The sequence below is a fragment of the Strix uralensis genome, chromosome 1, assembly GCF_047716275.1.
Source record: "Strix uralensis isolate ZFMK-TIS-50842 chromosome 1, bStrUra1, whole genome shotgun sequence".
In the NCBI taxonomy this organism is placed as follows: domain Eukaryota; kingdom Metazoa; phylum Chordata; class Aves; order Strigiformes; family Strigidae; genus Strix; species Strix uralensis.
The window spans coordinates 69,939,954-70,069,082 of NC_133972.1; the positions used below are offsets into that span (position 1 = coordinate 69,939,954).

General features: G+C 39.8%; 1 protein-coding gene across 3 annotated transcripts; it reads right to left on the reverse strand.

Moving 5' to 3' along the window:
* Positions 1-16,630: 16,630 nt before the first annotated feature.
* TPPP (tubulin polymerization promoting protein) lies at positions 16,631-121,544 on the reverse strand. 3 transcript variants are annotated; one of them, XR_012629146.1, is made up of 5 exons: positions 90,087-90,197; positions 75,632-75,946; positions 41,610-41,763; positions 39,369-39,522; positions 24,835-24,967 (listed from the first exon to the last, which is right to left on the reverse strand). XR_012629146.1 is itself a non-coding variant. In XM_074870059.1 (4 exons), the coding sequence occupies exons 2-4, from the start codon at positions 75,940-75,942 to the stop codon at positions 24,773-24,775; spliced, it is 660 nt and encodes a 219-aa protein (XP_074726160.1). In that variant the 5' UTR covers positions 75,943-75,946; positions 121,484-121,544; the 3' UTR covers positions 16,631-24,772. The 3 variants fall into 3 exon arrangements, 2 of the variants coding, with proteins under 2 accessions (XP_074726160.1, XP_074726154.1); XM_074870059.1 differs by lacking the exons at positions 39,369-39,522; positions 90,087-90,197 and adding an exon at positions 121,484-121,544 and having other exon boundaries at positions 16,631-24,967; XM_074870053.1 differs by lacking the exon at positions 39,369-39,522 and having other exon boundaries at positions 16,631-24,967.
* Between the last annotated feature and the right edge of the window lie 7,585 nt (positions 121,545-129,129).

Sequence of the window (129,129 nt, forward strand, 5' to 3'; positions counted from 1 at the left end):
GGTCCTGAATTTTTCGCAGTCCTCATGATTTTTTACTGATACTTGAAGTTGTCATATCTCTGTAAGAGGAAAGATTGAGGCTTCATTGCAAGAGATGACAGACTTCAATGAAGGCTGCGCTGCTGTCTGTGCTTTTTTGGGCAGAGATAGAGTAAGTTTGTATACTGGCTTTGAAGAGTTATGTTTCAAAGCAAAAGTTTGAGAGAAGAGGTTGAAAGAGCACTTAAAGATTCTTATTAGTCCATGATAAATATCAAAGATGACAGCTAAAAGATCTGTGGTCTTGAAAACTTTCTTATACAATTTATTTTCTAGCATTTTGTATCACTTCATTAGCAAAAGGGTGCATAACCTAGCCTACTAAACACATGGAATACTGCATCTTCAGAATTTTATGATTTTCCTTTGGAAAAAAAAAGGGGAAAAAATGAGAGGAGAATCATTAGCAGCCATTTCAACAAGCATGTTTCTGAATACAATTTGTTAGATATACCTAGATACCTTTGTAATAGGAAGTTCAGGTAGTGCTATGAAACTATTAACTCTCATAACACTTCCTATGCAAGTGTAAATACTAGCATCTTGATTTCTTAAATAATGCAAGTGTTTAACTTCAAGTGAGTAGAATAATATATGAAATACCTTATAAGAATTAGCTCTTGGTGCTTTACAAAAAAAACCCAAACCAACAAACAGACAGCATGAAATATTTGCATTATATTTAATCACCTATATTTCAAACTTGTTCGGAATTTTGCATTAAATCCCTATGCCTAGATTATGAAATTTCAGTGTAGTGGAAATTGCTGAAGATTATATTAGCGTTTTGCAGGCAACCATGAGTTCAGTGTACTTATGCTCTGAATCAACAGAAAGCAATTTTAACAGCAGTAGTGCTGACACTACATGCTATAAGAAAATAATGCAGCACATTGTGTCAGCAATCTATGGAAAAAAGCAAAAATACAATGTAGCATAAAATCAGAATATTATTAATCAGTTATCACCTAGTTTTCTTATAATCCCAAACAATCAATAAATATGGAGTACCTGCTCAGTGGCTCAACTTTGAAAAACTGTATTTCAGTTCTGTTAAAAAAGTACCACATTCTATTTTGTCATGCTTGGAAAATGAGGATTGTCTAGGCGATCCATTATCACTCTTTTCTCTTGCGTATTCTAGTGTATATCCCTATAATAAATTATCAGTAGCTATTTGATAGCAAACCTAAATTTCTTTCTTTTCTACAGTATAAATATTTGTCTAATGTTTCACCAGCTAAACACCTCAACAGTAAACAAGGACCTGAAAAAGAAGTAGCAAAGTTACATTTTCAGAAAGTAGGACTACAAATTTGCCTAAAAAAGAAACAAATCTAAAACTTCAAGATGAAGCTGAAGCTTATGATAAAATTACTCTTCAGGGTAACTTTACAATTCAACCAGGTATCAATTTTATCACTTTAATTCTTTTGCTTGCTTTGTTCAAGATGTTGATTACTATGGTGCAAATTATTACTGTATCTTCTAATAAGAAGTATGTATCTATGGCTGTTTATGGTTGTTTTCTACTTTGATTATTATTCTGTGAATGTCAGTATCTCTGAGAGATATCTCTGTAATGAAATAGAAATCAAATTCAGTCTTCAAATAGAAGGAATTTTTGAGCTTTCTAATTGGTGTCTTTACTGAAGAAAAGATTGCATTCTTTAGTCATTACATATACCTGTTGTGGCTGGCTCTGAGTTGCATGCAGACTGGCCAAAAAGTGCCTCTTGCTTAGCAGGTAGTGTGTGTCAGAATACTTCAGGAGTGTGGGGAGGTCATGGCTTAGGTAAACATTAGGTAATTTGGCTAATAACTGGGAGTAGTGTTGTGGAGGAAGAGATGCACACGGCTTGCACAAAAGAGGATCTTGAACAAATACTGAGTGTTGGATGCATAAATAAGAAGGTCTAACAAATTTATAGGTATAAGGTGTCATACAGACTGCTAGATATTGATTCGCAGTTCTGTTAAGATTGCTAAATCTCTTCTACCCCATGTGAGAGACTGAAATGTCATATGACTGTCTCAGAGCTTGCTTGTGTCTGTGCAAACCTCCAAGAGAAGCTGCTGCGGCCTGTGAATTGGTCTAGGGAATGTCGCCCAGAGAAGCGGGAGTGTATTGAAGGATGCACCCCCCCACTTCTTTGCAGTTGCATTGTCCGGACTCTTTACACAAGCCTCAAAGGGGCAGACCTGTACTGGGTTGGCCCCATCCTGTAGCCATTTGTGGCTCTGTTGTGTAGGCCAGACCCCATGCATGCCTTGCTAATGAACTGACAAGAGGCAAACGTTCCTGCCCTGAAGCCAGATGTAACAAAACCTGTGGGACCAGAGGAGAAAAAACTAAAGGTGAGCAGATATGCTGATCAGTGGATATGATGAACTTAAAAAGGCAGCAGAAAACTTTGCTCAGTGTGCATCCACCATCGAAGCCAGATCCGTGTGCACCCACCACCGAAGAACTGAAGACTGAGGACCAACAGGACATCGCTGGGTCCATGGTGGTGACTATTCTTGCTGCCTTATCCCACATCCTTGCTTTATTTCTGCCTTTTCCTTCCATTCTGTCCTATCGCTACCCCTCTTCACTTTTTTAATAATAAAAACCTGTTTTCGGTATACAGCATTTGACCTCGTTTGTGTCTTAATCTCGCTCTTGGGATCATATTGAAACCTCTCCTGACATTGAATTGGGACACCCCACAATTCTCAGAGACATAACAGACACACATCTTGTGGTAGAAATGACATGGAACCGATGCACAAGTCCCTGTGATTCCTTTCTGCTGTGTGATAAGAGCAATGGATGTGACCTTTGGGTTTCAGCTCAGTGTCATCCATTAGATATTTGGTAGTTCACATTCTCCCTGCTTTTCTCTAGCAACAACATATACTATAGGCTTTAGGAGAAAAATCTTTGTCTGTTTAGCAGAGTCTTTTTTTCCTCTAGATGTAGTCAGTGAATGTGCATAGAAGTGAACTTGCATTGCCAAAGTGAGGTGAAATTTGCTTTTACCTTGGACTTTTCACTGCAGTTTGTCATCAATAATTTTAACCTTAGATTTTGGGGTTTCTTTTAATTCTTTGTGACGAATTTTATTTGCAAACAGTTTCTAAGTGGGCGTTTTGTCTCCAGCCTATTGCCTGTCTCTATGCCTTCTGCACCACCTAGTGGGTTCTTTTAATATCCCTCCAAAGAGGCATCCTTTCACAGGTCTATGAAATGCAGTTATTTGCTTGTTTCCAAAAAGATAACTCACACCCCACTTACTTTGCCTAGTAACAAAATATGTCTTAATTCATACCTTTCTGTTTAACTTCCATCTGTGTTTAGCAACATCATAAAGAGTTCTTACTTTAACATATGGCATCAATAATCATTAGTGGCAATCTAGTTTAAATTTGGAGAATCAAGAAGGACAATACTTTCAAAAGTCTTATCTACTGTTTGCATGAAACTATGTGAAAAGAACTTACTGAGACTTGGCAGTGAAGATGTTTTACACAGCTGAAACTAAGTCTTGATATTCTTTCTCTCCCTTGCTAAGCATCACACATACATCAGGCTGGTTACTGGCTTTTCACTTCTGTAAATTTAAATTTGTGACTCGGTTCTATTTACTACGTGCAATGTGTATTACAAATTATTTCAGTAGTTCATACATGCATTATTTTTCCTTAAACGAAGATCCTTTTACATTTAGTAACTTGTATACAAGGTCATGGCACAGTTTGCCATTGTGAGGAATATATAAAGTATTTCAAAGCAAGTAAAATTTTACTGAAAAACTAAGCTTTTTCAAAATAAAAAAGTTAGATACCTGAGAATTAGTCTGGAAGGGTTTTTATAATCTCCAGACATAGTTTCAAAAATGAGATGGATTCTCATAGTAAAAAATTGATAAAGGATTTTTCTTGAAAGTCATTTTAAAATGAGGATGTTCTGTTGACATGACTGTGTAATATTTTTCTTTTTCAGACTTACTAGGAATAGATGAATTGTCCACTTCTTCAGAGGAACACATGCAAGCTCAGGAGTGTTCTAACACACTCTCAGCATCTGAATTGCCGAGCAATAGAAAACTGTATAATGAAACAAACTGCTGAGAAACAAAAACTTCATGGCTTTTCAGAAAAATAATGAACATCCTAATGCTGGAGTATCAATGCCTAAGCAAAAATTATTGGTCACCACTCTGGAAACTGTACATGAAGAACAAAGAACAAAATTGGCAGACAGGTGAGCACTAGAAAAGAAAGCTTATTATTGTGCATTATATATCTCAATTTTTAAAATGGACCTTTAAAGACAATTACTTTTTCTGAGATTGCTTTTCAAAAATTAAGATGGTTCTGTCACTTAGTACCTTTTTCGCTTGCAAAAATAAGAACTCCTGAGAACCCTGTTCTCTGCAATGCCAGACTTAAGGCTCTCTAATGCTTTCATTCATTTGGTAAGCAGTCAAAAGACTGTGGTGATGGTATGCCAGTCCTATAAGGAAAGATCCAGCATGTTGTCCTGTTCATTGGAATAACATTTGCAGAAGGATCACTGCAATGAAGTGGAACAGTATGGTAGCAATTTGTTTTACACATATTTGCATTAGCATTATTTGTGATCCCAATTTGTCTTTTAGTGAAATCAAAGATAGAATTGTGTTAATTCTTTGTTTTATCTTTGGGTTGGGCAGGTTTGTAATAATGTTAGTAAGGACTTCATTACAGGAAAAGTTAAACTTTATCAAGTGGAAGAGCTAATGAAGTAGTAGAGAAGCTATGCAAAAAGGTTTTTTTTAAGGCTCAGTGTTAGTCCAAGAGACTACAGTTTTGTAAAAACTATTTAGAAACTGAAGAATGGAAGTTTGTAAAGGAAATTTTTCAAGAGCTTTAATGAAAGAAAATGCTTCTGAACTTTTCCAAAGTAAAACCCTTGACTTAAGAATGGCCAGCAAAGTGGTGCTTGGGGTCTTCACAAACAAGCTAGAGCTTGTTGAACTCTGCTTAATACCAGAGCTAAACATAGGCATTCTCATCTTGAAAAGAATATACTTTTTTTCAGAAAAAAGTTAGAACTACAGAAGAAAATGTTGAGTACCTGTTTTAGGGCTTTTTATTGCATATGGAATGTAATGGATTTTTGGCAAAACTACCTGACTGTATCCATTGTTGTTGCATTTCACACTTCACAATTAAGATATGACTGCAGTTTAATAAAACACCACCTTTAATTGAAAGTTTTCTATTTTTTTTCCTCCAGTTATTTTCAGGAAAATCATAAGACAAAAGCTCTGGCAGTCAATAAATATGTATATAAAGTAACACCTATGATATTCTGGACATAGTGGATAAATACTGGAGTGGTAGTAAATCATTTCACTGCGATTACAAATTTCTTTTTAAGAATTTTACATATAAATAGTGTATTCTGTTGATGTTTTGAGGGACTTTCATTAAAATGGACTTTAAGTCTTCCTGTCCTAGTGGCTGTAGTACATTCAGTAAAGTCTATGAGCTAGTACAGTGCAATTTAAATTTTGGATAGCTTGTGGTAGATAAACTTCTTTCCTCTGTGGTATGAAAATCAGCATTCTAGTATAAGTACAGAAGCAGTTATGTAAAGAATATTTACATAATTGCATAGTAAAATTTACATAAAGTTTTAAAACATAATAACTAACCCACAACCTTAATTAAATCCACAGGAATTGAACTCAGAAAGTGAATCTGCAGTGTTGTCTTGATGATTTTGGAGCAGGCAAAATAATACAATTTTGTTAAGCAAGCTTAACAAAGGTTAGCTAACTACAGTTAGCTTAAGGCCTAACTGTAGTTCAGCAAAGGCATTGGCAGAAGTGTGAGGGGGTGTGAGGCTTCTGTTTACACTCCTGAGTTGGGCTATTTGTAATGTGAGGTGTAGCAAGTAAGACTGCTTAACTGGTCATAGGTGTGACAGTGCCCCACTGAGTAGTGGCTCTAGACTGCCTTAGCTCCTGTAACCTATTTTTTGTTCCTCTGCTGTGTGTCAGCTAACACAGCTAGGACAACTCGGAAGATAATTTGTGCAGAGTTGGAGATAAGCCTGGTTCAGGTTATTCATGTTAGTCAACGGGCTTCTTCTGAAAAGTTATTGAAATGGCTTAACATTGTAGTGTCCCTTACACTGGGCAAAGCTGTGTCTGAACCAAAGTATTTAACTCATTTTGGTTAGTCTATTGATCATGCAGATCATGTGCCGCATTCACAAATCTTTGATGTTGTGTGGATAATCAGTTGTCTCTGGACTGTGGATTAAGAAATAAATTTGGACACCTAAAAAAATGTTTTGAACAGGAGACTGTTATTTTTAAAACTCACAGTTTTAGTACTTTCTTTCAAATGCAGGTGTTTCAGATTAAGCTACAGATACTAAATCTACAAGAACTAGTTGCCTTTTTATCTAGGTAGGTTTATATGACTGAATTATACTACAATACTGAGTCATCCAACCAATGTCACTGAAGTTCATGGAAGTCACCAACAGACTGCAGCTGAGGCAAAGTTTTGCATTATCAGGAAATGTAGCAAATGTGTGTTTAAGTAGCCAATCTTGATTTTTATTTTTTATTTTTTAATTTACAGGCAAGGCAGGACCTGTTTTCTGTAATGTGAAAAAATCCAAAAGCAGATCAATAGAAAGATTCTGCAAAAACTCATCAAGAAATTAATTACCTGTTCTCAGAGAACCTTTACAAAGCCACTCGTCAGAGAAAAAACAACAGCACAGCCTGAAAATAATGACCTCATGTCAGAATTGAGCAGTATTAAGTAGAAGATTTAACTTATAAAGTTTGCCATAGGGTGCAGTAGAGGAAAACTGTGCATGTGCATAAACCTCTCCCACAGCCCTCCCTCATATTTTTGTTTAGAAGCAGCTGAGAATATTCAGGCTGCTGCCACGGGTGGATGCTGGTCATGCAGCAGGGACGGAGGCCAGGCCAGGCCAAGCAACATGCAGACAGGAGGTGTCTGATGCTGCTGACTGGCTTGCTGCAGTTGTGAAGGAGTATGGATGTACCCCAAAATACTGAAATAAGTATAAGTCAGTTTTTAAAAGAAAGCTGGTTTAATCAAAGCAAAATCTTTTAAATATTCTGATTACCTACATAAAAGGTAGTGATAACATGGTAGTGTGTGTATGGAAAGCTTCCACTGGCATTTTGTAACAACTCTCACAGGACTGAGCAGCTCATCTGATAAAGTGAATACTATTCTCCCAGGTACCAGCACATCTGTCCTTGTGATTTTAAAAAAACAAACCCCTTAACTCGGTACTGGTTTACACATTTGCTTTTTCGCTGATGCATTCAACAGTAGCAAATTAGCCAACTCGTATTTGTTTGTTATAAACAAGGTCTTAAGCCTCTTAAGGCTTTCTAGCCTTTGAGCGACTTTATGCTGATTCAAACCAGTAACAGACACATTGTGACAAGTTTGTAAGTTCCTATTGAAACACCTAACCTTCAAGTATGTACAGATGTCTTTCTATGAAATGCGTAGTCCTCAGGCTGCTTCTTGTCTGTGTTCTCTAACTTCTCTGTGACGAGCTCGCTCTGCTTCCCTTTTCTCTGAAGTTTCCACAACTTTGCCTATTTTTGGTTTGGTTGTTGTTGTCCTACCCCTTATTTACTCCATTCAAATTAATCTCAACTTACTATAAGTATATTGTATTTACCAGTCCAAGAGTAAAGCACAATAGGAATATAGCATTTAGCTTTTGGCATCTGCCTCAGTCTCACCAGGAGCAAAAATGTGATGATTCAATGAATGGTCCATTGAAGTCAACAAAGATCACAGCTTTACATTGTAATAGCTTTGGATGAGACTTTAGCAAAACTTCAGAGAATGCATCTAACCTTCCCTCTCATTGATGGCAATTATACAGAATCTACTTTAAGCCAGGTCAATACTTGCCTCTCAGTTTCTGGGTTAAAAGAAACCCCACACCCAAAACCTGCCAGTTAACCCATCCAAGCATTAGGCCTCCTTCAACACTTCAGTAACTTAGCTCCTCCAAATGCTGTAGGAATCTGCCTCTCCAAACTGTGGTTCTAGGGCAGGGACCTCATACAAAGCCACACAGTTCTTCTGTAGCAGTATTCAACACTGCAAAATACTAATTATCTGACATCACCAACATCATTTGCTCTTTTGCCTCTTAAAGGCTGCTAACCCCTGCTTATACTCTTCTCTAGCCCCCTGTGAATCTAGAAGGAACTCCAGGCTTATCTTCACTGTAAAGGCTTGTAGTCAGCATCTCCTGCAGGAATAACAACAATTTGTTCAACTTTTAATGGCAAGGGTAGTGTAAGATGTCTATGGGCTTTGATAGGTACTTAGTGACATCTGTGATGCTCATGTAGCATTTAGAAGGGTGTAGTATTCTCATAAATACTCTGAAGATCTGAGGCTAATTTCTGTCCAAAGTTCAAGCTCCTTTGTTTCTTCAATACTCCCATCGTAGGGAGGAGCAGGGCAAAATGCAAAACATTCTTCAGGCAGCTCTGTCACTAATCCATACGGTTTAATAATCTCTGCTGTGCCAGAAAAGAGACTGAATGGTTTAGTATGTCCAGTATTTAATACTTCTCTAAAAGAACACTAATTCTGCTGCTGCCCATGAAACCCAACAGAGGGGATACAACCTGCATTACAAAGATTCTTGGCAATAACTGGGATAGCTCCCTGAACTTCTTTGTGCAATTCATTATGCAAATAGTGGAAAAACACCCCTTAGATATCATCCCAGTTTCTAAGGTAAATAACAATAAAATCAGTTTAAAATCCCCTGTGAAACCTGGTCCTAAGGATCCAGGCCTGCCTGTGGATTTTACTTTGCATTTTCCTTCTAGTTGTAAAAGAGAATGAAGAAGCCCTTAAAGACTCCCTACACCTGATTGCCCCATGAACCAAGAACAGAAGGGAAGTGAAGGAGGAAACAGACATCCAGGGTGACAATGGCTGACCTTTCTGAAAAGACAGAACAATTCCCTTCATGCAATAGTAGAAGAGCAGAAAGAAGAATTCTTCAAAATGTCAAAAGCTGTTGTGCAGTTACTCCTTTATTAGCCTATCCTGAAGGCTCTGGATTATGACGTCCAAGATTAAACTCTTGTTACAAATACTGTAATGAAGGAAAAGGTTACTTTTCAGATGCATGTCTGAAATCAAATGTTTCTTTTCTAACACGTGCTGTTCCCCTTCATATCTCCATTAAGGAGGGAGAAAGAGATCTAGATTTTCTACAGAAGGTAGCAGTTCTTTGTATACCCTTCAGGTTGATGTAACCATAATAACTAGAAAAGATTTGAAATTTAAACTATATGTAGAGCTTTATTTAATGAGATTTAGATGCAATGGTGTCTTAGTGAATTAAATCTGAAATATATTAAGCTCTGTAATACTCAAGACAATGCTAAAGGAAATTTGTGAAACTACTTTATTTGTAATAAAAACATCTAAGTGTGTATGAAACTGATGGCAAATGCAATTGTAGACACAGTGGCCATCAAAGGCAAGTTTTTAGGCTGTCTTCCTAGAAAGTAGACAAGTGGTGGTTAAAGACAAAAAAGAAGCAAAAGCATATGACCTACTTTAGCAACACAAAAGAGTTCAAGCTGTCACATGAAAACAGAAGCTCTTTACATTCCAAATGTAAATGTAGAAATACCACAGGAAGTATTTATCTTCTAGGACCAGCTCTAGATCATAAGTATAATAAAGAAGGACTCTTTTGAGGACTAAACCTAATCCATTAGTTCTCCAGGACTACGCATCATAAATGGATCTTTGTGCTGCTAGTCAATTTAGCTTCAGCTAACTTTTTGGTTCTTATGTTCCTGAATAATGTTAAAGTAATCTACAATGTTGAAGGCAACAAATTACCTATAGATTGGTTTGGGAAATAGATGTATGCTGCTGGTTTTGTCCAGACCAGATGAAAAGTTAATATCCTAATAAATATCTTTTGGGGATCAAAGTTTTCCCAGCTAGGAAGTTATGGTGATAACACCATGATGTAGGTTTTTTGGGGGGAGTGGGTGGTGGTGGTGGTGGTGGTATGAGGTGTTTGGTTTTGGTTTCATTGGTTTGTTGTTTTGTGGGTTTCTTTTAATTAGTGAGTGCAATTAAGCTTTCACATTATGTTGCTTATAAAATATATATGTAAAGTAAACATTTCCTTCTAGTACAGAATTTTTCACTGAGTGTTTGACCAAAGTAATCTGTTAAATGCTGGGCTGTTTGGTTTTTTTTTGCTGTAGTAAGTTGCCACCTTTTAGGTGGAGCCAGGTGTATATGAATCCAAGCAAACAAGCAAAATACCTTTGCATCTATGATTGACTCAAGTTCTTCTTCATGAACCAGGAAATTTGTCTGATGAACTAACAATTTATAAAAGTGCTGATAGTTTAAGCCTGTTTAGTGGGAAGATGGAGGTAGAGAGGGCAGGGACAAGTGGATGTACTGTTGGCTACATCTCATTTGCTAGACAGGCTTAAGGTGAACTCTCTGTTGTTTAAGGTCATGTTAACATAGCTGTATTCTGAAAGAAATGAGCTTGGGCCTGCTTGTTTTAGGAGCTTGTCTGCTTTTCTGTTCATTTATAGTTTATAGCATTCTAGTTTGTGTAAAATATCTGGGAAAAATAGCTATTCAGTAATTAAAATAAGAGTTGTTTTATGGTCTGTCTTATAGTGGATCTGCAGAGGAGTAAAAATTTGGGCTAAAATGAAATTTTAAAAGACAATATCATATTACTTCTAAAAAGAATTAGAAACACCACTTGGTCTAACATTATCTCAGTAACATTTATATGAGATCAAGCTATGGCCCAAGAGTAGACAAAAAACTGAGGAGAGCAGAATGAGACACAGCTCAACATGAAAACCATTGTCAAGTGTTGCTGTGAGGTTGATGAGATAATGAGACGGTGATAATGAGCATAGATTGTACATGGGACAGAATGCTGTAGTGCTGCTTTAAGGCAGACAAAATTTACTTTAGTAAAAGAAGAATATATCCTGGGGATGTCTGTATCATGGCAATTAGCTAAAAAAGAATCTCAAAATTAACACAGAATATCACTTCATGCTGGTGACACAGCCAGAATTTCAAATAATGGGAAATATTTTTTTAATATTTTATATATATATCTATTGATAGATTATACATATAATTATAGTTAAAGATATATTTAAATTTAAATATGCTATATATTTGTCATTTTTATCTTTATATTTTTTATAGTTTATATTTTGTACTGCATCTGGTCCAGTGACTTCAGCATGTGGAACCTAATCTCATTGGATAGATATCAATGTATGACTACAAGAATTATTTCCACTAAGTAATCTATAAGAAATGTTGCCTTAAAAACTTTGCTTTGTGTAAAAGTTCAGATTAGTAGTACTAAAATAGACTAAAACCACCAAAATACTACTGAGAGGAAACTTTTAAAAAATAATTTCATTTATCTGGGGAAATGAACAAAATTGGTTGCCTGATTTTTTTTAATTTACAGAACTTTAATTTCTACCAAGAATTAGCAGACATGCACATGCTACAAGACAAGTTGAGCAATTTAATTGGAGCTATTATCAGTTAAGAAACACAACGAATCAACTTCTTCATAACAATACATGCAACAACAGAAGTTAGCAACATTGCAAAGAAGGAAAAGTTGTTTCATTGATCAACACAGCCAGAAACACTCAGCACTCACAAAAACAAAGCCAGCACCACCACCAAAACCAAAACTAGTACTAACAGCCTGTCCCTGGCCAATCAGGATGAAGGGCTGTTAGTAGGAAACTTGCATATGTTCAGTGTGGTTCTCTCCCCACAGCCTATCCGACAGCTAGCGCTTGGATCCTTTTTCCCCTGCTGCTGGTACCTGGACATGCAAGACTGTGAGACCCACAGCTACACTTCAGCTGCTGGCACAGTTCCTCCCCCCCACCCCATCCTTTTGCATACCAGCACATACTATGGATCCCTTGAGTAACTAGGCTTAGATGCACAGCCAGCTCAGTAACCGGCCCCTGGATTCTACCATCTGCATAGAGACACATACCTTCAGGCCTTGTGGCCTCCCCAGTAGTTGGCCTGGACTGCCTGGTGCCTCCAGTATGCTCTTCCAGTTGTCTCAGAGACAGACACATCAGGCCCAGTCTTATGGATGCTTTGGTAACTGATGCTCAAGCCCCTTCACCTACTTGCTGACTAGATTCAGCTTGAAATTTGCTAGCAGTCACATGGTGGGACACAGCCCCTCACCTGATTCAGTTACTGGCACCACAGACACATGGGTTCCCCTTACGCACGGTCCTCACTTCAGCTGCTGGCTCATAGATCCTCATTCACTCTTAGCTGCTGGCACCACAGCTACCATTGGCTATTGACGTGACCCATGATCTGACTCCAGTTACTGGCAATTAGACATCTATATGCACATATGTACACAGAATAGAGAATCCCCTCACCCAAGAAAATAGAAATGAAATTTAATAAGACAGGGCAGCTGACACTTAGAAGGTCCAGGGCATTGCCAAACAAATGTACAGACAAGTGATCAGCCTCTTATCCCTCTATTTTCCTGTGCTTGTTCCTCCCAGACCACATACATCCCTGCCTTTGGTTCCTTCCGTATCTATATCTCATAATGTTGTACAATCCCTAAACGCTCATGCCTGCATAGCCCTGTAGGTAGTAACCTGCATGGTAATCTGTAAGGAGCTGGTAATCTGTAAAGTGCTCTGGAGAGCCGCTGACTCCTCTCAATGGGTTTGACACCTGGACAGTGAGGTTGATGGCTCTTCTGTGACAGCCCCAGGAAGGGCTGTGAGAGGCCCCCCCTTCTCTCTGAGTTATTTGGGTTCCCCAACCTGCCATCATGACTTTGTGCTCCTTTCTGTTTGTGGGGACAAGCTTTTTAATCACAGAAGAAATGATAGAGTTGCTGGACAATGACTGGCCACACTCATAGACAGTATGAAACCTGATCACTTACTTAATTTGAAACCTTGGAAGCTGCCCTTCTTTTTCCCGGCAGTACTGACCCTGCTGCTTTAGCTGTTCTAAACAGTGAATGAAAAGAGGAAGATTTTCATTCTCAGTTTACTACCACTGTAACTAACAACTCTCTCTTCAAATACTAACCTAATAACTGTCAGTTACAGCTACCAGAACAATCCTGCCTGCACTTGGTTGTTTTCAGTATTCAAGCACTGACCCATAGGTAATCCATTTCAGTGGTGACTGAAGTGAATCTTCTATACTAATATTATGTATGTTTCAAATCCAACTCGAGGCCATTTTACAATAGACAAAACGGGCAAAAAAATGTGGGTAAAATAGAAGTATTTGTAAAATGTTGACCAGAACACTGCTCCTAATTTTCAAGTGCTCTTCTCATTTTTTTCCCTTCCTCAGCTTTCTTAATCTGAGAAAAATAGAGCAGAGGCAGAAGGAAACAAAATTAACAGGATGAGTAAAATAAACAATTACAAGGCATTGTGCACAGGTTACTTCAGATAATAAAGAATGCCTATACTGAAGTTGCTTCAGTTTCCCCACCTGCCCAACCCTATTATCAGCAGAAAAAAGCCTGATCCAATTTGTCTTCAGGAGTGAAGGGATGGTTAAGGGCATGAATTGGTCTCTGGTGAATTTAGGGAAGCTTAGCTAAATTATTGATGCAACAGTAAACGTTGCAGTTCAAACAGATTAGATGCTGAATTATTTTCTAAATCCTGCTTGTTTAAAAACAGCTGTACTATCTGAAGTATAACAGTTCATTTTTAAATCAAGAGATTGTATTTAAATGTCAAGTATACGGTCTATTTGTTTATCTTTTGCTTAAAAAAATCAGAATGATAGCAGATAAGGGTAATGCATGAAATGTCACTGACAACTCTGTGTGGAACTATAGAAATACTACAACCACTAAGCTGCTTTCAAATGATCCCAAACAAATACATCAGCATAATATACTGTATGTATTTTGTCTCAAATGGATGAGTTCAAAAGACCCGCAAGCTCTAATAAAGGCATTTCTTTGCTGAATTAGCTTTCAGGTTGAATACGTGATATTTTCTTAATAAGGGACTCACTGGTCATATATTGGTATCAAATGGTCTTTTGTTTAAAAATAAATGTGAGTCTAGATATCTGGAGTTTATTCACATTATTCACATTCCACCACACCGTGTGTAGAATTCCCAGACCCTGCTTTTTTTTTTTTTTTTTTTTGATAATCATTAAATAACGGCAGTAATGGCAAATTCTTATTTTCATGCATGACCCTCAGTTAGACCCTGAGTTCCTCAACTGGAATTCTTTCTTGGGTACAAACAAAATTGCCTTGGATGAAGAATGTAGTCTTATCCACTATTATAAAAGCACTTAATGAGATGATCACAGGTACAGAAGCTATTCAGCTGGCTCAGAGAAAATATTCCATGTTAGCCAATTTCTGTTGTGCACACAAAATTCTCCTGGCATTACAATGCTCACAAAAATCAAGTGAAAATGGGATTAAAACCTGTATTTTATTTTCTATAGTATCATCTAGCACCAGGGACTGTTACAGAAAAAAATTGTCTTGTTGCCATGGTAACGATGTAACAGATAGTAAGAGTTTTTTATCATCATTCCAACGAGGGTGTAAAACTGATGCTTCAGTTGACTAGCTTACCTGCCTTGAAGAGGGAAGACAGTCTTGTGCTACCTGGAAGCAAGATCTATATGATTCATACTAGCAGCCCCAGTTGGCTATTCTTTCCTACTATTCCTGCCACTCTTTATATTCCTGCATTCATTCCTGAAAACCCCTGCAGCCCTTGAGCCCTTAAGTGACCCATGGATGGTTGTGTAATCTCTTGAGTTCATTGTTTTGGAAATAAAGTGATGTAGACCCAGAATGAACTTCTGGTTGGAATGTGAACCAGAGCAGTAAATTGCAATGAGCCTGGGTGAGTTTACATTATTAATAAAGCAGTGTAGTAAGTTAAATAGGAAGCTGAGGAAATTAAAAAAGGCTAATTAGAAGACCAGATTTTACAAGTCCCCTGAAGACTCAGATTTGGTAGAGGTAGCTGCTTTTTTTTTTCTTTCCTTTCCTCCCCCTTCCTTTCTCCATGCAGTCCTGGCTATGGTAGAACACCTGGTACAACCGGGAGAGAGATCAGCCTACATTTGGCATATGGACATGAGAGCAGGAGACCTAACTGATGCTGATGTAAATGGTCAGTTCTGAAAACTTGGAACAGAAAGCCAGCAAGGGTTAGGTGGCACTCTGTCAGTTCCGTCTCAATAGTACTATCTCTACATGTACAATCTGTGTGTAGTTATTGCAACGGCAGCTATCCATACAGAAAAGCTAACCCAAATAATTGTATTCCTGGAGTAAAGACAACACATCCTGGCAGATGCTTTTTTATTTTAAAGTCATGATGCATAAGTGGAGTATAGGGTTGAGTGGGTATTTCTAAAGGCTCTACAGAAAAATAATAAAAAATCCTCAACTCCTAAAAATATAGATATTAGTGTCTTATATAGGGCAGAAGGGTACTATCTCCCCTTCCCTAAGGGCTTTTTGAATGGGAAAAAAATCTTGATTTTTCCTTTAGTAATCCCTAAAGGTTCTGCTTCATTAGGTTTTTTACAGTTTCAGTAAGCACAGATGCTCAGAGACAAAAGGAGCTTTATCTGGCACTCATACTACAAACAGTATATGGTCTCTATGCAGGAAGAAAAGCTATCACAAGACACAACTGTATTAGATTTCACTTAAAAGGCATTTCTAAAGAGGGTTGTCTAGTGTGTGAGCACAGAGACCACCACTTCCAGTTCAAGAACAACTGGAGAAGAGAGAGTGTAGCTGTAAGCTGTTTAGTTACATTTTCTTGTAGTTGCTAATCAGCACCTCTACATTTCTAGAGCAGCACCATGCCTGGCTTATTGTCACATTATTCATTATGTGATTATGATGTTCTCAGTTTAATTAAATAACTTCAGTCCTCTGTTTCTTGAAAAATCATGGCATTATTGCTACTGGGAAGCTGAAGAATATTGTTATTTATGAATAAAAGGTCCATATTTGCTTTTGAATGTAATGTACTTAAAACAATGTTTCATGTAGCAAATTACTTTCCTTGCAAGTAAAACATTTTCAACATCACTCAGAGAAGGTGAGAGAAGTAACTCAGGCTTTTGAGACTGAGGACCACTCTATGTTAAGTAGCTAGTTAAGAAGAAATTCATCCCTGACAAATCTCATTTGATGGATCACTATCATCATGACTATTCAAGGATCATACTAGAGTTCTCAAAATGTTAATAGTCAGCTTTACTCATTATTAAAACTAGGAAAACAAATGGTAAAGAAGAAATATAATCTGCTCAGAACCAGGGAGCTGGTTGTTCAGAGAGTATTTTGATGTAATTTATACATTCATTAGCAATTTGCTTAACATCTAAACTGTAAAATAACTGTTGGTAACAAAGCTTATCAGCAAATACCATTTACTTCAAGAAATCCAGAAAATGATGTAGTAACACATTTATTGATCACTTTACCAACTAAAGATACAATTTTATACAGTCAGTCAACAGCAGTAACATACTTTATGAGAAGCTATGCTTTTAAAATGGTGTTTACAATATGGATTTCACTACAACTTTTCAAGCCAAGCTTTGACAGTGCTAATCAAACAACTGCTGTACTTTTTCCCTAAAACATCAACAATAATGTTGCAGACAAAGTAGCTTTTCCATTGTTAATGTGGGTTTAGAATTTAACAAGACAACTTTAAAAGTTTTATAACATCCATAACATTGTCATTACTTTAACATTCACACTGATAAAGTGATACATTTAATACTTTCTAGCATTAATAAACAGTGTAAAAATATATTGCATATATATATATATATAAATTTGTTTCCTTTTCCTGAAAAACCCTAGTACAAACTAGTAGTATATGATCCCCCTTCAAGTTTCTTTTACTTATTTTAAAGATTGAATAGTAGTACTTTTAAATTAACAGAAACAAAGATATGGAAATAGAGAATCACTGTTGTGCTCCCCCATAACCTCTTGTCATGGTCACTAAGCATATTAACCCCTTGGTAATGGTGGTTCTGTTTTTGCTAACACCAGTTAGAATTTTGGCACTGACTGCAGTGGGGATAAGATTTTGCCCAGTGTGCTTCGCACTGGATGGTGCCTGGCCCCCTTCATCAAGTGGTTAAAAATCTTTGCTTAGGATGTGTTTATCTGTTATAGTTAAGATTAAGAAATGCTATGCTCAAGTTGTTCATTTGCAATAATGAACAAAAAGGTTCAGTGTTAAATCAGTGAGAAAACAAGTAAACTTGTAAGGTTAAATGATCATGTAAAATTTTTACCATGTTGAAAATTTCACAGTGAACACAGTAGGCTAGTACAGCTGAATGTTAATGTTTGCAATGCCTGCAATTATAAATATTGCAGGCATATATTAGCACACAGCAGCTTCCTGGTTTTCTGGACCAAGATGAAAGACAAATGAAAATAATAACAAGAAATAGTAAGATTCACTGAAGGTTTTTAATCATGCTGTACAGTGCTCTCCAAGGAAGACTATGTCAAGACCTATCTCCATATCGCAACTATTTAATGATTAAATTTTTATTAGTGCTCTAGGTAATCAAAGACAAAACAGTTTTGCCTCTACACCTTATGATCAGGTCCTGACAGCATGCACATCCAGATTTGTGCAAATAAAGAATCAAAGTATCTAAATCAAATTAGAAATGGATGTTGGAACAGCATGGACAGATAAACAATCAAAGGAATAAAGCATAATGTGGATAAATAAATGGTTCATGACTGAAGAAAACCAACCTCAAACATTCAAAAATTATACTTCTGTATAAATATATATTTCTCCTGTAATATTTAAATCTGTGAAACATAAAACCTTGCTAAGAATAAACTTCAATATACTTATCCAACATTGACCATTTCTCTGCTTTACAGAATGTAAAGACAAATTACTTTGTATTATAAGTATTATACAAAACATTTTCCCTGCTGCAATAGTTTGCCAAAGCTGATATATTTTGAACCCAGCACAAAGATAAACACAAACACGCTTTTGTTGCATCCAATAACTTTGTTTTTGTCTATGACTTTGTCATTTCATACACTACAATGCTAACAGAAGTAGTTTGCCAACAGGATTTTATACGGGACATCAAAGTTTGTAGGTTAACTGACCTTACACAAAGCGTTTGTAAAGAGCTAGTATGTATTTAGCATGAATATTACAGACATACAGCATTTCAGTTGCATTAATACAACCCTATTTAACAGAGCCCAGGCTGCATTATTTCACATTATTTAATTACTTTGTTTGAAAATAGCATTTGAGCAAATGAAAGCATACAGAAACTCATCTGATGTAAACTGGAGTTTAAAATAATTCACCATAGTGGGGATACAGATTGCCAATTTTTTTTTATTTTGTTGATCATCCATAATATAGCTCCCGATCAAAATGTAAAGATGGGTGAAGTATGAGTGTATTTCTAGGGCTACATTTTTAGTTAACTTAAATGTAACTTTATTCACGTTTGTGATCTGTTCTGAAAAATGTGCAAATAGAAAAATATGGAATCAAGATGACTGAAGGGCAAATTATCACAAGCATTACCTTTAAGACCTTTACAAATGCTTACAACAAAATTTACTTTGTACAGTGCCATAAGCTTTACAGTAACTCACAAAAAGAGATGCTGTATAACTATATTTGAAAATTAATTCATTGGCTGTTTACCTCCAATGGAAAATGGTGGGTGCTTAACTTTTTTCCAAATCAGGTTAGTCAGTTGGGCATTTCAATGTCAATTTCCAAATGTAAGGTATTAAAAAAAAAAGGAAAAAAAACCTGAGGGCTTTTCTTGCCACTCATGTATACCTATGCCCCAAAGTAGTGCATGTGTGCATACATGTGCACATGTGCATGATTACAAAAGAGAATTTATTTTTTAAAAAATCGGTTCAGACTACCAGTATTGCAAATGCCTGTCAAGAATACCGAGGAAATAGACTGGGTTTTTTTCCCTTTTATTTATCATCAGGGTTGCTCTTGCCAAAGTCTATCTAGAGTACATGATCATTTAGTTCAAATGAAACAAGCCAATTCAAACATTTTCTGAGAACAAAGTAAAGAGTTATAGCTTAAAGTTGTTTTGAAATCCACCTTCTCCGTATGGATTTTGAAGCAATATAGCCAAAGTAATATACTGAAAAACATTAAAAAATACGAAATATATTACAGTTATTTCTCCCTGCAAAAACAAATTACTTGGACAATTAAGACATGGAGGTTCTATCTGCAATATTCTTTAGCTCCCTGAAGCACCATTCCTAGCTGGGACGTCTTTCAAAGCATTGTTTTTGAGTTTAATGAGCAAGCATGAATGCAACTAAAGGCATCTCACTAGTTTTAGGATTCTGAAGACTTAAAAAGAACATCCCAATCCATCATTTCCAGCTTATATTAGGTAAACCAAATGGGCACTTGGGTGCACAAAATGAATAACTGAATGTCTAGATGCTATTTTATGGGCAAACACTCCAAATACAGGAGGTGCATGTGTATCAAGTTGAGGCACTCCAGACTATGAGAATTTCACACAAGTTTGAGATCTGTCATTATGCTTCAGGTATTTCATTTTATAAAGGTTTATGCAAGACTCAAGTCCATAGGTATTGTACAACAGTTCTGTTTCCTGTTCCCACCTCAATATACCATGACTTTGTACTTACTAACTGATGATGAACAACTGCGTGTATACATAGTGAGTGTCAACTTGCTTCACAAAGTTGGGACAAAGGAAAATATAGGGCCCATCCAGGACATAATTTTAAATGGTCTCTTGAGAGCGCTCAGAGGAAATCTTGCTTTCACCCTGACTCTCTCTTACTTCCTCACTGTGGAAAAACTCTTCTTGTGACACGGAGTCTATGTTAGAATCAATAGGGTAGATGTGTAAAAACATAAAAGCCTCCTTAGATCTTTACCTTCATGCTATGGAGGGAGAATGGCAGTGTCACCAACTGGCCAAGCTGAACAGCACTGGCTGCAGGACTAGAGTTTGGCCCTAGTAAGATTTAAGGTTTAGATCAACATATATATGGTTTAATTACTTAGCTGGATGCAGAGAGTACGCATACGCACACGCAAACCTGTACAAGTCCTGTGTATTACATTACTTATTACCAACTAATAGACAAGCTAAGAACAGAATATTCACACTACAGTGTACACAAAAGTGTAGTTACTTTGGCACACACGCAAGGCTAACAGTCAGTTAAGAGGACAGGTACTAGTGCAACACATTATATTTGCTCTATCATGAAGGTAAAAGGTTTGTTTCTTGGCCAGTGCAAACAGAATTCTCATTCATGGATGACAGTCACATGCCCCCAGAATACATGCATCACTGAAAGGCACGGTTATGTTTTGAGTATTATACATGCAGGCACAAAGAATTAAAATTTATTTTATAATTATGACAAGCCTTAAGGAAAAAAAAACTATCAATTACAACTTTAAAGTTTTGGTTATGGAGAAAGATACACAAGGATTTTCTCTACAGATGGTTACAGATGGCTGGGAAACCTATCGCTTGCAAGCCAAACCCGTAACAGCCATTTGCCTTTTAGTTCTGGCTAATTCCAGCTACCATTAAAAAAAATGTTAATTGAGCCAATAGAGGGAAAATACAAGTGACTGAAATGCCAATTCATGAACAAAGCTTTCTATAATGCCAAAAAGTTGTTAGAAGAATTTTTAATTTAGATAAGGTCAGTAAAATACATGGAAAATATCATACTTCAACCCAAAATACCTTTGAAGGCCAGTCTCTATGCTGATGAAAAACACAAGTTGTGACATGTGATTAGTTTTGAAATCTCCTTTTCCCTTCTCTAAAGTGAAAAAGAGGTAAGAAATATCATAGCTTTTTTAAAAAAAGTGGCTAGATCCAAATATTTGATTACAGTTAATGGCAACTGTTCACATAGGACTGTTGAAACAGTGTATGTTTTTTTAATGCCTGCTTCTCAGTGACACTACTGGGATAGCTTTGATAGCCACAAAATGCAGGACAGTAATTTTTGTTTCTGGTACTTCGATATTGGCAAGATTGTTGCAAAAGTCTTTACAAGTAACTACAGCACATGGAGTGACTAGAGGGAAGGAGTTAAGATGCCCCAAAAAAGCAGATGCTTGTAAAATTAGGTACCCATGTCCTTACTTCGGAGAGGACATTTAGTTACAGTCTGGACTATGGTGCACAGGAAGAGCATAGCTCAACAACACTTCAAGGGTTGAAAAATGGGTCACTTCCTGCACCCCCTGAGCTATCCCCTCCCCTCATCTCTGAGGTACCAGCTGTTACTTGCTGTCCTGAGAGTTGAGGGAATGGCAGATGAACAAGAAAATGTACTTTGCCTCATTCCCAAGCAGACCTGGAACTTATGGCTAACATTCAAGCTAGTATTCAGGCTTTTCATTTCCTACAGATACTAGTGTAAAAGTAAGAGCTTAAGTAGATGGTTGAACCCCTCATTACACAGCTGCATTTGGTGCTTTTATTCATATCCCTTATCTTCCACACCAAGTGTAGTAAAAGAGAAAAATCTTTCCAAAGTACTATCTTTCCAGCCACAAATTCCCTTTGTCACTGTCATATCAGAACGACTTCTGTTCATACATCTGTTTGATTGAACTTTAAAACTATCCAACTGTAGAAACAAAGAAACAACAAAGTGTGTTCCTCAAAATAAAATACTGCTATCTGAGGCATCTTCTCAGGTCCTGGTCCACAGCTCATTATGCCAGCAAAAGTATTTCAAAGAACTTTGCATCAGGTCTATACAAAGTGCTTTGGTTCATGGCATGGATTTTGTACTGTACAAGTAATGTAAACTCTGTCAGAACTCCAGCTAGTTCCATCAGCCTCTTCTACGCAGAGTAGCTCAATTTCTAGCCAGTGCCAGCTTGGATCTGCCTGCATTCTCAATTCCTTTGCATACCTGGGCTCTTTCACACTGTGAACCAGCAACTTAAAACCTGATTATACCTTAAAACCTTCCTAACCAATCGCTCTTCCTGTGCAGCAAGTCTGGCATTACTGACACTCAGTGTTTGGGTACTTGAGAAAGCCTGACACTTGTGCATCTCAGGTTAAGTATCACCTGATGTGCCAGACAAGGCAGCTGGCTAACAACAAACAGCCAGACCAACAGTGTGCTGAAAGGGCTCTGCAGAGGACTGGACTTCATTTGGGCTGGGTCCAGATCTTTTCAGCTACCAGTGAGTTATGAGTCAAGTCTTAAAGTCAATGGGAAGAATAGGAACACTGGTTTTGCCTGTAACTTAGCTGAAGGATTTATCAAGGTTTAGAGGCTTAGTCTTTTTATTCATAAAAAACAGGACTATCCTGGAGCCTTCTTCAGGCGCACAGGCACCAGTGATGTAGAAGAAGGTTCTCTACAGTTAGACAGTTCATGAGCATGCTGGAATAATTTAGCCATTTTTGGTATCACAGTATGCTATTTTCTGCCTCAGAGTTTCACAGGTCACCAGTGCAATGCAGGAGCGGATAATCATCCATTCCATGGAAATTTTTCTTCAAGAACAATAGGTAACACTTGGAAAGGCTTCACAAAGCTGGATGCTTCTCATCCTGAGCATCCTTATATACATCAAAAATCCTCCCAGGTAACCAGAGCCAACCACGGGAAAAGCCATTTAAATCTTTACAAGAACATGTGCTAAGTTTTGGCAAACTTCCCTCCCTCTTCAAAACAAAACCTAAAATAAGTTATAAACAAACAACCCAATCTCCAAGTCCACAAGGAAGTCCTTGCCTTTGTTTGCTATTGTTGTTTTGGTTTCAGGCTGATGTATGGGCTCAAAGGGTCATTGGAGGCAAAGTTACAAGAAAGGCTACCATTCAATGTTAGAAAACCAAAACATGAACAATTTAAGGGCTGAAAACCAGTGCTCTGTTCCCAGACATTGCCCAAATATAGACTTTTGACCTGCATGGAACATGGCAGCACACACTGCTCACTAAATTTTATGTACTCTCAGTGGGATGCTGATACCTGCTGATACAAGTTGGGGAGAGCAATGAATTTATTAACCTTTATTCAGAGTCGAACATGAAAATCAGTGCATGAGCTCTTTTTGAAAGAAAGCAAAGCAGAATTGCTAGCAGCTGGTTTTGAATACTGGAAATCTTGTCTTTCATAATTTTAGAGAAGCAGAGTAATACATTAGGGTTACTTGTTCAGCTCTTGTGGAAAATTGGACCAGCCTTTTCTCTCCTTTTTAACCAACACAAAAATCAAGTTATTTTTATTCCTGTTAAGCTGTTTTGGCATTCTGGGCCCCAGGCAGGTCAGAAATAGCTGCCTGTACCTTAGGTCTGTGGAACTGGTTCTCATTCTACAGCAGTGGAAAGCCATTCCCTCAATACTATTACTCCCAAGTTAGGTACTAAAATCAAATCACTTGGCTTCAAACAAAATCTAACATAAAATGTAGCCCAGTTATAAAAGTATATTTTTGTGGGCAAATTGCACCTAATTACATGGATATTAATTGTAAATGTCTTTATTTCACGGGGCCATAAAATTTCCTTATATATGCTATAGCTTAAAGGGAATATGTGCCAATGTATGTGTATAATAACATTCACTTAATAGCAATCTGATTGGCAGTGTTTAGTTATAATCTATATTTTAAAGCTTTATTAGCTTAACACCCCTTAATTTCAAATGTGAGGCAGTGCAAACTTGAAAACTGACTGCAAAAAGCTTTAATAGACTTTTTTAGTAATGTCTTGTTTCTCACCTCTCAGGTTAGTACAATAGCTCTGTCCAAATCCAGCCAGTCAGAACCATGCTACAGTACACACAGTAACAAGCACAAAGTATAGACAGGAGGAAAGTAAGGGCTGGTATTTTTCACCTCTTTCTGTTGACATATTATACTTGAGAACCTATACTGTCCTAGAAATAGCTTTTTTTTTCAGTTTTTCATGAGTGGTGTATGACATTTACAGGCTAGCACCTTGTATATTACAACCACTTACTCCCCAATAGTATATTGTTGAATGTTTTCAGGAAAGTGCCAAATCCCTTATAAGACATTTTTTTAAAGCCCCAAAACAGTAGTCAAATCAAGCTGCACAAATAATGGGATATTCTTCAGAAAGACTGCTATGAAAGACCCTTCTTTTCAAGAGGTTCTCTCTGACATCCTCAGGGCAACTGGACATTTAGGAATGTTTGACATCTTTTGCTTGAATTGACAAAGTGTGGTATAACTGCTCTTGACTTTGTTGGGTTTTTTTTTTTGTCTAAAGCTCAACAAAATGATGTATTTTTTGTACCAATATATTTATTTTTGCCAATATACACATGAGGAATGTAATGAAGTGGCTTTGTGCTGCAAGTAGCTCAGCAGATGTTGAAATCAGTTCCAGTTCCTGAAAACAACTTCTTGACAACATAGTCTTAGCATTCACAATAACCAAAACATGTGGGATTCATCTACATCATTCTTACAAATATATTCTCTTTCCCCCTCTTTTTCTCCCTCTGTGTTGTAAACCCTCAGCCTTACTTGCTTCCTTGTACTTTATGATCATATGTGCCTGCATGCTTATAGCCAGATACATATCCTGAAGCATCCACCAGATCTTCTCGGCCAGCTTTGCCTTTTCCTTTGCCACTGGGATCAAACCTCTCTTTGTGAGAACCCGTGAACTTTGATGTATCTGTAAGGCGTGATACAGTTGGAGATGAAATGGCTTTCTATTGGAAGAAAGAAAAGAAAAAAAAAACACATCAGAAATCAATTATTCTTAATACAGATATCTGTACATGCTACCAACATTTAAATCTTTGCTAATGATGGAGACTACATAAGTATCTACTCACTTCCAGCAAAAGAACATAAAAAACATTTGTTTCTTGCCATTACATACAATGAGAATAATCATATAGCCAAGAACAAAATAGCGCAATTTATGTCAAAAACTTTTGGACGAGACTTTCAATATGAGATACTTCTGTTTATTAATCAAGTTCTAAGCATCAAAGATACAAAGAAGTCATAGGGAACAGCCCTGTTCAAAATCCATTATGTCAACATCCAATCATAAAAGCCTGGCTCCACCAATACAGGAGAAACAAAGCAATACAGCCAGAATTCACTGCTTCAAGAGACAAATTTATTCTAAACTCTAGGATTCATGAGAGAAGCAACAAACTAGAAAAACAGAAACTTATTTTCGATGTTAGCTAATTAGCAGTCTATGAAATGGCACTGAGCAAAGACTTTCCTCTACATTGTTTCCACTGAGCCATATCAGGCTACTTAAAAATCAGTTTTGCTGTCACTGAGACAGAGAAAATTTGATTACACAAACAGAAAGAAAAATAAATTTCACAGAACAATATACAAGCACGCTAACCTGTGTGCTTGGACTGGGAACAGTCTCTCTGATCCTTAAGTTTACATTTTATAATCAGAAAAGAAAGGACACTAAAGGAGAAGGGAAAACACAAAAAATTTTTGTGTAGCACTGGAAATCTTGGGTATCTTTCTTATGTGTGCCACCCTGTTAGAGTGCATTTTAGAAACAAAAGTGACATGGGCTTCACTGCAGTGAAGTAAATGCTCTGGGAAACTGTCTTTCATCAAAAACCTCATTCTCCCTCTACACATCCTCAGCCCAAATAAATGCTTATTAATGAGACCTAACAAATGGGCTGACACATAGCTCTTCCACAGGATGACATACGTCGAATATCTTTTAATGCTGAACATTAAAAGATCAGAGACTTGGAAAAGATCTTTCAATCTGTACCAAGAGGAAGAGGATATTTGGATTCAGTTAGAATGGGAATGAATGCTATAATTTGTACACCATGGAAGCTGAACGTCCCCCACACCATTTAAATAAAAGCTGTTTTGAGGGAATTTGTCCACATACATAACTACTTAACGAGAATCTCAGGTTGTATATTTCTGCTTTTCTCCCTCCAAACATATCCAACACGTGAAATACTGCACTGCTCTACAGCATTACTTTCACATAAGGCCCTGAGGGGAAAGGTGGTGTGGAAGTGAGAGTTCCATCACTATCTGAAAGAAAACAACCACTGCAGCATTGATTTCTCAAAACAGCATTACTGAATGACCTTTATGGACTCTTGCCTTGCAGTCTCAGAGTACTATTTGCAGAAGTGGTTATTTTTCTGTATTGAAAAACAGAAATTAAGACAATGCTTAGGAAGAAGTATTGCTTCTTAATACATACAGGTTTCTTGTCCACATTGGCCTGCTAGCACCTTATAACCAGGAAACAAGTATTCACAGTAATTTAAAAAAATACACCCTGTGATCAGTAATTGTGTTAGCACCCAGCTAGATAAAATGAAAATGCAATAAAAATGTATAAGCTGAAACATCAAAAGCAGCAAAGTAAAAACTCCCAGCCTGGTGCCTAGCTGAGAACTTATTCTTTCTGTTCCTCAAGGTATTAATAAATCGAACGAGTTGTACACACAGTCACACAACAGCACCAAAGGACTGTCTGGCCACTGGAAATTATGCTGACGACTCGAGGAAAGTGAAGTTACACACTTCTGTAAGAGTGCATAACCTGTTAGCTTCACCCTGGGCACAGGCACTAGGAATTCTGTGCTATTTTAAGTCTTACTTGTGGATCACTGTTTGTTAAGTCAAGGAAAACATGGGGGCTTGTACCTTGAAAAAGATTCTGGCACAAACCAGTAGGAATAAGCTTTTATATGGTGTAGTGCTTCCTGTTATGCAGTGTTCATGAGTAAGAACCCAGCCACTACTTGAAGACAAATTGTCAGACTGCTTAACTGAACAAAGTGTTCTACCAACAACCATTTTGAACCATGAAGCACCTATAGAAGCGGGCAGTACACGCTCACCTAATTCATAAATACATAGGGTCCCCATTTCATTTTCATTTTAAAACCCGCATAGGTCATAACAGCTGCAGAAGCATACTAATAAAGGCTGACTTAGGACAGAATACATGTGGGGAAGTTTCTTATGCTTGTTTAAGTTATTACTAGATCATTCTCCCTCCAAAAGAACATATTATGCTTCTGAATAAAGGCATTTTCTTAACTATTAGCACACTTCTTGTGTGTTCTTAACAAACTTATGAAGAAAATGAAGATCCCATCTGTGATTCTCCCCATGTAAGCCAGCAAGGAAAAAGTTAGGGCACCATACTTGCCAATGTATCTTTCACCATCCTTAACATCAGGAGAAGCTGCTATAGAAGTTGATTAAAGGACTAAACTTTGCTCTATGTTTACTTATATAACACTATTGCTAAAAGCTACAGGAAGCTACCAGTGTTGTATTGTAAACATGGAAATACTCCAAATGCAAGACAGGGGCAATATTCAGTATAAAGTTAATTAAACCTAACACATATTTACTTTCCTTGTATTTCATCACCACTACTTTACAGAAATTCAGTTTTCTCTAAATATACATGTAGAGAGAAGTCTCAGAAACTCTAGTTGACTGTCTTTTCCTTTACCAAATTAATTCTCATGACAGACTGCTGTTCTGAGAATTTGTAATATTAAGTTTAATCACTGTTTGGAAAAAGAAGGACTACAGCTTCTGCTCCTCTGTTTCAAAGAAGTGGCATGACAGTATGAAATTTGCCTCAATACCCAAATTACAATAATAATAAATATGAATTTTGGTACAGTAACATAATTATAACAGACATACTAAGACTTGTATGAGTATGAATGTATGAAGTATGAATATGAATGACAATATGAAAGGAAATACACATATATTAACACACAAGAAGAAATAGTAAAATGAGGATTAATAGAATGGCCTGTGTTAATAACAAGGGGCGTTCTCAGGAAACTACTCCCAGGACATCCTTCCCAGTGGTAAACTTGAGGTATGTGTTGTTTATATCAAGACATTCTGCACTCTGGTAAGACCACAACACAGATGACTTATCAGGAAAAAAAAGGTGCATCCTAACAAGACGATAGCAACAAGGTTGAAGCGTGCCACAGAAGCCTTTCCTTTTCCTGTTAGTCTGCTGGGGAAACAGTGACACATTTCAAAACAACATGGAAAACAGAGAATGGGCAACAGCTTGGCCTACAATTTATGGAGACTGAACGAAGGACCAGTCTGTAAAACTATTGATTCTTAAAGGTCATGAAACATTTAAGCGAAAACTAGTTTGTCTTTGCCAATCATGAAGAACCCAGGAGGCATAGTGATGTCTCAGTAGTGAGTATCTGTTGTCCTCTGTGTCCCACACACAGAGGGGATGCAATGTGTGTGCCAAAATGTGACCAATTTGGCACACACATCTTCATGCTTGACCATGAGAGTGTGAGTGAATGAAATCTATCAGAAAATAGGTACATGCAAATGAGAATCAGCTTACTAGAGACTTTGATTTTACCTTCACTTAGCACTGAGAAGGGTTTTTGGGTTTTGTTTGTTTGTTTGTCTTCCCCCACTACTTTCCCTTGATACTTCTCCATTTGGAATTTACTAGTCATCTGTCTACAGATTTCACATCCACTACTTCCTTCTAGTGTCTCATAACATTGTTACGTCCTCCGGTGAAGACTTGTGCTAGGACTAACATGAAAACATTCTTTTATAATTCATACTTCAAATGCTAGAGCCAAGTGTGTTCCCAGTGCAACAGCAATAGAGCAAATGGTTGAAACACAGAAAAAAACAGGTGTATGGTTTAGCACCCCTTTGATATATCTCAAAAAGAAAAAAAAACAAACCATCACACTTATTTAGCAGACAACTTGGGACAATTGTTCAGATCTTTGGCTTTCATATCTATTAATTGAAAGTTGATATGTGTATGTGCAGGGAGAAAGAAACAACAACATTCTAAGTAAAGGTAAATTAATACTACAGATTAAAAAATACAATTTTTTTGTCCTGAAAAACAGTTAAACAAAACCTAAAGCCCCAGCACAATGAACATCACAACTGCAGAGCAAGAACAACAGTGATCCCACATCCTGTGTTCTTTCAGCCCAGGATGTATCAGAAGGCTTTCTGCATCCCAGGAGTCACAATATGTGAAACGAACATTAAGGCAGTAGCTGCAAGGCAAACATGCTTTCTTCAAACTGTTTTTGACTGAGTAAGAACTGCAGTCTTTTCCTAAGTTGCACGTGAAGTCACTGGTGCACCCCTTCCCACATGTGACAGCTGGAAATCCCTGTTGGTTACTAGCTGGCACAATTTCTATGAAATGGGAGATTCGCTTTGTTTCCAACAGTACAAAATTCAAACAATTTTAATTCCTTGTACAATATGCTCTCACTCCCTGAACTGATTCACCCATATAAAAGATCACAGAAAATGAGATGCCACCATAAGGCTATGCAGAACACCCCACTTCTTCTCCTTTTATGTTTCCTACGATGAATGCATATCCATTACAAAGAAAATATTACATCCTCTTTAAGGTTGTGTGAACATTACACAGAAGGGCCAGGTGCAATCTAAGCATCCTGCTAAGGTGCTTTCTTTCAAAAAAGCCTTTGTAAAACAGAGTAGAATATACAAGGACTTCACATCTGGCTTGGACTCCTCAACCAGAAGCAGCTAGTGGTACTATATATCACAAAATCATAGAAGGGCCGAGGCTGGAAGAGACCTCTGGAGGTCATCTGCTCCAAACTCCCACCCCCTCACCTAGAGCCAGTTGCTCAGGATCATGTCCAGATGGCTTTTGAATATCTCCAACGATGGAGACACCTCCCTGGGTAACCTGTGACAGTGCCTGGTCACCTTCATAGTGAAAAGGTGTTTCCAGAAACCTCCGATGTTTCAGTTTGTGCCCACTGCCTTTTGTCCTATCACAGGGCAGTACTGAAAAGAGCCTGGCGCCATCCTCTTTGCACCATCCCTTCAGGTATTTATATACATGGATGAGATTCCCCCTCGGGCCTTCTCTTCTCCAGGCTAAACAGTCCCAGCTCTCTCAGCCTCTTTTAATAGCAGAGATGCTCCAGACCCTTAGTCATCTTCATGGCTTTTCACTGGACTCTCTCCAGTAGCTCCATATCAGTCTTCTACTGCAGAGCCTGGAATTGAACATAGCACTCCAGATGTGACCTTACCAGTGCTGAACAGAGAGGAAGGATCACCTCCCTCAGTCCACTTGGCAATACTTTGCCTAGTGCAGCCCAGGATAGCCGTAGCCTTCTTTGCCACAAGGGCACATCACTGTCTCATGTTCAACTTGGTGTCCACCAGGACCCCCAGGTCCTTTGCTGCCAAGCTGCTTTCCAGCTGGGTGCCCCCCCGAATATACTGGTGTGCAAGGTTGTTCCTTGCCAGGTGTAGGACTTTCCACTTCTCCTCGACGAACTTCCCGATGTCCCTGTCAGCCCATTTCTCCAGCCTGTCGAGGTCCCTCTGGATGGCGGCATCTGGGTGACCTACCAGCCACTCCACCCAACTTTGTGTCGTCAGAAAAGTTGCTGAGAGTACACTCTGCCCCATTGTGCAGATCACTAATGAAAATGTTAAACAGGACTGGACTGAATATGCCCCCTTTGAGGTACTCTGCTAGTTACTGGTCTCCAACTTGACTTTGCACCACTAATCACCACCCTCAGGGCTCGGTCATTCAGCCAGTTTTCAATCCACCTCGCTGTCTGCTCATCCAGCCCCTACAGCAACAACTTGAGGGGCTACGAGACTCTTATAGGAGACTATGTCAAAGGCCTTACTGAAGCCCAGATAGATACTATCCACTGCTCTTCCCTCATCTACCAGGCCAGTCACTTCATTGTAGAAGTTTATCAAGTTGGTCAAGCATGAATTTCCCTTGGTAAAGACATGCTGACTACTCCTGATGACTTTCTTGTCCTTCACGTGCCTGGAAATGATTTCTAGGATTAGCTGTTCCATCACCTTCAGTGTCCTAAGGTGACAAGTTTATTCATAAAGCTCATCTTCTTTGAGCCGATGTCTTATTTTTAGTGAACTGCCTTTATGCACCCAACTTGGGTTTTAGCAAAATGGTGTTTCTGTTTATGAATAACAAAACCAACTACAGAGACTAAACTGGCAATTGAGCAAAGGGCAAAAACAATTGAAAGAGCAGCTGGGAGCTCATTCTTCTGTGCAACCCAGCTGTTCATTACTAATTACACATGGGCATTGGGGGCCAAATAAAAAAAGAGGGATGTGTGGGGAGCTGACCATCCCTCATCAGTGGGGAAAAATGTAGGAAGAAATACAGTGAACAGCAAAATGGGCTGGATGAGGACAATTTCCATCTTAGCAAGTCAACACTCTCCCTTCTTTTTCACAACAAACCTATTTTGTCTGTGGTTTGTTGTGATTCTATCATGTTACATAGCAATTGTGTTCGAACTGTTTACTATCTAGAGTATGTTATATAATCTCTCTAGTTACATTTTTCTAAAGGCAATAAATTACTTGGAGCCAACCTCCTCCTTTCCTTTCTGTGAGCCCACAGAAGCCTCTATTTTCCTACTCTTATTTGCACATAGAGTTAACCACAAAGTTTGCATATCACAGAAGATGCACATGAACTTTTATTTTTTTTAGTTTTTTAAAAAACTTTCTCTTTAAGAGAAAAGTTACTTAGCACAACAGAATCCAATATAATCAGTGTATAAACCCAGTTTGGAACACCAAATGAATCAACCAAAGGTACTTTCCAAAAACGTCACGACTTCTGTTCTCCAAGACTCACCATTCTTTCCTTCACACAGTTATTTCCATTAAAACAAGACAGCAGCTATAACTTCAGTGTCTTTGCCTCTGTTGAAAGAGGAGGTCACTCACAAAAGACCTGCTCATTCACCAACCTTGTAATTTTACCAATATTTTGCTGCACCATTGTGCTCCCTCTAATATTAAAAAAAAAAATTTTAAAATGGCTATTGCTCCTTCATTGTCAGCTTCCAACCAAAAATGTGGCCACATGACCTCCAAGTTCATGGAAACATCTCAGATGAGTCAGGAAAGGTATGTATGCCTCCTGCTTCTTTCAACTGAAACTCCTTTCACACCAAAACTTCACTGAGAATATCAGAACAGGCCACAGACTCAGGGAAATAAAAAGAAATTTTATTTAGACCAGTAGAACTGCTAATTTAAAGTGATGATGCATTTTTTATTAGCAATTCATTTTTTTTCTCCATTTGTCAGCGTTTACAGAGAAGCAAGGAACTTGGAGCATGTGACATACAAGGAGAAGGTGACTCAAAAGAAAATAAAACCAGGGGAGGCAAATCTTATTCCTGTAGTCAATAGAGGGGTTATATGAGAAATAGAGCCAGTTCAGAAGTACATAGCAAAAAAACCCACAACCAAAACAAAAAAAAAAAAAAAAACAAAAAATCCCAAAACAAAACAAAATATAATGGACACAATTTAGAAGGTGGGAAGTTCCAACTAGACACATGGGAATTCTTCACCACTGTGGGTGGTCAAGCACTGAAACAGCTTACCTAGAGAGACTGGGGATTCTCTATCACTGGAGATTATCAATACTTAAAAACATAAAGTAACACAACAATTTAGGTTTGAAGGAACCTTTGCATATGAGTCCTTACCTGGCATAAACATCTGCTCGCAGCAAGGCTCAAATGAGCTTGCACAGAAACTTCTCCAGTCAAGTCCAGAACACAGAGGTTCCACAGCCTCTCAGGGAAACTTGTTCCAATGTCTGACTACACCCAGTGTAAAAAAACAAAACAAAAAATCCAACATCTCATCCAAATTACAAATTATCCATGTTCCAACTTCTGTCTGTCTGAAACCGCCCGCATACCAAAGATAGGAAGTGAAAGCTGTAGAGTCTTTTTAAAGCCTGAAGCCCTTAGCAACAGTGCCACATGCCTCCCTCCTCCTTTCTTATGAAAGACACCTCTGCAAACTCAGGCAGATTTTGCCTTCTACCTCATGACAACAGATGAAACATCACCCTCTACAACTACCTGAAAGGAGGCTGCAGAGAGCTGGGGATGAGCTTCTTTAACCGAGTAATAAGTGATAGGACAAGAGGTAATGGCCTCAAATTGCACCAGGGAAGGTTTAGACTAGATATTAGGAAGTATTTCTTTACAGAATGGGTTGTTAGACGTTGGAATGGGCTGCCCAGGGCAGTGGTGGAGTCCCCATCCCTGGAGGTGTTTAAGAGTCGGGCTGACATAGCGCTGAGGGATATGGTGTAGTTGGGAATGGTCAGTGTTAGGTTAATGGTTGGACTGGATGATCTTCAAGGTCTTTTCCAATCTAGATGATCCTGTGATTTTGATTCTGTGAATCAAAGCAGTGAACAGAGCAAACAGACATTCCATCTCACCAGTTTCGAGAATTAGAATAAGTTTCAGAAATGTACTACCAATTCTTATGAAATTGAAAGGAACTACAGTAAAAAGGAAATGAGAGTACAGAAATCAAGAACATACATTCCATCAATATAACTGCAGAAGAATATAGCAATATGCTGAAGAAAAAGACATCCACTGAAAGCCATGCTGTTGCACTGGCTTGGCCTGTTTGCAGCAGAGAAACTGCATCAGTACAGTTAAGTCAGCATGAATTTTATGGATTCAACAGGACCTCTATCTCAACTTTGGTGTCAAAGGCTTCGAAGCATCCTACAAAGCCTGTGCTACAATCATGAAAATAGGGTAATAGCGTAAGACTAAAAAGATTCCCCACACTTTCAGGACTCTTCCATCCAGAACAAATTTGAGACAAAGACGAAGAAAGACGATTCAGTGCTGATAAGGTCATGCATGTTCTTCATTTTCTGTCAGCACTCATTGCCATCCTTTTTACAAAGCACACAGTTTAAAACACCAAGCTAATGCCAAGAGCATTCACCTGGCACAATGCAACAGGCTGGACAACCAGAGCAGTGCAGCACCACACAGTTGGAGCTGCGCTGCTCCCATTTCTGCAGCTAGCACAGTGCGTGGCAAGCTCTCGTTAGCTGTGCACCCTGTGGCTTTGCACAGAACATGGCACCATTCCCAAAAAGGATCTCCACAACCAATTACTGGAAAGTAAATGCAGCATGAAAAGCTACTGGACATCAGGAATATCATACATTCAAAACAGACGTGAAGTGCATGGGTTTTACAATGAACTCCCATCTCCACTGAAACAATTCGCCGGAAGATATTTTCCACTCTTACCATCCCTGACAAAGATTCAGCTTTGGTTTAATGCTGTTCCACAGCTTAAGCAGAAACTTACTGGCTTAATACAAAACACTGCAGTCAGGTTTTCTGGGGGTTTCTGCCTGAATTACTAATGTACAGATAGTACAGAAACATTCCCTTCCTACCTTAGGTATTGTGTCTTTTTAGCAACCAGTGGATCAAAGGAAGTACTGGAGGCAAACATTACCTAACAAAATGGCAGACTGTGAGCATTACTCCCTCCCACCCGTTTGGTTCTTTTGTTGTCTTTGTTTTTTTAAACAATCATCTTTTCTCAAGTGATAAATTAAATCAATGATATTAACACTCTGATAGGAGACCTGCAAAAAAAGTGGTGCTGGCTATTCAGGATACGATGCTGCTATTCAGAGGAACCAATAGCTCAGTAACGATACTTCTGTGTAGAAAAGCAGCAGTGCGCTGGGAGGGCTTGCACTGCTGAAAATGCTAGTGATAGGCAGTAGCTAAGGTGCTAGTATTACTCCTTACCAGAAGGGTGAACGTTTTAGCCATGGTCTTCCTGGATACACTCTGTCAACTGTTCATCATCCTTCCCCAATTCCTCACAGAAACTGGATGCCTCTCTGTATTTGCTCCTTCAACCATGAAACTCTAGTATCTAACAGCATTTCTTCCTAGAAAACGTTGCCATAGAGATTTGTTTATGTATTTAAAATGTTCTGGGAGCCTTCAGAATCAGCACCAATGCTGTCAGCATTCTTAGCAAGATTTTAAAAATTATTTATTTCCTAGTAACATCCAGAACCTTTGTAACGAAAGAGAACCTAAAACTGACTATGAAATGGAAAAAAGGGAAAGCTTTTCCTTTTGCAGGGATTATACCAAGACTCCACACCAAAAGGCCTTCTTATTTTTAATTCATGGCAATACATGCATATGCATTAAAAAAACCTGCAGAAAGTCAGGAACAGAAATCAAGCTTCAAAGAAAAGTCTGGATTTCGTTCATGCTTCTGTAGTTTAGCGTGCACACAGACACACACACACACAAAAAAAAGTGATAAGCAAGTCCACTTCAATAAAGCCAGAAAGTAGTTAACACCATTTTAATTGATCAGGGTGATGACTTTCAGAGGAGTGGTTTCCAGTAACACCACTTGGGTGTTTTAACACTGCAAGTCCTAACTATATATAGCACCTAAAACTTCTCATCCAACTAGTAGACCAGCCAGAGCTAGACCAAAGAACATTTTCCTTTCCCTCCCACAGTCATGGTATACTGTAACCAGCCCCCCAACCATCTTGGTGGCACTGCACTGGGCTTGTTCCAGTGTCTCAGTCTCTTTCTTGCACAGGGGAGCCCCAGACTGGGCACAGCACTCCTGATACAGTCTCACAAGCACCAAACAGAACGGTGTACTGGGTCTGGCTGAGCCGCAATTGGTTCTCCCCTAGAGCAGCCCTCATGGTGCTGTGTTTTATGTTGGGAGCTGGCAGGGTGTTGACAGCACACTGGTGTTGTGGCTACTGCTGAGTAGTGCTTACACAGCACCAAGGCTCTTTCCAACATTTCCCCCCCCAGCGGGACGGGGTGGGCAAGATCTTGGGAGGGGACACGACCAGGACAGCTGACCCGAACTGACCAAAGGGATATTCCATACCATATGATGTCTGCTCGAGTATAACGCTGGGAAAAAGGAGGAAGGGGGTGGGGTCACCCTTGTTCCTCCGAGGCAACCACTACGTGTATCAGAGCCCTGCTTCCTGAGAAGGCCCGACATTGCCTGTTACTGGGAAGTAGAGAATAAATCTGTTTTCTTTTTGCTTCTGCGCGCGGACCTTTGCTTCGCTTTGCTTATATTAAAACTGCTTTTGTTTTACCCACAAGGGTTGGCTTTTTTCCTATCTTATTTTCTTTCCCCTCCTTGCCCTGTTGAGAAAAAAGGGGGAAGGGAGGGGGAAGTGACAGAGCGACTTGGTGGGTACCTGGCATTTAGCCAAGGTCAAACCACCACAAACAGCAAGATCACTTCCCCAGACCTGCTGCCTACACATTTACTCATGCAGCTCTGGAGGCGCCTACCCTTCCCTCCTACCACAACTCACTCGCTGCAAGGACTGCTGTGGACTCACGTCCAACTGGGTGCCCACCACGACCTCCACAGCTGCTTCCTAGACTGTCAGCCCACTGTCCAGCCCATACCTCACCAATCTGGTGATGAAGCGACCAGGGCCAAGGCCTTGCCATAATCAAGGTATACTATACCCCTTCGCCCACAGTGCCAGTCGTTTCATCATAGAAACCAATGAGGTCCATCAGATTTGACTTACCCTTGGCAAATCCACGCTGGCTGCTCCAAATCACCTTCTTGTCCTTTGTGTGTTGAGAAAGGGCTTCCAAGAGGATTTGCTTCACAACCTCCACAGGGACTGAGGTTATGCTGCCTGGCCTGTACTTACCTGGATCCTCCTTCTTGCCCTTCTTGAGGACACATGCGATGTTTGCCTTCTTCCAGTCATTGGGAACCTCCCCCAGCTCCCGTGCCTTTTGAGGATGATAGGGAGCAGCTTTGCAACAAGATTGCCCAGCTCCTTCAGCACCCTTGGACACATCGTACCTCGTCCCATGGACTCGTGTATGTGTCATTGGCTCAAGTGATTCTTAACTCAGTCTCTGGGTACTGCTTCATGCCCACAGACTGCTAGCAGGCTCAGGGACCTGGGAACCCTGAGGGCAAGCCCTACTTATTGAAAAGGGAGGGAAAAAAAGTCACTGAGTATCTCTGCCTTTTCCACGTCCCTTGTCACTAGGTCCCCTGCCACACCTGGCAGTCGGCCAACACTTTCGCTACCAGTGTACTTACAGAAACCTCTCATGTTGTCCTTCACCTCCATCATTAATCTCAACTCCAGGGGCACTTTGGGTTTCCTCTGTTCCTTCATGCATGGGCTATATTCCTCCCACATACCTCTCCCCCTGCTTCCACCTCCTGTCTACTTCCTTTTTGAGTTCGAGCTCAGTCAGAAGCTCCATGTTTATCCATGCGGGCCTGTTGCCATGCTTGCTTGACTTCCTGCACATGGGAATGGACCATTCTTGTGCTCTGAGGAAGCTGTCTTGAAGATCAACCAGCTCTCCTGGGCCCCTCTGCCCTCCAGGGCAGTTTCCTGTGGGGAACTGAACAGGCCAAGATCTGCCCTTCTGAAGTCCAGGTTTGTAATTCTGTTGTTCACCTTGCTCCCTCCTCTCACGACCTTAAACTTTACAGTCACCTGGTTGCTGCAGCCAAGGCTGTCTCAGCTCTTGCATCTCTAACCACTTCTTCCTTTTGATTGTAACAGGTCCAGAGTATCTCATTGAATCACTGATCGTTTACATGAAGAAAAAAAATTTAAGTCATTTTAGAAATCTTATGGATTGCTTACTTCCAGTCATTTTAGCTTGATTAATCTCAGCCATGAGTACCAATGCCTGGGGATTGCGAGTTTTTTTCCAACTGCCTAAAGAAGGCTTTGTCTATCTCCTCTTCTTGACCAGTAGGTCTGTAGTAGATGCCTTCTGCAACATCATCTGTGCTGGTCTGTACTCTGCTCCTTACCTGCAAGGTCTCTACTTGCTCATCACCTGCCCCAAGGCAAAGCTAGATGCAGTCAAGAGAAGCCTTTACATAGATCACAATCTCTCTTCCTCATCTTCCCCACTGTATTTCCTGGAGATCCTCTATCCATCCCTTGCAGCACTCCAGTCAGGAGAGCCATCCCACCACACCTCCATAATCTCAGTGGGGTCATAGCTCTGCAACTAATATGTCCTGCTTGTTTCCCATGCTATGTGCTTTTGTGTACAGGCATTTGAAATGGGCACCAAATGCTGCTGCATTTAGAGAAGGGTGAGAGCCTCTCTTGACAAGCTTGTCACCTAGACATATATGCTCTGCCCCTTATGACCTTTTCTCTTCAGGTTATGGTAACCTTCCACACCCAGTTTAACACTCTCCTCAGTAGATTAGCAAGCCTAGTTTGCAAAGACACTCTTGCTCTGTTTCATTAGATTTATTCCATCCCTGCTCAGTAGCCCTCAGTAGCAGACAGGCCACCACTGTCCTAACCTCTGGGGAGAGGTAGGAGCACTCTGCAGCACAGGACCTAGATAAAGTGTTCTTCCATGAGCACATCAGAGTCCTTGGCTCCAGAGGGTAGTCCTGTGGACTACTACTACCTCATAATAGATGTCCATGTGCTGGACAGTATGTCCTGAAGCATGTTGAGACCACTATTGTAGAGTCATCAAGCAGACCCACATAGTCTTGAGTGCAATTTCTGAGCCTTTGCACTCTTGCTGCAACAACTGCTATGTCTCATCTGCTGTGCTCTGGGTTCCTTGCTCTTTCCCTAACAGGTCCCTTTTTGTGAGAATACAATCCTGCCCACAGCACCATCACCCTGAGCACCCATCACCTAGCTTTTAAAGTGCTGTCACTGCTGTACTGCCCTGCCACCCACACCACCCTCACAGCAAATTTGACTGGACTAGGCCCCGAGCAACATGATCTAGCTTTGAAGTTGGTCCTCCTGTGAGCAGAAGGTTGAATGAGGTCATCCCAGGTCCCTTCCAATTGAAATTATTCTACATTGCTATGTCAGTGACCCTGTTGAATATACAGAGGTTCAACCGATTTCAGTTCAAGAGCCATCAATGACCAAGCATTTATATCCACAGGAGGTGTAGAAATGCATTCACATAATTACAGCACACAGCTTTTGGTAAAGGAAAAGAACAAACCTCAGTCTTGCTCTTGTAGCCTTTGTGTAGGAGTGAGGGCAACTAAAAGGCCCTAGACTTCGTTTACATGTCTGATTGTAAACTGTCAAAGATATACGACCTGCACTGTATATTCTATTGCCAGATCACTATCGTATGAGCTAATAAAGCCATGGCTTAATTAACCCCTATCACTTGCCTGTTGTTTTTCTTCCTGTGTGACCAAGCCAACCATACACCTTCCGTTGCAGATTAGAAAGCAGCCCAAAATTTCACTCAGTTTCAATGTCTGGCTGCTGAGCCTTCTCAACCACATCAACCACAAGCAGGGATTTTTGTAATTCTACCACATTCTGAAGGAGAAGAAAAAATAAACAGAAACAGAAAAAAAATCTTCTATTACAGCATACACTAAAATCCTCATTGTCTGATGTGAAAGTAAACTTTCCAACCATCCTGTTGAAGCTGTGGTTTCCCCAGGCTGCCATTCAGTACAGACATATTGCCCTGCCTCCCCTTCCCCCACCCAAACAGAGAGCATAAAACATAAGAAGACACAAAAATCTCCAAATGCTGCTGAAGTATACTTATCCACAAGCCTCACTTAATCATGCTTTTAACTCACTCCTTAATATGTTTAGATAAATGTATCAGCAGTCACACTAAAGTTTTCTGACTGAAACCTGAACTAAATCTACATGACCTACAGCAGAGCTATACAGAGCAGGGGACATACTACATGGCATGACTGAGTTACCCTAGAACAGTTTAAGAAAAGCTGCATGTAACTCTGTCTAACCATATAGAAAGCAGTCCAACTTAACACTTCCAGGACATAGACTTCCCAAAGTAAACAAAGCATTAGAATGCTTGCATATAGATTTCATATCTGCATTCCCAGATTGCTGGGTGGACAGTGGCCATGTATTTAATAATTTTAATGCCTTTAATAACCAAGTGTTTGGTTCATTTTTATTACCCAGGAACTAAATTAGCATGATAAAACAAACATAATATTTGGGGTTTTCCCACACACACACACACTCACAGCCTGCAATCTCCCTCCTTCTAAACTCTGCCTCCTGCTCCTTACTTTGCCAGCAAGCAGGAGAGAATATTGTAATCCCCCCCTGCTCTCCCACTATTTCTTCACCACTTCTCCAACCCTCCCCAGGACTGCACATACAATAGGAGTACAGGCAAGCCTCACACTGTGGGCTCATATTCCTCCTCCATTCCTCTCCCCCTGGCACATTCGGATACCTCTGCAGCACCTACAGGATACTACCCTGCATCTGCAAAGTTCTCTCATCACCCTGTCATCCACACAGAAACAGGCTGTTCCCCAATTAGCAGGCATTGATCATTTCAGTATCTGACTGCTGAAATACTGAAAATGAGGCCTAGAAGAATGTGCACAATACAAAGGAATCATCTCTGGACAGCTGAACAAGGTATTCAAACTAAAATGAGTGAAGGACAAAAACAAACATTCATTATTTTAAGTCTGTATCAAAACTACCACTTGTTTCAAATAAGGGTACAAGAGTAACAAAACAAAATCTTGTAAAAATCTGACAAATTGTACAAGTCAAAATCTCCACTTGACATTTCCACTATTCATTCGTGCAAAAACAATTTCTGGAAAGATTATTTTCAATGAGACTTTCATCCACAGCTCTACAGCCAAAATTCAGGAGGATCGCAAATTTTAAGCAATGAAGTAAATTGACAGGAGTATTCAAGTTGCTGGTAAACATTCCAGTATCTCCTAAACTAGAGTGTAAAATCTTGCCCGATCTGAGCATTTAAAAGACAACCAAACTTATGTACACTAGGTTTTATAACTTTCTTTTCATATATAAAACTTAATACCAATATTTTAAAAAGAAAAAAAAAGAAAAAGAAAGGACATTAGCATTCTGGCAGACTTGGAACAAACAAAAAACAAAGATCAGACCACATGATAATTATTCCCAGATTTCCAGTGTTCTGGGATCCACATTGTCTATTAATGTATTTTAGGATGTCTTTGCTTTAGTCGTTTTGGTATTTCACACAACACAATCTTAGAACTGTTTAATGAGGTTCTAAATTTAATTCCCTTCTACTCTTTTTGATTTGGATACACCACTCGTCATGACCATTTCTATGTTCTAACTACACACAAGAGCTCGCCTTGAATTTTCCTGACCATGCTGCTGGGTGATACTACAATTCCTAGCAGAAGCAATGACACTGCCACGCAAGAATACACAGTAGTGCAGTACTTGACTGTTGCATAATCTTTGCTCCCACTCAGCTCAGCACAGCTGTTGCCTTCAGGCCCACAGAGGCACGCTGCTTGGATTTGTAGATTGTAATGGGAAGCAGGTGAATACAACACCGCAGTAGATCAAAGTACAGCTAGAACAATCCATTCATTAAATCAGTAACATACCGTTACTCCAGATATAATCGGGGCTTTTCCTTCAATTAGTTTATATATTTCTTGAACTGCTTCCTCATCACTCTTGTCTTTAAATCGCTTCTTGGAGAGTTCTTGAAGAGCTTCCTTAAACTGCTCAAAAGTGATAGTTCTGGAAGATTTTCCCCTGTCAAAACACACAGAAATTGAAAGAAATTACGAGAGCACAACAAGCATTCCAAGAATAGCAGAATGGTTTCAGTTTACCACAGTGAACAACAGAAAACCACAAAAGAACAGGAAGACCCATGCAGCCCATTTATGGTGTCAAATAAAACATATCCCAGCAACATCACTTGCTTTTTTATGTACATCAGTAGGATAGCACTTTAGAAACTTCTCTTGATGAACATTCAGAAATAAAGAGGAATTAAAGGGACCTGGCCTGCTGTCAGAATGCCTGCAGCTCATCAAATCAAATACAGTCTCATTTGGTTGATCACTTGAAAAGACTGCATGCATAAAAGACAAGAACTGAAGCACCTTAGCTGACTTTTGTTATTTAATTATTTTTACCCCTCTTTGAATAAGGTTATGACATATTCATAGGTCACTATTCATGTATTCACAAGCAAATTAAAAATAATGCTGTTCTGCAAAGCAAACTATTGAAAAGCATTTAAAAGTTTGACATTCCTCTTCTATTAAAGACTGTCAAATTTTGAAGTGACGCATTTAAATTCAGTACCTGTTTTCCTTCTTAGGCCATCACCTTCGTAAAACATTCACAGGTTCATGGAAAACACAATATAGCAGTCTGATAAACTCATAACCCCCCCAGAAATTCAGAGATGAAGACTTGCTGTTGTTTTCACTAATAGGAAGTCCATATTTCCACACTAGTAGATTACTTGCTTAGGTTTACTTCTAGTGGAGAAGATTTTGCTATTGCAGTGTACAGTGCAAAATCTGACAGGTAGAGTGGGAAATTCACACTTTTTATACAGTCACTCCTTGAGATCTTTTACACCCATCAAGCCAAAACGGTTCAAATGATAAAACTCATACTAAGAAACTCAGCATTCACTACAGAGATGTGCTAACCAAAAGGGGATTAATGCAAGTCTGTTTTCTAGCATTTTAAAATCCAGAGATCTGGACAGGCTGGAGCGATGGGCTAAGGCCAACTGTATGAGTTTCAATAAGGCCAAATGCCGGGTGCTGCACTTCGGCCACAACAACTCCCAGCAGCGCTACAGGCTTGGGGAGGAGTGGCTGGAGAGCTGCCAGTCAGAGGGGGACCTGGGGGTGTTGATTGACAGCCGGCTGAACATGAGCCAGCAGTGTGCCCAGGTGGCCAAGAAGGCCAATGGCATCCTGGCTTGTATCAGCAACAGTGTGGCCAGCAGGGACAGGGAAGGGATCTTACCCCTGTACTTGGCACTGGTGAGGCCGCACCTCGATTCCTGTGTTCAGTTTTGGGCCCCTCACTACAAAAAGGACATTGAATTACTCGAGCGTGTCCAGAGAAGGGCAACGAAGCTGGTGCAGGGTCTGGAGCACATGTCGTACGAGGAGCGGCTGAGGGAACTGGGGTTGTTTAGTCTGGAGAAGAGGAGGCTGAGGGGAGACCTCATCGCCCTCTACAACTACCTGAAAGGAGGTTGCAGAGAGCTGGGGATGAGTCTAACCAAGTAACAAGCGATAGGACAAGAGGGAATGGCCTCAAGTTGCACCAGGAAAGGTTTAGACTGGATATTAGGAAGTGTTTCTTTACAGAATGGGTTGTTAGACGTTGGAATGGGCTGCCCAGGGAGGTGATGGAGTCCCCATCCCTGGATGTGTTTAAGAGTCGGGTTGACATAGCGCTGAGGGATATGGTGTAGTTGGGAACTGTCAGTGTCAGGTTAATGGTTGGACTAGATGATCTTCAAGGTCTTTTCCAACCTAGATGATTCTGTGATTCTAAGATAATGTAGTGGAGTACACACTGTTCCTTTCTTTTCCCTAATACAGAACTATTTTTAGTGCTTCTCATTTTAAAATTCAGGTAGGGGGCCACAGCATTAGTGAGATTACTCACCATTTAAAAGAAAAAAAAAAATATTTTCTATTAATTCTATCACACACAAAACATACCTTTTCCTGTATTATTAGATTACAGATTCCCTGATCTATAGAACAAGAATTTATACACCAAAATTTAGCCATACGTTTTAAGCTAAAATTTAACAGGTCAAATAAAAAAAATTTCAAAAAGATGTTCTGATACTTACGCAGATGTAACTTTAAATAGTACCATCTTTAATAGCAGATGTTTTCAGTTGCTTACAACATTATGAAACCCTCAAAGTCAAAGAAATATTTGAGAGTCCATGTTACTGGGAAACATGCTACTACATGAGTTTTGTTCACTGCTTAAGCATTTCTTTTTATGCCAATTTAGAGAGCATTTCAAGCAAATGAGAAAAAAACAAAGCCAAAAACCAAAAATCCCCACATCACAAAACATAGACCAGTCCTTCCAACAGTGACAGCTGTTTATACAGAAATAAACAATAGATGCAAGGACAGAGAAATTGGGCACTGGCAACAGAAATCTCAGGCTAGAAAAACTATGCATAGAAATCTAATTTTAATTTAGGCACCGTAAAGAGCCACTTCAAAGAGCAATTAATCTCTCTATGATCAATTTATCTTTGATCTTCTCTTGGACACCTTCAGAGGTCAAATCCCCCTCAGTTGTAGGGGGCCTCCACTAATGAAAGGGGTACGTGAGATTTCGCAGTTTTAGACATTAACAGTTAGGAAGTGAATCCTATTTCAATTAAACAAACACAAAATGAAATTTTATCCCAGGCTTTTAAAGTAAGGAGAAATTGGTTATTCACAACAAAATTCAACACTAATGCAATCCTTTACATACCATTCATTACTAGTATCCTTTATTTTCAGCACAGCCCAACATGTAGCAAATCCCTACATTCCTCACACTCTCTATTTTAGCCAGAAATAAACTTTACTTGTTTTTTGACCAAACTTTGCTGCTTGCAACTACTTGTCTGCTTTAGGTAAAGCATATGCTGGAGTATCTCATGGAATTAGCTAGTAAAGATCATCACGACAGTGGAAATGAAGAATACAATTCAATATTTCATTAATCAGAAAGACACACGGAATAAACTGCAACTAACTACTTGGAATTTGTCCAGGATTCTCATTAATAGGATTAGCATCCCTCTTCTGATGCAATACGTCCAAGAACTTTTAACTAGCTCAAGAGGTCAGGACTTCATTTTGTTTTAACTCTTATGTAGAAAAAGATGGCATTGGCAATCACTGCAAAGCTTCAGCATAACACTACACTAAGGCCCTTGTTCACTACAGACTCACAGGCAAGTCTAAAATACAGACCTTTCAAATGCAATTTTCTGTAGCACGTAGGTTACCTGGAAGTCTCCAAATAGGATTGCTACAATTTAGCTTGGATCATCAGTCACGATCATCACAACAGGGAAGAGAATGACCATTTTCAGCAAAAACTGTTGAAGTTCATATTGATTCCTTTTACTAACACATGTAGAATTTTTGATTCTTGCACTTATCAAATAGACAAACATGACTTTTTTTTTTTTCTTCTGTATTAAAAGGAAAAATACATAAATGAGGATGCCAAGAGGAACAAAGAGCATCTTCTAGTCTAAGATATTGCCATTCCTACCTCTCATATTTGGTCTTTTCCCTGTCACGCTAACATAGGGAAAGGAAATGAGTTTTTTTCCCATCCAACTTAAGGTGTAACCACAAATTGGATACATATATGAGCAATGTAGTATTGCTGCTAGACCCAAAAGAAAATGTGCATCATGGCAGATATTCTTTGCCAGCAAAAAACACTAACTGGAGTAACACTAAAAACAGGATTGGGAGTTAAGGAATTTTTTGAACTATATGCCAAGTAAAAGTTTCCTAGAGAAAGCAGCTTTAATTTTTAATTCGTTATCTTTTTCTACACTCCAAAAAACATCCTCTCTCCACCATCCATCTATTACAACATTATCAAACCTATTTGAAAAGCATCATAATTAACTTAAAAATTCTATAGTTGCAAGGTACGCTAAATCTTGTGGAGAACCCTAAGAACATAACTCTTGATTAACTCACATGTTCTGGCACTTTTGGTATGCTATGCATGGTACCTATATGCCATGTGCAGTACCTGTATGCCATGTACCATAGCATCTAAATTACCAAGCAGCAACGCTACAACCCCTCCTGTCTCTAGAGGCAGGTCTCAAAGAGCTCTGAGCAGCTGCTGTCATCGTTACTCATCAGGACAGCATGCTCCTACCCTCTCTTCTATCTGTACATGGGTTGAATGGAGAGGAGACAACAGACTGAGTAGGTAGAAATGACGCAGGCAAAGTCTGCCAACAAACCTACATAGCTCTTGATTTATACACTCAAGCCAAAGGTTCAGCCCCCTCCAGGTCCACAAAAATGCCCTGCAGAGAAGGAATTTGGGGTACTAGTGGATGAAAGTTGGACATGAGCTGGCAATGTGCATTTGCAGCTCAGAGAGCCAACCGTACCCTGGGCTGCATCTAAAGAAGCGTGGCCAGCAGGTCAAGGGAAGTGATTCTGCCCTTCTACTCCTCTCAGGTGAGACCCTACCTGCAGTGCTGCATCCAACTCTGGAGTCCTCAGCACAGGAAAAACATGGACCTCTTGGAGAGTGTCCAGAGGAGGGCCACAAAAATGATCAGAACAACTGAACACCTCTCCTGTGAGAAAAGGCTGAGAGAGTTGGCATTGTTCGGCCTGGAGAAGAGAAGGCTCCAGGGAGGCCTTATAGCCGCCTTCCAGTACTTAAAGGGGCCTTATAAGAAAGATGGGGACATACTTTTTAATAGGGTCTGTAGCAATAGGACAAGGGGTAATGGTTTTAAAGTAAAAGAGGGTAGATTCAGACTAGATATAAGAAGGAATTTTTTTATGATGAGGGTGGTGAAACACTGGAACAGGATGTCCAGAGATGTGGTAGATTCCCCAGCCCAAAGGTCATGTTGGACAGGGCTTTGAGCAACCTGATCTAGTTGAAGATGTCCCTGCTCATGGCAGAAGATGGTTTGACTAGATGACCTTTAAAGGTCCTTTCCAAGTCAAAGTATTTTATGAAAAATTGTAATACTATGAAGACTGCATGACACACCACACAAAGCAGTTGTACCCTCAGTTTATTTCCACCATTTTTAATGCCCTGTTCACATTCAGGAAGCCCCTTCCTGACACCAGCTTTTCAGAGGTCATGAAGTTAAACTATAAAAAAACCCCTAAAAAACCCCAAACAAACCAGTTTCTTTCTATTAAGCAATTGCTACAAAGAATCAGCTTCTTTGTGTATATTTGTAACTTGTTTTTAGAAGCTCATTATAAATATCTCGTTTCCACGGGAATAACAAAACAAATATATTAACTTTCATTTTCCAAGTGTTACAAGTTCAAACAACTTGTCTACAATTAAGTATGCCAAGGGTGATCTCTCAGCTATTAACACTCTTCTTTTAGGTTTAGCACTGCAGAGAGTTAATAGAGACCTAGAAAAAAGAAAATACTGTACATTAAAAAAGAAAATAAAAAATAAAAAGAAAAAAAATATGACGAATGTAATAGAAGGAATGTGTGAACAGCTACAGAAACATGACACAGTCAGACACTGGAAATGCAAGTTAAAACTATCTGACCAGAAAATGAGTCAAAATGGAAAACAGTAACAATAGAGGGAAGGTGGGGAAAAAAAGTCTTTTATGAAAACAGGCATCATAAAGTTGTCAACCTCAATGAAAAGAATAAAATATATATAAGAGGGGCTTTAATAAAATACGTTTTTAAAGCCCTGTATTTTGTTATGCCACAAAGAAACCTTTATGTTTAAAAAGGATACATTCTTACATGCCATTCTATTTTAAGCTCTGCTTCTTACAACAAACAAATTACTCTAATACATCACCCTTTGGTGAAGGAAACAGTGTATATTCATGGTACACTCCTGAAAGTTGCTTGTATCTATGTCTACCTCTGGGAACAGACTGAGCATAGTCAGAAGAATTTTAGGAAGCCTGTCATCACTTCCCCTTCCCTGATGAGTCTCCTCACATGTAACCACCACAGATGGGGAGATTCTAAACTAAAGCTCGAACTCCTCAGTTTGCTCTTGGGAGCTCAAGTTCACATATGTAAAAGCATCAGTTCTGATCCTGGACATCAGCATAGTGAACCTAACCTGTAAAAGACCAAACATTGGCCCAAAGTAGACTGTGGTAGCAAGTGATGCAGTTTTCATTTGCAAATATTACTACTCACAGTGTCCTGTGTTCACAAGATTAGAACAACCGTGTGAAAACTGTTGCAAATTAATACTTCTCTGTCATTTGGACTTGAATACTATGTGGATTAATAGTTGTCTACAATTTTAGCTGAAAAAGCTATACAAATACACTCCACATGCCCAATACACAAAATCCTCCACCAATACTAGAAATCTTTACCTCCATAGCATTACAATTCAGTGTTAATACAGCAGAGTCTCCAACTTAATAGTTTTCTGTCTTAATCTATGAGCTACCAACAGTCATCCCATACTCCCATCCCAAAAGGTCACTTTTCTTTTCAATTTTCTTAGACTGAAGAGGGGAAAGAAGATATAAAAATACTCAGAGAAGTTTCTATTCTTCCTAGCACACCAGAGAGGATTACAGCAGCGTACACTAACCAGGACTTTTTGCCGTGGAAGTTGTCATCTACCCACAGAAGTCTAAGGAGCACAGAAAGTGTGACAAGGGTCTGAAGACAGCATAACTAGAGGTGGGAGCCCAACAAATACTTCTGCATAAACTCTCATACAAGTTTTGTTTATAAGGCTTATTTAGTCTAAATTCACCATGGACTTGGGTGTCTCAGTCAACCAAGCAGTCAAGTAAAAATCAACAGCATCATCTCTTGCAAGTAGGAACAAACAGGATTTTGGGTACTCGCTATATTTATTCCCTTTCCACGGCAGTCTCATTCATTCAGAATAGAGAATGAAGGACTGTGATGGCAAGAGAATGCCCAAGTGGCTTGTTTGTCACAGTTTCTGACTTACTGGAACAGTAAGTTTAATTGGACAATTTCTGATTTGCCACTACTGCTCCCACATTCATGTAGGTAACTGATAATCAAATAATAAGAAGCACTCCTGAATTATCAGAATGAATCATTTAAATTACTGAAATTAATCATATAAAGGTCTCATGACAACATTGAGAACAGACCATAAGTCAGACTTTTTACCCCAAACCCTACAAATGCATATTTCCTAATAACATTCAGACCAGACTTTGAACTGTTTCTACTTTATCTTAGCAAGGAAACAAAAAAAGGGAAATGTGAAGAGTTTCTTCTAAAACAGATGTCATTTTTTCTTTTTTTTTTTTTTTTAAAAAAGAGAAATAATAGGTGGATCTTGCTCAACTTGTCCAGATTTTTTTACTTTTTTTTTTTCCCAAGAGCAATCTGCCATAAAAACTCACTACAGCTGAAACTTTGATTTTCATACAAATCAATTTTTCTAATTTGTCACTTTACAGCAGCAACTTTATGATTATTACTGTGGTATTTCCCAAAGCATTCACTCCTGTTCGTTTAGTAGAACTGACATTTATTCTTTTCTTACTACTTATGATAACACAACAAGTGTTCTTGATTGTAGTTTATAAACATAATGTACATTAATAGCAACAGTTAGTGGTATTTGTACTGTACATATTGACAGTAAAGAGGTACCACAGACAAATTCCTTGAAGCAAAAAAGGTGTGTACTGGTCTCTGCAAAATACATCACTCATCTAACAGGTGTATTCTTTTTTCCAAGAATGCCTGCTCTAATGTTACCAACACAAAGTCAAAGGCTAATCTGTTTAACCAAGAAGCAAATTATGACACGGGGCTGGCAGTTTAGTTTTTCCCTTTTGTGGTTTACAATTTTCACTTTCTGCTCTCTTTGGGATACACAGCTCAGCAGTTTTACAGGCCATCAGCCCCACAATTTGCAGTCAAAAAAAAAAAAAAAAAAAAAGTCCCAAACTAAAGCTAGGTCCCTAGGTAGGATAACCAGGCTGCTAGAACCTTACCATCTAATGCAGTATTTAACATATCCTGTGAAGATCTGTTTCTTGTTACATATTAGTCAAGGATGAAATTACAAAATTTAAGCATACAATCCAAAAACCTTACAAATCAAAAAGAGAACACAGTTTCTTGGATAAAACTGAACAATGTATGACTAACCCAAAGCAGACACTTGTGTAAAAATTTGACAAATACAGCTGAAGGGAGAAGCGGAGTTGGGGGAAAGATACTGCAATACAATTCTATCAGGTTCTTTGTGCTGCACTAACAGTTCTAAAGAAAGGTGGCTGTAAAAGAACCAGTTAAGAAGACAAAACCTGAGGTATCACCTTGCATCAGAAACTTCTGCCCAATTAATGGGTAGAACTGGGATACTGAAATCAGACATCTGGGTGTTAATGCAGCAGGAATAAATTGGAAAATTGTTAGGAAAGAAGATATCCTTCCAGAAGATATCCTCAGAAAAATGATCCTAGGAAGAAGATACAACAGAGATCTTCAGCTAAGATAGTGGCCACTTCTGGAACACACACAGCTTTGAGTGCATGGCTATTTACCAAAAGGGGATTCCCTTGATTGAAAGATTAGGACCGACAAAGAAGACATCCAGATGACCTTCACAATTACTCTATAAATAAAACTTCTAGCATCTTGGCCAAGTCAGATATAAGGAGTTGGACTGAATGGCTTCACAACCACAAGGGAATGCCATCATCAGTTTTCTCATCATTCCAGGAGAGCAAAGCAACAAGAGAGGCACAATGCAAAATGCAGTGTAAAATGCTCTCTATATATCACAATAGTCATGGCTTGCAGAAACCCCTCTGGAGTCAGGGAGTGGGCAGCAAGGGTAGAAGAACACACATCATTCACTCAGGAACTGAACCTGGAAGTGCCAGTTTCCCTCCAGGTGCTTTTTGTCTCACTACTGAGCAAGGGTAAAGCAGAGCACGCCTAGTTCATTCTAAGCATTGGAAACTGACAGCTTATGAACGGCCATGTTTTGAAAATCTGAAGCAAGAGGACTTCAGCAGCTCACTAAACCAAAGTTGATACCAGGCTTTATTTTAACTGGTATCATACAAAGGAGAGAGATGTTCTGGCTGTCAATCCCCTGGACTCTACACAAAGAATGTAATAACTGTACACACACAATGGATAAAAGATAGCAATTTTATCACAAGCTTATTGCCCTTATCCTTAGAATGCTGTCTGCTTCTGTGAAAGAATCCAATAAATGACATGCAACTTACAGAGCATGTTGTTCAATAACAAAGAAATCTATCTTTTGGGTGCATGAAGGACTAGCACTATTTGTCAGCACAACTCAAATGGAAGTTAGACATTAAAGGACATGGCAGAGGTGAGTGACAGCAGCAAAGAAGTTAGCCAAAGTACAGAATGATGTAAGAAATGGACAGCAAAAAAAGAGAGGCTGCAGACAAGTCTTAGACCTAAATGGTAGGGGACAAACTAGTGCTGAAGCGGGAAGACAGTGCCTCAGAATCAGGCTTCTGCAGATATGCTCATTTTTTCTCCAGAGGGCTCAATTTATTTGCTGTTCTCTTTGGTTCTTTCTTGTCATCTTAAGGATATGCACTAGACTGGGCACATACACATAGATCATAAGGGAAGGGAGCAGAAACTGTTAACCACAGTGTAACAACCTAATACAGTTCACAGCTGACAGGTACACTGATGAGCACATCCAAAATATGAAAATCCAAGAGGATGATGTCAGAGTGCTCATTAAGTCAGCCTCCTACCAATAAATGAAAGCAGTTAAGGATAGCTGCAGATTTACTAACAATCCTCAATAGCTAATCATTTCATCTGTCAGTCTTCCCCAGGCTGTGATGAGCTTACTACATAAGCTAGTGATAAGAAGCTATTTTCCTATAATAATGCTTAGCATTTTGTCTTTCCAAGGGCTGAAGCAGCTGACACACCCACTACAGTTTCAAAAGCTCTTTCTGCTGTTGAAGCGCAGAGGCTTATAGCAAAGGTATTACAGCTGAACGGTCAGGGCAAAGAACCAACATCACCTGTACTTTTTCTGCCAGTTAAAGTAGTGTACATGAACTCCTTGCCTGATAACCCAGAGAAAGAAAAGTAGGAAACACAAATAAGGTGTCCTTCTAGAGCTCACCAGCAATCCCATATGAGCTGACACATCTCATTCATGTCCCAGGAAAAAAAAAGCAGCAGCTAGGTTTATTTTGATTCACTCCCCAGCAGTGTGAAAATACTTGGTTAAAAAGGAGACCAGTCTATGTACAATGAAACAATGTCCAACACAAAACACTGTTGAAAGGAAGCTAGAATATCACCACAAGCCGTGACTGTGGACAAGGCCAATGCTGCACAGCCAAACGTCCTGTAAGCAAAAGTGAATGTATGTGATCCCAAGCAGTTAATCCATAGAAACTATAGAAAATTGTTCGTAAGTATGAAAAGAAAAAGATTCTCAAGGACACCTTTCAGATTCTTAGCTATTTTTCAGGACTTCTGCTATGTTATTAAGCTGAATTCATATAGATACATGACAATCAGAGATAGGAAAAGAGATGTAACCCAATGAACTTCTGTGTTAGTGTCCAGTTCCCTCAGGCTTTGGATAGCCAGTAACCTTCCTTACTGCCTTCTCTTCACATGCAGTATCTATGTTTTGACTGTGTTAACATTCAGGGAAGACAAGTTCCCTCTTTTGATGAGACCAGTTAACCAAGAACAGGACATAGCATTTTATAGAGGAAAGAAAGATGAAATCTCCAGAGTAGAAATGGAACAGTTACATAAGACAGTGCTATTTTTATTAATGAGACTCAGAACAGAAAAGCTCAGTATCTCACTAAGGACTAGATATTGGATGATTATTATACGACACCTTACTCAGACAAAATTCAAACACAACTACAAGAGGTCAAAGAACAACGGCATTATTAAATAGAACTCGACATAGTAAGATCTTAACTCATTAAGTCTCAAGATATTAGAGCTTAAATTATGCTTTCAGTAAGACTGAATTGGACCTTTAAAGCAAACCATTGCACAAGGAACAGAATAATAACTGAATCCAACTCACTCATTATTATGCAACAACAGTGAGGATCCAAGCTTCCTTCTAGCAACATATAATCCAAAAGTTCTTCCCAGTTTTTCCTTAAAATAACAGTCTTAAAAAGCCTTTTATGTGCTGCTAACTTTCTTAGAATCTTTCTTGTTTTCCTCCTGGGATCTTGTGTTGTTTCAGCAAAAAGCCTAGCTCCATATCTCTACAATGTCTAATATTATGAGGGTTTTTTAATTCCCATGCAGGATCTTTATAGCTACCAAAATGGCCATTTCAGCTACGTTGGGCCAATCCACCTCAGAGTGGCATGCAAGCTGGTGGCAAGGCAAAGGGTTTGATTGCGGGGACATGTTTTTAAAATCACTATGAAGATCAAGTAAAACTACAAATGCAAGCTGAACATTTTATTGCTTGTTCCTATAGGGAAAGATGTCTGGAACACTCTGTTCCAGTGAGGCCTCTAACAAAACTCCCATCCTAATTCAGAAATTACACCGTTCAGTACAAAGAAAAAAGTCTCTGACTGAAGACAAGAAAAATGAAGGGAAAGGGATGGAAAAAGCAACCTTTAATTCACATAGAGTATACTTACTCTATTATTCAGGCACTGCAGCTGTTTGTTAATGATACTGCCAAGAAACAGCAAGTTTACTCATATTTCGTGGCCAAGAAATTTAGAAGGCACTAGCTGATAGTTGAGGTACCCAGGTCCCCTCCAGCACCAGGACATTCCCCTCTACCCTCCAAGTAAATATCTCCAGTTAGAGACTGGTTTGTGGGTTTTTTGAGAGAAAAGTATAATACCATTTAACACTACACTTAGCAAGTGTCTTTGCATAGCTATTTCTGAAACATAATTTAAACATTAAATAACATGGCTTGATGTATCTGTGGACTGTAATAGCAGCTCATTGCTTCCAAAAATGCTACTATGGAAGCCAGACCATCAGTCTCATCTAATCCAAGGTGGGACTTCACTTTACAGTTTAATAACACAGAATTGAAAAATAATAGATTTTTATCACTGTCCTAATAAGAAAATGCCATTGTCAGATGGTTTTACAACAGCAAGATTCCAGCCCCAATTCCAACAGGGTTGGAATTTTTTCCACGTCAAATTACACATAAGCATGAAAGCAATTTCTGAACCCAGTGACAGCTCAGTGATAGTGAACTCTCCTGAGCGGTCAGATATATTCAGGTACATAAAAAAGTGTGTGTATGTGGGAGGTGTTGTTTTAGAGATCCTGAAGACAGGGAGAAAACATGGATGTACATATATCTGCTAACATTTTCTGCTGGCAATATGAGAAGATGGCAGCATTAAAAACAGACAGCTGGCGGTAACTGAGAGTGCAAGCTCAGTCTATGGGAATCATTGACCGTGGATGGAGATAGAAAGGTGTGAAATCAAAAATGACACACCAAGTGAAAGAAGAGAAACTAACTACAGTGACAGCCCATATCCAGAGGTCACATGCAGAGAATCCCACAAGACATCTGTCATAACCAATGGCCAAGGACCAAATCACAATCTTCAAGAAGGGAGACTCCAGACTGCAGGTACGCACACAGCAGAATTATCACAAGTTCTCTTTCAAGCAAAACAAGACATATAACCTAAATAACAACGAAACCGCACATGCCTCCCCTTCTGGAAGATTGCCTTCCCACAGGACAGAGAAAATTGATGGTCACAGGAAAGCTCTGAGTATGCAGATGGTCTGCAGTCTTCCCATTCTATGTGTATCCCTTGTATGAGAGATTGAATCTGTGTTAAAACACCAACATTCACAATATCCAGCTCCCCATATCCCTCTTATCTTCATGTCTTCTGAAATAGCAGTTAGAGCCTTAAAATTAGTAATGCAATTGTCTGCATTGTCAGCAGTTATTCCCATTTGACAAAACAAAAAGCAAGACAGAAGAACAGGCAGACTGGCCAAAACAGTCTCTCAGGTTACAATGAGAGTAGGAGAATATTTGAAGAAATATCCATCTGAAGAGAACTGTACTATTTTAAAAAAGAAAAACAGGAAACCTATAGTTGTTTGATGTGCAAAATGTTTCTCCTCATCTTTGCCCACAAGTAAAAAAAGCACACACACAGAAAAAAAAAATTGCACCAATATGAGATGTATCCAATTGACATTTCAACAATTTAAATCATGTTCTTGCTTTGGGTACAGCATTGTTCAACCAGCTACAAACTTGCAGAAACATCAAGTTACTTCCACCAGGAACAAAGTGAGTTAGATCACTTAAAAACTGAATGCACAGAAAAATTTGTGAAAAAAGTATTTTCCTATCATTTAGAAAAAAATGGGGGGGGGGGAAAAAAAAACACAGGAGACAGGAAACAAAACGGGAAGCCTAAGAGTCCAAGCTAATTCTTGTTGATACGAAAAATTAGGAAGCAAGCTGAATTTAAACAAGCATTAAGAACTTTAAAATGTCCAGTCCTGCATTTTTTAAATCTTCTTCACATAACAAAACAAACAAAAAGCCAAAGGTACTCCAGATATCAAAATCCAAGTTTTCAGAAATATCTCTGAATTTGCTCTTGTTCTTATTTGGTAGACATCATTCATTCCTATTCACATTATATACAAGTCATCTAGAACACTATGCATGTAAATGAAGGTTTTAAGCAACAAAGAGTTTTAATTGGTGAACACGGTATTTTTGAAAACCACATATGCAAAACTGCTACCTACTCAGAAATTATGTTGAAAATTAATTCTCTAAGGTGGGGTGTTCAAGAGAATGTCAGAAGACAAATTCTATGTCAAGAGCACAGTTTTGCTCAGTTTACCTTTCACAACAGCTTAGATATGTCCTTACCACAGTGAATGAATAGGGGAACAACAAACACATTGAATTCTTCTCATGGCACATAATAAAATGCTTTCAAGTTAAGCTGAAACTGAAGTATAGTGAAAAACAGCTCAATAAAAACAAACAGGACAGATTTTTCAGAGCTGATGCTGCAATCAGGTGACAAGAAAACAAAACCAAGCAAACCAACATGACAAGCAACCAAAGCTTAAACAAAGCATAAACGAAGGCTGCTTCCATTCAGACCAAAGAATAAGTGTAGGACAATTGTCAAGTCAACAGGATCCTTATTTAAACACAGTGCTTTAATTTTTCGTATGGACCCAAAGAAGCTAATTTAGCTTTCATTGGTCTGTCTTCATACATAGGATACATTCTTGAAACAAACTCTGCTGCAACATTACCATAAAGCAATGATGCACGTTCTATTACAGAAGTTACTTCTCCCTGCTCGCTCAAGCATCAATGTAATTTCCAGAAAAATCTTACTGTTCTTTTGCAGAACAGACACTGAAATAACCTCCATGAGAATGTACAGAGTGATGAGCAGTTTCTAATTACTGAAAAGAGCAAGACTTTTCATGTAGAAGCTGAAAAGGCTCACATTCTTCTAACACTTGTAGCTGGTCTCAAAACATTATTGCTCATGCGTGCCATAGAGATATACATAAATTAAGAGGTAAATACTTGCTTTTCTGTTATCCATGCCTATCAAGTACCAGTTCTGGACTGTTTCCCTCCTTACTAATTTCTCTGGAAGCAAATTTATCTTTCCTACAGAAAGAGAATTGGGGCTAGGGGTAGCTGTCAATGCAGACAGGAAGTCTTCAGGCTAAATTATACAGTAGCAAAAGCTATATAACACTTGTATATGAGAAAGGTGGTGCTTCATTTCTTCTACAGATCCACAAGTCTAAAGACTTGTATGCTACTGCCAATGCAGAGAATATTCTTTAATAAGTTCCTCTGCTATGCCTGTATCATCTTTCCTTCCCATATCTTGTGGAGATATGCACCTTTGCACAGCTTAGGGAAAAAATAGGCAATGCATTTGCCTACTTTGTATATTTCAAGAGCCATCTCTATGCACTTCCCATCCCAACATGAAGTGGACAAGACAGCCATCAATCTGAATGAAGATTCTCCTACTAATCATAACAAGGAACATCTGCAGAAAGTGCAATATAACTTGCAAGGAGTAAGTGCAGGCCCTTTAGCTCTGAGACCTAAACAACTGAAAGCAGGCAAAGCAGAGATTGAAGAGAAAAAAATAGAGGGTTTGCAAACCACAGAGTTCTACCTATTTCCTGATAAAAAATCTAAGCTAAAGTTAAGAATCCTAAGATAACTCTACCAGAGAAAGTCTGCCAAACAAGTAGTTACAACAAAGCCACATCCAGCTTCAGAAATAAGCCATCTTGATCTTGAGACAGTCCTCCTTGGGGTAAGAGAGACTGATCCTTTCTCTGTGTCCCAAGAGGGAAACATATCTTACCAGTGGAATTCTCAGTTGTACCACAGAATCTGAGGAACAGTCCATGCCAATGATGTCTTGGCACTTTGTGAAAGCTATAAACAGTGACCAAATTCTCTATGGGAATCTACCTCCTCCCCTGGATTAAATGTTTGTTTATCAGTCTTTACAGTGATGACTCATGTGCATCTGAAACCAATCCAAAAGAAAGGCAGAAAATTATGACAGTTAACACCAATACAGGTATTCTCTCATTTACATCACTTTTCTCTCAATTCAAAACACTGGATGTATTTCAAAGATCCAAAAGTTTACAATAAATGGAGGTTTACCCACATAGTTTTCTATCTTGCGTACATCATTGTCATGAACCAAAACGACAAGGAACGATTGGGAAGCCTCCAAGATGTTGGAATGAATTGTGAAAGCAGAGAGGAGACTATGAAAGAACAAGTGTACATTCTTTTGGAAATCTGTGACTTATTTAGATCAACAGCTACTGAAGGAAGGTATCAAGCCAGTGCTGAGAAAGATTCCAACAATTTTGGAGATGTTTAACATAACTTCAGTGACTGAACTAAGGAAGCAGCTAGAGTTACTGACTGTTAGGGAAATTTCTACCTAATTTAGCCTATCCCTTACACCTGCTGCAAAATCTATCAGGGCACAGGACCCCCCTTGCATGCCAGGATGAAACTGAAGCTGTCCTTAGATGAGTCCAGTTGAACAACGTTGCTGTGATCAGATACCACTGAATAGCTAATAGCATTTAATAAGCTCAAAATACCTTAGAAGCTTTTCCTTCCAAAACAAAAACAAAACGAAACAAAAAAACCAACAAAAAAATAACTCTCACAACATAAGAAGCCATAGCAAACATCAGAAACCTTCTTGAAGAGGAATACAAATTCCCTTTCCATGCATTTCTTTTTCGTTCCCTGTCAGGTCACAACTCTCCAACTTTTGAATACAAACTGCTAAATATGTGTTGCCCTCTTGACTTTTGCTTTGTAAAAAGAGCACTTTCTGTTTTATTTCCAAACAGGAATTATTACATTCTTACAGTAGCAATATCTAGCAGCTCTTAGTAACTCAGGAAAAAAAGATGTGAAGTCTTATTTCCTGAATGTAAGTAACCATCTCAATTCTGAAGCTGACATTTTCTTCAAAGCCACTGATTTTACCAGCTGAAGCAAGAAAGCCAAGTATTGCTCCAAACTGTCATTTGCTGACAATATGGTATTTTGGTGCAAGGATATTCATTATAGTAATATCCATTTTCACAATGTTTGGTACAGAAGGGTAAGTTTTTTAAATTGTGGCCAGTTAATGGTGCAATTAGTATTAGAATTCTGTGCTCTTATTCCAGTGTGTATGTCAGAAGAGTGTCTTACCTACCAGATTCTTATATACTCATTTATTTGTGATATAAAATCTTCTGAATGCAGACTGTTGATGAATTTCCATGGGAGCTAATTCAACATCTGGTCTCTCACACTCCATTAGCACTGCCTGTAGGGTAGATTGCTGTTCATAAGCAAGTTGAGTATATCCTCATAGCCTATAAAGCGAAACTGCAAACTGACTCTTGCAAAAAAACAGGATGACATAAAAACAACAGATTAAGACAATGCTCTGTACATATACACTGTTAAATTCTATGCGCTTCACAGCATATATCAGCCTGTGCAGGTCTACTGTGGAAACCCCCCATAACAAGCAATGGACAAACACCTTTGCAGGGTTACATGCTGGTCGTTTTTACCACAGAATCTCTATATTAGGTATGTTTATACAAGTAGTTAATTTAAAACTAGCTTAAGTACTCGATGCATGTATTTATAGTTGAGTTAACTTCCCACATAAGGATAGCAAAACCAGGAGGTTCGCTCAACAGAAACTCGTTCAGGCCAATGCTCTGCTTCAATTACTAAACAAAGTCTGATAGGGTAGAACATAACCAAAGCAAGCTTTATGCACCACTAAACACCTTATCCTAAACGATAGGTCGAAGCAGCCCTGTGAGACCAGAGCTACAAAAACTAGTATGTCTTCGTGCCTTTCTACCCTGCAGCAGAGGTAGCGTGTCCATCCCTTTAGAGGCATCAGAAGTCAAATCCTCTCACTATTCAAAGCCCTCAAAAGCCTCACAGATTTTCAAATAGAGCTCAATGCAGACAACAAGCAGAAATGTTGGCCAGAATTCTTCTGAGTACATGTAAATCAGGAACACTTAACGTGTTCCATCTTCTTAAACAGCATGACAATTAACTCCACAACACTGTTGAAAGGTTAGTCAATACTATAACTCCTTTAAAAATCACTATGTATGTTGGAGAAGCTGTGCTGTTCAGTAAATGACTTCTTCCAAGATTAAGAGATTACACTTGCAGCAAGCACATATAGGAATCTAATCAGCACTTGGCATAAATTATTTGGATAACTGTCTCCAGTAAGTACATCTTGTCATCTTCTTTATCTCAAGGCTCTGACAAATGGAATTGAAACACTCCCAAAAAGTGCAAATGTCACGGTAGATAACATCACATCAGAGTCCCTAACATTAAAGAAATCAGTTCCCTATGTGTAGCCCTTAAGTCTGATAGCTGTTATATACCTTTACTGTTTATCTCAGGTGACTGTCACGTCACTGTCCATCTATGTCCATCACTATGCCTTTCACAGATTAATACTTAAAGATGTAGAACTAGAAATTAGGGAAGCCAATGACTGGGTGGCACAGTGTAGCACCTAAAGGGGAATAAAAGGAACAATCTTCCAAGCATGCAGGAGATACTGTTTTGCTGGTCACAGAGCACAGGACTAAATCAGAAAAGGAATTATTAAAATCAGACAAACTGTTCAAAATGGCCAATGTTGATTGAAGTTGCAGTCAGCTGGATTTGCAGGTCAAACTCAAAACCAGACTGTTAAATCAGCAAGAGACGTTCATCTTATAGGTACATCAGGAGGAAAACCAAACAGCTTCTTTGACTTCTCAGTAGCCTTTCTATAGCTTTCTTCACCTGGCTAGAGGAGACCCAATAGGCCACAGTGTGCTGTCTTGACAAAAGAGAAGATCAAGCTAGTTCTGTGCATTTTAGTTCAACAGCTTTTCCAGCTACATCATCCACTTCAGCATAATGTAAAGCTCTCCCATTACTCTCATCTGAGGTGAAGTGATGAAAGAAAAGCAACCTGTCTGGAAGAGGAAACCAGAGTTCCAGCTTTTCTGTAAAAGTAAGGAAATAATTTTTGTTTATCCTCACTATAAAAGCTTGGAAAACAAATCATGCTATTTGTGCTGTCTTAATAAAGGATAAAGTGCTGGAACATATGACAATGTATTGGTCTTCTCAAGGAATTACTGAACTGAATACTCTTCATTGTTCATTTTAAACCAGTACCAAGACTACTGGGAGCAAAAAACATTTAATCAGATTATAGTCATTACTCTCAGATTTACATTCACACCACTCATTATCTTTAATTATTAGCACAAGAAAATGTCCTAAACGCAAATCACAGACAGCTCACCACCATTTTCATCCAACACCTATTTCCAATACAGTGCTTGAAAAGTATCAAAATTCTTTATATTTGGATATACACAAGAATATCACCTAATAGAGTGGATATCAACTACCATATGGGGTATACATTTTCTTTCATCATAGCTACATTTCAGTACCTTCTCCTAGTGTCTTCTTATATTTGAAAGCTATCTCTCAACTTACAAAGCACCTCAGATAAAAAATGTAAGACCCTATAAATGACAAATTACTCCCTTTTTCTTCCTTTGTCTATTATAGGCTCTTTTAAGAATATGAACTTACCTGCTCATTTCTTTTGCTAAAAAAAACACACCACCAAAAAAAAAAAATCCCACTTGAAGCCTTATCCCTAGACACCCCCTTGCAAAGTGTAAACACTAATCAATGCATACTGCTCACAAAGGTGCAAAACCTTCTGTGGACACCATGCCAAATGAGAACAGTATGACACATGCTATTTTACCCACAAGAGCACGGTGATCTCTACTTGGACTACAAGTGCCCCAGGAATCTGTTTCCATCCAGCATCCATCACTAGAAAAAAATTTAAATAGCTTAAATTTGGAAGAAAGGTTACTACCTGTTTCAGATTGAGACACAGGAAGACTGACCATTAAAAGTATCAAAATAGGGTTCATTATGTTCCCCCAGTGCCACCAACTAGCTTGGCATGCAGCAGTAGTAGCTGCTATACACAGGGAAGCAACTGGACAGAATAGTAAAGAGTGCAGTCACCGTTTTTCATCTATCCCATACCACAGAGCCTTGTTCTTGCAGAAGTGAACACACAACACCTTCTTGTGAAATACAGACTGCACATGATGAGTAAGAGCTGCCCCCTCTCCTCAGTAGCCTCCTGTATTACTCCCACACTGCTCTGCATCAGGTAAATTCTCCATTCTCAGCACTGTCAGTTCCATTCAGAAGCTTAACAAACACCACCCCACACTGAATAACAAACACCTCAAATATCATGAAGCAGACAAATCCAGGGTTAATTGGTACTGCACTGGGAATTGTAATGAGTGTATCTGGAGATCTTGTGTAACTGAGTTGGATTCCAAACAATAAGCACAGACCTATCCTATTTTCTCATACTGATTTTTCAGTAACGAACTATCATTACGTTACAGTATCACTGGATATCTGTTGTTAGCTGAAAGAAAAAGAACATATCCTTGTACACAGTTTTATGATGATATAAAAGCTATCAGTTGCATCTTTTAAATAGCATTAAAAAATACAGCCTCTGAAAGCACAACAACCGCTCCTCTCATTAGCTTACTTTCTTTTTTTAAACAATATTTGCAACTGAAGGGCATAGAATAAAGACCCAAGACATCTGGGCAATGAAGCAAGTGCTGTCATGCATCATGAGAGTCACAGCCTGGTGCCAAAGATCACCACTATTCTGCAGCTGCTGGTGCCTATGATCACAAATGGCACTAAGTGGTACAATGCTCTGCTGTATCAGCAGAGACAAAGAGATGAACAGGTCCACAGCACTAACTCCTATTCACCAGACGATAATGGCTTACGCTTTGCTTTAGAGTCTTGTACTTTTATGTATACTGAAGGAGCACTCCAAAAAGCTCTTTTCTTTTCTAAGCATCCTATGAAGCTTGTGCTACAATCATGAAAATAGGGTAATAGCGTAAGACTAAAAAGATTCCCCACACTTTCAGGACTCTTCCATCCAGAACAAATTTGAGGCAAAGACGAAGAAAGACGATTCAGTGCTGATAAGGTCATGCATGTTCTTCATTTTCTGTCAGCACTCATTGCCATCCTTTTTACGAAGCACACAAGCTAATGCCAAGAGCATTCACCTGGCACAATGCAACAGGCTGGACAACCAGAGCAGTGCAGCACCACACAGTTGGAGCTGCGCTGCTCCCATTTCTGCAGCTAGCACAGTGCGTGGCAAGCTCTCGTTAGCTGTGCACCCTGTGGCTTTGCACAGAACATGGCACCATTCCCAAAAAGGATCTCCACAACCAATTACTGGAAAGTAAATGCAGCATGAAAAGCTACTGGACATCAGGAATATCATACATTCAAAACAGACATGAAGTGCGTGGGTTTTACAATGAACTCCCATCTCCACTGAAACAATTCGCCGGAAGATATTTTCCACTCTTACCATCCCTGACAAAGATTCAGCTTTGGTTTAATGCTGTTCCACAGCTTAAGCAGAAACTTACTGGCTTAATACAAAACACTGCAGTCAGGTTTTCTGGGGGTTTCTGCCTGAATTACTAATGTACAGATAGTACAGAAACATTCCCTTCCTACCTTAGGTATTGTGTCTTTTTAGCAACCAGTGGATCAAAGGAAGTACTGGAGGCAAACATTACCTAACAAAATGGCAGACTGTGAGCATTACTCCCTCCCACCCGTTTGGTTCTTTTGTTGTCTTTGTTTTTTTAAACAATCATCTTTTCTCAAGTGATAAATTAAATCAGTGATATTAACACTCTGATGGGAGACCTGCAAAAAAAGTGGTGCTGGCTATTCAGGATACGATGCTGCTATTCAGAGGAACCAATAGCTCAGTAACGATACTTCTGTGTAGAAAAGCAGCAGTGCGCTGGGAGGGCTTGCACTGCTGAAAATGCTAGTGATAGGCAGTAGCTAAGGTGCTAGTATTACTCCTTACCAGAAGGGTGAACGTTTTAGCCATGGTCTTCCTGGATACACTCTGTCAACTGTTCATCATCCTTCCCCAATTCCTCACAGAAACTGGATGCCTCTCTGTATTTGCTCCTTCAACCATGAAACTCTAGTATCTAACAGCATTTCTTCCTAGAAAACGTTGCCATAGAGATTTGTTTATGTATTTAAAATGTTCTGGGAGCCTTCAGAATCAGCACCAATGCTGTCAGCATTCTTAGCAAGATTTTAAAAATTATTTATTTCCTAGTAACATCCAGAACCTTTGTAACGAAAGAGAACCTAAAACTGACTATGAAATGGAAAAAAGGGAAAGCTTTTCCTTTTGCAGGGATTATACCAAGACTCCACACCAAAAGGCCTTCTTATTTTTAATTCACAGCAATACATGCATATGCATTAAAAAAACCTGCAGAAAGTCAGGAACAGAAATCAAGCTTCAAAGAAAAGTCTGGATTTCGTTCATGCTTCTGTAGTTTAGCGTGCACACAGACACACACACACACACAAAAGAAAGTGATAAGCAAGTCCACTTCAATAAAGCCAGAAAGTAGTTAACACCATTTTAATTAATCAGGGTGATGACTTTCAGAGGAGTGGTTTCCAGTAACACCACTTGGGTGTTTTAACACTGCAAGTCCTAACTATATATAGCACCTAAAACTTCTCATCCAACTAGTAGACCAGCCAGAGCTAGACCAACGAACATTAAGAAGTTGCCTTGTATGTGGACATCACTGCCAGGAACAATTTCAAATCAGTAAGTTAAACCTGCCTGGCCCAGACCTAGCTCCGTCAAAATAAGACCATGTAGTGTCCAGCCTTAAGGGGCAGATGACACGTTGCACATTCAGCATTTACAACTGATCCTTTCTTTTCCTCCTCTGTAATATTAGCCCCAGGCTCCAGCTCCCAAGCATTTCAAGACTCCAAGCAACTATAAATCACGGGATCTAGGAGCCTGATTAACATGGCCTTCCACCAACTTGAAAGCTATATGCCAACACTTAGCGCTTAGGGATATGGTGTAGCTGGAAACTGTCAGTGCTAGGTTAACGGTTGGACTAGATGATCTTCAAGGTCCTTTCCAACCTAGATGATTCTGTGATTTACTGATTCTGTGAACACTGCTCTGAGGGAGAGTTTTACATTCCTATTGGTAGTGAAGACGAAAACGAATAGGGAAGACTGCACAGACTGCGAGAGATAACTTGTAAAAACAGGTCCTGAAAGAAACAGGTCTGCGAGAAACAAGGACTGAGAAAAACAGACTGAGAAAGAGATAAAGGATAGCGGGGGGAGTGGAGGCCCTCCAAGCTAAGGAACGTCTCAAACACTCACAAGTAATGAAGGCGTTGGAATGGGCTGCCCAGGGAGGTGGTGGAGTCCCCATCCCTGGAGGTGTTTAAGAGTCGGGTTGACATAGCGCTGAGGGATATGGTGTAGCTGGGAACTGTCAGTGCTAGGTTAACGGATGGACTAGATGATCTTCAAGGTCCTTTCCAACCTAGATGATTCTGTGAAACTATAGTCATGGGGTGGATGGTGTGGAGGTCGAAGCTGATAAGGCTGCCCGAATAACACAGTATGCAGCTGGAGGAAGGAGCCCTGTGGAGACAGGACGGTTCTGCTCTGGTGCACCTGGTCAAATTTCAAGGGCCATGAAATGCCGGTGAAAGACCTTTGCTTCATTATGTATGAAATGCATATTAAAGTTAACACCCTGAATATGCTAACTAAGACTAACAATATCATGTTAATTACATCATCCCATGAAACACCTTACCCCGCCCCATACATGGGATACATAGGTATGTGGGTTGACCTAGGGGATGGACCCAAGGAAAGTGTGTATAAATAGAGGGGGGGGCAAGGGTGGGGAGGGTCCTGAGACTGCAGTGAAGTGAAGAAGATGGATACCTGCTGGAACCCTCACTGGCAGGATCAAGGCAGGAACCCAGACCGGTTATCTCTATTCCTCTATTATCTCCATCTCCCTCCTTTCCTTCTTCCCCTTTTCCTTTACTACCATTAAGAAATGCAAGGCATACTGTATTGCTTACCACAACTCACTATATACTTAGCCAATTACTGTGTATCCAATTAGTACATTGTGGGAAGTTAATAAATGTGTGGACTTTGAGACTTGTCTCACCGTTGTCCACTCCGTTGGGGATTTGCGAATCTGAGTCACTTGTCTCCCTCGTCTGAGTGGGACATGACATATGCTCATATTTGCTTTTTTTAAGCTAGAGTGTTGGTGAATCCTTCTTCAACTTAAAGTTACAACCAGTCTTTAATGAGACTTGTTCTGATTCACTTGTAAAATAGTCCTCTTAAGGATAATGAGCAGAACACAAGAACTGGTGTCTCCCAAGTCAACCACTGTTTTGGAAAAAAAAACAAAAAACAAAAAACAAAACAAACAAAAAAACAAAAAAACAAAACAAAAAAAAAAAAAAAAAACACCCAACCAAAAGTGGAAGGAAGATGAAAATTTGCAGTAAATGATGCATGTTTCCATTTACCAGCATCACATCTTAAGTGGACCACATCTTAATTCTTTTAGTAGCTTTATACACATAGGCAGATTAAATATAGCTTAATTACAACATTTATCATCTATCAATATTCTTTATGAGATGGATGATTTCTAGTTCATGTCCTTATTTTTAGGAGTCAAACAACATACATGCAGACACACACACTTTCTTCCTATAAAAATTCCCCTCTAACTTCAGAACAGCAAGTTAATTTCTATGGTCTATACATAAACATTTTTCCTTTCCCTGCCACAGTCATGGTATACTGTAACCAGCCCCCCAACCATCTTGGTGGCACTGCACTGGACTTGTTCCAGTGTCTCAGTCTCTTTCTTGCACAGGGGAGCCCCAGACTGGGCACAGCACTCCTGATACAGTCTCACAAGCACCAAACAGAACGGTGTACTGGGTCTGGCTGAGCCGCAATTGGTTCTCCCCTATAGCAGCCCTCATGGTGCTGTGTTTTATGTCGGGAGCTGGCAGGGTGTTGATAGCACACTGGGGTTGTGGCTACTGCTGAGTAGTGCTTACACAGCACCAAGGCTCTTTCCAACATTTTCCCCCCCAGCGGGACGGGGTGGGCAAGATCTTGGGAGGGGACACAACCAGGACAGCTGACCCGAACTGACCAAAGGCATATTCCATACCATATGATGTCTGCTCGAGTATAACGCTGGGAAAAAGGAGGAAGGGGGTGGGGTCATCCTTGGTCCTCCGAGGCAACCACTACGTGTATCAGAGCCCTGCTTCCTGAGAAGGCCCGACATCGCCTGTTACTGGGAAGTAGAGAATAAATCTGTTTTCTTTTTGCTTCTGCGCGCGGACCTTTGCTTCGCTTTGCTTATATTAAAACTGCTTTTGTTTTACCCACAAGGGTTGGCTTTTTTCCTATCTTATTTTCTTTCCCCTCCTTGCCCTGTTGAGAAAAAAGGGGGAAGGGAGGGGGAAGTGACAGAGCGACTTGGTGGGTACCTGGCATTTAGCCAAGGTCAAACCACCACAAACAGCAAGATCACTTCCCCAGACCTGCTGCCTACACATTTACTCATGCAGCTCTGGAGGCGCCTACCCTTCCCTCCTACCACAACTCACTCGCTGCAAGGACTGCTGTGGACTCACGTCCAACTGGGTGCCCACCACGACCTCCACAGCTGCTTCCTAGACTGTCAGCCCACTGTCCAGCCCATACCTCACCAATCTGGTGATGAAGCGACCAGGGCCAAGGCCTTGCCATAATCAAGGTATACTATACCCCTTCGCCCACAGTGCCAGTCGTTTCATCATAGAAACCAATGAGGTCCATCAGATTTGACTTACCCTTGGCAAATCCACGCTGGCTGCTCCAAATCACCTTCTTGTCCTTTGTGTGTTGAGAAAGGGCTTCCAAGAGGATTTGCTTCACAACCTCCACAGGGACTGAGGTTATGCTGCCTGGCCTGTACTTACCTAGATCCTCCTTCTTGCCCTTCTTGAGGACACATGCGATGTTTGCCTTCTTCCAGTCATTGGGAACCTCCCCCAGCTCCCGTGCCTTTTGAGGATGATAGGGAGCAGCTTTGCAACGAGATTGCCCAGCTCCTTCAGCACCCTTGGACACATCCTACCTCGTCCCATGGACTCGTGTATGTGTCATTGGCTCAAGTGATTCTTAACTCAGTCTCTGGGCACTGCTTCATGCCCACAGACTGCTAGCAGGCTCAGGGACCTGGGAACCCTGAGGGCAAGCCCTACCTATTGAAAAGGGAGGGAAAAAAAGGCACTGAGTATCTCTGCCTTTTCCATGTCCCTTGTCACTAGGTCCCCTGCCACACCCGGCAGTCGGCCAACACTTTCGCTACCAGTGTACTTACAGAAACCTCTCATGTTGTCCTTCACCTCCATCATTAATCTCAACTCCAGGGGCACTTTGGGTTTCCTCTGTTCCTTCATGCATGGGCTATATTCCTCCCACATACCTCTCTCCCTGCTTCCACCTCCTGTCTACTTCCTTTTTGAGTTCGAGCTCAGTCAGAAGCTCCATGTTTATCCATGCGGGCCTGTTGCCATGCTTGCTTGACTTCCTGCACATGGGAATGGACCATTCTTGTGCTCTGAGGAAGCTGTCTTGAAGATCAACCAGCTCTCCCGGGCCCCTCTGCCCTCCAGGGCAGTTTCCTGTGGGGAACTGAACAGGCCAAGATCTGCCCTTCTGAAGTCCAGGTTTGTAATTCTGTTGTTCACCTTGCTCCCTCCTCTCACGACCTTAAACTTTACAGTCACCTGGTTGCTGCAGCCAAGGCTGCCTCATCCTTTACATTTAAATCATCTTTAGTCCATGGAAAATGAGCGACAAAGTCTACATTGATGTTTAACAGTCCAGAAGATACTTGCTTGTTAATCAGTAAAATGAGGTAACTGTGTAACTAATGCAGATTTCACATAGCTGCTTTTATAAATGAGTAACAGGCTATTTTAAATGATAGTGCAATATGATGAAATTAGGCTGACTGGGGGGTGGGGGGAAGGGGGAAAAAACCCTCTAAAAACCCATAAGACATAACAGAGCCCTACTTCCATCTACATCAGTAGAAGTCCTTGTAGTGCACAAGTAGCTTATGCCACAAAGTGTGGCAAACACTAAGCAAGCTGCTCTGTAGTACCGTGTATGATATCATGCAGCATCCCATATCAGCTGGGAAATGAATCAGCCACCGCTGTTATCTATAGGTTTTCATGTGATGTCTAGTCATATGAAAAGGTGTTTTTAAACACCTTTGTAGTTATCACACATCATTAAGGATACAGAACTTCTCCATTTTGCATGCACAAAACAAGCCTGCATAATAGCAAGTGAATCTAAATCCATCCTTCTCATAAGTGATCATGGTTTTACTTTTAGAATTTATGCCTCTTGGTAGAAGGGGAAGAAGATTTGCTTTGTTTTTTTTTTTTAAATAAAAAGCCTTTCAAGTATAAAGTGCAAAAGGCAATATTATTTTTGGCTTCTCAGACAAGAAAGGAAATTGGATCTTAATTTCAATGAAAATAAAGTATAGATGATGTGGTAAAGAACACTTTCCGGTGTAACTCAACTACTTTTCTATCTATAACTGCATTACTTCACCATTTGCTTGGAACAGAGAGATTTATTAGCACAGATTATGTTCTGCATACCATTCTATATCCACTTAAAACTTATTTCCCGATGCAGACATATTAAAGTACACAAGTTCACTGTTATGCCTACTTCATGCATAAAGTAGGATTACACAAATCAGATTCTATGTCACTATTAAAAGGATCTCTCCATTAGGGAAGTAAAACACAATTTACAACTCCCATGTGCTTCATTTACATATAAAGACCACTTCATACCTATTCACATGTTTAAAAAATTTAAGAGAGGCTTCAGTAAAATCTCTGTTAAATACAAATTACTTCAGCGAAACCTCATGGAGAGATATTTATTTTGAATGAGTGCAGGTGTCAAAATACTACTCCCTTCAAATATATTAAGTAAGAAGTATCATAATTGTTCAATACAAAGAAAATATGATTATATTATAGTTGACAAATGGGGAAAACATGTACTTATTCTTGCCACGAGTTATGTTGCCAGCTGCTTAGAGCAAACATAATCCATTTTAATTCTTCCACAGTCTTGCAGCAATGGTGAACTACTGTTGAATTAAGACCCAGCTGGTCTCAGGTGGAAGCACTCCTGTAGAGACCTGACTGATCTAGACTGTGGGAACTAGGCTAAACAGCTGACCGTGCAAGATGTACTAAGGATAGAGCATGGGTGGGACTGCTCAAAAGTCAGGGCACAAAAAAGTGTGTTGTGAAGATTCTCCATGGGAACAAAACCTTCCTTTCTCAAAAAGATGGAGGAGTATTTTCTGGCCTTTAGAACACATGGCTTCCTCAGCAACAAGAAAACATGTCAAAGCAACATAAGAAACTATTAATGGAATTTGAGAGCACAATTATGCTTTCACTTGATCTTTTACCAAAAATATTTTAGAGGGTAAGGTATATTTACAAAGCTTGTGTAGATTAACTAGTCTTCAATAACAATCCAGTATAGAACCACAAAAATTTGTTTAAAATTTAACACATAGTAACATCAAAACAAACAAATGTTTCCATAGAGACAGCTACCTAAATAAATGCTCACAATGGATCCAAGGCGTGACGTCACCCAGGCCTGCCCGCAACCATAGTAACATGCCAGTGTAAACAGAAGTATTTTTATTTTTCTATCTAATAATGTCATAGAATTAGAAGTTTTATGGCAGTGCTTAAACCATATTCTTGCAGTGCTGAGTGGCAACACTTCTAAAATAAGAGCAGAGGTATTTATATCAGGGCTATTACTATTACCATATTAACTACATACAACATGTGGAGTATCTGTATGGCATAGCTAACATATCAAATTTCCCAGAGCAGTTGTTGACCCCAATAAACAATGACATTTAAGTTCCTAAGGCAACATGCCAAAATGTTGGTCCAAGATCAGGAACATGTATTCTTCTTGGGTATTCTGCTTTCCTTAATACAAAAACCCTGAACTTCTTAGACTGTTGTCTCACTGTCTTGCTGGATTAAGAAGAAGAATGCAGCCACATGTTGCTTTTCATACCAAATCCAGAACACTTCTGTGCCCTTCTCCTGTGTCACCAATGAGCTTGCTTCCTCCAAGACAACAAGATTCACTAAACCCATATTTACACTCTGCAAGCACAATGCAAGACACACAGTCTACAAACTTTTGCAACTCTGGAAGAGTAACATAAAAAGAAACAGTCAGTTAATGAGGAAAATTTCAAAAAAAGCAGGCAATTGTTTCATCTACTAAAAAGATACACATGGAATTCCCATTCTCATGAAAATCATCCAGTTTCAAATGCTATTGCATGTCTGTAAGTTCTATGTCTCTAAATTCAGTACACCCAGAATACATTATCACTCAATGTGCAAAATATAAAAGAAACATGTCTATATAAGGTTCAGATAGTATGTGAAAAATGAATGCTTGGAATGATCTAATATTACCAAGACATTTATACTAAACCCCTACATTTTAGCAGAAGCCTGAGCTACAGAGAAGTTGAAGTTATTATCATTACAAAAATGGTGAAATACTGGTTTTAGTCCTGTCATGAAAATTTCACATACAGTAACTTATGAAAACTTTCCTTCTCATAAAATATGATTATGACTTACCCTTGTCTTCAAGTATGGCAGTGAATTTAGGGAACAGTTAAAAAAATTACTTCCTATAAAGTATTTTTAGCATTCTTTTTTAAAACAATGATATGAGCAGTTTTTTCACAGAAGGGGTTGCCTCATTTTTGCCATTTAAAGAGAAAAAGCTATCCTGATACTAATTAGCAAAAGAACTTTTTACGTAACTTTAGGCAAGGAGCTAGCTTTGAAATAAAAATTTACCCTGCAACCATCATGTTACTGTTGTATGCAATCCAATGAACATGTGAAGAAAAGAGTCCAACATCTCAAGTTTTGACTGTGAAACTATAAAATACAGTAAGGAAAGCTTACTACATAATTGCATTTACAGTTATATACACTTTTGTTGGTTTTGCTCCATTTTAAATAGAGTTCTTCCCATAAGATATTGTAAAACTTTATAATTCACTCTTCACAATTTCTTTTGCTTTTCCAGGTGCAACATGCATAGAAAGATAACGATATTGTATGAAATGCCTTTATTGTATGTTTTTATAATCTAAAAATAAAAAAATTTACTTTTCTACTTATTATAGAAATTGCAGTCTATCCCAACTGTAATGATGCAATCCAAGTATTTGGCATAAATGTAGGTGGTTTTCCTCTGATCTCTAGGGGTGTAACTTATAAATATTCATACACATGGCTACTTACAAGTGGGCTTTGGCTTTTCAAGTAATTCCATCGCAAAATTCATTGCTGCTTAATTTCTTGTATTTTCTGAGATGACAATAGAAAGTTTTTAAAATAGAAAAGCAAAAAAAAAAAAGGGCAGAAAGACATCTATTAAATCAATTTTTAACACACAATAACTTATATTACAGTCCAAACTGGAAGGATTTGTGAGACCCTTAAGAACCAACAAATGACTGTTAAAAAAATCCTTGGGCAGGGGGAGAAAAGGAAAAGGGGGGAGATCTTTTCTTACCAAACAATGCAATTGTAGCAATTCATCTCTAATGTCTACTACTGTGCATTCTTTGCATTAGACCATTCATTCTTCTTATCCTAATGTACATACAAATGCTGTGCTTACATGAAGGCCTTCTGTGGACCTTTTATGCAAGATGAATAGCCAAATTACACTTCAGTTTGACCTGACATCCTCACACAGAAGGAAAAATGGCATTCTACATTTCTTATTTGTAACAAAGGTTCATCAGAATTTCCTCAATCTTTATAACAACATAAACTTAACCTAAAATGAACTAATCTCTGAAACACAGGCACATAATCCCAGCTTTGAAGAAGTATCACAGACTAATCAAATCTTTCAGAAGTTTTGTTCACCTGGTTAGGTAGAGGTGGGGAGGGGGGTGTTCACTCTACAAAAATGTCATTACTTCTCAGGATTGAACTGATAAAATCTCTCCTGCAGCAGAGAAAGTTACCAATCGGAGAATAAAACATTATCTTTCAGTAGCTCTTAGTTAAACATATCTGTTACTAATTTCCCTGTTAGTTTACCCTGACTATCAGCAACACATAGTTCCTACCTATTTTGCTAGTATTTGTAGCAGAACAATAAATGAAGCCTGGGAAACTCAGCAAGAGGACAAACATGGGTTTTATACAGAGACATAGTAATTCATAAATCCAAAGAACAATTCTACTCAATCAATTATTTTCTAGTGTTCCAGCAACATGTGCCATTGTCATAAACTTTAAGTATAGATGGCTAGAAAACAAATCCTGCTAAACACAGTAGCTTTCCAGTAACAGACCCAACAGAAAACCTGTTTGGAAGTTCTATCACAATACTGGATGACAATTGTAGTTGGGTATGACAATCATCTCTTCTTATCTTTTGGTGTGTTCCCTGGCCAAACTACAACTGCAAAGATTCACCAGCCCCACCTCACTGAACCACTATGGCTGACCATAAGAATCCCAGGCCAAAGTCCATCTTATGAGACGCAGCCTAGCTGAAGAACCTAAAACCGACAGTGACGCACAGAGCCTTCTGACAGCTGTAAGCATTACTCTTACTGGGGCATGGAAGCAGTACTCTGCACTTTCTGAGGAGTCGGAGATTCTTTCATAGGGTTTAATGTTTTTCATTCAACACAGATAAGGAAAAACTCGGGTTGTCAAAAAAAAACCTTAGCGCTCTGCTGGGAAAAAGCTTCTTGTAAAATGGAAATGAGTAAGAGTTTATTTTACGAGTATGTTTGTTTTGATACATCACCAAATCTATCATTATCCTTTAGCTTAGGGTTAAACGTGAAGCAAAAGAGGAAGCAAGGAAAAGCAGTTGTCTGAACACGCTCGAGAAACCCTGTATACTTAGCCTATGCATAAGCCTCCTAAGTTACAGCATATTACTAACACTTGAGTAACTAGAGCCATTAAATCTTCCCTTGTTAAAACTTAAAATATTATATGTGAAATAAATGTGATCTAGACTAAAAAGAATTGCTGACATACACTCTCAAGAATAAAAATGTAACAAAACCCAAACCCCAACACTTAAGAAAATGGGGAAGTATACCTACTGAAAGTATGCACATGAAAAAACAGACCCTCCTAATAAAGACAACAAATCTCAGCTATTATAAGTTTCCACATCTGCCATTTAAGCAATATTAACTTAAAAATAAAATAATTTTAAAAGAGAAGAATATATAAAATACATGTTATATGTACATGCACAGGTGAGGAGTGAGCATATAATTGATAAACAATTGAGAGAAAAATGCTTTTTCATTTGATGTAGTTGTCTTCTAAACTATTTAATACTAGAGAGAGGAAAAGATGGCGTGCTTTTTTGAAGAGAAATGACAACACTTCACAGCAGTCACGGGCGAAAGGTCTGAGAAACTGCTGAACAGGCACCTCGCCACAGAGGCAGAGACAAGAACCCTTGAGCTAAGACTGCTGAACCGGAAGGGGATACGCTGACATTCCCCTTGAGCCTCAGATCCTCACCACCTCACAACTCATTCCTGGAGAACAGGACTGGGTTCCTTCTACCCCAGCAGGCACCAAAACTGATACTTCTTTATATCTGCTAATGTTTCATAACTGTTTATGCCATATCATGGGGTTGTCCTATCACTAACTTGCCCAGATACCAACAGAAGAAAGTAGCACGAAGACTTATTATTTCCTGTGATGATAGATACAGAGAAATTTTTAAGTCTGTGAAAGCCAAAGGAAATTTGAAAATGAATGCCAGCATTGTCTATCATAGATCAAGAAAGAAACAAACAACCCTACAGCCTAAACGTCCATTTCAAATAAGCTACTTCACTGATAGTATACCCAATTCTGACAACACAACTTCCAAAAAAATACAAGTAGGGACTCAAAGAGAAAGTGGACTGATACAAAAACAAGAGGATTGGAGTGTGCATATATAGTGTTTTCAACTGCCTAAAGAAGAGCCCTCAGGAGAAAAGACAGACAGACAGACAGACAGAAAGACAGAAATCAAATAAGTAATGTCATTCTAACTGTGCATGTTATACTGAACAACCTTTCAAGATCAAGGGGCCTTTTCTTCTCTGCCTTTCTATGCTTTGATGCACACTAAAGGGTCAGTGCTTGTAGCAAGTTTTCCCAACTACCCTTGTACGCAACTCAGTTTGCATGCCCTCCCCAGCATTACAACCACAGTAGTTGAGAGCACAAGCCAAATAAACGTTCCTACAACCTACAATTAAGGGACACTTCCTTAAAGCCTGTCCCTCAACACAAGGAGGTGTGAGACAATTTAAACAAAGCTATTGGATACCAGGGGGAGGGGAAAGGTGAAAATGTTCCAATTCCACGCATAAAATTAGAACAAAGAAAATTATCTGAGGCTTCATACAGAATATGCCAGAAGAGTTGAATGTCTTCCCTTGGATTCGATGAGTTTCTGGATCAAGCCTGCCTAGGTTTTCAATGTGGGGAGAAAGTTTCACTAAAGCTCCAGTCTGCTTACAAGAATAAGCTAGGACCACTGAGATAATCCTAACCTATTAATCACTGCCATGGGTCTGCATCACAAATTCACCATCAGTTTGGCATGGCCCTACATTTTAAACTTGAGTAGGTGTTGTACTGGACATCAGGACTGTTAGAATAATGGCTTTAAGTACACATCCTACCTTAGCCTCAGTCCTCTGAGGCTGCGTTTTGGCAAGAGGTAAAACTACATCCTGACTTCATTCAGATATCCTTCAGGAAACATTCATATAATTTATTACAGTAAAAAAAAAAAAAAAACACCACGGTGTCTTTGAATAACCTGCACTTGTCCTGATCACATCATACCTCTTTCCTCTTTGTACAGCATAAGACCTATGACACTGAAGTCACTTTAAGATAGCAGGACAGAAGCTGAAAGCTGTACCTTCAGTCAAAGAAACACAGTTTCATAAAAGAACAAGAAAGAGATTGATTGTGGCAAAGACATACAGTGACTCACATCTGTAAGCAACAGAAGATAAATTTAGATGATATCTACAAAACATGTCGGGGAGACAAAGAAATGATTGCATAAAGGAACTTACTTGATTTTACTGAAGACAATGTCAACATCTGTGATTGTCACATTCTTCCCATCTATCACATGACAGTCCTTACATAGCTTTGACCAGTTCTTCCCATGCATTTCTTTTCCTGTGGCTCTTGTATCACCATGGATGGCAAATTTTCTAAAGGCCTCTTCCAGAGCACTTATTTCTCCTGCCATAGCTCCCTCATGGGAGCTGTTGGAATCATAGGATAACCGTTTTGCTGCTCGGTCCTTTGCTGGATCTGAAGGAGACTTTGGAGGAGTCTTATTCACAGGTTTGGTTGACTTCGCTTTATTGTCAGCCATTGTGCTACAAAGAAGAGGAGGGTAAACTCATTACATTAATTTGCACTAATTTACTTTCTGTTACGCTACAGGCTACAGTCCATACCACAAAGTATGAATAAGTGGTATATAAAGTTAGCAAGAACTCAGTGCCCTCCACCATCAAACAACAGTCTATACATAGAACTATGTAACTCTGCCCATCTAGAAAAAAATTCTAGCATATTAAAAAAAAAAAAAAAAGAGTCAGGGAAAGAACATTCCAAAATAGGGCACAAACCTAATTTCACCGTCATTACATCAGCCAACAAGAGAACACAGTGTTTGCTTCTTTTTTTTTTTTTTTAAATGGCAATCACCACAGCCACTCTACTGATTCTAATAAAAGTATGCCCTTTACATTGTAGGCATTACTACCTACTTGTATTTCTGAAGTTAAAAAAAAAACAATCCTTTATTTTCTGGACTGTGGCTTTTTTTTTTTTTAATTGAAAAATGAAATATTTGGAAATTGCAGCAAAAATATTAATGTTATAACCCTTATGTTATATAATGAAAGGTCTAACAAGGAAGGAAGCCTCAGAAATGCTTAGACATTCTCTTGTTAACAAAACCATTCATTTCTCAAGTTTATGCCCAAAGAACTGTAGCTGTGGAATTAATTTGGAATGAACACAACTATGATGCAGGAGCACTGAGAAGGGATGTCATTACTGCAAAGAACAACTTTCAGATTAGCCTATGTTCATGTAGGACAGATTTGCCTTTTAAAAGAAACGTTAAACTGAGCAACAGAACACTAAAGTTATTTTCAGGTGTCTTCATAAAGAAAAAACTCCTAACACGCCAGAAGCATGGCACAGAAGCCTTTGCCTTCTGCCCATCCACTCTTAGCTTAGCAGAAGTAAGAGCACTGAAAAGCCATGGGATAGGATACACTGTGTGCCTGTCCCAACAGCTACATGCAGACTGTTGCCCTGTTACAAATTTTAACCCATAAAGAGGTGCTTCAGATATCAGAAGTTTGGCAAATACTGGATAAGGGCTGGAAAGCCCACCATACTTACCATGTCCATTCTTCTAAAGTCACAGACGTACATGGTAGGCAACTAACGTATGCAAAGATTGGTATGTATTTCTAGTTAAGGTTTTATTTCTGCATCAGATGGAAAGTTCTTTTGGCTTATATACTGTACTTCAATACAAACTCTTCAGCAATGGAAACAATTCTAAAATTCTACCTCTTCCAATATGGCTTAACCTCTATCACTTGCACAACCAAGGCATACCTTTTCCTGCACGCTGCAACAGAACTAACCATAACTACCTGCTATGCAGCAGTTATTGTTAAGCTTCATTATTAGAAACAACCCTTTAACAAAAACTATACTAAAGGGCCTTTTTTCTTTACACTTGAGCAAATGCAGCATGGCCAAAGCACTACTGTCTATTTTGAAAATATTCAAGTAAATGCTTAAAAATCTTGTTGTATCTTTAGCCTGGGGATCCTTCTGTTTTGTTTACACTGTCAGCACAAGTTTTGGCCAAAAAAATAAAAATGCTAAATTAAAATTAATGTGACAGGAATTTACTAACTGTAGCTTGAAAATTATATGTGCACCTATGAAATAAAAAGAAAAGCACAGAGGGGAGGAAAAAAGAGTTTGAAAATTTGAAGTTCATTAAAAAGTTAAAAATGTAACCAATTCCCATTTCTATTTTCTTTGCACCCTGTCTGCTCTCCAAAGAACAGTAATTTTACCTCAACAAACTCTTCTGAAAGTCTCCCAACACTGAAACTCCAAAACAATAAGCACACACAGTAAATTGTAAGCTACTGCAAGTATTACAGATGCATACATTTTTAACAAAAGTGTCTAGATCAGTCTAAACTGGCTGATTCATCAGGCTACACACGTTCTTTTGTTATGAAAACAGTGGTGAGAAAACTTAAGAAGAAAACAAAAACACTGCTGACACAATCTATGCAAAAGAGAATTACGTTAAAAATCAGATCATGAAGACCTATGATCTACCTCCACCTTTGAGGAAGCTTGACTTCCAAAAGCAGAAGTCTCTTCCAAGCTTGCACCATTTCAAATCCACTGGAGCTGGAAACCAGAACCAGAAATTTTCCAAGCTAACACTAACTGGCTAGAGAAAGAAAGAAAGGAAAAGAGTACACATCAGCAAAAAGCAAAGCCTGTATTTTAATGTCTGTACAGGATATTAAAAAGCAAAGTTACCTCTGTAAGCAATTAACAGGACAAAAGAAGGTGGAGATCTTCTATAGAAAGGTATATACAGTTACCATTTTGCAATTTTATCTTGTGCCAAATAAACCTTCTAAGAGATTTTTGGGGATAGATCCCTCTTGCTCTTAGCAATTCTGTCAAGCAGCTATGCTCGATGTGAATATCCTTGAAAGATATAATTTCACGGTTTACAAACTATAAGCAAGAAAACGTGTGCCACTCTGTCTCATCTGAAATTAGAAAAAAATAACCACATGCCTACATTTTGAAGTATCTCCTGAACAAAATCTTTCTTTAGCTGCCTTGCTGTCCAACTTTGCCTAATCCCATCTCACCCCTAACCATAACTCAATGTTGCACAGCACAGCAGAAATGTGCTTTAAAAAGCAACTAGTGATTTCAAATCATAAGCTGAAACCCACACTTGAAAGGGCTCTGATTTTCTGAATCGTGTGATTTTTTTTAAAAAGACTACATTATTTTTTGTCCGTAATACTGTCTTATACTGTCTTCAATATGACAGCTACATCTTGAAAATATTTTTTACTTACTTTCAGTTGCTAATAAATTAAAAGTTTATTAACATGGTATAGGAAAAATACTTAAAGGAACATATTTGGCCTTGAGAAAGATAGTTCACTTCTAGACTTAGTTCTCTTGGACATCAATAAATGAACTTTGTATTGGGGTGTTTTGACTAGTTCTGGGCAGGGGGGGAACATGACACACACTATAGAAAAGGCTTCAGTTTTGAATGGTGAAATGTGGTATGCAAAGCAGACTCATTTCAAAGAAATCCTCACCATCTAAAGCAGAAGGTTAAGGATAGATTAAAACTAGGGCTCTGCTGTGGTTGCCAAAATTGTCATGGATACTCCTTTTCTTGTTGAACTGTAATTACAGTTTACTTGTTAAAATCCCACATAACAGCATGAAATTTACTAAAAAGAAGCTGCCTGATTTATGAAAATACTGACCCAGCCTCAACCTAAAATTTTGTTTCTTGACACTACAAACAACAGACTCTTTAATATACTATATTAGAAGGTAAAGAAATGCACAACACAGGATATGAAATCAGGTTTTTAATAGGGTCAGCTCCTTTAACTATTTTTAGTTATTAGAGACAAGGAAGGAGATCATGCCATATTGAAGAAACGATCTCTTAAAAAGAAATACAGAATAACCTGCTTACCAAAAACTCAAGATCAAATGCAGTTTTGAGTCTTCCTTACCCTTTTTCCCCTGGAGAAAGGGATCAGAACATGCTTGCTAGCTTCTGCTAGAAGTAAAGACTAGCAGTAATTTGGGGAGGGGCCACAGCAGCATGATAGGTGGAAGTGAAAAAAGAAAGTAACTAAAATACCAGTTCTAAAATTCAGTAAAACAAAATTAAGCCACTGTTCAAAAGCATGAGCTGCGTAGATGCTGACTGTAACAATTACAGCTAAGCAAAGAAACAACTTTCATCACCATACAAAAAGTCTAATATGCACACAGTTAGATAATACTATATTTCCAGTGCCAACAGAGGGAAGGAAGGCGAGACTAGTCACCAGTCCCATCCTCTCCAGATACTGCTGGCTCCAACCTAGCAGGTCCACATCACCAAAAGCAGCCATAGAAGACATTAAGAAAGAGATATAAGTAGATGCTAGAGTTCAGAAAGCTTTGTGAAAGAACAACTTCCAAAAAAAAAAAATGGAGTTCCAGAAATCCACGAAATATTTAGACAACTAGGTGGGGTGTTTATGAACTGCTATAGCCTGTGTCATGTAATACTCATTCAGTATCATGAAAAAAACAGTTCTTGTCCCTTCTCTGCCTCTGCAATAGGTAAATAATACAGCATATTATACAGACAGAGAATAAGCTAGGGATCAAACTGACTGAGGTCATGACTAACTCATGCTAAAATAGACCGAAAGCGCAGATCTGTGTTCTCAGCACATGCCTAACCCATTAGAAAAATATGGTTTTCTCATATCATCAAACTTCCTTTCAGCCAGAGACTACAATACATACTACTCATCTGCAGGCAGACAGCTAGGAGAACTCCCCTAAATAAAGTCACATATTAATCTGGATTCTTCCAAAAATGAGGGGACACCCAGCTATTGTTTCTGTGAATTCCAGTTGTTGATTCTCCATGAATACTAGGTACATATAAATAAGCCCAAAGGCTCAGTACTGACCAACTGTCAGCTCTACTGGAAGATTTATATTAACTTACACTCTTTCACTTACCCACATTCTCTCTAGGTGTCAACATATTGCAAGAATTCTGGTGCAACTTTGATTTCGATTTGGGAGAATTGCTCTTAGAAGCAATCACCTCTTAGCTCCAAGAAGGAGGACCTGAAGACTTACTAAAACCCAGGGTATTTTTGCCAGCAACTTCAGCAGCTTATGCAACTCTATGGAATATACATGTATCCTACCTGGTCAGAATTCAGCAACACCTTCCCTGCTCTGTTCCCGAGAACTAACGCACGGCTAATCTGCTCACGAAGTGCAGATAGATTAGTATTTGTAAAAGAAGTTAGCACTGCTGCCATGTCACACACAGGGAAACCAAAGCAGAGGGATGAAGAAACATGCCTTCTGCTGCCAGAGTTCAGAACATAATGAGGACCCTGGGGGCCATACTCCACACTGCTTTCATTATTGGGCCACATAAAGCAGGTGCATGATTGTATGGAGTGCTCTGAAGAACCAACGTTCTCTGACTCTGTGGAGGAAGTATAAATATAGTCTCACTAGCTGCAAATGTATTAAACCAGTTTATGATCTCCACACCAAAAAATGCTTTTCCAGGAAAATCAGCAGGAAACTATCAAAAGTGTGAATGCCTAGCTTTTTGGGCTATACCATGTACTTTCTCACCTGCCTTGTCTAGCCTGCCTCTAGCATGCTAGGAATATTCTGTCCCAATGCAAGTTCAATTGCTTTCATTTGCAGCAAGTATTACAAAACCAGTTTTTAATAGAAGTCCTCCTGCAGCACTAACTGCCACAGAAATGAATAAAAGTGTGTTTGTCTAAGACAGCACAAAAGACTAGATAGAACATTATAGTACTTATTACAGCCTCAGATACAATCCAGTTAATAGAACAGGCAGATTATTTTACAAGTTCATTTTTTACAATATTTACCAACCAAGAATTGGCTAAAACGAAGTCAAGAGTCCTGTGAACTAAGGCAAACTTTCAGCTCACGCTTTTTAATGGCAGAAAGCATTCAAGCATCAAGCAGGCCTCTCTTCAGGAGACTGCTGAGATTAATGAATTTGGAGAAAAGATACAATGGCACAGTTGCCATGCAATAATGATATTACTAACATCTACTCACTGTAATGCTCACCTTTGCATATGCCAACCTTATGTCTCACATGCAACACCTAGCTCCATTGCAACTTGCAACACAACTCCACCAGACCCCAAAGTTATGTTTACACTGAGCATCAGGGTCATGCTCTAGCTAAAATCCAAAGTCTGCAGTACAAATTCCTCATCTTGAGCCCAAAGACAGTAACTAGGATAAAATAGCCCTAAAATGGAATATCTGCTCAAGTTCTCAATATTATCCCTGATCCCTCCCTAAATTCTTAACCCCTTCTATCATATGCCCCAGACAACTAAGAAGCAAAAATCTACAAATTCTGTCCTTTACCTTCTTTTGTTCTGCAATTCCCTTTGTTGTTGTTTTTACGCAAAGTCCAGGGTTCTACTTTGCTTACAGTTGCACCATAGAGCTTTGGTCACAAGGTAGAGTGGAGATGGTACCCTAACTGTACCCTAAATATCCACCAAGATATAATCCAAAACAGAGATTCCCCAGACAGTCCTTTTGCAACTTCCTCGCCACCCAGCAATTCTATTGTACATTTTGTCTCCATGATCCGTCAAATGAGAAGGGCAAGTAGGTAATCCACAGCACAAACCCTAGACTTACAAAGATGCTGTTCTACTATTTGCAAAATGTCACCAGCAGGTTAAAAAAAAAAATCTTTCAAGCACTCTATTCCATTTTTGCTAGTCCTTAAACCAAGTATGAGTATGCATGCTTTCCAACACTCTCCCTCTTTGTAATGGGTATTCAGACCAAAAAATTCCCTAGCTCATGAGTGAATTTCATCCAACTATTCTTCCTTGCATCCTCATCTTCCAAAGTGGGGAAAATAGATTAATCTGCAAAAGCATCTATACATCTATTTAGCTGGCCAAGAAAAATAGGATTCTCAGTTCAGACAGATAGCATCTCTCATGTATATGATCACACCAAAAATTTGAATGAATGCTCAAGAAAACAGTAACCAGGAATCTACTGATTTTATTGAGAACTAGAAATAAAGTAGGGGGAAAGGAGAGAGATGGTGGACCCCTAGCAATGCAGGTAAGGCAGCCAGCAAGTTGAGATAAGTCCAATATTACATAAAGATTTGAAGAATCATATGTTGCTAACATTAACCATTTTACTTCTGTTTTAACCTACTATAAGCTTCCTATTTCCACACCATTCTCTTACAAATGCATCAGCCTCAACATCTCTACATCTATATTCTCAGCTCCTCAGCCTAGCCAAACTACCAGCCTTCCTAACTATACTTCTTAGATGGTCTTAAACCTGAAAGGTCATTGGCTTTTAGAAAATAGGCGTATTACAAAGAATTCTGCCCACAGGCACACAACCCAGTAGCTCTATGTTAATTGTTACTTGTTTTTACCTTTCATTCTCCCGCTAATCATTCCTGCACATGCAAGTGCTTAAGGTGTAATTTTTACCAGAATCGGTTTCTCCACTGTCAGTAAAACTTATCCACTACACCACAAATAGTTGCCATCCAATATTTCTTAAGATCTTCCAGCCAATCCAGAGCAAAAAAGAAAGTAACTCTTCAATGAGCATGAGAGGTGCTATTTTTATGAGTGAATTGGATTCATAACATTATCAAATTGTACAAGGCATTTGAATTTGTCTGACTGCATCTGTTTTATTTTAGTACTTGATCTATCCTCCTCATGTTTTAAAAATGTTACAGAATTGCAGTTAAAGGGAATTCTCATTTATTTTCTGTCTGTAATTACTTATGCCAAATAAAAACAGCAGAGACAAAGTACAGCAGATGGAATCTTTTTCCCACATTTTTGCATAAACATTCAAGCTGAGGGAAGGGATAAACAGCTGGAGAAATGCAACATCCTCCTGATAAAATGCAATGCTTTAGACAATGCTCTTAAAGCTTCCCTCAACCTTCCTTCACAGCTATCAGTAGGAACCAGAGTTAAGGCATTTCTCCTCTGAGTTCTGCTCTGGGCATATTTCTCCACATGTGGTGCTCAAGTGAATGAGAGCCACCCATTTTCCCTAGCATGTAACACAGAAGGAAAATGAGCAGAGAACACTGCAGACCAAGCAAAGCTAACACAAATCTATCTACATTTAAACCCATCTCTACTTAAAGAAAATTAAATCCTTTCATAGGCTTTATGAGGAACCGCATGGCTGAACCTCAAGTTCTCTTAACAATATACCTGTATCTAGCACTCTGGACAAGGGCAAGGCTGGCTAGATCATACAGCTACATTAAGACCTTCAAGCAGGACACACACAAAGTAACAAAAAAGATGGTATCTCAAGTTGTCCAATGTTTCTCCTTAGCAAAACAGTATTTCAGACTGTGATGAAGTTACATATGCCATTGAAGGAACAACCTTAGAAATCACATTATCGAGTGCAGAGATTATTTTGATTGCTGACAAATGGCTGTTACTGTTCTTTTTCTGAAAACTATTGCTATCTGCCTACATATTTACTGCAACAATATCACTTATATACAAAACTAAGTTTAGTTCTTAGTAAATTGCATTCCTCCATTCCAAAGAACCACCTCATCAAATATCACCTTTTTATATAAGCATAAATGAATCACCTATACACATAGACACACACATCTTTACCAGCAATAGTTGTTAGAACTTTTCTTCTGAAAGACACATGTTCACCCGACAACACTTAAAATTCCTTATCTAACTAAATAACTCTTAACTAGCTCTACAACATACTGTAATACCACCATGTCACTTACACAAGGTTTCCATTATGAAGGCAAAAGCATAAATACAGGCATCCACCACACATTTATGTACTGGTAAACTCTTATCGTGCATTTTTTTCCATTATGTGGCTATCCCATTTGAGGATTCCACTTACTAAGTATCCATCCTGAGCTCTGCTGGGCTGCTATTGATGGTAGATGAAGAAATAATCTGGACACAAATATTCTGCAATTCCACACGTAGGCAAGGATACAAGACAGTGTCTAGAACAGCCTTCACAGAACAAAACGAATATGACACTGATTAAAGCACAACAAAAGAGGAGCCTCAACTGTTTAGATGAGGTATTTTTTCATGGTGTATCAACAAAAGACTTGGGAATCACAGATCCAAGAAGTCTAGAACACAACAGCTGCTCTCCACAGTAGTTAGTCATACAATTAATTTACAGCTCCAAATAACATGCTGGGCCTATCATCACTTTTGGATTAGTCGAGCACAGGTTCCCAGACTTGTAACATTGCAACTGGAGAGTTTGCTTCTTCATACACTATGCATTGCCCCTCCCGCCACCACATCCAGAGCAGACTAGTAATTTGAACTTCAATAGAACCCTTTCAAAATATTTCTGCAAAAGCAATGAGTAATGAAGATCCACTCCGTGAACAAAGACCAGAGATTGTACAGCAAGGAGATCACTTCAAACATCAGTAAGACAGGGGGCTTTATGTACCACGTATAGATAAAAATACCAAGAGAACCACAATGATGCTATTGATAGGGACAGAATTAGATCAAACAAAAATTGACCTAACAGACTCACAAGCCTTGAAAGCACTGTAAGATTTAATAGTCATAAAGCATCACCTCTGATCAAAGAACTGGAGATGGTATGAGCTACAAAATCATGAGACGTTTTACCATGAGAGACTTAAAGAATTCCACCAATGTAATTTGTCAGGTAATTGAAGTCACTTGACTGAGGTATCCAAATAACCTGTGTAGAGAAACTGCATCACGTACTAAATGGCTCTGTACTGTGAAAGATACCAAAAAACTCAACAGCTTAAAATTCAGGTTACACCAATGCAAATTAGAAATAAGACTTCCTTAAGGAGACACAATCAACCACTGGAAATACTAAAGGTAACTTCCAAGAATAGCTGCAAATACTTCACATCCTGATGTCAGCACATTAGATTTCATTTAATATATAACATACACTTAGTCAAGCATCTCTGAAAGATAGATTTTTATGAAATGTTAGTGGTCCCAGATAACTAACTGAAAATAACTAACACATGAGTCAGATTAGATTGTCTAAAGATCCCTTATGTTCTTAAAGTCTGCTGCTTCAGTTTTGTCTGAATCCAAAAAATAAACTAACCTTTAATAACAGATTTTCTTCAACTACCCACAGCTCAATACAAAATAGGAGGGGAATACTTCCCTTGCTAAATCATCAGTAACTTCTTTCACATCTATAAACTCCTGTAAAATGAACTGTCTGGGTACTGGTCCTTTTGATAGTGAAATCAGATGAGACAGGCAGATGCAGATTTGTTTTTAATTTAAAAATAAGTAGTTATCAACAATGAAATAAAGCTTTTGTGAACAAGACCTCTTACCCTTTGAATTTCCATTGCAACAATTTCCTTAGCGCTGATCCATTCCTCAATTGTGCATTTAAGAACTTGTTTGAACTAGGACTGCATCCCTCAGAGACTCAAGCAAAAACTGTTACATCCTTGATTCTTATTTTAAGTTTCTCTGTGCTTATTTTGCCGAATGCTCCAATATTTGAACACTGTCACACAAGCATTTTCTTGAGATTAGCCAAACTGGGCAAGAACTACCTTCATAAGATTATTTAATACAGTTGTACTGCAGATTCATTTTTGACTTTTCATCTTCCACATAACACATTGAAGCTTTGGTCTGCATACTCTTGGTTTCTAGCTCTTGGTTTTCTATCCAGGACGTATCACACACTCAGGACACCATGAGGCAGGGGAAAGATGAGGAGGAAAAAAGAGGAGGGAACCTTAAGACAACTAGTACAAGTAAGAACCTAGGCTTCTCCACATCTGCCTTAGAGTCTTGACACAGCTAAGATTCCCTCTTAGCAGGAGCAAACTGAATTGTCCACCCACTACACATAACAAGTAACAATAGAGAAAACCTTCCCATCTGTTTTGATGGACATACCACAGCCAAGAAAAACGACCAGCACAAAAATCAGTCTGTTCTGCTCCATCAACACTTGAGATAAACACCCATTCAGAAAAAGAGTCCTGAAACCTGAACAGGCTATGTGTACTTGTCCTCAACCACATGTACAGGCCCTGTGTACTTAGACCATATTTATTTTATATCAGGGTATTTTACCAATAACATCCTCTCAATGTACAGTTACTTTCACTACTATTTCAAAAGTATTCCAATAACCAGACTCCACTGTAATGGGAAATTCTTGCAATACTTCTATGTAGGGGCAATTTGGGATGGGCAGGACAATGCATTCACTAAGAAATCTCCTTCTGCAGAAGGTGTCTTTGTTACTACCCATTTTTTGTGGGTTTAGGCACATGAGGGAGATAAGAGGAAGAAAGAGCTAAAACAGCTTATAGAAAACATTGCAGAAAAGTCAAAGCATATGATTTTACCTGTGTAACTCTTTGATTTTGAAATTAAAACTCCATTTCAAAATTTTTAAGAGTGACCTTAAATTTAAAGAATGCTAAAAATTAAGTAGCCTGAATATAAAATGTTTCATATTAGGTCAATTCAGATTTTCTAAATTTTATTTCAACTTTCAGCATTTACTCAAGGTCAGTACATTTAAAAATCTTCTCAAACCAAGCCTTTATTCACACATCCCAGGAGTGCCCTTTGATACCAGAACTTTCCTCAGAGAACCGTGCAAGTCTTACAGTAAGTTCTACAATTCCCTTTGCTCTAACATACGATAAAGAGAAAATACATAGCTGGATAATGCACACACATGTACCAATGTATCCTTCTTAACAACATCTGCGTTACCTTTTTTGTGCCACTTACAATGTCTTGTTCTGCATTTTGGATCATAATATTTTGGGGGCCAGGCCCAAGTTTCTGTTCCGTGGTTATATTGCACCTAACACATTAGTTAAGGTCCCTGATCACAGCTCCCAGACACTATGGCAATACAAACAGTAAGCAAAATATTTCAACTAACTGTCAGAGGCAACTAAAAGCTCTTATGCCCATAGTAGTCATGCCAGTATGGCAGAGAAGCACTAGGCGTGAAAATTACATACCTGCATTTAATTTCAGTTACGCATGACATAAAAATGGGCTTTGGCAGGAGAAAAAAAAAAAAACCCAACCTGTTTGTTGCTTGCTGAAGAGTCCATTTCATTTATGCAAGGGCTGCAAGCAATATGCATGTACAAATAGAAACGACATGACATCATCGAGTGACTGCACCATAGGAAAGACTGCTCTTGTTACAAATTTTTCAGTGATACAGGCTTGTGAATACAGTCACATTCTCACAGTGAAGAATTACAAAATCGACGGATGCAAAGCAAGAAAAATATCTGATATTATCTGGATTTGTATCTTACCATCTGAGAGCAAGTTATCAAGTTTAAACACTGTACAGTGTATTCTCGAAAGCATTCTGATATATATTAAGTATGATTAATTGCCTCTACCTATAATCAGAATACACTAAACATAAATTGACATAACTGACTGCCTCCATCCTTAAAAGAGCCCTTTTTTTTGTTTTTTTCAAATTAAGCTCAAGGTACAAGATGTAAAAATAACTTCTATCATACAGCTGCTTAGAGAAAATAACTGGAATGAATATAACTACCATAAAAATTAACTAAAAAGACATTTTTCACCACAGTCAATCCAGAGTGGGCACAGAAACAACTACTTGCTGGATATATATTTCCATTTATAAAGATCTTTTCTTACATTTACAAGGGTCAAGTGCAAGCACCGCAGGAGATTCCTATGTGAACTTTATCTGCAATCTGATCCTTGCATGCCATGCTGTCTAAGCATTACACTGTACTATGATTTAATACTGGACATGCACTTCAGCAGTTACAAATTATGGACTATTTAAAGGCATATGACACTGACCCAGAGAGGTACAAAAGCATTCAAAACGGCACTTTATTTTGGTTTTGGAAGGGGTGAGGTTGAGCTGCGGTAGGGCCTCTAGAAAACAAAATTTGAAAAAGAAGTCGCTCATCACTAAAGGAGTAAAAAAATGGCCATTGACAATTTAAAAATAGATAAATTGTATACACTTGATAAACAGTCATGCTATTTTAAGCCTGAGACTATGAAAGAGTATAGGTATCTCTGTTTTCCTCCAGGTTTTCACAGCTCTAGAGGAAAAAAAAAAAAACAAACCTTCATGTTTCATTATCATGCTAACACTTGCCAACCTTCTAAAGCATGCTACTTAATGATACTAGTTGAGAAAACAGTGTGATGGCTCAGTAAAAGTCAGTGAAAACAGTCTCATATTGTGCGTTTCATTTCAGGCTGGGGGTTGGGTTTGCCCCTCCTTTTCTTTTTAAATAAACATAAGCGATTACGCAATCCTCTGTAAAATCTGAAATCATTTTCCCCCTGAACTTGCTCATGTAGACCCTGGAAAACACGGACAGGGAAACCACTTGTCAGCAGCATCTACTGCAAGATTCAAAGCCGTCAACATTTAAGACACACACTTTTCACAGGCGTGTTCAGCACCTTGTAGCGCACACCCCAACTCCCCGTGGAAGAATTTCACGCAGGTACAAGAGCTTTCACCCAGGGCTGCAGAAATACTCGCAACCGCTGCTGATTTGCGGGTGGGTGAGTGGTGTACTTGCTTTCAAACTAGCTAGCTGAGGTCGCAGATTAATTCACAGGATTTTGTCTCGTGTTGTTTTTCACCCTAGAGGGCTTTATACCTGCGGGTGTTACACCGCAGTCCCTAAACAGTCTCCCACACCTGAGGCGGGTTTTCACAGACGACGCCATATAGGAGCAGTTCTCAAAGCCCCTTCAGCTGGGCGTTAAAAAAAAAAAAAAAAAAAAAGCAGACAAGGCAAACCGTCTGTACCCATCAATCCCCATGAAAGGAGACCGCCTGCTCTGCGCAACAACCCGACGAAGCCGCGGCTTTGCCGTCGCCTCTAGCGAACAGCAGAGCACCGGCTGTGTGCGCAAGGTGGATCCTTCCCCAGCTCCGCCGGGGGACGCCGGCAGGCGGAGCCGGGCCCCCGCCGCATCGCCCACCCGCCGGCCCGCTGCCGCAGTGCCGCCGGGGAAGCGCCCCCCCGCCCCCCCGGGCTGCGGCCGCGCGTCCCCTCCCCGCGGGCGGCGGGAGAAGCGGCTGCCACGGCCCACCCCGAGGGGCCGGCGCAGGAGGGCAGCTCGGCGCCGAGCCCCGCTCCCCGCCGGTCCCTTCCCCGGGGCTCTGGCGGGAGAGCAGGAGGGACGTGGAAAAACAGGGGCGACAGCGAGGGGTTAATCCTGCGGAGAAAAGCCGCCGCCGCCTCGCCCGCAGCCCCCCGCGGCCGTTACATAACGGCAGCGCGCGGCGCGCCCCTCCGGTGGGGGAGGTGGGGGGGGGCGCCAGCCCGGGGCCGCTCCGCTGGCACCCCCGCCCCCTCCGCGCCTTCGCCCGCCGCACGGAAATCAATTAGCCAGCGCGCTAAAAAGGGGGGAGAGGGCAAGAAACACGCACCCCTCCCACCTGCACCCCCCCCCCCAAAAAAAAAAAAAAAAAACAACAAACGACACAAAAAAAAAAGGGGGGCTCGTCTTGCCCGCCCCGCGCGAGGTGCCCACTCACCGCCGGCTCTCGCGGGGTGGCAGGTCGCCCAGCCCAGCCCAGCCTGACACTCGCCCGCGCTCCGGCGCTGTCGGCAGCCCCTGTCAAGCCGGCGCGGCCGCTCCGGCAGGCACCGCCCCCGCTGCCCGGGCATTGGCGGGCGCCCGGCACCGCCTGCCCGCCCCTGCGCCGCTCGCCCCCATAGGCCGGGCGGGCTGTCCGGCGGGCGGCCGCGCCCGCCCCCCGCGGAGCCTGAGGTAGGGAGTCAGCGCGGGGGGAGCCGCTGCCGTTGCTGCCTTAAATGGCTGGTTGCGGCTGGCGGCGGCTCTGCCCGCGCCTCCCTCCCTCCCTGCCTGCCTTCCCTCCCTGCCTGTGGCCCGGCAGCAGGTGGGCAGGGGCAGGTGGAGCGGGGGCCGAGCGGCGGTGGCTCCCTGACCGCCCCCTTCGGCGGGAGCCGGGGGCGGTGCGGCGCGGTCCAGTTGCCCCCCCGTCCCGGCTGGGGCGGGGGTCGAGGTCGGGCCCGGCAGCTGCCGCCATCTCGAGCATCCCGTTCCCCCCTTCCCGAGGGAGAAGCAGAGGCCGAGGGGTGCCACAGTCCTCTTGCGCCCTGCCGGGCTCTGGCAGGTTTGGGTCCGGATCGCTGCTCGGCTGTGCTTTAAGCTGTGGGCGTTGGCATAAAGTAAATAAAAATCGTGTAACAGAGTGGGCTGTGCAGCGCAGCAGGCGCTCCGTAAAACCTCGCGTTCCCGCAGCTCGACGGTTGCCCAGGAGCAGGCCCGGGGTTGGCACAGCGGAGGGTGCAGCCGCTAACCTGATCTGGAGCAATGCCCTCCGAAACCTTAGAGCACAGAGGCAGTTCAGGAGTCAGCAGAAATCTAATGAACTGTTGTGCATCCTCATTCATGAATTTATAACCAGACTCCACAGTGACCTCTCAGAGCTTGGTGGACCATAACGTGGGAGCTGCTGTGCGGGAATCAAAGTAAAACAATCTGCCTGCAGAGGTGAGGGAGAAAAGCAAAAAGATCCAGTTCATGTGCAGTGGAGTGTCAGGTTTTCAAACGGAGGATAGATACGTAGCTAACTTACAAAAACAATCATGTGCCTATACTTGCCTTAAGATGCACAGTAATATACAAGATACTCTTATTTCAGTATCTTAAGGCAATTATTGAAATGACCCAGAACATCATAAATGCTTTAAGTCCCCCTCATATTAGGGCTGAGTTTGGCTGCGCTACTGATGAAGGTTTTGTGGTAGAGTATGGCAAATGCACTTGCGGTCTCTCATGAGAACACAAACCAAAATCATGTTGCATTTTTTCTCCAAGTTTTCTCCTTCTCCATGCAGACTCAGAAAACCTACCCTATATGAAGCTTGAGCTGGCTTGAGACTCAAGAAGAGTCCCTCCCATACAGCTGAGAAACAGCTTTAAATCAGACCCTAGTTTTGAAGGCAAAAATTAAAGCAATATAGATTAACATGAAACAAGGTATGGTAAATAACCCAGTGGAGACTATTCTCCTAGTGTTTAGTATGGGGTGGTCCTACATTATTTTCAATTATTTCTCCCATGCCACACAGTTTAGAATATGATTTTCTGTTTCTCTAGTAGAATTTTCTGTCACAAACCATGCCATCAATCTTAGAAAACATGCAGAATCAGAATTACCCAAATTTGATTGTGTGATAGAATTCACACAAATTTCACAATTTATTTGTGGTTCATTTAAAAAAAAAAAAAAAAAAAACCAACAAAAACAACAGAGAAAGCAGCAAACTTCATAGAATCGTAGAATGGTTTAGCTAGGAGGTGGGAGGGGCATCTACCATCTCTCTGGGCAACCTGTTCCAGTGTTTCACCACCCTCATCATAAATTTTTTCCTTATATCCAGTCTGAATCTACCCTCTTTTAGTTTAAAACCATTCCCCCTTGTCCTATTGCTACAGGCCCTACTAAAGTCTGTTCCCATCTTTCCTGTAGGCCCCCTTTAAGGACTGAAAGTCCTCAATAAGGTCTCTCCGGAGCCTTCTCTTCTCCAGGCTGAACAACCCCAACTCTCTCAGCCTTTCCTCATAGGAGAGGCGTTCCTTCCCTCTGATAATTTTTGTGGCCCTCCTCTGGACCCGCTCTAACAGGTCCATGTCTTTCCTGTACTGAGGACTCCAGAGCTGGATGCAGTACTGCAGGGGGGTCTCACAAGAGCAGAGCAGAGGGGGAGAATCACCTCCCTCAACCTGCTGGCCACGCTTCTTTTGAGGCAGCCCAGTATATGGTTGGCTTTCTGAGCTGCGAGCACACATTGCCAGCTCATGTCCAATTTTTCAGCTACCAGTATCCTCAAATCCTTCTCCACAGGGCTGCTCCAAATCCCTTCATCCCCCAACCCCTATATTGATACCAGAGTTTGCCCTGACCCAGGTGCAGGACTTTACACTTGGCCTTGTTCACATAAGCCCACTTCTCGAGCTTGTTCAGGTCCCTCTGAATAGCATCCCATCCCCTGGGTGTGTCAACAACACTACTCAGCTTGATATCATCTGCAGATTTGCTGAGGGTGCACTCAATCCCACTGTCTGTGTCACTGATGAAGATATTAAGCAGTACTGGCCCCCGTACGGACCCCTGAGGGACACCACTCATCACTGATCTCCATCCGGACATTGAGCCATTGACCACTACTTTCTGCATGCGACCATCCAACCAATTCCTCATCCACTGAACAGTCCACCCATCAAATCCATATCTCTCAATTTAGAGAGAAGGGTGTTGTGGGACACCATGTCAAAAGCCTTACAGAAGTCCAGATAGGCGACATCTGTAGCTCTTCCCTTTTCCATTGATGTAGTCACTTCATCATAGAAGGCAACTAGGTTGGTCAGGCAAGATTTGCCCTTGGTGAAGCCGTCCTGGCTGTCTTCAATCACCTCCCTGTCCTCCATGAGCCTTAGCGTAGCTTCTAGGAGGATCTGTTCCATGATCTTCCCAGGCACAGATGAGGTTGACAGGTCAGTAGTTGTCAGGTTCCTACTTTTTACCCTTTTTAAAAATGGGTGCAATGTTTCCTTTTTTCCAGTTGCCAGGGACTTCACCTGACTGCCATGACTTCAAATATCGTGGAGAGTGGCTTGGCAACTACATCAGCCAATTCCCTCAGGGCTCTGGGATGCATCTCCTCAGGTCACATAGACTTATGCATGTTCAGGTTCCTCAGGTGGTCTCGAATCTGATCTTCTGTTACAGTGGGAGGGACTTTGATTCCCCAGTCCCTGCCTTGAAGTCCATCCACTCAAGAGGTGTGGGGAAGAGAGACTGTCAGTAAAGACTGAGGATGCACACCCCACCCCCCCCTTGCAGTTGTATTGACAAACTCCTTAGATAGGCCTCAAAAGGGGGGAAACGTGGACTGAGTGAAACCAAATGTTTCCCATCAAGTACAAGGACCTCTAATCATTGGCTCCATTGAGTAAGCCCAAAGAGGTGACAAGGCCTGATAAGAGGTGAGCATTTCTGCCCCAGAAGCCAATGGTTGCTCAAGAAGCATGAAGTCAGAAAAAGTCTGTGGGAACAGAGGAAAAACCAAAGGTGGGCAGGATGAGTATGACCACTGACTCAATTGGACAAGGGGCGGTGCAACCCCATTCTTCCTCAATATATGTGCAGAACCCATGCTCCACCTTTTTCCTTGTCTGTCATGGAAATGAGTTTGTGGAATACCTGCCCCTCCTCATCTAGTATGCTAATCAGTTGATAAGATGAACTTAAAAACTTCACTGTGCGTGCACCCACCACCCAAGATTACCGGACCTGAGACAATGCTGGATCCAGAGGTGGTGATCTGGATTTCTTTGACTCTCTTCCTCTCCTTTCTTTTTCTTTCCTTTCCTTTCTTTTCTTTCTTATAGATTTATAAGAGACCACATTGCTTATTATCCTTTTCCAAGTTTAAATTGTTTTCTACCACAAGTAAAATATTTTAACCAGTCATTTGGTATCATTTCACCTTAATTTAACCCAAGGAGATCATAGAACTCTCTGGGCTTCCAGTCTGGGTCATGACAGACACCAACCACAAGGTTCCCTTTGTTGCCTCGATCTCTAATTCTTACCCATAAACTTTCAGCCTGTTCATGGTTATTCTTCAGGTATAACTCTTCACACTCTATCCATTTCTTGACTTAGAGCAACCCCTCTGCCCCTCCTTCCTCACCAGTCCCATCTGAACAACCTGTAGTCATCAATAGCCATGGGACTCATCCCACCAAGTTTCAGTAACAGCAACTAGGTCATAGCTTTCTAGCAGCATGGTGGCTTCCAACTCCTCCTGTTGGTTGCCCATGCTGCATGCATTGGTGTAGAGGTATTTCAGCTGGGCTGTCAGCCATGTCACCGTTTTAGAGGAGCACACATTAATTCCTTTGAGGTATTTCACTGGTGTTTCCCTGTTGATTCCTACTACCTCAGGGGCCCCTGGCTCATCTCCTTAAGACTTCAAGTGTGCTCCAGTGTGCCCAGCACATCTTGCAGCAACAGGCTGAGGGGTCTCACTACACCCCATCCCTCAAACCTTGTAATGAGCAAGCCTGATGTTATCCCCCTTTCAAGTCTAGTTTAAAGTTCTGTCAATCAGCCCTGCTAGCTCATGAGCAAAGACTCTCTTTCTCCTTTGAGAAAGATTCAGCCCATCCGACACCAGCTGGCCTGGTGCCATGTAGACCATCCCATTATCAAAAAACCCCAAATTCTGGCAATGACGCCAGTCATGAAGCCATGTGTTAATAGACTGGGTCTGTCTGTTTCTTCCAGTATTGCTGCCCACAACTGGAAAGGTAGAGGAAAAAATTACCTATGCATCAGATTCTCTTACCAACCATCCCAAGGCCTGAAGGCTCTTTTGATTGCCTTTGGACTACGTGTTGCAGCTTCATCACCACCCACATGGAAGAGCAATAATGGGTAATAATTCAAGGGCTGTACCAGACTAGGAAGCTTCCTAGTGATGTCCTTAACCCAGGCCCCAGAGAAGCAGCAGACCTCCCTATGAGGAGGGTCTATTCTCCTCAGAAGGGAGTCACCTACAACTATAACCCATCTTTTCTTCCTTGTGGTGGTGGTCGTGATACAGGAGGTAGGCCTTTCTGACCTTGGCAACACCTCTGGTGTAGATGGACCATCAGCCACATCATCAGGTGACTGATCTTCCAAATCCAGAGCATCATACCTGTTGTATAGAGGCACCTGGGAAGGCGAGGTAGGCAAGGCGGGGGTTTGCCTGTCACCTCAAATGTAGGCTTGCCTCACAGAATCCAGAATCATCTAGGTTGGAAAAGACCTTGAAGATCATCTAGTCCAACCATTAACCTAACATTGACAGTTCCCAACTACACCATATCCCTAAGTGCTATGTCAGCCCGACTCTTAAACACCTCCAGGGATGGGGACTCCACCACCTCCCTGGGCAGCCCATTCCAACGCCTAACAACCCGTTCTGTAAGGAAATACTTCTTAATATCTAGTCTAAACCTTCCCTGGCGCAACTTGAGGCCATTCCCTCTTGTCCTACCCTAAAGAGACTCATCCCCAGCTCTCTGCAACCTCCTTTCAGGTAGTTGTAGAGGGCGGTGAGGTCTCCCCTCAGCCTCCTCTTCTCCAGACTAAACAACCCCAGTTCCCTCAGCCGCTCCTCCTACGACATGTGCTCCAGACCCTTCACCAGCTTCGTTGCCCTTCTTTGGACACGCTCGAGTAATTCAATGTCCTTTTTGTAGTGAGGGGCCCAAAACTGAACACAGGAATCGAGGTGCGGCCTCACCAGTGCCAAGTACAGGGGTAAGATCCCTTCCCTGTCCCTGCTGGCCACGCTACTTCTGATGCAAGCCAGGATGCCATTGGCCTTCTTGGCCACCTGGGCACACTGCTGGCTCATGTTCAGCCGGCTGTCAGTCAACACCCCCAGGTCTCTCTCTGACTGGCAGGTCTCCATTCACTCCTTTCCTTTAAGTTACTGCCTTCTGCCTGGTGAGGGGAGGATACAGGATCCCCTTGATAGTGTTTGTTTTTCTGGTAGATGTTCCTGTTTCTGTCTCAGGGAGGGCAGAGTATGGTTCCAAACTTGTTAGAGTTTGTCAGATCCTGTGGTGTGATAGAGGCAAGGCTGCTGCAGCTCCATGCCTCCACCTCCAATCAGTAGTGAGACTAAACAGGTATTCCCAGTAGGGACATGTATACAAACACATTTCCACAACACATACATACGTATACACACATGGACAGCTACACAGATCAGACAGAAACACTCAACACTCACACAAACACAAACAGCACCAATGGTCTCATCTTGTTCCCCTTTGATCAGGATGAAGGTCCATTAGTAGGAAATGTATACATATATATAATGTAGATTCCTCCAATAGCTGAACTTAGATACTTAGTCTATCCCTGGATCCCTGATCTCCCCTCCTGCTGTACCCTGGACATATAAGCTCCCAAGACCTGCAATCCCACACCAGTTGCTGGTACAGATCTCACTCACAGACACACACACTATGGATCTGCTGGTACCAGGATCCCTGATATCCCCTGCTGCTGTACCCTGTGATGTATGAACCCCCAAGGCCTGCAAACCCACTCCAGTTGCTGGTACATACCCCCTCACTCACAAACACACACACTATGGATCTCTCAGTAACTAAGCTTAGACACACAGTCCATCCAGTAACTGGCCATGGATCCCAGGTCTCCCCAGTTGCTGACACCTGGGCATGCTAGTCCCCAGACCCCACAGTCCCAGTCCATCTGCTGGTACAGATTTCCTTGCACATAACAGCACATAAACGTGCAAACTGAGCACACACTACCCAGTAGCTTAGACATACAGTCCATCCAGCCTGTGTCCTTGTTCTCCCAAGTTGCCTCCCACACAGAAACACACACACATGCCATCTCATCTCTCAGTTGACCTTGAGATCTTATAGCCTCCATCAGCTGGCATAGACCTCTTGGTCCCTTTGGAAGCCAGCTTCTCCTATTGCCTCACTCCCAGAGACACACTTTGTTCCCCAGCCTCTTAACCTCCTTTCCACTTAGTTTGGCTTGATATTTGTACTCTTGCTTGGTCCAATTGCTCACACCACAGACACACATGACCCTTGATCTGCACTGCAGTTGTTGGCACTTGGTTTCACTCACTCCAGTCCCTCCAGTTGATGACACTGCTGATATTCGGGCACTGTAATTCATGGTTTGACTCCAGCTGCTGACACTTAGACCTCCATATGATCACATCCACACAGAACAGAGAGTCCCCTCATCCAGGAAAATAGTTAGAAATGGAATTTAAGAAGAAAGCAGGACAGCAGGTGATGGTCAGGTGCAGGGCATGGCCAGACAAGCATACTGACCAGCAGCCTGTTTACACGAGCAACACGTTTTGCCCTCTTAGCCTTCTATTTACCCACACTTCTTCCTCTCCAAGCCACCATGGTCCTCCCTTTGGTTTGTCCCCTAAACATGCCATAAGAAGTCTTGTGCAATCCCAAGATTCCCTGAATGTCAGGAGAGGTTCAGACTTGATATTAGGAAACATTTCTTTACCAAGAGGGTGGTCAAACACTGGAAAAACTTCCTGGAGAGGTGGTCAATGTCCCATGCCAATCAGTATTTAAGAGGCATTTGGACAATGCCCTTAATAACATGCTTTAACTTTTGGTCAGCCCTGTAGTGGTCAGGCAGTTGGACTAGATGATTGTTGTAGGTCCCTTCCAATTATTCTATTCTATTCTATTCTATTCTATTCTATTCTATTCTATTCTATTCTATTCTATTCTATTCTATTCTATTCTATTCTATTCTATTCTATTCTATTCTATTCTATTCTATTCTATTCTATTCCCCTGCATCCCATAATGTGTCCTATATCCCATAAGCAGTAGCCCCCCACTCCAGTTGCTCTGGAGAACCTTTCCAGACTCATCTGGTGGGTTTCAGACCTGAACGATGGGTGTTAGTTCTCTTTCTTGACAGTCCTGAGGGGCACTGGGACAGGGGATCTGTTTCTCTGAGTTCCCCATAAGGAACATTGTTGCTCTGTGCTACATTTAGTGTGTGGAGATGAGGTTTTTTAACCTAACAACACTTAATTTCTGGTCGCACTTTGAAGTCCCTCTGTCCTCAAATAGAGAGGGATTTAGAGGTTTAATTTAGCAAGTTAATTTAACTAAATTTATTAATTTAATTTCTAGTCCTGAATGCATACTGTTGAAAATGTGCCATCATCCAGTTTTGGTAAAGACAAATGAATCACAAAAAGAAATCAAGGATACCTCAGGGCAAGCATGTTCTGCCAACCTAATCCTCACTGGCCTTCATTCCATCCTTTAGTTCACAGTCTGTCAGGTAGCTCACCCTCCAGGGGCCAGAGTAGGGATGAGAAAAAAGGTTACTTTCTTTATTTCGTTCTTCAACTGATGTTTGTTGTTCAAGACAACTGTCTTTTACGCCTCCCAAACTATTTTTTATAAAAGTGTTGTATAAAATCACAAAAGCCCATTTTAGGATCATCTATATTGGGTTTGTGTGGCAAGGTTTTGGTAGCAGGGGGGCTACAGGGATGACTTCTGTGAGAAGATGCCAGAAGCTGCCCCCATGTTGGACAGAGCCAGTTCCAGCTGTCTCCAAGATGGACCTGCCGCTGGCCAAAGCTGAGCCTGGTGGCAATGTGCTGTGATAGCATATTTAAGAAGAGGTAAAAAACATTGCATAACAGCAGCAGCGAGGAGAGAGGAGTAAGAATATGTGAGAGAAACAACTCTGCAGACACCAAGGTTAGTGAAGAAAGAGGGGGAGGAGGTGCTCCAGGCACCGGAGCAGAGATTCCCCTACAGCCTGTGGTGAAGACCATGGTGAGGCAGGACGTGCCCCTGCAGCCCCTGGGGGTTAACAGTGAAGCAGATCTCAACCTGCAGTCCGTGGAGGACCCCATGCCTGAGCTGGTAGCTGTGCCCGAAGGAGGCTGTGACCCCGTGGAGAGCCCACGCTGGAGCACCTCCTGTCAGAAGCTACGGCCCCATGGAGCCCATGCTGGAGTGGGTTTGCTGGCAGGACTTGTGACCCCACAGGGGACTCATGCTGGAGCAGTCTGTTCCTGAAGGATTGCACCCCACAGAAGGGAGCCACGCTAGGGCAGTTCATGAAGAACTGCAAGCCATGGGAAGGACCCACATTGGAGAAGTTTGTGAAGGACTGTCTCCCATGGGAGGGAGCCTACGCTGGGGCAGGGGAAGAGTGTGAGGAGAAAGGAGTGGCAGACACAACATATTATAAACTGACCACAACCTCCATTCCTTGGCCCCCTGCACTGCTCGGGGGGAAGAGGTAGAGAAGTTGGGAGTGAGTGAAGTTGAGCCTGGGAAGAAGGGAGAGGTGGAGGGAAGATGTTTTTAGGTTTGTTCTTATTTCTCACTACCCTACTCTGTTTAACTGGTAAAAAAATAAATTGGTTTCCCAAAGTCAGGTCTGTTTTGCCCATGACAGTAATTGCTGAGTGATCTCCCTGTCCTTATCTTGACTCATGAGCCTTTTGTCATATCTCCTGCTGAGGAAGGGAAGTGGCTTGGCGGGCACCTAGCAGCTAGCCAAGGTCAACCCACCATATTGTCACACTACCTTAATAAAGTAATGTCACTTTGGATTCATTTTAATCCTGTGTGCAAATTAATTCCTTCCATTTTTTAAACAGGACATTGGGCAGTTCTTTGTCTGCATTTATTTTAATTTTTAATTCAAGAATGCTATCATGACGTGTTATATGTGCCTTGGACACCTATTAAAAAAATAAAATTATGTGAATGTCAACATGCATCTATGTTGGGCAGTTCTACAGCATTCAATACACTTACTTTACATGATACAATTACACTGTTATGAGGAATTCCCTAGAGCTCCCAGAAGCTTTCTGCCATCCCTGCACAAAGAATGATTTTTCTCAGTCCAAAAAATAATCTATTCAGTTTTACACTGATAAGACAGTAGGGCTTTGCCAGAGAACAGGGCAAATCCTGAGAATAGTCCAACCCTTGATTAGTTTGATCTCCTTTGGAAGTCCATTCCCTCACAAGAAAAAAAAGACCCTTGACCATGACCTTGAGATCTCAGTATCTTATCCTAAGATTAGTTGCATTTCCCAAAGAGGTTAGTACAGCTGTGTTTGTAGGCTGTAGCTGTGGCTGAAGGATACCATCTTTTCTTCTAGGCACAGGCCACTGTGTAAGCAAGTTCACATGCAGCCTGACCTGATTTGTCATTGTGACCTAGCATTTTAAATTCTCTTTTGTTCTTCTAAATAAACACTTGACTGATCAAACATCATTCTCTCTGACACACTCTTGTTAGACATTCCCAAGCCACTGCAGCAGGAGCATGTTTCCTTAGAATCCAGGAATGGAGCAGAGTGCAGGCACTGGCCATACCCTGGGTCCCACAGGGACTTTTTGGAATGTAAAATTCCTACAAGCCATAGTTTAAGGGTGAACATTCTTGCCTCTGGGCTGATGGCAACAGAGACTAGAACTGACCCTACAGTTTCCCTTTTCAGAGCTTCACAATAAGAAAAGCACAACGAGATTTCATGCTGAATTCCAGAATATTACTGACTTTAATTAACACTACAAGAAGTACACAGATCTATTCAAAATAAAACTGTTCCCTACTTCACTCTCCTCATCCACCAGCTAATATGCCAGTTCTTTCATTTCAGGACAAAGTCTTCTGGGAGGGATGCAGATCTGCTTCCTGCAGTTGACACAGCTTCTTTTCAAGTTGCTATACTTACTGTCCATCCCTGTTATTTCTATAATGTATATCCTCATATGAATTATGTTTAAAGGTTTGGTTATTTTAAATATTTTTTTTCTTTTTCCTCCTTTCTTCCCTAGTTCTCTACATGACAGAGAATTATTTACTGCTTAGGCAACTCATTTACTAATGCATTAAGCCAGTTCCACCAGAGTTGGAAAACTTTGTGGCCAGCATTAGTTCCCGGACTGAGTTAGTACATGAGATGCAACACTGACAAAATGATAGATTACATAAACACTGGGTGGTCAGTGAATCAGCAGTTACATCATATCTTGAGCCAGAACTATTAAACAGTAAGTAAAAAGATTTTTCAAGTCTTCAGGCCTGGATAGGAAAATGTATCACCAGATTGTATTATTATTATAAAAGGTCACTTTAGTTCACTTGTAATTGTCAAATGTGATAAGTTTTAATCAGAATGTGTGAAACAAAGAGTATTAACTTGGTTGAAACTTCCATCAAAATGATGGAATAATTTTTAAATGCTAGGTACAACATTTAGAAAAATTGGCTTTTTTCTGTTGCTGTTGCTTTTTTTTAATGATTGAAATAGTTACAGAAACTAAAAATCAATCAAGTCTACTCCAGTCTTTGATCTGGTGAAAATCAAGTACTATCTTCCACATTATACAGATAGTCATAAATATATTGTCATTTGTATGTGCAACGTACATATTGTCAATATGTCATATTATGTTACACATAGTCAATTTATGTCCAGCTGTGTGTATAGTCTCAGTCATTTACAGGAGGGCAAAACTAGCTACCTGCCAGACCTCCACTAGCAGTACAAATACATTTTTTTATACATAAAACTGCAAGGAACATTTAATTGTGTAAAAAATGTGGCAGAATTTCAAATAGGTAGACAAGCATAAAGGGCCATTCTCGTGCACAGGAAGTTTGACTCTGGACATTCTGTATTTTGCAATGTGCTGTCCTGTAACTTTGTATAGAAACTAATCCAATTATGTTTATGGAATCAGTGGTGCTCATCAATTTTACTGAAATAGAAATTAATAATAAAATCATGCAAAGCCAGAGTTGTATACATGTATTAATGAAATAACTTGATCGCACTAACAATACAGACCACAGTCCTGCAAATGCCTGAACATTATAGATTTTCTTATTTATTTTTATTTGTCAAAGCTCCCATCAAAAAACAACGTTAATGAAAAGTTGAGCTTGAATCAGACCACATAGAGCTTCAGAAGCTATGAAGTTAAAAACAGCCTGATTCACACAGACCCTTTTGGGGAGCTCCTTACCACATGCTTCTTCTTTCAGATGGAATGCTATTCTAACCCATATTATATTGTCTAACCCAACTCCTTACCAAAAAGCAAAAAGGAACAAAGTAGGACAATACAGAACAGCTCTAGAAAAGGATAAATTTATGCAGCAGATCCAATAATTTGGATCAAGATTTAAGAAGCCTGAATTCCAGTCGTGTATTTTGTACAGGCTTTCCATGGAGCAGCTAGCAACATGCTCCATCTCCCTCTGCATCTGTTCTGTGGACATAAATTGGGGATAATCCATTTTATAGTAAGGATATCTGAGAGGCATAGAAATATCATGGCACAAAGCCATTACTTAAAAAGAAGAAAAAGTCTTTATTAGGGAAGCATTCAATGATGTGAAGGTTATGACAAGAGACAGTTCTTTTAAAAAAAGCTTTTTAAGGCAGGTCCTTCATTCACTGAGTATCTTAGCTCAATGTGAAGTGACTTTGTAGCTAAATCTACTGACTTAATAGTTAAAGATGGCACATGAAAAAGCCCACAGCACTTAAACACTTCCAAATATCTATATTCTGTATCACTTCATACAATGCACAAAGACTAAAGTAGTTGCTGCAGCCCTTACTCATCTTCTGATTTCTTTTTCCCTCAGTTAACTGTTGAAAAACATTTTGTTGTACTTTTTGGTAGTTTATTCAATTTATCGCATATAGTCCTAACTTCACTATATCTTTGCTAGCTTAGCATTTATTCAGAGCCCTAAAATACTCTCAGAAGGAGATATAAATCACAGTTTTCTTTTTGACAGGGAGGGAAATGGCCAGGAAGTGAACCTCAGAACTGCAGAGAGGGAAGGTAAGCATCAGTGAAGTTTGATACCAAAGATTCAGCATTGCAGTTAAGACAGTAAAAAAAACCTGATGGCATTTATATGGAAATGGCCATACCAAGCTATTTCCTTAGTGCAAGACTTTTTCAGCACTGTTCTGCCTCCGGTGACCTACATTCTCAAATGCTTCAGGGTGAGGTGGGGAAGTCAAAATGAAAGATAAAAACTTTACCAAGACTGCCCACAGAACAGAAGCAGCCCTCAGATACTCGCAGCATTTAGCTGCTGGAATTTGAGAAGCTGGGTACTTTTTTGTTCAGTTTAGCTTAAATTACTTTGTGTGAGCAGATATGAAAATATATGAAGCGTTTCTTAAACTCACCCATTTGTTCATCTCAAATGTCACTGACTGTCCCTGGCACTAAATTCCACAACTATTTTCTTTGTGTAAAAGCAAGAATTCTTTTACTGTGACATTTTATAACAGACTACTGATAACAAATGTTCATTGATTAGGAAATGAAGTGATAAGAGATGTAGATTTGTGTTAAAACTAAGTGATTGTTATCCAAGCAGCTACCTCCTCTTGACTAGAGACAATAAAATAAGCCTATCCAACAGTCTTAGTTGTGATACTTTTTTCTTCTAGTGGTGTTAAGACAAGCAGAGCTTTGTGAGAGCTCATCCCATCAGCATGAATATATGCTGATATTGCATGTGGATGTATTGTAATTCAGCCTAGAATCAACATGTGAAGTTCTAGCGCCACTAAAACTAAGAGTTTTACCATTAACATAAAAGGAGTTAGCATTTCATTTGCAATTCCCATACTTTCTCACATACTGTTACTAAATAAGCCATAGAAAAGTCAGTTTAAAAACAAAACAAAGCAAAGCAAAGCAAAACAAACCAAAACTGAATCTCTTGTGTACTGCTTAGGGAGCATGTGGTTCAACATGACAAGAAGCAAAGGGCCAAATACAATAAAGGTTCTCATATTCTGTGTTGTTATTTGATTTATGTCTAATATCATATTTTGCCACTTAGTGCTTATTCCGTAGAAGTATTTGAATAGCTGAGTCCCACTCCTAATTTAGACCTTCAACTATTACAAACAAAAGCCAAGCAACTACAAAATACAAAGCAAACAGTCAGCTAGTAAAATCGGAGTATTTTCTGGTCAATAATGAGAGCTAATACAAGAATCCTTTTTGCTACCCAATGGAGGTGAAGGCTGTTCTTTTCACACTAAAAGGCATAGACATACTCTGTCAATTTCTGCTGAAGCTGTTCAAGATATACTTGTCTTCAGGTGTTTGGATGAGACTTCTTCCACTTTTATCACCACTGTAACAGGATGTCCAAGTGGAGTATTTGTCCACATCTTGAACAGCCAATTTCATACTCTCATGTGTCAAAGTACTGCTACGGGTAGGTTACTGTGTGTCAGACTGTGAATGAGAGTACCTGGAACACAGAAACATCCTCTGCTGCTTCTGCTCTAGGAGTGCAAAACTGTGGTGAGCAAGAGGAGATAGGTATAAGGAGGAAAAGAGATCAGGCATTAAACTGAGGTTTAATCAGACATGAATTGCTAGAGGACATTCGAAGCCTCGAATCTGGAGGTTTGCTATGTCCTTGCTCTTTGTTGTTTTGGGGTTTTTTTCTGCACATGGAGCAGCCATAGAAGTCATGTCTGCCAAACAGTAAGGCTACAGTGTTTGCATTACCAGATCCCAGCATGGGATCAAGCTTTTCCTAGAATAGTCTCAGATCACATTTAAATGCTCATGGTTAAATGATCACTAAAACCCTGTCAGTTGAGTTACTTAGAGCAAACACTACATAGTTTGTCAGCTTTGTGCTTTTATGTTGGATATGCATCCTATTTAGGAGAACAATAACTAGCATTCTGACTGCATCACAGAGATGCAGAGGGATAATACTTGATGTGCTGGAAAAAAACCCCAACAACAACAAAAAAAACCCATTACTAAATTATCAAACAACAACAAAAAAGTTTCAACATTGGAAATTTGTCCAATATGCTCCCACACTCTCTTATTACAGCAGCAGAACTTCTAATGTGAGCCAGAAAAAATAATTTCTCTCATAATGCAGAGAGATTTGAGAATAACTAAAATCAGAGGGGCAGCTTCTTCAAGTTTCAAATGACATCAAAGTCCTTAACAGCAGTTGACTGCAATGTACTCAAAGCTGTAATTTAGCAGCTACCATCTCAACTGAGCTATATAGCTCAGTTTCAAAAGCTCTGGCTCTGTGAATTGTTACATTCCCCTGTGAGCCAATGATTCATAAATAATTGACTTAAAATAATATCACTTTGGTTTATTAAGTACAAGTGGAAAATATTTTTTAAAAGCACTGTTGATCTACCAGTTGGGTAAAGCAGAAAAGTGCTAAGCAAAAAAAGCAAAGGGAAATATAAGGGTTAAAAAAACCCCATCATGCATTATAGAGAGAAACCTCTGTGAAAAATATTCTGCAAAGTTTTACAATGTGCAACACAGACTACTTTTTCCCAGCAAAATAAGGCAGCAATAAAACCATCAAATTTTGCACTGGCTTTCTTTATGTATTGAATACTCCCAGAAACATCTAAAAAAATTCAGGTTACATAATGACTGTCTCAGAACACTTCCACCAGTTATTCATGGCCAGAATAGGTTTTTATATAATAAATCAGAGCACTGTGTTTCATGGCCACCAGTCTGACAATCCACTCTTGTGCTTCCAATGGCAAGATGGGGTACTCATTAACTTCCAATGGCAAGATGGGGTACTCATTAACTTCCAATGGCAAGATGGCTCCATATTTTGGATTTTAGTGCATTTTAGTTTAAAAGAGAACTAGTTTCACAAGTAGGTATTTTTTCAAGTAAAAACTTTCAGAGGCTAAACTCATTATCTCATATCTTTTTTGAGTTGATGGGAAGAAAAGCACTGAGTGAAAGAGAATTTCACACTATGCTTCCTGAAGCATACAAACGTAGTATTGCAGAGAAACAGAAACATCAAGACTGCTATGAACCAAGCAGGGATGGAAATGGTTAAGTGTGAAAGCAGAGGGGAAAAACAAACTGCAGGTGCTGATAACACCTAGATCAGCTGGTGGTGTACTGATCCTGAGCAGGATACCACTGCATGTGGAGAAGCTGGTGATCCACATCGCAGCTCACATGAGCAGGCGCAGGCCTGTGCTGTGCTGTGCTGCACGTCCAGCGTGGCCTTCAGGCTGTGCCGCCCTGTGTGTGTCCCATGGGTGCCCCATGGTCCCCTCAGCCCTCACACTCGGCTGCCTGCAGGCAGCTCCAGCTCAGCACCTGAACATCCTTACCAACGTCTAACATTGCAGCCAGAGGTCCTTCCATCAACAGCCTTTAGGAGTAGAGACGTTTTCTTGTAGGAAAATGATTTAGTATCTCGAAGGACCAAAAAGGAGGAACTTCTCTCCACAGATGGTATCTGCACAGTGTGCCATGGCAAAATCCATCCAGGGTCCATCTGATGCTGCACGCATGTGTGCTGCTCAGCATCTGAAGGGACAAACTCACTATCTATATTCCTCTTTCTATTCTGTCTCATTAAAACAGCTATTTTATTAAGCCATTTGCTGTCAGGCCTTTCTTATCAAGCTGCAGAAAGAGCCCTGCACCGTATCTCTCACCTCACCCACACCCCAGACCCTGGTGCAGAAAGGCAGGTCAGCACTATCTCAGCACATAACCACGCACCTTACCAAGATAACTAGTTTAGGGAAACAAAGGACAGACTATTTTCAGAGAAGGAGTCAAAGGATAACTAGTAAATTAGTGATGTTGCATAATGACTCTCACAGGTAGGACATGATGAAAAAGCAAAAGATGACAGTCACTGTGAACTTCTAAAGGTACAAAAAGTATGCCCAGAGAACCAGGATGTGCTTACTGATCAAGAATAATCCAGAAGGTGTGGTGAGGATTTACAAACAAGTGCTGCTTGTTCTGTCATCAGAAGTAATGCTGGCCAGACCATTTGGATACACACACCTTGGTGCTTCTGAATGTGTCAGTATGAAAGAACAGGTCTGAAAGAATGTAAGACAGTGAGCGTAAGTGAGATGACCTTTAAAATAAAAATGATCATCCCTTCCTGTATGGTCTTGCAAAGCGTTTTCTTACATTAGATGCCACATCAATTGGTCCTGCAATGAACTGCACTAATATAGATGTAACAGTCTATGATAAAAAGTAGCATATATCCCCAGCCAGATGTCTGCACCCTTTCCTGGTCTGGTTTAACATAGCAGAACAGGTCTAACTGTGCAATACATGGGGGAGTGTCACAGTCACAAAAAACAGTTTCAAGTTGTGGAATTTTACCTAAAGTAGTTAACTGGCAACTATCAAATTTAATTATTTATTCCAATATTGAGAAATAATGGCAAACAAACACTCTGAAAACACCTCAGCTTCCCTCCAGACACCTCTCCGCACCTGGCTTCTGGTCTCCAGTCTCCTTGCCATGAGTTACATTCAGTACCATGGGTAAGGGCAGTCGGTGCAGGAGGCTGGCCTCAGTGCATTTTCATTCCTTTTCTTTTGCTGCTACTTGTTTCTTACTCAACTACTCTGGCATGGGCTCCTCCACCAGCCACAGGACCTTCAGAGTCATACCTCCCCTTGGGTCTCCTCTCTGTCTCTTAGCAGTGGCTCTTTGCTCCAGGCCTTTTTTGGGTGACTCTTTACTCCAGCCCCTGCTCAGACAGCTACTTGCTGGCATCTCTCCCTGTGCAGCCATTTTGTCCAGCCCTGTTCTGTCCCTCTCCACTCCCATGTCTCTTTTTCTTCAGCGTCTGTTCTGCTTGACATCTCTCTGCTACATCTCCTAGTGGTTACCACCCTTCCTTAAATACAGTTCTGCAGAGGTGCCATAAACTGGCTTCTTGTCCATTTGCTGAGCAGCTGTGAGCAGCACAGGGCCATATCTGACCTGCTCCTACACAGGTCATCCCTGCAGCCCCGCGTCTACCAAAACATTGACAACCATGCTTAGTGTAGGGAACCATGTGCAGCCAAGAATATCTGAACAGTCAAATCCAGGTCATTTCAGTGACGAGTATCGTCACTGAAATGATGCCAGCCTCCCAGGATATAGTAATCTCTGCCTGAACTTCTCCATACACCCCCAGCCTTCTTCTAGTTGTTTTTGCCTTTTTTTCCCCTCATTTCTTAGACATCAAAGAACACTAAAAGAGGGAAGGTCTTTTATTAAAGATACATAATAAAGAGAGAAAGAAAAAAGAGAGATAAAATTATTTCTTCAAGATCATACAACAAACCAAAACAAAACACTGTATTTCCTACTCCATGCCATAACTAGAGGGATGTTAAAGGTTGTGTTTCTTAAAGGGCCTGGGTATTCGATTTAACATCTGGGCCTTTGGTTTAACATGTTCCTTAACTGAGGCCCAAGAAAAGAGAATGCCCATATAAAGCAACACAGCTGGGAGACACAGTCGGTTTAGGGGAGGAAGATATCAAACAATAAAACCAAATGACTGAGAACTGTAGCAACACCTTTCAAGTGGACAGTATAAAATATGAAAACTTGGGCACTAGCTGAAGAAAAACTGAAAATTAATTGGAAACTAAACATAAAGACAGGTATTTGCTATCAGTAAACAAAAAACATAGATTATTAAAAAGCAAACACGTTCAAAAATTGTGTTAAACAGTGTTTTCCAGTAAACCTGGGAAGTACTCATGGCCAATCAGGCTTATTAGTGAAACAAAAGATGAATTCAGGTAGCACAGAGAGAAAGAAGGGCTACTACAATGTTCAGGTGAACGGGTAACTTGTCTTAGAAGAGAATAATACAGAGAGATGGCTGAGTTTCAGTAGACTAACCTATTGAAACAGCTGTCTGACTGCTTCCGCCTACGTAAACACAGAGATAGAGAAGAGCTCTTTAGGGTGGCACACTGACAGATCAGGCATACATTGACTGTGAAAAAAATCAGGCAGTTGTTAGAAAACGTTTCCCACCAGACAGCTGAGACCTGGGCACATCTTTCTGATGGGAGCAGAGAGGATGTTCCCTGCCCACAACAGCGTGCCATCGACTAGTGGCTAGGGGAGTGGGTTTGCCTCTATTAATATAGATGATATTAAAAGGGCTAGGAGGAGCAGGGCAAACATCCATGTGGCTCTACAAGATTTATTTGGCCTGATAAGTGCTGTTGCTGAGCACTTGAGCATGCTTGCCTCATGCTTTCAGTGCTCACCATCCTGGCACTATGCTGGGCTCAGGCTGGCTCTTCACACTCATGTGGTGCCGAGCCTGACAACATTATGTTCCCACACTGGGAAGACACAGTGCAGACACATCTCAGCACTTCTGCTCTCACTCAGGCGAACATACACACTCTTGCACATCTGTTCTTGGCTTTCCCTTTACTTCCTTCTGCAAGGCCACCAAGCCCAGTTCTACTTTTTCAAATGAACTAAAGAAAGCAGCACTGATAAAGGTCTGCCCTCTTTTGAGCCACAGGCCTGTTCTTGTGGGCTCCATATCACAGCACCATACTACACTTCCCTGACATTTCACTACAGCACTGAAATATAGGACCTGTGGACAACTGCATATAACTTCTTGCCCATGACTGCCATAACAGAGGAAGTGTGCCCACTACTGGCAACACTACTTAGCTCCCTTCCTTTCCCTAGTCCTATCTACGAGGTAATATCGCAGACTCACAGAATGGGTGAGGTTGGTAAGGAACTCTGGATGTCATTTGGTCCAACACCTCTGCTCAACAAGGACCACCTACAGCCAGTTGCCCAGGACCACATCCTGATGGATGCTAAATATCTCCAAGGATGGAGACTCCACAACCCTTTTGGGCAACCTGTGCCAGTGCTCGGCCACCCTCTCAGTGAAAAGGTGTTTCATGATGGTCAGGCAGCACCTCCTGTGTTTCAGTTTGTGCTTCTGGTCCTGTCACTGGACACCACTGGAAAGAGCCTGGCTCCATTGTCTTTGCACCCTCCCTTCAGGTATTTATAGGATTTAACTAGATTTTCCCATGAAAATCCAGTCCCTTACTCATCTTCATGTCCCTTTGCTGGATTCGCTCCAATAGCCCTATATATCATTCTTCTGGCTGGACACAGGATGCCAGGTGTGGCCTCACCAGTGCTGAGTAGAGGGGAAGGATCACCTCCCTCAACCTGCTGGCAGCACTCCTACTACCGCAGCCTAGGATGACATTAGCCTTCTTTATAGCAAGGGCACATCACTGGTTCATGTTCAATTTGGTGTCCACCAGGACCCGCAGGTCCTTTTCTGCCAAGCTTCTTTCCAGCTGGATGGTTCCCAGCATGTACTGGTGCATGAAATTGTTCCTTGCCAGGTGCAGCACTTTGAACTTTCCTTCACTGAACTTCATGAGGTTCCTGTCAGCCCATTTCTCCAGACTGTCAAGTTCCATCTGGATGGCAGCACCCCACTCTGGTCTATCACCCACTCATCCCAGTTTCATGTTATTTCAGATTTGCTGAGAGTACACTCTGCCCATCATCCAGATCATTAATGAAGATGTTAAGCAGGACTGGATACTGTATGCACCCTGCCCCCCAGGGAGGGTATACACTGCTTGATACTGGCCTCCAACTAGCTGATTTGGATCAGTCTGAGTACACTGCTGATCACCACCCTTGGGGCCCAGCCATTCAGCCACCTCACTGTCTGCTCATCCAGTCCCTACAGCAACAGCATGTCTATGAGGTTTTTATGGGAGACAGTCTTACTGAAAAGTAGGTAGACAGCATCCACTGCTTGAAGTACTTTCTACAGTTTATCAGGATTAGAATGGCAGATTAATACTCTCCACTAGCTTTTGCACAGAGAATAATTCAAGTTGCTGTTTTTTTGCTAACACCTATTAAGTAGGCACAATGACACAGAATAGGTGCAGAGCCAAATAGATTTGTTTAAAATATCCCATTTAAAAAAACACAGATAGTTTCCAGGGGCTAGTTTTAGGACCTATCTACCAGTGGCAACATTTGATTTCTTGCAAAATTCCCTCTCTTCCCTTGCATGAATGCTTCTGCCTCAGTCACAGCCCAACCCCAGCACCAAAGATTACAGGACTCTGCTGACAGCAGCTTACTTCTCTACACTTTTGAGGTCCTTCATGCTATTAGGAGTCTGGTTCTGACCCCTGAATCAAGAGAGGAGTCCATACACATACAACCCATTGCACTGCAGAAGAACTGAGCGCTACCTCTGGAATCTTCAGTGCTTCCCAGACTTCATTTCCTGTCTATTAGCTTCAGCTCTGTATTCAAGTCAGTTAAACTTCCCTGTCCCATAGCACCAGGGCACCAATGAAGAGAGGAGGGAGAACTGAAAAGTCTCCATATTCTGGCAGTTATCACAGCAGGATTCCAAGCCATCAGAGAGAGGCCAGTTCAGCCCCTGTAGCTCATGAACATCTTCCAGTGATAAGTTTCAAGCTTTAGCAAGTCTTCTGAACATGTAGAAACAGATGTCTCATCACTGGGCAAATGTCTTCTAGCATGAACAAAACACATTACTCTAGTATCTTGAAACTTCCCCTTCTTTTCCGATTCCCCAGACAGCAAAGTACTGACAAATGCAGTCTTCCAAAGGAAAAAAAACTATAAAACATGTAACATGGGCAAGTGTTCGTCTCTTCTTTAAACTGTGGAAGCGCTAAACTCTTTTGCTAGGTTTCCCCTATGAGGGATTTTTATTAGTGACTGAAATATGTCTCATGCAAGATTTCAGTCCCAATTATTTCAAAGTTACAACCTACTGAAAACTTAGTCTTGTTATGAAAAGCACTGTGCAGTTTATGGTACCCTATACACGAAGTTAAAAATTGTCACCCAGCAAAACCTAGCACATAACCTCTTCCAAATAAAGTATACCAAGTAAATAAAGAAAATTTAAAAAAAAAAAAAAAAGTGAAGACATAAAGAAATGTCTAGAGGTTGAACTGCACTATTTGAGAAATAATATTATATTACATCTGTCATTAACCGCAGCCAGCAACTAAGCACCATGCAGCTGCTCACTGTGCTGGTTTTGGCTGGGGTAGAGTTAATTTTCTTCATAGTAGCTAGTACGGGGCTATGTTTTTGATTTGTGCTGAAAACAGTGTTGATAATGCAGAGATGTTTTCATTACTGCTGAGCAGTGCTTACACAGAGTCAAGGTCTTTTCTGCTTCTCACCCCACCACACCAGTGAGTGGGCTGAGGGTACACAAGAAGTTGTGAGGGCACACAGCTGGGACAGCTGACCCCAGCTGACCAAAGGGATATCCCATACTGTGTGGTGTCATGCTCAGCATATAAAGCTGGGGGAAGAAGGAGGAAGGGGGGGACATGTTCAGAGTGATGGTATTTGTCTTCCTAAGCGACTGTTATGTGTGATGGAGCCCTGCTGTCCTGGAGATGGCTGAGCACACCTGCCAATTGAAGTGGTGAATGAATTCCTTGTTTTGCTTTGCTTGTGTGTGTGGCTTTTGTTTTACCTATTAAAATGTCTTTATCTCAACCCACAAATTTTCTCACTTTTACCCTTCCAATTCTCCCCCTCATCCCGCTGTGGGGGAAGCGAGCAAGTGGTTGTGTGATGCTTAGTTGTCAGCACTCCTCCCTGCTCCCAGTGGGATGGGGAGAAGAATTGGAAAAAAAAGTAAAACTCATGGGTTGAGGTAAGAGCAGTTTCATAATTAAAATAATGACAATAATAATAAAATGTAATAATAACAAATGTAATGAAAAGGAATATAAAAAAGAGAGAGAAATAAAGGCCAAGAAAAGACAAGTGAGGCACTATGCAATTGCTCACCACCCACTGACGGATGCCCAACCAGCGGTCCGCCCCTCCTGACCAACTGCCCCCAGTTTATACACTGACCAGGACGTTCTATGGTATGGAATATCCCTTTGACTAGTTGGGGTCAGCTGTCCCAGCCATGATCCCTCCCAGCTTCTGGTATACCTGCTTGCTGCAGAGCATGGGAAACTGAAAAATCCTTAATTTAGGATAAGTGCTACTTAGCAACAACTAAAACATCAGTGTGTTATCATTATTCTCACACTAAATCCAAAACACAGCACTGCACCAGCTACTAGGAAGAATATTAACTCTATCCCAGCCAAAACCAGAATAACATTCTATTTGTAACAGACAAAAAGAGATATTTCCTGAAAATCCTGGTAATCTGCTAAGCAAGTGCCTGTTTTGCATGTGTCTAGAACAGACATGCTGGTGCAGTTGCCTTTAGTGTGACTTGTTCCTCCTCATATAAGTCACTAAGAGCAAGAGCCTCAAAAACTTTTGGCCATTTTTCCACAAGAGAATTTCATATGCGTATCCTGTATATCTCTGGCCATCCAGTTAACCATTACAGAATAAAACCAAATGCTAATACAAAATGACCAAAGGCTGTGGAAAAATTCTCAGGTTTAGATCAGCCAGTTCTGAGCATACAGAACAACAATACTTTGTACACTCTTCAGGAAATTCAGTTGCTTGGAAGAAACTCTGAACTATTGCATTTTCCCTCTTTCTAGTTTCTTCAGCAGAGTAGTACAAATTAAAATGGGTACAAAGCTTTGAGTTTTGACATTCTTCATCTAGTTCTTTTAATTAGTCATTGCAGCCTTTGTTAAAGTAGTCCAGTTTTCACAAGAGTAAATACTAATTTCATTATCAAATGACAAGGCAATTATAAATAGTCAGCAAAAAACACTGCAGCTAGAACACATTGCAGAATATCAAAACCTGTACCTAGAGATGGACTTTAAAATCTGAAAAGAACGAATGCATAAATGGTAAGGCAAATGAATGTGTTTGGATATATTGTGTAAAGGTTCTAGACAGAAAAATCTGTACTCAGTTTTGATATGTATTACATTTTATTCAGGAATATCACTAACAGCAAACAGATCATAAATATTGTCAAATAGTTCCACCCACTAAGTAATTGTTTGGATACATGCCTTTTCACTTCTATTCTCTCAGTATTACATTACATAACTTGTCTTTACCTAAAATTATATAGTATTCACACATAAAAGCCAAAACATTTTATACATGTTTTGGGGAACATAGCTAACAAAAGCTATGCTGTTCAAAGAAGATAGATTAAAATTCTCCAGCTATAATTTCAGCACACAGACAAAATTGTTAGCGTATAAAAGGAATGGAAAACATTTTTCAGGTGCGTACACATTTCAGGTGTTATTAAAGACTAAAAGAAACCAAACCATTCACAATAAGTCATAGGAAAGCTGAAGCATGGGTTTTCATGATATGGGTCCTTACCATCTCTAATTTGTTCAGAAAGCTAGTTAATAAAATAAACACATAACTTTATTAAGCAACAGAAGACATGCACTAGAATACAGCAATAAGGATAATATGTAAAAGAAAACATCCCCATGTAGATCTTTCATTACCATGAAGGCTATTTAAAATGTACACCTTAATCAGAATGTTAAAAAGATATAAAATAAGATATTGAAATATTGTGCAAGATCAAATGGAGCAGATAACTCAACTGATACAAGAGTGTTAAGAATTGCTACTAATTATTGAACAGAATTCTTAAGAATAAAAAATTCCTATTTTCCATTTCGTATACCCAAGTTCATTAGAAAGGTAGGAAAATGAAAAGGTTTAAAATAAATTTGATCAGATCCCTTGCTCTTTTACATACATATTAACAAACATTTTGAAAATGAAAAATAAGCAGTGGTAAAAGAAATTCAGTTTCACCACTGGTTCACTTTGTAATCAGTACTAGTCCATTCATTTCAATTCTTCGCGTCTTTAAATGGTAACTTTCTCAGAGGTCAGTTGAGAAGTCTTCTAAAAAAATTGTTACCAGTAATACAAATTAAATTTCCCCTGAGAAGCATTGTAGGATGTATTCAGATCAATCGTAAAATAACTTGGGCTGGAAGGGACTTCTTGAGGTCATCTCATTCCACACTTATGGCAAAGGCAGAACTAAGCTCAGTGCTTGGGGTTTTATTCAGTCAAGTTCTCCACTATCTCCAGACAGACCTCCCTGTGGAATCTGTGGCAGGGTTTAGCTACTCTCACTCTTACTAATTTATCTGAGAAACCACCCAGTTTGGAAGTTTGTCTATACAACTTTGTATTCAGGACTTTGAATGCAAAAGTGTACATTCCTAGAACTTAAACAAACCTAACCACAAACACAGCAAGTCAAAACTTTCTTAAAGCTTTGTGTTCAGACTGGGAATCCACAAGGTAGATTACTGAAATAAAAATGACACTTACAAAGTCAAATGTAATTAAAACTAGTACTTTGTCAAACAATTAAAAACATTAAAGGAAGGTCAGGATGAAATTTAATTTGTGTAGAACCCTAAACTGTGATCAAAAGACAGCAGTTGATGCCTACACCACTCCCTGCTGGCCAGGCAGTTCTAGTGAACAGGACTAGGTGGGAAATCCCAGGCAACTCTTGCATATCACCTACAGTGCCTTTACAGCTCTGCTTAAACAAGGAACCTAAATGTCTTATTTAAAGCATTTCAAATTTATTTCACTTTTAAATGCATAAAAGAAACCTGATAGCAACAAGGAAGATCTGCATTTACATGAGGCCAGAGCCTGCCTGGTGTCTATGACCAAATTCACTCTCTCATCTTTTCTACTACTGAATTTCATTCCTGCTATAGCCAGTCAGCCTCCCCACCACCTCCCACCAGTTCTCTCCTTTGGATCAAACGGGAATAGAGTAGGGTACAAAGCAACACCACAGCTTTAAGTAGATCTTCAGAGGGAAATCAAAGCTGCGATGAGCACACCGAGGCCATGGAGTACCAGAAATCATGGCCTGAAATGAGAATGAAATATGTCATGGACATTAGCACTCCTCCAAGAGCTTTTTATCTTCATATGAGAACACAGAATGGCCAGGAGCACCATTCTTGAAAACACTGCTTCCCAGTGCAATATTATCTGCCTTTTGAAAAATATGTGCTACTTTCTCCTAGGAGGTTATATTTAGCTAATCAAACAAAAAGTTAAAATATACAGTCAAAGATCAGCAATACAGTTGAAAGCTGTTTTACAGAAGAATCAGTAAAATGCAAAGCACCACCCAGGCACTTCTCATAGAAGCTTGATTTCTACAGCTGTTTCACTTTTAAAGTCACAAGCAATCCATTTATGGCTGTTGTGTTAATAGTTGCTGGATTATTTTCAGAGGAATTAAATAATTTGTAGCACAGTTTCTCAGTTGCTCACCCACACTGAAATTGTTCACAAGACTAAGCTTATAAATAAACTAAAATGAAGTTTTAGGTGAGAACAGACAGGATTACAGGGCCTGTCCTAGAACCAGTGCCAAAGCACACTTCAAATTGGAATGGAATCCTCTATTTCAATGTTTTTGTACTAACAGGAAAGAAAAATCCATGGTCCCACTCCTACTAGGTGTACAGAGCCCCTCAACAGCCTGACAGGTAGGCAAATCTCCTCTCTAAGGAACACTGTGGTCAATCTTTCATTTTTTTCAGCTGACCCAGCTTAGAAGTGATTCGAAAGCACATTATGTCATACTGTAAAGCTGCTGTTCCAACAAACTGACTGCCAGTCTGTGACAGCCTGAGTCCTTCCCAAAGGCAACAAAGCAGAGAATATAATCTGCTTCATCATGCCCACAGCATACTAATGTTCAGTAATAAAACAAACATACAAATGCATGTTTATTACTTGCCCACAGAACTTATTTTAAGCTAAAATATTGAAAAAAAACCCCAAACCCATAAAGACAACACTGACTGCAAAAAGAAGGCACCACTTTTCTCACAACAATTTGAAGTGGGTTGACAGACCTCAACAAAGTTTTTCTGTCATTTATAAGAAAAAGGATGTGCAGTGTGGCACAGATTCATGACACTCCTGTCAAAGGCAGCGTGAGCACAGATTTTAAGTAAGAAGAGGAGGTGGGGAAGGGAAGAACTATCTCACACATGGAAAAAAAACTGAGTGTGCTTTGCACAAAGATATTTCTTCAGTTAAGACCACTTTAGGGCTTTGGAAGCTTGTGCATGATTTATATAGTTCTTTATAGAGCATCCCTTTATCAGTGGACATTAATAATGAAGTCGTTCTTACAGAAGTCTCCATGCTCTTCCCAACCAGTCCTAGAAGGATGGCCATGAATGTGTGTGGAAAATCCTTAAAAAGAGGTGACAGGTGGGGGGTAGGAGAAAGGAAAGTGAATTTTAATTTCCAGGATTGACAGATTTTCACCTCAAGAAAACAGCAAAATTAATGTGATATGCTCACTTTTCAACCCGATACAAATTCTCACCTTGTTTAGTTGGATAAATGTTGGTGTGAAATAAGTCCCACTTCTTCCCTTGTAAAATACAGATAGCTAAAACTTTGGACAACATTTGAAGAAAGATGTCTTGCTTTTTTACATGCTATTTTAGAGCTGTGGATTTGTTCCAAGATTAAGTACACAGGCCCTGTTTTATCATATTCTTGCTAGAAGTCAGGGAATACATCAGGACAAGCTTCCCCTAAGGGGTTGTGTAGCCCTGGGACAGGTTGCCGGAGACGTTTGATATCTCCTGTCCTGAAAGTTTTCAAGACTCAGGTGGGCAAAGCTGCAGCTGACCAAGGTGGTCAGACAAGCTAACCTCCAGAGATCTAGTATTTCTGTGACCCTTTGTAAACAGAAAAACGATACAAACAACAATGAAACAAGGAATAAAATTATGGTACAGGGGAAAAGAAAATCCAGCTGACAAACCAGGGAATTTCACAGAACCCCCATGTCAGCATCCATGAGCCTCCAGGAACAGATACAGATTCTCTCCCATCTAGGGTGTAGTTAGTTTGACAAACAAATTCCTGATAAGACTAAGAACTGGTAACATCAGCTATTTTTAGCCACATCTGTACAGACAGGAGCTCTTTTGGAATTGAACTTGGTAACTTAACACCTCTGTTACCCATGATTTGACACAGGACTGCTCATAAGGAGTTGGACCGTTTTAAGGTTAAGGATTTTAAGGAAACTATAGGAACTTAAATCTTCAGTACCTTTCTTGCAGAACTGCTTCATTTCTGATGGTGATTCTTTCAATCTCTACTTTTTCAGAAAAGTATTTTTAGAAGACTCATGAATATTGGAACATTAGGAGTGGTTAGAGCATCTTTCTGGTAGAATACTCAGTTTGGTGTTCCTTGATACTCTTCAATTAATTCCTGCCAATCCAGACAATGATTTCTCCTGGCCTAATATTCTGCCTCCTTAGCACTGGTCATTTACATTTTAAAGTTACCTTCATATTGCAATATGTTTATAATTCACATACAGCTAAGTGAATGTCTGAAGCTCATTTACAGACATTTTATGTTTATCTAAAACAGGAGACTGATAAGTTACTGATAGCAGTGGAAGTTAGACCCTGTATTTGTCCATTAAACAGCTTTCCTTTCAAGTCCCTCCTGAAATGGGGACCATGATGTTTGGTCATTCATATATAAGTCACATTATGAGTATAGCCTGTAATCCTTGTAATTCTTGTTTTCAGATAGTTTAGTTGCCTAAGCAAATGGAATAGATAAATGAATAAAGATCAATGGTGCTCTCTAACTGAAATGTGCTCAGTATGACAGATTCACAACTACAAACTTTAAACCAGCTGTATGAAGCAACTTAGCTACTTTAACTCAAGTGAAGAATGTCACTTCCTGAAAGTAGAGCAGGTGACCAGTTGCATCTTAATTTTTCACTCCTGCTCTCATGTTTGGACATAAGCCAAAAAAGAGAAAGCACAGCCAAGGAGGCATAACAATCAAATGATTCTTAACAGCCATTTTGAGAACACTTACTACTGATGTAAAAACAATAACCCTAAGATTGCTTTATCACAAACTGGGGATTTGGGGCCAAGATGCCTCCCAGAACAGAGGAGTCATGGCAAGATAACTGAAAGGTGTTGGTCAGAGTCTCCTTTTTAAGATACATCTTTCAGAGAAGGTTAATTTATTGATGAAAATTCTTTATCTTAATGCCGATGAATTAATGCAATGAAAAACTGGGAAACACACTAAAGTATTTTTAATCAAAATATCCTATCTGACTTATTTTTAAAAGGCCTATTGCATGTATATTTCTCAGCTTTATAAAAGCCACAGTCTTGGCATTTTAACATTTCAAGTATTGTGCAGGTCACTACACTGAGTGACTATAACAAGCCAGTGGATTTACAGCCCAGACTAACAGCAGTTAGATTTCTTTGGGAGTTTAAAGCCCTGTGAGCTGTTCTGGTCCTGACTGCTGGCAGAAAAAGAATAGCAGATCATATGCAACTAAGAGCCACATATCTTAGAATACAGCCAACAACTAGACTAATGAGGTCAGGAGAGGATTGATTCAGATAATGAACAAACAAGGTTTACTGTTGAAGGCATGGATCATATTATCAAGTAGAGAAAAATAAAAGCCCAAAAGGGCATTTTGGTAACTATGAACACTAATAAACTTTTGCCATCTCCTCCAACCTCTGCTTTCTTTTCCTCCAGTCACAGGTGTTAGTGTGTTACCTTCTTTCTTTTTGTTGTTATTTTGTTTTAGTCTTTCTTCAAGCACAGAGCATAGGGATTTTTCAAGAAAAAACAAACTCTTGCTTGCTTTCTTTGTGCAGCTCCTAGGACACATTTTGACACTGGCTAATCGGTACCAAAGAGATGTTTGAGTTAACTGAGAAGGGGCGGTCTTCTACAATCTACAAACACAGATGAGGGCAATGAGATGTATGATCTGGTTACCACAGGGTTAAATGGCTGTTTCTTTTAATGTAAGAAGCAAGCTGCCAGCCTTGTTCTAAAGAGTAAAAGCTTCCCTTTCCTGCAAAGACTTTCTGCCTACAGCAGCAAGTTATCACATCGAAGGACATGTTTCCCTTAATTAATCAATAAAAAGAATTCAAGCAAGGCTGGTTTTCATGTCCTCCCCTCCAATGAGTCATTCACAGGTTTAACAATTCATTAATGAAATCCAACATCCTGATGGTTACATGGGCTGGATAAGATTTATTTCTCTTAGCATTAATTTTCTGAGCCAATGCTAATCAGATAAGTGATGAGGGTATAGTCTTTAACCTCGTTGTCAAGAAAAGCAAAGATATCCAAACTGTAACCATGGGACAAGGTTATACTCTGTGATATCAAGCACCCTAGCAACAGGGATCTACAAACAGCAGCTGGAAAACACATTCTCCTTATTATCTTACTGAATTATTGTTTTTACACTGAGACTACTGCATTCATTTACAGGGATTTTTCTCCTTCCCTCCCCCATGTAAACAAGTCTTATTACAAAGCTCGAAAGATAAATATTTCAAATATAGATGAACAATCTGGACTTGGAGAGCTGCCCTGTAACGATGCAACAGAACACAAGGGCTTATCTCTGTTGGATAAGGAATGATGTCAACAGTAGCTATGTTAACAAAGAGGTCAATAATGACTAGTAAACATAACCCAAACAATTGAGTAAGTGAAGGGTAAGCCATCAGGGGTTGGTGCAGAAGAGAGGCTAATGCTTTTACAAGGCCTTTAAAAAAAATTTCTTCATTGTTTTGTATGGGGAACAAACAAGGCAGGCACAGACAGTTAGTTAGACTCTATTTTTAATCATCATAAAGAAATCATCATTCTCTTTACATACATTCCACAACAATCCACTTCCAGACACTGCTAACCCCAACCACTCAGCAGAAAAATAGTCAGACTGGTATCTTGGAGGTACAAATATCCCCCTTGACATTTTGTGAGAGACAGTACGTGTGCACACAAGAGAAGATTAACATTTCTACTGAGCCAGCAAAGAAGGCCAGATATGTAGGGACACACCATCTCAATAGGTCACAATACAGTGCAACAATAAACAGTTCCTTAAAAAAAAAAAAACAAAAAACACAAGCAACATTTTCTTTATTCTCTGATCTCCCTTGAACAATTCTTGAAAACATTTGTTGGCTCACTAATTTTACTTCATGCTCTTGATAAATAATTCTTCCTGCTAAGCACCTTGCCCATACCTATGGTCCCAGAGGGTACTGGGCAAAGGCTACTTTAAGAACAACGCTAAGTAAAATGTCAAGGTAAGTGCTCTGTCTTGCATACTCCATCTGAAGGCTATGAGAACTATTCTCACCAAACAACTGGGTCTTCTCTGATGAGTGTCTATTTAAACAAGTATTAATAAATGGTGCATCTGAAAATAACACATCTTCATTTTTGGATATAACTTTCTTTAAGGGCTTTGCCAATCATACTGTACAGTACTGCACCCGCCAGGTGCCTTTCCCTATGAACAAGAAATAAACTCTAACATTTGCCACACAAAAATGTTATGACATCCATGTGATACATACCTTCAAACTACTGAATACACCTTAACTCAGCTGTTCAATGGGTGGCTGTAGTTTAAACTTCTCCTGTAACTCCTTCTGGAATGACAAAATCTACATTTCAGTGCCTCCATATTTTTTGACAAACCATTCTGCTTTTACCTAGTTGACAGGCAATATTTCTGAAGTGCGAGTAAGTAAGCTAAGACAAGAATCCTGAATCAGCTAAAACAAAAAACCCAGCCTTTAAAACCAATATCTACTCCATCTCAGGATTTTTCAACAAAATTCTGTGAAAGTGTTTATTTTCTTCTTGGTTTGTGGGAAATACGGGTGCTGTCAGTTGAACAACAAACAGATGATTCCATGAAGTATTTACTTGAGATACTGCCAGAAATTCACACCTTGCACTAACAGATCTGACTCAGGACACACAGTACTTGGGGGCAGTGGATCAAACAACAAAAGAAATGCACAAAAACCCCTCACCAAACAAAATTTCATGCTAGATCCAGTGTTGAAAAGAAAGACATTGGGAATTCCTATAAAAGTAATTAAAGGGAAAAGATATGAGGAAACAAAGTTACACAGGTTTGTTCTGTTGTTTGGTGGTTTTTTTTAAAAAAGAAAGGTCCTTCCAATGTAAACTGTGTCCTTAATCTCAGCAGATACTGCATGAAGTGCCACAGTTAACTGATTATCACAGGTGTTTACAACAAATACTTTCACAGTTAAACAAACACTGACAGCAATTTTTCAATTCAGTGAATATTCCAGCCACTTAGACCTTGGCAGAAAGCCCTGTCAAAACAGATACAAAAATTACAAAAAACAGGGCAACACAAAAAGTTAATCTCATGCTTACACTCTTAAATGTGTAAATATCTAAATAGCCATCTAAATAGTGAAGAAATTAATTAAGCTCCTGACCCTTACCCAACCAGAGCGGCTTGATCTGAGAATGCTCAAAGCAATCTTTTACTGTCTGTAACCTCCGACAATTCTTTGCACTTCACCAGTGCACAAAATGTGCAAGTGACTTCTGCATTATTTGGTCCTCAAAACAGTATTTAACTAGGGTTAATCAGGACTTGCAGCCCCTTGCAGATCCTACCAGCTTTAGAAAGGCAGCTGAACGTCAAGGAATTAAATGTGAAGGAAAGGCCCTGCAAACTAACCTGTTACTACCTTGTTCTTAGTTCAGTGTCTCCAGATCTTTCTCACTGAAATAACCCCTTGCTCCACCCCATTCCACTGAGCCAGCAGTTTTTGTCCAGGTGGTAAAAGGGATCGATGATAGGTAAAGTGTTGCAGAACCTACTAAAAATTTGAATGCTACAAGATCGCTTCATGAAAACAGTTGGACAGTCAAAGAAGGTCAATGACTACTAACAACTCATGATATTTTGGGGACGTTAACACAGCAAACTCAGTTGTTCATTTAGTGGCTGACTGCAGACAGCAGCCTTTGATGTGGGGGACCAAGGTGCAAATCCTGTCCCTCATTCCCACAGCAGTTATTTCCCAAGTTAATGCCGGAATGGCTCACACATGGGTTCCTATTAAAAACAAGCAAACAAAATTATCTACCTCTAGTCCCACCAATTTTTCATCAGCATGGAAAGAATGTCTTCCTTCTTATTCCTATTAAGGCAGCAAAGAGCCACATGATCACTCTCTCTGTTTTACATGAGGTTTTAATGAAGCTCACATGAGACCCAAATGGCTCTTCTGGTACTTAAAGTCAAGCAGAGAAACCCAGTATGTATTCTCATAACACAGAAAATGGATTTCTTTTTTTCCATCACCATACATATGTGGCATAAAAAAACTGGTAGGAAAAAAGGCAGACTGAACTACAGGATGCCACCAGAAGAATTTTGTATTTACAAGTTTTCAGTACTTTAACAAACACTCCTCTAAAGTAGTTTACACTTACTCTGATTAAACTTTTCATTTATGCTCAAGACTGTGATCTAAAGATCAGCAAAGTTTATGGTTCTTGCTCATCAGCAGAACAGGAGCAGACAGATTTAAGGTTTAGGGAAGTGGATTAGTTGTTCTCTAGCCAGCCAGGCCTTCCTACTATTCAAATTTTTAATTAATGAAATGCATGAATTTGAAAGTGTATTTGCACCTGCTTAAAACTCCTACCTATTAGGCATATCAATGATTGAAGTATACTTCATTTCAGCGTGGACTAAAATACATTCATTTTGGTTATGTATGCACACACACACCTCCATAGTGTATCACAATACCGTCCAGACAAAAATGGAGAAGGACAAGACAGTTCTTATCTTCTGCAGCAACACAGGTTGCAGAAACAAGTTTGGCCACTTCTTTACATAGGCATTTGTAACCTACTGGGGGAATAATGCCCCCCTCCCCACAAGCTACATGGAATTTGTAAGTGAACAAAACAATGCTGAACTGGAATGAAGGCTATAAAAGGAAGTTATAACTACCTTTCCTCTCAGAATTTTGTTAGCACTCCAGAAAATACCTACCCAAGCACTCACTGCAGCTTCAAATTTAAAGGACCTATCCTGAATGAAAGATCATTTACAAAATACTATCTTTGAGGTTTCCAGAATTAATAATTTTTCCCACATAAAGATTTTAATCTTGAATCAAAGATCTGGAGAGAAGTGAATTCGCCTGTTGCTTCAAATCCATTTGTAGGAAGAACATGCAGAATCTAATTCCACAGATTAAAAAAAAAAAAAGTTATTTTTAAATACTAGCAAGAAAGTACTGAGCTCAGCATCTGATATGCCAGTGTTTTGACACTGTATGGAACGCTTCTCTGTGGTTATTTATTTCCCATTTTAAAATAATTTTTCAGTTCTGTATGGCCTGGACTAGGCAAGGTAGGAAAAAAAACCCACAAAATTTCTCTTTCAGAAAAAAAAAAAAAAATACATGAAACATTCCTTCAATTTAACAAAGGAAATTTCAAACAGTTGCCAGTATCTAGGAGCAGAATAAAGAACTAACAAACAAAATCTCAGATCTTCAGCATATAATGCAGTAGGAGCAGCATGATAGATTAGAAAGATTTTATTTTGTTGGAATACCTTTATCCTGTAGACACATACATATGAAAGAGCCACTACAGATTCTAAGCACAGTGTTTTGGAAAATACCCTTGCAATTCAATTGCTTGCCATAGCTCATCAACACCATCTCTTTAATTTGCTGTGGTATAAAGTGACTTCTTTAAGCTGAAAGGCCCATGGAGATGTCTCACATTGGCTAAAAATGTTTCCAGGCTTTGCTGAATTCAAGGACCATCTAAATCATTTCTGGAAACCACAGAATATACCAGTTTTTTTCCTGCACTGCTGCCACTATTTTTTCTACTAAGAATAACATGAAGCTTAATCTACATTATGAACACGCTTTTCTGAATTTTGTTCCTACTCTCTTTTGCCTGGGTGCAAGAATGCTTTTGTATAGTTTTTACATTTTGCCCTCTACCCCCTGCTCTGCAATTATTTAGACAACCATATTTGCAAGCACTGCTGGCCCCAAGTCCAGTGTTCTGTGTCAAGGCAGAAGAGAAGAATATTTATACCTGTGCCAAAACATTTCAGTACTGTAGGTACAGGGGAAAAAAAAGTAGCAGACTAGTGTCACTTGATTTAGTAAATGATATGTTTAGCTTTAAATTCTCTGAAGACGGATTTACATCTCTCTCTGAAATTTCTGCTAACACCCAGATGATTTTCCATGTTTCTCTTACCATTTACAGAGGGTATTTGACTAAAGATATGAGTATAGTTTGACATTTTCAAACCTGAGTTTTAACAGAGAAGATGACTAGACTTTATGTCTGCAGGTTTCCTTTATAGATGTAGACTTCTGGGAATTATTTCTCAAATAATACATAACTCTTCTGAAAGCAAATCTTTTCACCAAAATATGGGTATGTCTCATACAAAAATAAATCAAAATAATTCTCAGTTTATCATAGAATCGGTAACATAAAAAAATGCCCATCCATGATGTCAGCCTTATTACTATCTCCTCATTTAATTGCCTCCTAACTGGCTTGAGATTTCTCAATGGCAGAGGCAAGGGCTGAATGCAGCTGCTCCAAGGGTAAGCAGGATGGGTCCAAATTGCTTCTCCAACAGCAAAAGAAGATGGCCTAATATGAGGCGAACACGTGGTTAAGACCTGGAAGGGTTGGCTTAGTTTTCCTGCTGCTGTTTGGGAGACAAGGGAACTAGGAGAGGTGGCAACAACTTGCTTTTTCCCCACCCTTTCCTTGCCATACTGTATTCCTATGCCCGACCTCAGGAATTCCATCAGCAGCAGGAAAACCTCCACTCAGGAGTCCAGGAGTCTTTGCTATAAACAAAGGAAGTAGCAGAAACATGACAATGCTCCTGCTAATCTCTGTCAGTGCTCTCATTTGCAGAGTCTGGAGCAGCCCCCGAGTTGTACAGCTTTCACTTCACAAGTCTCAATTCACAGTTCTCACACATCAGTAGGATTGGTGAGAGCGATTAAGTATGAAATGAGATTGTGTACTGAGTGAGAGGTTTCCATCAGTCAGGATTCGCAGTTGTGGGTGCGAATTTCAAACCCTCAGAGACCTTTAAAATGTAAATAAATAAATAAATAAATAAAGGACATATCCCCACAGACCAGAAGACTTATCCAAAGAAAGGAGGAATGAAAATAAAGTCAGTAATTTTCATCAGGAGAAGATACTCAGAGCGACACAGTGCATTTTTCCCTAAGAGTACTGATGCCTTTTTAACACGAGTGACTGCTTTAAGTATGTCAAAACCATTTACCCACTTTCTCTGTTGTAAAACTGGAAGCAGTTTCAGTGAGTTAAAAGATTTTAATACTTTTCCCCCAAATACACTTACCTGCTCTCTCGCCCTTAGACAAGAAGCTGAAGCATTCTAGGCATTATAACAAGGAAAGGTTGCTAATTTACTAAGACATGAATGCTGAATGATAACAATCCAGGACGTCATGTCCAGTCTGTAGGAGGCTTTTGTTTTGATTTTTGGATTGCTTCCATGGCAGGAAGTTGCTTCAGTTGTTGCTTTAGAGTTTTCTCAGAATCACGATAGCAACGGAAAAAAAACCCTTAGAGCAATTAAGGTTTCTGATCTTATTGAAAATACTCATTGCTTTACTGTTTTGTGCAATGATCACACAGTTATTATGAGATCATATACATGTTTCCTACGAAGTTCATTTCAAAATGCTGCATCGGGAAAGAAAATACAGATTACTTATTTCTCTATGCTGTGTAAGTTTTTCCTATAGCACATAGTTTAAAGTGAAAAAGAAAGAAAAGCTAAGCTTCATAACTTTTGTCAAGTGTTGAAAAGAATTATTTTCTTCCTCAAACTGCTGTAAATCTTATTTACAAAAACAGAGTGCTAGAGTCTAGAAATAATAAAAATCACTTCAAAAAAATTCTACCATTCCTATCAGGAAAAACAATGTTTTCCCCATCTCTGGCTTCAGGCAAGTTCCAGGTTGTCTCAAAGTTAAACCCTGGAAAATCTGAGAATTTGAGGGGATGAAAGAGGGGGTATATTTACTTTTAAGAGTGGAATTTCATTCATTCTATTTAATGGAAAAGGGAGTACCAGAACAGTTCATAGAATCTGAACTTTGCTTTAAATTTACATTTCTATTTAAATATCAACAGAAGACCTTAAAGCTATCTAAATCAAAACTAAATATTTTTGGTTTAAGTCAAATAGTATAGCAAGGCTGATCTACAGTTATGGTTGATCTAAGATCTTTTTTTTTCCACTTTCCAGAGAAAACTTGAAATAAAAACTCCCTAAACCCCATGTTTTTAATAGTTTTTAAAACTTGCTCTTTCCTTTTAATTTTGAAATTTCAAAATCTCTCCTTCATATATGGATTAGTGAAACGCTGAGTTAATAATTTAAAAATAATCTTATGCTAACTTATTACCAGCTTTATCTCTTTTTGTCAAAAAATGTAATTTTATAACACACATTTATATGCTATTTTAGTCACATATTTCTTTGAAATTCATAGTTTACATCTTGACTTTTTCTACGAAGTTGGTTGTTGAGTTTTAGTGTTTTGCTATACTGCAGCTGAGGATTTTCCTGAGAATTTGTCTTTATCAGACCCAGATATAGCTAGCAGTTCAGCAAGGAAGCCTTAAAGAGCCTTCAGTGGTCCCGTACCTCAAAATTAACAAAATTAAAATGCACTGATGGTCTCCATCAGTTCTGTCAGCACTCAGGAGCAATAAAACTGATTTCTAGAAGGAAATGCAAATCAACAAGGGATTTTTTTTTTTAATTATTTAACAACAAAAAATCTACATCTGATAACAGGAAATCCTTACAATACAGAGAAGATCATAACAAGCAGATTAAAAATATTATTTTTATATTAGCAAGTTAAACTGGAAAAGAAATTCTTACAGTTAATAAAGTCATGCCTTTACAATTCCATTATTTTTTTTCTTCATGTCCTCAACTGAATATTTTACTACAAAAAGTTTTTATTAGTTCTGATTTGGTTTAGAAATGTGACAAAACAGCTTGCTTTCAGTTGAGTTTTCATACAAGTGTGTGGGAGTATATCTATAAATGTTGTGTTGAATAAGTTATTTTATATCTCCGTCTTTATTCTCTGTCTCTCTCTCTCCCTGCTCCTTGCCCACCCTTTAAAAAAGCCAAGCAAGGTCTAAACTGAAGCTTTTTCTTCATGGTCATAGATCAGGAATTGAACAAATTCAATTAATTTGATTCTGTTTGCAATCAAACAAAAGTTGATGTAAACTTATAGAATCTAATAATCAGCCAGTGAAACAGTCCATTTTGGGGAAATATTAGTAATGCTTACTGTTTTAAACATCCCCATATCCCATGTCTAAAATACATCTTATTGCATATTTTCAAATAGAATATTTTTCCTAATTTGGAATATACAAAACCATAGGAGTTCAGACTTCATTAAGAACTTTTAAAAGTAAACAAAAATAAGATAAAAATTTAAAATAAACTACTAAAGAGAGTAAACTGCTCAGAACACAACAAAAGAGATCTGGCAGAAGAGCAGCAAAATGACACAGGAAAGGAGGCCAATAAATGACAGCTTGCAGCTGCAGCTTTCAAGATATATATCTGTAGGTTGAATTTATTTCACTTGAATCTTAATTAAGTTATCTATCTTCAAGTCCTGATATTTTGCTCAGTGGATGACTATTCTTCCTTACTGCTTAGTTGCTCTAATCATGAACCACTGTAATCAACCAACACATCCCAACAATGGAAGAAGGCTTAGAGGAGATGACCAAAATAATAATTATCTCAGGGACACTATAAAGAATGACCACCAATTATTATAAAAAAAGCTGAACTTATCTCAACACAAGGGGGACTGGAGGGTAATCCTTGTTTTAGATACATGACTGTACTAGTATGTCATGAGGTTGTATAAACAGTCTTTCTTGAGATGACTAGTGGAGAGTAATGTCTTCCTGAGCTAACTGGAACAGCATGGGGGAAGTGGAATGTGGTTCAGCCCAACAGAGAGTATCAAAACTGAGCAACCCATAAAACATGTTTTAATTTGTGCCCATTTTCCCTTGTCCTGTCCATAGGCACTACTGAGAAGAATGTCTCCCTCTTCTTAACTCC

What these genes read in the sequence shown, in the direction of transcription:
- TPPP (XM_074870059.1), bottom strand. Translation starts at nt 75,942, where the DNA reads ATGGCTGACAATAAAGCGAAGTCAACCAAACCTGTGAATAAGACTCCT. An exon ending in ATTGTCTTCAGTAAAATCAA is followed by an intron (nt 41,764 to 75,631) that starts GTAAGTTCCTTT and finishes GTGTTTTGACAG; the next exon opens with GGGAAAATCTTCCAGAACTA. An exon ending in CGATTATATCTGGAGTAACG is followed by an intron (nt 24,968 to 41,609) that starts GTATGTTACTGA and finishes TTCTTCCAATAG; the next exon opens with AAAGCCATTTCATCTCCAAC.